Source organism: Pholis gunnellus (assembly GCF_910591455.1).
Source record: "Pholis gunnellus genome assembly, chromosome: 2".
NCBI classification, from domain to species: domain Eukaryota; kingdom Metazoa; phylum Chordata; class Actinopteri; order Perciformes; family Pholidae; genus Pholis; species Pholis gunnellus.
In genome coordinates, this window is record NC_136536.1 from 3,563,206 (window position 1) to 3,703,427 (window position 140,222).

The 140,222-nt window shown below is 41.6% G+C and overlaps 15 protein-coding genes and 1 long non-coding RNA gene across 28 annotated transcripts; 9 read left to right on the forward strand and 7 right to left on the reverse strand.

The window, feature by feature from the left end:
* The first annotated feature begins 4,211 nt into the window (after positions 1-4,211).
* Positions 4,212-17,361, forward strand: LOC306706516. 7 transcript variants are annotated; one of them, XR_013767377.1, is made up of 6 exons: positions 4,212-4,329; positions 7,360-8,386; positions 9,182-9,301; positions 9,488-9,750; positions 14,861-14,972; positions 17,220-17,361. It is a non-coding gene; the product is annotated as an uncharacterized lncRNA (long non-coding RNA). The 7 variants fall into 7 exon arrangements; XR_013767378.1 differs by lacking the exon at positions 4,212-4,329 and adding an exon at positions 12,470-12,585 and having other exon boundaries at positions 4,350-8,386; XR_013767381.1 differs by lacking the exon at positions 4,212-4,329 and having other exon boundaries at positions 4,350-8,180; positions 8,306-8,386.
* Positions 8,442-14,028, reverse strand: abtb1 (ankyrin repeat and BTB (POZ) domain containing 1). The gene is made up of 12 exons (XM_079173603.1): positions 13,888-14,028; positions 13,197-13,259; positions 13,050-13,105; positions 12,699-12,843; positions 12,411-12,570; positions 12,235-12,280; positions 11,939-12,055; positions 11,519-11,631; positions 11,329-11,427; positions 11,074-11,241; positions 10,402-10,602; positions 8,442-9,737 (listed from the first exon to the last, which is right to left on the reverse strand). The coding sequence occupies exons 1-12, from the start codon at positions 13,941-13,943 to the stop codon at positions 9,531-9,533; spliced, it is 1,431 nt and encodes a 476-aa protein (XP_079029729.1). The 5' UTR covers positions 13,944-14,028; the 3' UTR covers positions 8,442-9,530.
* On the reverse strand, positions 14,833-18,530 carry LOC306706507 (deoxyribonuclease-1-like). Its single transcript, XM_079173625.1, has 10 exons — positions 18,420-18,530; positions 18,232-18,330; positions 17,889-17,977; positions 17,719-17,805; positions 17,513-17,625; positions 17,190-17,302; positions 16,299-16,456; positions 16,096-16,192; positions 15,888-16,002; positions 14,833-14,970 (listed from the first exon to the last, which is right to left on the reverse strand). Exons 2-10 carry the CDS (start codon positions 18,310-18,312, stop codon positions 14,849-14,851), a joined length of 975 nt encoding a protein of 324 aa, XP_079029751.1. The 5' UTR covers positions 18,313-18,330; positions 18,420-18,530; the 3' UTR covers positions 14,833-14,848.
* Positions 18,531-18,911: 381 nt separating this feature from the next.
* LOC306706498 (keratin, type II cytoskeletal 8-like) lies at positions 18,912-23,575 on the forward strand. The gene is made up of 9 exons (XM_079173614.1): positions 18,912-20,387; positions 20,544-20,752; positions 20,861-20,921; positions 21,335-21,430; positions 21,529-21,693; positions 21,916-22,041; positions 22,352-22,572; positions 23,156-23,202; positions 23,303-23,575. Exons 1-9 carry the CDS (start codon positions 20,124-20,126, stop codon positions 23,383-23,385), a joined length of 1,272 nt encoding a protein of 423 aa, XP_079029740.1. The 5' UTR covers positions 18,912-20,123; the 3' UTR covers positions 23,386-23,575.
* A 1,216-nt stretch (positions 23,576-24,791) lies between these two features.
* LOC306706347 (NACHT, LRR and PYD domains-containing protein 12) lies at positions 24,792-28,981 on the forward strand. The gene is made up of 9 exons (XM_079173382.1): positions 24,792-24,900; positions 25,086-26,691; positions 26,782-26,943; positions 27,032-27,205; positions 27,299-27,472; positions 27,757-27,930; positions 28,024-28,197; positions 28,271-28,438; positions 28,537-28,981. The coding sequence occupies exons 2-9, from the start codon at positions 25,097-25,099 to the stop codon at positions 28,604-28,606; spliced, it is 2,691 nt and encodes an 896-aa protein (XP_079029508.1). The 5' UTR covers positions 24,792-24,900; positions 25,086-25,096; the 3' UTR covers positions 28,607-28,981.
* A 565-nt stretch (positions 28,982-29,546) lies between these two features.
* On the reverse strand, positions 29,547-35,186 carry LOC306706353 (ceramide synthase 5-like). The gene is made up of 10 exons (XM_079173395.1): positions 34,852-35,186; positions 33,663-33,765; positions 33,394-33,524; positions 33,185-33,242; positions 32,426-32,476; positions 32,192-32,284; positions 31,674-31,802; positions 31,054-31,160; positions 30,737-30,893; positions 29,547-29,829 (listed from the first exon to the last, which is right to left on the reverse strand). The coding sequence occupies exons 1-10, from the start codon at positions 35,025-35,027 to the stop codon at positions 29,686-29,688; spliced, it is 1,149 nt and encodes a 382-aa protein (XP_079029521.1). The 5' UTR covers positions 35,028-35,186; the 3' UTR covers positions 29,547-29,685.
* Positions 35,187-39,428: 4,242 nt separating this feature from the next.
* On the forward strand, positions 39,429-47,762 carry slmapb (sarcolemma associated protein b). 2 transcript variants are annotated; one of them, XM_079174730.1, is made up of 10 exons: positions 39,429-39,515; positions 39,799-39,858; positions 41,755-41,883; positions 41,969-42,043; positions 42,136-42,438; positions 42,602-42,872; positions 43,046-43,217; positions 45,424-45,558; positions 46,040-46,127; positions 46,597-47,762. In XM_079174730.1, the coding sequence occupies exons 2-9, from the start codon at positions 39,807-39,809 to the stop codon at positions 46,121-46,123; spliced, it is 1,221 nt and encodes a 406-aa protein (XP_079030856.1). In that variant the 5' UTR covers positions 39,429-39,515; positions 39,799-39,806; the 3' UTR covers positions 46,124-46,127; positions 46,597-47,762. The 2 variants fall into 2 exon arrangements, with proteins under 2 accessions (XP_079030856.1, XP_079030857.1); XM_079174731.1 differs by lacking the exon at positions 46,040-46,127.
* A 3,140-nt stretch (positions 47,763-50,902) lies between these two features.
* Positions 50,903-55,110, forward strand: abhd6b (abhydrolase domain containing 6, acylglycerol lipase b; the record flags this gene model as incomplete). The annotated part of the gene is made up of 8 exons (XM_079180275.1): positions 50,903-51,027; positions 52,086-52,242; positions 52,816-52,929; positions 53,020-53,152; positions 54,231-54,388; positions 54,539-54,593; positions 54,673-54,773; positions 54,931-55,110. 8 exons carry the CDS (start codon positions 50,903-50,905, stop codon positions 55,108-55,110), a joined length of 1,023 nt encoding a protein of 340 aa, XP_079036401.1.
* Positions 55,111-55,373: 263 nt separating this feature from the next.
* Positions 55,374-58,456, forward strand: kctd6b (potassium channel tetramerization domain containing 6b). Its single transcript, XM_079172463.1, has 3 exons — positions 55,374-55,408; positions 56,395-56,496; positions 56,864-58,456. Exons 2-3 carry the CDS (start codon positions 56,470-56,472, stop codon positions 57,548-57,550), a joined length of 714 nt encoding a protein of 237 aa, XP_079028589.1. The 5' UTR covers positions 55,374-55,408; positions 56,395-56,469; the 3' UTR covers positions 57,551-58,456.
* Positions 58,457-59,788: 1,332 nt separating this feature from the next.
* Positions 59,789-62,442, forward strand: uqcc5 (ubiquinol-cytochrome c reductase complex assembly factor 5). The gene is made up of 2 exons (XM_079167341.1): positions 59,789-59,999; positions 62,302-62,442. Exons 1-2 carry the CDS (start codon positions 59,846-59,848, stop codon positions 62,388-62,390), a joined length of 243 nt encoding a protein of 80 aa, XP_079023467.1. The 5' UTR covers positions 59,789-59,845; the 3' UTR covers positions 62,391-62,442.
* A 446-nt stretch (positions 62,443-62,888) lies between these two features.
* ognb (osteoglycin, paralog b) lies at positions 62,889-64,722 on the reverse strand. Its single transcript, XM_079167330.1, has 6 exons — positions 64,573-64,722; positions 64,399-64,468; positions 64,004-64,168; positions 63,722-63,924; positions 63,198-63,290; positions 62,889-63,065 (listed from the first exon to the last, which is right to left on the reverse strand). Exons 1-6 carry the CDS (start codon positions 64,669-64,671, stop codon positions 62,895-62,897), a joined length of 801 nt encoding a protein of 266 aa, XP_079023456.1. The 5' UTR covers positions 64,672-64,722; the 3' UTR covers positions 62,889-62,894.
* A 2,150-nt stretch (positions 64,723-66,872) lies between these two features.
* Positions 66,873-70,443, forward strand: LOC306711723 (14-3-3 protein beta/alpha-1-like). Of its 2 annotated transcripts, none has more exons than XM_079180739.1 (6): positions 66,873-67,004; positions 68,109-68,410; positions 68,530-68,653; positions 69,229-69,392; positions 69,811-69,906; positions 70,015-70,443. In XM_079180739.1, the coding sequence occupies exons 2-6, from the start codon at positions 68,117-68,119 to the stop codon at positions 70,069-70,071; spliced, it is 735 nt and encodes a 244-aa protein (XP_079036865.1). In that variant the 5' UTR covers positions 66,873-67,004; positions 68,109-68,116; the 3' UTR covers positions 70,072-70,443. The 2 variants fall into 2 exon arrangements, with proteins under 2 accessions (XP_079036865.1, XP_079036866.1); XM_079180740.1 differs by having other exon boundaries at positions 66,877-67,004; positions 68,114-68,410.
* A 3,474-nt stretch (positions 70,444-73,917) lies between these two features.
* Positions 73,918-81,880, forward strand: LOC306709108 (embryonic polyadenylate-binding protein A-like; the record flags this gene model as incomplete). 4 transcript variants are annotated; one of them, XM_079177143.1, is made up of 14 exons in its annotated part: positions 73,918-74,110; positions 75,192-75,385; positions 76,242-76,357; positions 76,938-77,077; positions 77,218-77,312; positions 77,511-77,648; positions 78,048-78,143; positions 79,004-79,264; positions 79,848-79,953; positions 80,044-80,163; positions 80,237-80,373; positions 80,464-80,572; positions 80,661-80,791; positions 81,818-81,880. In XM_079177143.1, 14 exons carry the CDS (start codon positions 73,918-73,920, stop codon positions 81,878-81,880), a joined length of 1,899 nt encoding a protein of 632 aa, XP_079033269.1. The 4 variants fall into 4 exon arrangements, with proteins under 4 accessions (XP_079033269.1, XP_079033268.1, XP_079033270.1 ...); XM_079177142.1 differs by having other exon boundaries at positions 79,866-79,953; positions 80,237-80,378; positions 80,442-80,572; XM_079177144.1 differs by having other exon boundaries at positions 79,866-79,953.
* Positions 81,881-84,660: 2,780 nt separating this feature from the next.
* On the reverse strand, positions 84,661-92,553 carry LOC306707154 (RNA-binding protein 39-like). 2 transcript variants are annotated; one of them, XM_079174481.1, is made up of 16 exons: positions 92,352-92,553; positions 91,281-91,338; positions 89,678-89,727; positions 89,358-89,549; positions 88,377-88,430; positions 88,206-88,247; positions 87,970-88,087; positions 87,701-87,853; positions 87,452-87,589; positions 87,298-87,363; positions 87,013-87,217; positions 86,215-86,301; positions 86,033-86,123; positions 85,516-85,621; positions 85,297-85,375; positions 84,661-85,203 (listed from the first exon to the last, which is right to left on the reverse strand). In XM_079174481.1, exons 2-16 carry the CDS (start codon positions 91,329-91,331, stop codon positions 85,103-85,105), a joined length of 1,533 nt encoding a protein of 510 aa, XP_079030607.1. In that variant the 5' UTR covers positions 91,332-91,338; positions 92,352-92,553; the 3' UTR covers positions 84,661-85,102. The 2 variants fall into 2 exon arrangements, with proteins under 2 accessions (XP_079030607.1, XP_079030608.1); XM_079174482.1 differs by lacking the exon at positions 88,206-88,247.
* A 1,885-nt stretch (positions 92,554-94,438) lies between these two features.
* LOC306712364 (ammonium transporter Rh type B-A-like) lies at positions 94,439-95,988 on the reverse strand (the record flags this gene model as incomplete). Its single annotated transcript, XM_079181612.1, has 1 exon — positions 94,439-95,988. The coding sequence occupies one exon, from the start codon at positions 95,986-95,988 to the stop codon at positions 94,567-94,569; it is 1,422 nt and encodes a 473-aa protein (XP_079037738.1). The 3' UTR covers positions 94,439-94,566.
* Positions 95,989-100,064: 4,076 nt separating this feature from the next.
* LOC306712357 (solute carrier family 12 member 5-like) lies at positions 100,065-130,484 on the reverse strand (the record flags this gene model as incomplete). The annotated part of the gene is made up of 26 exons (XM_079181599.1): positions 100,065-100,156; positions 101,357-101,490; positions 101,597-101,611; positions 102,348-102,559; positions 102,741-102,857; positions 103,073-103,180; positions 103,312-103,443; positions 103,553-103,722; positions 104,052-104,247; positions 104,606-104,774; positions 104,894-104,998; positions 105,145-105,264; positions 105,535-105,633; positions 105,719-105,837; positions 106,423-106,597; positions 106,995-107,052; positions 107,169-107,267; positions 108,199-108,366; positions 108,463-108,674; positions 108,761-109,008; positions 109,162-109,292; positions 109,386-109,440; positions 111,881-112,027; positions 112,748-112,888; positions 112,978-113,081; positions 130,430-130,484. The coding sequence occupies 26 exons, from the start codon at positions 130,482-130,484 to the stop codon at positions 100,065-100,067; spliced, it is 3,381 nt and encodes a 1,126-aa protein (XP_079037725.1).
* Positions 130,485-140,222: the final 9,738 nt, after the last annotated feature.

Consider the following 140,222-nt stretch of genomic DNA (forward strand, 5'->3'; position numbering starts at 1 on the left):
ACAGCCTGACGGAGCTGCTAGCATGGCTGTATGCTCTCAACCTAAAGGGAGTTTTTACAATCTAGCAACCCAAAAGTTTCTCCTATTTGTAGTTCATACCATTAATAAAGCCATTAGTTACGATTTATATACAATTTATAAAGGTTGCCTATAAAAGTTTCAGTTTATTTTTATGCACAATTTAAATCATCATCTTATTTATGTATTCGTTCATTTGCGTCTAACAGTATATTTCACAGCAGGCAGTCTGCAGAGTGTCAATATGTCATATTGTTTATTTCATCCAGTGCAGCCGAACAGATGAATGTAGATTATCTCTTATGTCTGCAAGACTTGTGCATATAGCTCACCGTATTGTCTAAATCTGGAGCGTCAGCCATGCCAAACAAACATGGCGTGGCCACGTGTGTTTATTTCATGTATTACAGGTAAAGTCATCAAGATGGTGTCCACTAATACCGACCACACACAGTGTTCTTAGCTTTGCATGACGCCATAATCCATCATATTTTGGCCCATGTCATGTTCTGTATATTATAGGTTACATAACCTCTGTTGTACTTTGTTGTCCTTGTTTTTTTTGTTTTGTGTTTTTATATTCTGTGTATGTACGTTGAGAGCAACTAAAAACCGAAGTCAAATTCCTTATATGCGTATAGGCATACATGGCCAGTAAAGCTGATTCAGATTCTTTGACAGACGCCGTCTGATCTATTGTGCGACAGAGAGTGCACGTTCTCCCTAACAAAGTGAAATTGTGTTTATTGCTCAGAGTTCAGTTATTGTTGTAGAACAGCACCCTGTCAAACTAGATCTATAAATCATGCTAAATGAGAACATAATGTTCTGGCTGAGTATTGGGGCTTTTGGACACACATGTCAATCATTCATACGCTGGTATGGGTGGAGACCGAAGTAGGTTGAGTAGGTGCCACAAACCACAAGAAATTTGGCACAAGAAATTTGGCACATATCTCAGTACATCAGAGCTACTTCGGCAGACTTTCCACTAAAGGACTCATAGTATAGGGATGGTTAATATAGAGAAAAATCACGATATTTTATATATTGTAGGATTGACTATTGGTGCATTCACAACATATTTACAAAACTATATTTGTGCAGGTAAAGTCATCAAGATGGTGGCCACTGTTACCAACCAGAGTGTTTATTAGAAGGTCTATCATTGTTTTAACAGTAAGACATTAGTATGAACTTGTGAAGTGAAGGCACGTTAACTGGTGTTGAGATTTAACAATGTCAGTAGGGTTGTTTTATATGTGTATATATATATATATATATATATATATATATATATATATATATATATATATATATATATATAGAGCCAGAAAGCAAAGTATTTCATTGTGCAATTGTATGAAAAGAAACACACTCAAACCAAACTACAGGAAAGAACAGAGTGTTTGTTTTTGTTCCTTATTTCAATGCTGTGTATGCCTCTACTTGCACATTTCCTCATTAGCCTTAAAGGCAACATTTCATGTCCGTTTTGTAAAGCATAGTGTGTTTCAAAGCCAGTCAACTTGAGTTTCAGTGATGGTTTCTCCCTGCACAGAACAAAAGCTCTGTCAGCTGGACAACTGCTTTCTGATGCCTGTGGGTGAAATAGCCAGGAAACAGGAAAGTAACTGGAAAAAAAGAAAGAAAGAACAAACACAAGTTTGGACGCTCACTGTTTGTAACTGTGACAGAAACCAACCTTGAATCTAAAGTAGCTGAACACAAACAGGGGAGAGAAAGCTTTATCTAACTGCTATTGTATCAGGTTACAATAGCAGCCATGCCCACACAGTAAACATCCTAATCACTATGATAAAGTCATGCTTATAACATGGTGGGTTTTACAACTCTCACAAGACCATAATCCTGTCTGGAGACCAGGTTTGTGAGCTCATAAATAAAATAATTATTAATAATATTCAAATGAAACTGTTCTTTGACAAGTTTTTCTTAAACATTTTCTATAGGATTATTTTGACTTTGGTTCCAATTGTTGCCTTACATTTTGAACAAAAAGGTAAACATCTTATCTCCAAAGTCTCCATTTCCTTCCTGCAAAGCACCAATCAGAGCCCTGCATGAACACAGGATGACCAATCAGGTTCCGCCCCGTGTCACCTCACTGCACCACGGCTCAATTGGACCCAGCTGAAGATATCACGAGATGTTGCTAAATTTAAGGTTTGAAACCTCAAAGTTGATGATTTTATGGAAAACGTTATATGGATGACACTGTATAAAATGCTGGCAATTAAGCTGAAAGTTGTTCTAAACCTGTTGCTACCATATAGCAGGTTCATGCTACCGTTTGTTTGCAAGAATTAATGATATTTTTAAAAGTTACCATGAATTTTTCACATTTCAAATTATAACATGTATGAAATTCACATTGTTAGCTTGCTAATTGCTGAACATTTTTATCCGATGCTAACGCTATCATACTCTTAACTGGGTTTTGTCCCCATTGTTTTGAATCACATCGTTAGTAAAGCTTTATGAACTATATTATCTTACAAAATAAAATCTTTCATGTGACCATATGTTTTCATGTCTAAATATAAAACATGTCGCTAAATTGTTGTCCGTGCCCAAATATATCTGATATTATAATTCTACCCACAATTGAAGGCTAAAGGGTTGGTAATTGTGAGAAACTAGCAAGAGTACGCTAGATTTTAAAAATTGACTAACTGAAAAACCCAGCCCAGTGTTGCTAACTCTTCTAATTGAAGTAGCTAGCAGCGCTAGCTCCAAAATGAGCTAAAACTAGTAAGAAAGACACTGACAGCTCGTCCCGTCAGTCCTCCCTCCAAAGAAACTCCCCCAAAACTATCATTGTGAACATAAACAGCGAACATAGCTGTTGTTAGTACTGGGCGGCAACCTCCGGTTCTGAAAAGTAAAGCCAATGCGGAAGTGTCTTGAAACGTGCATTCTCTCTACTGACCATCAGGGGGCGACTCCAGTTGCAAAAACTCCTCTGGTTGTATAGAAGTCTATGAGAAAAGGTCTCTACTTCTCTCTTGATTTATTACCTCAGTAAACATTGTAAACATGAGTTTATGGTCTCAATCTCTAGTTTCAAGTCTTCTTCAATACAGCATGATGTTCATTTAGTAAATTATGGTCCATTTAGAGTCAATTAGACCATTTGCTACAAAAAACAACAACATGGCGACAGTCGTAATTCAAGATGGCGGCGGCTAAATCGCCAATGGGTGACGTCACGATGACTACGTCCTCTTCTTATATACAGTCTATGGTTAGTACTCAGCTATCAAGCTGTAGCCCGTCCAATTATTACATCCATGCCGAAATAAATGGTTGGACGGGCTTATTACTGATTTTTATTCTTTTGTCAGAGCCTGGTCAAAGAAGAAGATTACCAACCCTCCCTTTAATAATTAGAATGTTTATACTAAAAGTCAAACAAAATTATCAACTTTTCTTTCTTTTTCTTGCAGACGGAACCTTGTGGTCCCGCTTTGTCCACCCTCGCAGCAGGTTTGGTTGCGTCTATGTCCGCCTGATTGTTCACATTTGAGGACTTTGGGACCGGAGGTAGTTGTCCTGGATAGATTTAGCCCGTCTTTTGTCAGAGGTCTGTCTAAGGGTAGATCGGTCACATGGTAACGGTGTAATCCTCCCTCACATGCCAACGTTGTTTGTTTCTATCTGCAGAGCTGGCCGCGTTCTCTACTGGCAACCTTGTGACTCACCTTTAATGGAACATTACATCGCAAACAAACAAACAAAAACAAGATAGACACATGACGACGGCTCACAGACTTACAGTGGAAAAATAAAGCCACACATGAAATGCCCCGCTGCAGCACGGGGTGCATTGTTCTTGTTAATGCATGTATACTTTCTCAAGAGTCTTAGCTCCGTCTTTGACAAAGCTGACTAATAAGACCCCCGCTCGCCTGCTTTGTCTGTGTCCTGGCTGCTAATACTTCGAGGGAGCGTGTAATCCCATATTACCATGGCTATGTTAAGTGTAAGCATCTGACTGTCACACACTTCCGGGAAGAGCCGCCACGCAGCACTGAGATAATGTGAATTCCTGGTTGACAAGCCTGAGCTGCAATCTGTGTTTTCAAAGCTTTACAGGCATCATCGGCCTGGTGTTTGCGCAACATTGCGGTGGAAATGTGGAGGGAAAGTCGCTTCAAGACGATCCTATAAAGAGATCTTCTGGGCGGGAACCTCACGTTCAGTTTAGTGCGCTTGTTGTCTCTGCTGTGCCATTTCTTACCTAATGACCGGCTGGGACTACACGACACTCGTCCAGCTCCTAAATCTGTAAGTCCCAAAATCAGGCTTTCTGTGGTGCCAAAAAATAATGCATCCACATGCTGTGCTGTGTGTATCGTACTGTATTGTTTCTTTTTATGCTTGACAATGTAGAAGTGGGACATAAGATGGAGTGAGGGTGTTGGAGAGAGAGAGACAGAGTTTTTCAGGTTAGTCTCCAGCTAATGGGCTTACTTCTCTCTCTCTCTCTCTCTCTCTCTCTCTCTCTCTCTCTCTCTCTCTCTCTCTCTCTCTCTCTGCTGGTAATCCCTAACTAATAGCAAATTAGGATATTGGCAGTGACGGCAGCAGTGAGTTATGTCTTCCGTCGTCTGGGAGGACATATCAATACTCAGGGACAAGGTCGCGGCTCTGTCCAGAACACAGCGCCTCACAGACGGATGTCGCAGTTAAACTTGATTCATAGTGAACACAAGAAACTGTAAATCCTCCAATAGTGGAAGAATTCTTTACTTACTTCAAATGTAAAAGAAAATACCCCATTACACTGTATTTATGGTCTCTTTACGTTTGTTTTGTCATTGAAATGTCTCAGAGAACCAGAATACATTTATAACTGTGCCTGTCAAGTTAAACTACGTGTTTTCAAAAGCTTACTTAAGTAAAAAAATGATGTAGTATAGAAATACAAGTACTTGCTATGGAGTATATTGTAGATTATATTGTTGTGCTATTACTGATGCACCTGAAGCAGCATTTTAAATTCCAGCTGGTGTAATTGGAGACATTTTTACCTACTTTATTTAACAGCAATGCATCATATTTTATAAACTGATCGTAGCTTTTGTATGTAAAATCATAATTTGCAAAGCAGTGGTGGAATGTAACTAAGTACATTTACTCAAGTACTGACAATAGATGGATAAAAATGTAGGTTATTTACCTCTGAGAAACAGTGAAGTATATATACTATATATACTTCACTGTTATATATCTATATATTATATAGATATATATATATATCTATATATATGTATATATAGCCTTCTCCATCTGTTCCAACTGTAATGAATCCGACATGTGAGCAAGATATAGAAAATAAAACGTCGTGGTTGAGATATTCATTCCAGGAAAGACAATCCCACAAATGGCATGAGACGCAGCTCCGTGTGTTCGTACACGTCACAAAGTCAAACTTTATAACGCCACAGCAAAACCTAAAAGAAGTGAAGCACAGAAATAAGTTAGGGACTTCGGATGTAAAGGGAAACTAAAGTGCTCAAAAGAACGAGGGAAAACAAACAGCAGAACAAAATAACAGACCATGTATTCATCACGGCACACATGCAAGTTCCAAACAAACAGCTAGACTGATAATAACCTTTATTGTAAGGATGTTAAAAGAATGAACAGAAAACAACATTTGACTGGTAGATTTCTGCCCTTGCAGATTGCTGAGGACACAGTGAAGTCTCAATGAGTCATGCAGCGGTGAGATGTTATCCTCAGCTGAACCCTTCAAGTTTGCACAGGACACATGACTTGAATATGAGTCAACACTCTGACAGACAAAAAATAGAATCCAGTTTTAGTGAAGTATCCTCTGCAAAAGAGGACACACCTTGAAGAACAAACAAACTGCACTGATGCCAGTATGTTGCAAAATAATGATTTGAATCATAATTAGATTGCCACTGTGCCAAGAAACAAACTGCCTGCGAGTTATAGATGTTAGTCCTGCTCACATTTAACAAAAGAGTTTTGCAATCAATGTGGGGAAAACAAGACCAAGAGTTCACAGCCATGCTACAGCTGCGCTTTGCACTAAATGCTCAAATATTTCAGTTTAGACGAGGATGACAGGAATGTCAGTGGTTTTTTCGTCCTAAGTCAAAGTATTAGACACATAAAAGATCATCGGGAGAATCGTGAAGGTAATTACAAATCATCCTCATGGGGACATGATCGTGTGCACAAGATTTGACGACAATCCACCCGATAGTAGTTGAGACATTTTCCTCAAAACTGCAAATGTGAACCTCAAGGTGGTGCTTTAGGGAAAATAGTCAGGGGACCACAAAAGTCATTTGGATTCATCCTCTGGGGACCATGAGCGTTTGTACCAAATTTAGCGACAAACGTGAACATTTTGAGAATGAATGGATTCCCTACAGGATTTCTTTGGTACTTTTAATGTAAATAAGGTGCCGCGGTATCTGATTTAGATAACGGCCTTGAGTGTCAATCATTGTGAAGTTAATCAAGTTAATAAGTTAAGTTAGTGAGTTTATAATTGAACGTTTATTCATTTGATCTAATAAAGATTATTAAAGTTGGTTTATTAAGTGGACCCTGGACAATGTAAGTTGGTACCAGCACTAGAGGAAAGTCAGGGGATCATCAGAGCTGCTCAGGTTCATCCTCTGGGTACACAGAATTTCTAAAACAAATGCATGGCTATCCAAATCAACTAAATTAAATTTATTTTGTACATTCCAAAATCACAATTCACCCTCAGAGGGCTTTACAATCTTCACACATACGACGTCCTCTGTCCCGGGACCCTCACATCGGTTCAGTGTAAACTGACATTTCAGATTAAAAGCTTTAGACTGAACAGTTTTCAGGCCGTGACTTGAGGCCAGCGTGGAGATGTAGAGGCGTTGAATGGGAACAAACTGAGGCACCAAGCGGCTATTAAGGAGACGCCGGCTTGACTTGTAAACACAGTCTCCATGGACACCAATAAAGAGACGAGAAATATAAGATCATTCCTGTACACCGCATAAATATCTGTTTGCCCTGGCAGTGGGATGTCCATCTGAAACCCAATAAAATAGACTTTCCCACCCAAGACCAAAAAAAGAACCACACAGAGTCGCTTGGCAACAACCATTAAACATTTGCAAAGGAAGCTTGCTGGGGTCATAACTAATTGTGTTGTTTATTCTTGTCTTTTCAAACATGTAGGCCTTTCGAGAGGCTGGGCTGCAAGCCAACGGTTTTGTTAATGGATGGCCTTAGTGTTTCAGTTGAACTGCACTTTTAATGTATTTTGACAGCGGCTCTGCTTCACAGCGTATACTCTCTGTTGGGATTTGAGCTTATACCCACCGCTGTGAACCTCGGGGCTCCATTAAGGTGACGTACACTTTTGTCTTCACCTCCCAAGACTCTTTGAAACGAGAGTGATGGAGCCAACAGGGACGCCGATTATATAAACCATAGGGCAAGTACACCAACACACACACACACATTTAAATCTAACATATAACAGCGCCCTGCTATTTACTGCCCTTCTTCTCACCTTTGTGGACTTGTGATGAATGTGTGATTTGAAAAATGCACAACTGTCCGACAGGCCCATTCAAGGAAATATTCCCATGAGTTGAGAGACCTATGTGATGGATTCATTTGTTTCCCACAACGCGTTAAGAGCTTTGTTTCTGAGGCGATTATAAACTGAGAAATGGCGCCATCTTCAGGCGCCTTGATGACTTAAAATGTACATTGAAGGAAAGAGTTCCTCTGATTCACACAACTGTATCTGCATTTAAAGTTACTGTGAGGACCTTTTAACTGGTCATGAAACTAGTCAATTAACACTGATGCCTCTCTATGACCTACATAAATAAACAAGACCATCAGCGGGAAGATTGGCTATTTCTATATAGTTATTCTTCACGCTTGTGCCATCGTGTCGGATTCCTCATAAAATCATTGCTTCAAGAACAGGAGTCTACAGCAGGCTGTGCTTTGAGCTAAAATGCTAACATCATGATGCTAACATGCTGTCATAGATGCTCTCTGGCTCTTTGTAGCAGCGGGGGCGGAGCTACAAGACTCGACAGAGTCCACCATGTCTTCCGGCTCACTTTAGATGCTGGGTGTGAGGCTACGTGAGTGCTGGATAACATTACAACCAAACTCTTCATCACCTCCCTCAAGTTTTTTATCATATTCATTTATTTGACACTCGCCTCCCTGTGTGTGTGCGTGTCTGTTTGTTTGTCCCTCTGGCTAGCTAATGGCCGCTGCTCTTCTACTCTTTCTACTAGTTGTTGATATTTCAGTCAGGACCAAAGTGGTGGACATCATGAATTATGTAAGTAAAACCAATGAAATGCAAAATTCATTAAATACTCTGAATAAAACACAACTCTTGAAATACCACGTTTAATTGCCAAAACCAAGAGCAGTTATCTTTCCATTTTTTTGGGATAGTGGATTTTACATGCAAACATTTCAGCTTTATTTTCTTGTGCGCACAATAGGCAAGACAGGTTTGTCGCATACAAGCAATCAGGAAATTAGTTTTTCCATTTAAGGTTTAAATAAAGGGGAGGAAAATGTTAAAGGGGGATACGTGTATCAATAAGTCATAAAGTGTCAAACAGGAGCAACGTAACATGTTGAAGTTCAGCCGCCACATCTAATCAAATCCATAATAAAAGTTGCATGCTTCTGCACATGAAATACATAATAAAACTATATTCTATGTAACTTAACATAAAAATGTAGGTTAAAAACATTTTCTGGAACTGAACCTCTACTCCACCGTTCCGTCTTTTTACTCATAGTTATCAAGTGCGTGTCGGTGCATGTGTGACATGCACTCGTTTGGCTTTCTAAGAGCATTCAAATGAAATCTCATGGAGTATAAATTGAGGGCTGGTGCTGAACTTTGTTGGGGCCAAAGTACAGTTTAAAAGAGCTAAATAACCAGCTAGTCTAAATTCTAGCAGCTACAAAATAATGCCGAAAACAAACCCATGCTTAAATACATCATACACAATTTCCACAAACACCACCTTGCAGAACTTACTATACAAATGTCTTACTTAAAAAATAATTTAAAGGTGCAGTCAGCGATTCTAATCCAGTACTCTCTTTGTCAAAGATCGGTGTTCATACATACAATCGGCAACAGGGGGCGCTCATGCTCGTGCACGGGACAGGGAGGAGGACTTGGATGAATAAAGAGAAACACAGCGGAAGTGAGAGGGACGCTAAATTCAAAGTAAAGGATTCGTTCAGGTGTTGAGTTCAAACATCAACAATATTTCTCCAGAATCGCAGACTCCACCTTCAGAGCTTTCTCTGAATATGCATCACAACAGTCTTCTGAAAATATATATATTCTGTACAATATACTGTAAATAAAATAAAAACCCACAGAGACAAGTTTCCTCTCTCTCTCCCAAAGCATCAAAACTTAAAAACGTCAAACCCGCAACCCGTCGAGCCCCTCAGCAGAAAATATTGATGCTGCAGAGCAACTCCTCCAAGGCCTCCAGTTTCTGATTGGCCTCCTCTATCGCGCTGTAGGTCTGCACGTTGCCGGTGATGTGGTAGCGGATTTCGTCCACCAGAGGGACGGAGTCCATCTCCTGTCGCTCCTCCACCGACGCAGCGTCCTCTTTGATGATCTCCGCAAACTCGGCCTGCTCCACCAGCTGTGACAGACGGGTAAGACAGGTGGGAATTTATCCTGAGGGGTGGGGTGGGGGGGGCATGGCTGACCTGTACATCCAGAACATCAACCTCAGCTCGCAGGTGTTAAATCTCACACTTGTAGCTCACAGACACACCAACAAAAAGTATTATTGTATGGCCTCAGACGTCTAGTGATGATAGATGTACAAGTGTACTTTGAGTATTTTTTCAATTTGGCAAATGTTTGGCATTTTGGGAAACACGCTTATTCGTTTTCTTGCCAAGCGTTAGATGAGAAGATCGATACCACTCTCATGTCTTTCTGCTAAATATGAAGCAAGAGCTGGGACATGGCTAGCTTAGCATAAAGACTAAAAACAAGGGGAAACAACTAGCCTGGCTTTATCTAAAAGGTGAAATAAAAACAATCCACCTCCAGCACCTCACTAATTTATTGTAGTTGTAGACAAATTGTAGTTTTATGGGGTGCTACATGCTGAACCATTCTTCCCTGCTGCTCCCAGGCTTTCTGCTAAGCCAAGCTAAACTTCAGCTGGCTCCAAATTCAAATTCAACATCCAGACATCAAGTGTTGTGTGCACTTCAGCCACCAGCTGCGATATCCCACACACTTATTGTTATCCAGCCAAAATAAAGTGCCAACACAGAGAGACAGACACCCACCCGCTCAATGATCTTAGCCATGAACTCTGTGCAGTTATCCTCCAGCCGGGAGAGGCGGAAAAGCTTCGCCACCTTCCACATGTACAGAACGTTGTCCTCGCAGATAGTCTTAGAGAGCGTCTTCCCACAAAGACGCTTCAGCCCGGGCAGCAGATACATGTCGGCCACGCACAGCACGTCAAACACGATCTCTGTTATTAGCTGGGAATAAAAAATACACACACAAAAATAAATAAATAAATCATAGTGTGAAATAAAGTTTTACTGCTGATCGTTGTTGGCCAATATTCAATAAAAAAAAATGCAATCGGGAGATTGCAACAAATCTGTGTTCGGTAGGAGGAGAGCTAGCAACGTAGCTAACAGCTAACAGCTAATATAGGGAGGCGCCATTCAGTTACATTATGATGCGTTCGTGCTCTATTTAGTATAAATGAACATTTGGTGAGAAATAACTTGATTTAGGATAATCATTTAAAATAAATCTACCTTTAAAACTGCACATTTAAGACACTCCTTCACCTCAAACACTTTGTTTCCGAACCGTAGGAAACCAGTCCGTCGGCCACAAACTGATCCATAAAAGGTGGCGCTTCTGTTTCATCGTCTCTTTTACGACTTCAAAAATGTTCTTACACAAAATAAACTTGTTGCCAGAAATTGTGCACTGACCTCTGTGTCATCGGTGTAGATGTAATACATGACGTGGATGAATATTTCATGGGAGATGTTGTGTAAAGTAATGACTGGGGTGCTGGGCTGGGACTGCAGCTGTTCTCCCTCACTGAAGTGGTCCTCCAGCAAGGCTTTAAAATAATCACTCCGCCCGCAGAAAAACGCCTGGAGACACAAACACACAGTAAATCGACATATTCATTTTTAATGGTGAGAGGCTGTACAATGTTGTGTGAGCTTTGTTGTTTGCACCTTATGACACAAGAAGTTCAAACCGTCGACTCTGAAGCAGATGTCGGGATAAGTAGGGAAGCGGTCGACTCTGTTAAAGGGAAGTTCACCAAATCCAACCTGGGGAGAACCGACGGGGAAGAAGAAACAGGCTCAACGAACTGTTACAGCAGCAGCCATCGTGTTTTTTTTCCTGCCGTCGCGTCCTTACTCTTAGTTCAGTGGGAAGTGCACAGTCGGCTAACTGGGCCATCTCCTCCTGAAGTTGACAGCTGTGAGGATCCAGGCTGAGAACCTTCACACAGATTCCCGGCTTGTTGGACACTTGATGAGGACAGAAGGAAAGACGAGACACACGTCACTCGTGTGGAGAAAAAAAGTAGTTCCAATACCAATAACGGAAATGCCTCGGATACAGACTAAAATGCTGAGTCGGGTATTAATGAGCACTTTAGTCTATGCACCGATCTGATATCACATTATTAGACAATTTATCAGCTCATCTGCGCTACACAGAAACAACAACAACAACAACAACAACGTGTCACATCCTGCCCCGAACTATGACTACACACCTGTGGTTCAACACTCTGGTGCATCCTATTTTTCCCGCTGATAATGTTACACTTACCAAATTCATACAGCTGTTTGCATTTATTCTCCAGCTCCTCCATCAGACCTTCCATCTTGCACTGTTTGGCAAGTCGTCTGCAGTCCTCCACGAGGCTTATATCAATATCCATTCGTCCTGTAACATTAAGAAACACACACACATGAATGAAAAGAGTTGATTTTACATTAAAATAATTCATTTTATTGGGTTTCCAGAATGAGAACTCTTTGTTTTTGACACATTTAAAAACTAGTTCAGACTGAATTTTCCTGCAATGTCTTAAAACTGTAGAAGCCTTGATATGTGGCGCTCACCTGTATAGGAATATTGCAGAATGGCTCCAAAGGCTGAAGGGTTGATCTGAAAATCAAAACGGCTTTTATCCAAACAGATGTAGACAGACACAATGTGCCTGCACGGTCGTATAATAGACACGACCACCTAATAACAAAGCTGATAACAGACGTAATCAACGTATATTTGTCTCTACCAAAGGGTGCTTGAGGGTGATCAAGGTCTTCCCTTTCCATTTGCTCTCCAACATATCAGTGAAGTACTCTGAGCGTGCGCTGAGAATGCAGCGGTGGGCCGTGAATATTTGTCCGTGAACCAGGAACTTCACGTCGCTGTGTGGACCCTGCTCCAGTAACCTAGGGCAAATGCAGGTACACGGGTTTTTACTGTGAACGTCTAAAAAAAAAAAAAAGGAGAACGAACTGTTCTGCCTCCAGCTCTGTAGAGGAGGAAGTGGATCATTTACACGAATGGCCACGCTTACATGTGCAGAAAGTAGTTGAAGTCGTCCCGCTGCATGGCGCGCACACTGATGCACTTGTAGTCTTTGAGCAGACGTCGCACAGACTCGTTCAGAGAGCCGTACATGCACCGCTCGCCATCAAACGTGTTGGCTTCACACTTGGCACCTGAAAGCAAAGACGAGAAAACAATACATGATTATAATACAGACCATTTCATGCTCAACATGGTAACACACAATGGTAGTTTTACCGCTTTTATAGTCAACTGTGGGGTGTGACACCTGGCAGAGAGCTGCACTCTACTGAGAGCGCCTATCTACTTGTGTCTGCATTACTTAATTATTCATTAATTATTCATTAAACAACCTTACCATTAGCCAACAGGTACTGGACCACCTCCTCATGACCACAGAGACAAGCATAATACCTGAGGAAGAAGAGCGTTCACATTTGAAGTTGTTAGGATGATGAAGCCGCGTTAGCCAGAGAAGTGGACCGCTCGACTAAGTTGTACTTACAAAGGGGAGCTGTCCCATTTATCTCTTACATTGAGGTCCACGTCTCTTTGTTCAACAAGGTATCTAGGAGAGGAAATACAAGAAATGAGAGGTTACACAGACGCTGGCGTGCACATTTCATATGCGTACAGATGATTCAGGTGGCATTTAATGATGCATTCAGGATCTCTGTGCACAAATGGCCTTAACACAAAGGTAAACACAAGGTATTCCTCTTGTTTTTGGAACCATTGGAACGAATGTTTCTGTCTTTTAATCACTGTGGATTGAACTGCAACGAGGACACCTATGTTGTCCTCGGATTGTCTTTATTATTATTATTTTGTTATTTGACATGGATAATATGCGTCTGATATGAAGCTGAAATGAAATGAACATTTGTAAACTGAGCAGCTGATTTGCACGTAAACATTGGCTAAAGTTACCAGCTGGGTCGTCGACGCTAATGTTAGCAACCCTTGTTTACCTCCCACTTCTTTGCAAAACAAACATTGCAGTTAGCTTTGAGTTTAGCTGCAAGGTTGAGTTGAGTTGTGACTTGTTGAAAACAGAAAATGCTACCGTTTTACCTCCAAAGGAAGCTACGTAAATAAGCTCAAGACTGTTGTTGTTGTTTTTAAACAGGATAGGAAGTAACGTTGGTGCAACAGCAATCATAACACACACACACGTCAGCTGATCCGTCGGTTACCTGACTCTAAACACGTCGCCCTTTCTGCAACTACTAAACAGATCGTACACATCCATGATCTCCGCTGCGTTCTCGGTCCTCTGCGATGCATTGAGGCGGCCTGTCTACCGGACAGGTTGAGCGCGAGGATTCGGTGTTAGCTCGGTCGACACTGAGGAAGTTGTTGGCTCGCGGTCGTACACCTTTTTTATTTTTTTTTTGCACGGTTGTTTACAAAACGGCTCGATTCCTTCAGGGGTGGTGGAAGTGCTCGGGCAGTCACGTGACTAGATTTGGTCTACTTCATGTGGTGTAGAGAATATCGGGGAAACGGATGTTTATTATTTACCTTCAACAAATAAAACGTACGTACCGCTGTATCTCTCTTTTTTTTTTTAAACATCACACGAGGGTCAACTAATTTGATAACAAGTCATATTCGTTGTCATGTCTAACCGCAGGTATGAGTGGCAGCTCGTGTTCTAACGGCCGTAGAACGCTGAAAACCGGCGCTCACGCGGCTTTCTTGAACGCAGCACACGTCGTTTCTGCCTTCTACTCGTTCTTCAACGGTTTTTATCTTTTAATATTAAAAATCCACATGAAGGCGCTCTTTAACATTTGGAAATGTTGGAATATGATATATTGAAGAGTTTTTACCTTTTCTATTCTAATTTAACTCTCTTAGTTAGTCTACTGAACAACTAAAGAAATATATATATATATATATATATACATATGTATTTGTGTGTATGTGTTTTATACTAATTACCTACATATGTTCTGTATGTGCTGCTAATGTTTACCTGAATTATTTGTATTTTACATTTTGTCAATAAAAAAAAAGCTCACTGGGGCCAGACTTGTCAGGGCTAAATCACAATCAAAGGGCAACATTCGTGTATGATACCAATTATTTATTCATTTTTGCAATATAAATGTCTAAATTACACAAAAGCCAGTCTTGTTAGAGATCTTCTTGTCAACGTTTCAGTTGGAGTTTGGCAAGCCGCTGTTTTAACATGCGGATCTGAAGTTGAAGTTTTTCTCGCTCCAGCAAGAGATTTTCCTTCTGCAGTTCCATCACATCGGCCTGCAGGCTTTCTGTGAGTAGAGAACACACACACACACACACACACACACACACACACACACACATATATAATTAGTGTCATGGACAGTGAGTGATAACTGTCACTGGAAAGAATTCTTCAAATATGTGTAGGCTATGAATTCATCTTCTGATGAGTGGAATGCTTTTCTCCTGTAAATATGGCCTCAGTGCATTGTCACACATTGTCTGCATGTTTTCACAATTGAAAAGGCATATAAGAGATAACTCAGTATCTACAAACAAATATCCTCTTGTTTCTTCTTTGGCCCTTCTCGTCTATTTGAACCCATTTCAGCAGGATTACTTGTGTTTTCAATTCATTATGATTAGATGTAGCAGCTGTTTTATTCACGTGGAAAATCAAACTCGGTTACGAAGATGTTGGAGCGTCAAAATTGATTTTTACAACAATGAAAAGAGGGTGAAATAGATCTCGCTATAACTATGTTATAACTGCAGTTTGTTTGTTACCTCAGTTTTCTAGTTCTTGCAAATGCTACATGCTGTTTTTTTAAAACGTATTTTTATGGCCTAATGTTTTTTAAATGGTTAAATAGATGCAAAAAGGTCGGATTCTTGACTCATTTCTGACGTATGTAACGTTTAGCAATACTTGCTGGTAGGTTTTGATCTGAGATTTTTAGACAATGTTAAGCCGTTGCATTGATCAAACACATAAGAAATAGTTCCAAGTTTAAATCATGTGCATTAAAAGAAAAAGCGCTTTTCAAAAGTTAAACCTTTTAAGTTGAGCTGTAAAATAGTTTTACAAGAAGCTCAAATTCCAAGCATTCTTTGTCATTAGTTGCGCTCGTCTTTCACAAAGGCCACACTGCTCTGTAAATACCAAAAGAAGTAAAGTAGGTCAGCTCCTGTCTGTCTGTTCAACTTGTGACAGCTCTGTTACCTGAAGCTCGCCCGGTATCACAAACGTCACATTTTTGGAAATTCTTCGTCTCCCAGAAAGGAGGAGCTTTACGTAACTCTACCTCGACGGGGTAGTGGTCGCTGACTCTCAGCGCCTGCAGGAGGAGGAGCAACACTGAGCGATACAGGCGCAGAACATGTTGTCAGATTAGATTAGATTCAACTGCGACAAAGAGGGAGAAACTCACCATGTCTTCCGTCATAGCGAACTCCTTGTGGAAGTTGAACGGCTTGGCTGAGTTTGGCACAAGGGCCGCCAGCATATCTTCTCCATACACAACAATCCTGTTGCACATAAGTTCACTCCGTTATTTCATATCTATAATGATCATATGTACAGTTTCTCTCCTCCTGGAATTGCATGAATGTATTTGTATCAGTGCAGACATGCCGGTCATAAGAGTGGTCGTTGGAGGTGTTGGACATGGTGTCCACGTCGTCGCCAATCAGCCAGTGGAAATTCTTGTCGCTGCGAATACGAATCCCCTTCATCTCCTTATGGGTGACATGCGCACCATCGGCTTTGAAATCCCCCAGGATCATTATGTTCTAGAGGAATTCAGATACGTCCAGTTTAGAGCTAATATCCCTGAGTGAGGATACGAAGAAATCCCATCAGAAGATCCACGTTACAACATAATTCAAGGATAGTTTACAGGCCATGCAATTGGTGAGATTCCTCTTTTTTAAGTGTATGAAATAGAAAAATGTCTCGTCATGAATCTTGAACTAATTAAAGCTCTTTCAGTGAAACAATATTACATTAGTTATCAAAAGAAGATCACATAGAATAACTTAAAAACAATGTGTGATTTGGTTCAGAGATACAGTGGTATTCCCAGAGTCAGAAAATAATAAACGCTTTAGGAAATACACTTTTTATGTATTTGGTGTAGTCTGAAGTTATCATAACAGTATTATTAGGCTATCTTGGCTCAATTGTTGAGTGTCAAGGGATCAAATAACATACAAATGACACTATAGGCATTCAGGAGTTGAGCTAAGCAAGTGAACTAAGAGGGGGTGTCTGAGGGGAAGCCCTCAGTGTGGCCTTTATTTTTCGTGGGGAACTTGTAATAATCCTGCAGGTTACATCTTTTGCCTTCTACCAGCTATTTATTGAGCCCACATCTACAGAGACCTGGCTCCATCGTGGCGTCCCAGATCAAGCTGCACTTTACGGTTGGATTGCAGGACAGAGCGGACTCTGTGTTGCATAATGAGAATAAATGGTCCTTAAACCCTTGAATCTTATTGTGACCCTGTTGATGATGCCACTCACATCGGTTTTCCATTTGTCTTTGACCACCAGGAAGACCTCGTACAGCTCATCCAGCTCTCTCTCTGCGTCCCACGGCGTGGCGTGGACCGGGATCAGCACTATGTTCTTCAGCACTGCAAAACGGAAACAGCCCCGTGAGCCACAGACGCTCACCTCTACGATAACATGCCCCATCACGACATATCTCACACGTGTGGATGCACACGGCTCGACGCAGACTGACTTAACTTGATAAACCTGCCCTCTGCTCCCTCTTTGATTTGCATGTCAAACTAAATGTCGCCACACACGGATATCTATAACTCCCTGTTGTTCAGACTGACCCGTGTTGCGTGGTTTGAAGTGGAGAATGTACGGCTCTCTCGCAAAAGCGTCCACGTCGTTCACCTGGTTGTCTTCGTATTGGTAGCAGTCGATCAGGTCGACGACGTCGTCCCTTCCAGCGAGACAAAGTATACATTTGAGTGCAGCTGTTGGGTGGTGACGCTACAGGCGTGTTACACACTCTGGCGACGTGATTTGATCTCACCTGTACAGAAACAAAAACTGTTCCTTGTATCTGTTCCTCCCCAGGCGGGTGCTGAGCTGCAGAGCGTAGTGATGGCTTGTGTTGACTCTGGTAGGACAGTATCAAAAAAAACATATACTAAACAAAATCTTTGCCTCGTTCAGAAATGAAAAGAGGAAAGTTATACTCACTTGTTCAGTGCTTTCAAGAACGTTTGAACAGAAGCTCCGCTCACATCCACCACCTCCAGAATCACTATGATGTCGTATCGAGACACAATCTACAAAACACAAAACAAGGAATGCTTTTTGTTTTCTTTCATCCAAACGTGTGGCAGCTTCATCAAAGACTTGCTAATCACACTGGTATGATCCGAAACTTATCTTCATATCAAACACCCACAATCGCTTATTGTCCCTTCTTGGGCTGCTTCCCAAAAGGTCACACCAGTGGCACGAACTGCGCATTTCTAAAAACTCAACGCGTGTCATCACTGATCTTCAGCTGTGTGATGTCTTTGCTGATGCGTTTTACCTTAACGAGAGCTGACAGAACATCTGGATCGGAGACTTTGGTCAGCCCAAACCTCTGTACGTTGAACGAGGCGATCTTCATTATCCGACAAGAGAAGAGCTAATAGAGACATTGTGTAAAAATACGTTTGTAAAATTACTTTAAACATGCAGACACACTCACACACGGTCTCTCCCAGTGTTACTTACCTCGATGGCACAGCGTCAGTCTTGACAAACCTCCAGAATAAACCCACAACTGGTTGTATGAGAGGATTGTTTTCTCTGTCATTGTTTTTTTAGAGGGAGGCGATGATTGGGTAATCAGGCTGAAAAGGGAGCGAGAGAGAGAGACAGAGTTTGAAAAGAAAGCAGCAAAGATTGTTTGGCACAAAGAGGACAGCCCAGTTTTTTTAAATTTACAACCGGCTGCCACCAACATGACATAACATTCAACAATATGTCTGCAGCAAGAATGCCAACATTATGACTCAGTCTGGTTTTGACTGTTATCAGGAAGCAAACGGTTGAAAACTGGAACAAAACGTACAATATTTTTTATAATCTTAAGACGTTCATTCCCGGATTTGTGATAAATAAAAAGACTCTTCCAAAAACTAATATATCTTATATGAAGGGTGGCCACATTTCTGTGTGTGGGGTGGGGGTGGGGGGGTGGGGGGGGTTCTACCAGTTATACTGCAAGAAAATCTATGTTTCTGGATCAGAAAACCTCTTGTGCCATAGAAAATTCATTTTCTATAAAAAAAAACAACACAATTTGATGTGCCCATGAAATACAAAACATTATTTTTGTATCTTCTGCTTTTAAACTAATCTAAATTATTTAAATTCAATAAACTCTAAAACAATGCTCACTTATAATATTATGTTATGTGTAAATCTGTAAGTAAGTAAAGGTGAAACAGGCAGAAATTGCCAAATATTTGTTTCTGTTCAATTTATAATATTATGATGATATGAATATTAAGAATTAACAAACAGAACAGGCAGAAATAGTAAAATATTGCTTTCTGTGCCAAGATGTTGAGACAGATAATTTCACTAAATGTAGTCGACACCTAGTGCAATACAGTGCAATTCATCAGAAATATGTTCAAGCAATATTCTAGTTTATTTTAAGAAGTAGTAGCAGTTTGGCTGTCTTACATGGGTTTATGATAATTGGGCACATTTTATAGGTGATCTCAAAAGAAATAAAAACAAAAAAGAAACAAAAAAATGCTTTTGGAAAGATCTTTTTCTTTGGTATTTGGTGTATTCTGATGTCCAACAGTAAAAATAGACTATCTTGGCTCAGTTGTTTAGTGTCTTTGAGATCAAAGAACATAATAATTCTCCTAAAGGCAGAGAGGCTCGAGGGTGAGAGGCCTCCCCCTTTTCCCGAGGGGGAGGCACACAGTCTCAGACTTTGAAAACCTCTCGTCTACAGTATGTGAATCTTTACCAGCAATTGTGACCCTGTTGTTTAAAAAAACACAACTGTACACTACAGTCAAACCTCATTTTGGCATAAAACCAATATAAATATTTGTCCTGACTCCACAGGTGTTTTTTAAATGTATTGTCAGTGATGGTTTTGGTTGATGAATTCTCGGAATGCTCAAATGCAGCACACCTGACGCCGCAAAGCCAGTCTGAATTCCAGCGTAACAACAGAAAACAATGCAGCTTTCGTTAAAGTGGTAGGTGGGAGAACAGGCGGCATGCGTCCGACTGGTTCCCCCACATTGGGGAAGCCGCATAACTTCCCTATCGCACCACACCCAACCCTGCCTATAAAGCAGAACCCAAGAGATAAGACGATGCACACACAGAGCTCAACCACCGCCCGGCCCTCTTCGTCCTCCATCCAGCAGTGAGAGAAAAAAAAACCCTCCACACAGCACGACCATGAGTTTGAGGAGCAAGCAAAGCAGCCGGCGGGGACTACGCACGTCTTCAGGGGGCTTCAGCAGCGTGTCCATGGGGTCCTACTCCATCCCCAAGATCAGCATCGGGGCCAACCACGGGGCGCCCATTACAGCCGTGAGCGTCAACAAGAGCCTGCTCACCCCGGTTAACATAGACATCGACCCCAACGTCCAAGCTGTTCGCACCCAGGAGAAAGAGCAGATCAAGGGTCTGAACAACCGTTTCGTCTCATTCATTGATAAGGTAAGGTGGATGTTGATTTAATTCATTTAGATAACCCTGATAAAACATTAGCATTTCTGGCATTGTAACGTATATTTAAAGGCCAACGACTTCTATTATGTCTATAAAAGTCTGTAAAAGTCTGATTTGGTTGGTTTCTTCCTACGTGTGGCACAGGTAAGATTCCTGGAGCAGCAGAACAAAATGTTGGATACCAAGTGGAAGCTGCTGCAGGGACAGACCGCCGCCTCCTCCAACGTTGACCCCATGCTCAAGTCCTACATCGCCAGCCTGCAGAACCAGCTGGAGTTCATCAGCAACGACAAACACAGACTGGACATGGAGAACGGTGTCATGCACAGACATGTGGGCGACTACAAGACAAAGTGAGAATACGTCGTGAAAAAGAAACGTCTGTGAACTGTGAGCGTCGGTGGTAATTAAGTGCAAACTGATACTTGCATGTGTAATGTGATATTTGTGGGCTGTTTCAGGTACGAGATTGAGATCAACAAGAGGAATGAAGTAGAGAACGAGTTTGTCGTGATCAAAAAGGTACAGTATGCAGTCATGATAGACACTGATGAATGGTGATCCCTTTTAAAGTCAAGCTCTTTTATATAAAACTCATTACATTCACGGTTTTCTCAGCATTTTCTCGACTAATGCTTTTCCTTGTTGGGCTTTTTCTAACTGCCTTCCTTTTATATTTACTTTGTTTTTCTCATACTTGTTAAATGTATTAGTTTTATTCTATTTTGTATCTATCTTTTCGTATCTTATTATTTCATTGTTTTTAAATACCTGTTATTTCTTTGTTTCTCTTGTGAAGCGATTTGAGCCACATAAATAAAGCCTATCATTATTTTAGTGCAGCCACACATTTGAAACATGAAATTGTCTGTCAAATGCAAAAGGTTTAAGAAGCACTGACAGAAGGTTGTTTGTTTTTCTCTGGCTGCCTGCAGGATGTGGACGCCGGCTACATGTCCAAGGTGGAGCTGGAAGACCAGGTGTCTTTTATCAGTGATGAAGTCAACTTCTACAGGACTCTGTATAACCAGGTACGCATCCATTAAACTAGTAGGATGTAAGAAAATACATGCAGAATGTGAGGATTATGTGTTCTTACTGTTGCTGTATTGTTTGGTTAATGAAAAAGGAGCTGCATGAGCTGCAGGAGAGCATGAAGGAGACTTCTGTGGTGGTGCAGATGGACAACTCCCGCGGCCTGAACATGGATCAGGTCGTGTCCGAGGTCAAGGCTCAGTATGAGGACATCGCTGCTCGCAGCCGCGAAGAAGCTGAAAGCTGGCACAAGAGCAAGGTAAAGAGCTAAAAAACGAGGGATTCAGACTTACAAGTAGCTGTTTGTGTAATGTAATTTGTGGTAAAAACAAAGTTTCTCTTTTAAACTACAAACATGAAAGGGGTCAGCAGTTAACCAAAGCTCATGCATGGACTAGAATACTAGAAACCACCCGTGTCAAACCTCGATAAGTACTGATCTCGTAAATTTGTTCTTCGGTTTGATCTCTGCCGGCACCAGTTTGACCAGATGAGTGCTGAGGCAGACCAGTATAGCAATGAGATGCGCAGCACCAAGGGGCAGATATCCGAACTCAACCGAATGATTGCCCGCCTGCTGAATGAAGTCCAGGCTGTAACAGCACAGGTGAGTGAAAAGGTTCATGGAGTGCATGATAAGGTGAAAGTCAAAGGCATCTGGACTTGTTTGGTCTTAAAATGTGACGGATAATGCATGCTTTAAGCCTCAAAGTCTTATAAACCAAAGAATAAATAAATCAACTTTGGTACAACCTTAGTACTCCTCGTCAGGGCAGAGTTAAACACAGTAACAACAACAGAGTTCATTGCCGTTGAGACATTAACATGACAGGACTCACGTCGATCCTCTATTTTAAAGGGGTAATCAGCATGCTCAAATCTTGTCGAATCCTCACGCCACCTGCACTATTTTCTAGCGCACCAACCTCGAGGGCCAGATAGCCGACGCGGAGCAGCGCGGGGAGGGGGCCGTGCAGGACGCCAAGGCTCGCATCAGGGACCTGGAGCTGGCTCTGCAGAGGGCCAAGCAGGACATGGCTCTGCAGCTCAAAGAGTACCAGGAGCTCATGAATCTCAAGCTGGCCCTGGACATCGAGATCTCCACCTACAGGAAACTGCTGGAGGGAGAGGAGGAAAGGTGCGTCGCATTGGCAGAGATCTCTGCCGTGTCAAGTTGTCACTACATAATAACTCACTGGTTGAAGGGTGATTTAGGCTTTTAAGGGCTTTTTAAGTCCATGCACACAGCTTCAAAACTCACATGCCAGTATATCAATGCTTACAGTTTTCTGTATTTGTAAATGTGACGTGGCAATTTTGTGATCCCACTCTGACAACGAGGAACGAGACAGAAATCTTTCAGTTTTGTCACACTTTTAATGCTCAGAACATGGTACACAGGACGTGTGTTAGGTTGAAATGTGCACCCCGATGGGACATCGTTGTCTCTCTTTATACATTAGTTTGGTCCTCCCCCGCTGGTTGCTTCTGTTAGTGAGTAACTTGCTTGTCTTTGTTCAAAAGACAAAAGGTTCATTGGCCTTCTCATCATCTTCTGATGACCTCTGCCTTGGTTGAGGCAATCAGGCCAAGATTCCTTAAGACAAAGGTTACTTTGTAGGATTCAGCATGATCAAATGTAAAGGAAGTGAACATGATTACACTGTGCATGACCAGAGGAATTTCCCTTACTCATGCATTTCCTGCTTTCTCACTCACAGACTTGGACAGCACTCTATTGTCAACATCCAAACAGTGGCCACCAAGTGTAAGTATTGTTTTAAACAGTTTATTTTTACCTTTGGCATTAGGATGGTTTGACCGCAGTGTGTGTGTATGTGACATTTCCACTCTCCTCTTCACTACAGCCACCCATGTAAAGAACCACAAGTCGCGCGGGCAACATGCAATTCTCATCAAGACAGTGGAGACCAATGGCAGAACATACTAAGGCAGAAAAAAACACTACAGCACATTAGCCAGCTGGATCACTGTAACAATGTAACTGTAACCCTAACATGAACCTCTTTGTGACCTACAATGAGCCCACTGCACCAATGAGCCACATGTGTGTATTTTTTGTTTATTTTTCTCCTCCTATTGGATATCACATTCATTACTGTGTTTACAATAAAGACGTTTTCAGCTGCATGATCGTTCGTGTTCCTTTTTTCTTGAGTAATAATCAGGCGACAACCTCCGGGTCTGTAAAGTGAAGCCAATGCTGAAGTGACTTAAACCTGCATTCTTTCTAATGGCCATCAGGGGGCGACTCCCCTGGTGGTAAAGGAGTCTATGGTCTCAATCACTAGTTTCAAGTCTTCTTCAATACAGCATGATATTCATTTAGTAAATTATGGTCCATGTAGAGTCAAATAGACCACTTTATTGTTATTGTCGAACTATATCATATGGTGTAGGTTGGACGATAAATTCAGATGGATCTGAAGTCTGGTGGACTTGCAGCTGATACTTCTGTATCTCTTCCTCAGACAGAAACAGGGTGAACAGACTGTGGCCGGGTGGGTTTTCTCTTTTAATATCCTTTTGACTTTGCGCAGGCACCTCTTGTCACCAATATCACTGATGCTCAATATATGGGTCCCGATGATGTTCTGGGCGGTTTTAATCACGGACTGTAGAGCCCTCCTGTCCTGTCCGTGAACAAACCGGTCCAGTTTGTAACACTGTGCATGTCTCACACCCTCGTAGCTCAAAACCGTGTCCCAGCCTTCATTTAATAGCCTTGAACCTGCTCCTTATGTAGATATGAAGGGCTCATTCTAACCTAATAAAAACACAACAATTCTTAGTTTCAGGTGATTATACACAAATGAAAACATAGTTGTGAATATTATATTCCATTTCTGCCAATAGATCCCACTAAATGCTACACGCTGTGCCTTTAAGAACAAGTCCAGTGTTATCAGATAAATGTACTTTGAAAAGGGCTCCTATTAGCATCAGAATCATTGGATTATGATCAGACAATTGATGGTGAGATTCATTTTAACTACATCATCTACTGCTGGGTAGTTTAATCTATACTAACACGTTAAAAAAAATGTATATTTTGTATTAATAATAATTTGGACCTGCAAAGTAACTAAAGCTGTCAAATAAATACAGTGCAGAGTAAAAAGCAGAACATTTTCCTCTGAAATGCATTAGAGTAAAATGTGAAAAAATAAAATACTTGTGATCTTAGTCAACTTGCAAACCGCTGAGCTTAATTTAGGAGTGCATTAAAATAGTTCAGTCACATGGCACTCCATGGCCGTCTGCAAGGCAGCGCGCAGGGCTTAAAATCCCAAAGTACTTCCTGTTTTGTGCTGGGCGTAGTTTTATTGGCAGTTAGCGCGCGTATAACTCCTGCTCCGTTCCCAGTGCAGACGTAACCCCAACTATTAATAATTTAAACATCTGTCTGCTTTTCATAAAGATTCCCCAGTGGAGTTTCTACAAGGTAACTGCACTTCCACTTCCGTGTTTTGACAGATTCCAGATGTGCATTGTTTACTGTACCTTTGCTAGACAGCTTTTAATCTCAGGAAGTACTTCATAATGATTGTCTATTTGCAGACATGAGTTGCATGTTTTTTTGTTTTCTGCAGACTTGACAATTCCCTTAACCGCTTTATATTTTTACAGTGACTTACAACATGGACAGAGACGCCGTGTTGACTCACATCCTGAAGTCAAACGACACGTCAACACTCCTTGGAGGAGAGCTGCCTGTCAGTGTGATAAAGAACAATAAGTACATCTCCCCGCTGACCGCTGAAGCCCAGGGGACGGACAGAAATGTGGACGACAACTGGCCCTCTGTCGACGGCGCCGTCCACACTGCCCTGTCTGATGGAACCAGGACTGTGGTGCTGGTCGGCCCTGAAGGGTCGGGTAAAACCACTGCTCTGGAGAAGCTGGTCGTGGGCTGGGCCAAAGGGGAGCACCTTCAGAACTTCTCCTTTGTTTTCCACTTCCGGTTCAGGGAGTTGAATTCCCTCAACGGGACGCTCACCCTGGAGACATTAATGCTGCGCCACCACGGTCACCTCCCTCCCGAGTCCGTGCCCCAGCTCCTGCAGGATCCAGAGGGTGTGTTGTTTGTTTTTGATGATCTGGATCAGTGGAAACACAGCTTAGACCCCTCTGTCCTCCCCCTCTGCTCTGACCCCGGACAGGCGGCCCCCGTGTCCTGCTTAGTGTCCAGCTTGCTGCACGGATCGCTGCTGAAAGGAGCCGCCTTCGTGGTGGCGTCCAGGCCGGCCGAGTGTCAGAAGTTTCTGAGTGGCCCCCGGGTCCAGGTTTTGGGGTTTCTGAAGCCACAGAGAGAAGCCTACTTCAAGGGGTTCTTCTTCGCTGACCCGGCTGCTGCCAACAAAGCAAGAGTACACATGGAACGCACTCTAGGCTTTTATGATGTCTGCACCTCCCCCAGATTTTGTTGGACGGTTTGTTCCGTCTACAAGTCTCTGATGGATGCTGGAGCAAAGCTTCCTGAAACGCTGTCTCAGCTGTACGTGGACATCCTGGTCCACCTGATTCAGACGCTCCGGCTGAACGAGGCCCGCAGCAGAGACCTGGTGTTGGCCCTCGGCAAGGTGGCGTCTCATTGCCTCCTCGACCAACATTCGAGTTGCACCGAAGAAGAAATGGATTCTTTTGGTCTTCAACGGTTTCTCACCTCGGTTGGCGGTTTCCTGCGAGTAGATGGCAGCCGGTCGGACGGACGCGTCTTCTCTTTCCACTCCCAACTGATGCAGGACTTCATCTTGGCCACGTCTTTCCTTTTGGACACGTCGACGTCCGAGGGTGTGGAGAAGATGTTGGAAAAGCACAAAGGCCGTGCAACGTTTCTGGATGTCTTCCTGTCGGGGCTCTCGGCGCCACTTCAGCGCAGACCGCTGGCGACCCTGCTGGGAGAGATGAACCCTGATCGGATCGCGGACTTCAACCGCTGGTTCAAAAGCAGCTCTGAGGCGACGCTGAAGGGATGCTACAAGGACAAACACCACCGCTGCTTCCATCTGCTCCTTCAAGCTCAAAACGAGAGTTTGGTGAAAGAGATCGTCACCCCCTCGGCACGGATCGGCATCAGCTACGGAGACCTGAACCTCCGGGACTGTGCGGCCCTGAACTATGTCGCCACGTGCCTCGGTGAGCTGGAGCTGTTGAATCTGTACCGAACGAGGAATCTGACGGAGGAACAAGCGGAGACGCTGGCTCCAACTATGAGCTTGTCGCACAAGATAAAGTAAGTCCACGTGTCTCGGCCTCGATCCATTTCCTGCGTTCAGTACGCCGTCGTATGTAAGATCGCTCCGTCTGTTTTTCCCCCACACAGCTTGACGGACAGCTCCTTGAGTACCGATGCAGTCCCTCATCTGGCCTCGGCTCTCAGCAGAGGAATCACCAAGGAGCTGGATTTCTCTCAATCCCGCCTCGGAGATGAGAAGTTCAAAATTCTCTGCGCTGGACTCAGAAACTGCAAGCTGCACACATTAGAGTAAGATTAAAGGGATTCTTTTCAAATGTGCCTTTATGTCAACGGACGTTAATAAATCCTTGATGTGTTTGCTTCTTATTTACTTCAGACTTCGAGGGTGCAAACTGACCGAGGCGATCTGTGGAGATCTGGCGTCTGTCTTGACCTCAGGCGCCCCTCGGTTGTGTGTGTTAGACATGCCGTTCAATCAGATCGGGGACCAGGGCTTCGTGAAACTGTGCAAAGCGCTGCAAAGTCCTCTCTGCAAACTCCAGGAGCTCCAGTATGTGCTTTACACTGGGCAGCATTAGTATTACAAGTCTTGTTTTTTTGTCAGGCTTGTGTATTTACTTTTGAATTGTTTTGTTCATTTAAGGCTACAAAAGTGTGAGTTGACTGCTGCATCCATGGAGGCTTTCTCAGCGGCTTTGTGTTCGGGCCAGTCGGAGTTGAGAAAAGTGGACCTGACGCAAAACGTGGTTGGTGAGAGGGGAGTGAAGGCGTTGTGCGAATCCCTGCAGCACCCGCTCTGCAAACTGCAGGGCCTCACGTAAGTCCGTGTTGCAACGAGATGACAAAAGTGTGTTGGATTTGGGTGTCATCCAGCTCACTCCTCCCGTTCCAAGACTGCAGGATTGTGAGGCGGCACCGTGGTTTTGGAGTTAAATTGGAGTTAGTATGTGCCCGTTAGTATTAATTTAGATTTCTGCCACTAAATCCTACACACTGTACCTTTTTTTTAACACCTAAATAAAATCCATAATTTGTGTGATAAATCATACATTCATATATACATATTTTAATCAACACCATTTGTGTATCTTTTTACTTTAGTCTGTTTGACTGCGAGTTGACAGCTGCATGCTGTCCTGGTTTCTCGGAGGCCTTGATGTCGGAGCACTGCTCCCTGTCTCAGCTGGACCTGTCAGTGAACGAGTTGTTCCAGGAGGGGGCGCTGCTGCTCTGCCAAGCCCTCCGTCGACCTGGATGTCCACTAGAGAAGCTCAGGTGGAGTCACACAGCCCGTTCAACGCTCCTCTCCCGGTGATGACGTACCACCTTTCACAAACATGTAAATGTGTATTCTGCTCCACCCTGCAGCTTGCAGCGATGCGAGTTAACCCGACCGGTGTTCGAGGAGCTGGGCTCGGTGCTGAGAGGTGGCTCTTCTCGACTGAAGTCCCTGGTGGTCGGTGTAAACGCAGTGGGAGACCAGGGGGTCAAACACCTCTGGGATGCTGTTGCACATCCAAGCTGTCTGCTGGAGGAGCTGGAGTGAGTTGATAATTGTAAATAAAACACTCCTTGTACTGCTCTTTATTTAAAATCGGCCTCTCTTTGTCGGTAGTGTCGAGATGACCGGTTTGACGGACGCCTGCGTCCAGGACTTGTGTGCCGCTTTGAGAGCCAACAAGACTCTGAAGAGCCTGGAACTGAGAAACAACTTGCTGACGGACGCCTCCGTCCCGGCCCTCGTCCACGTCATGCAGGACAGCGACAACATGCTGGAGATGAAGTAAGCCCCGATTCACTCAGACTACAAACCGTCTAAAAGCATGAAGTTTAGAAATGTGTTGAAACAAACGACTCACTGCTGCTTTCTGTCTCTTTCAGCCTGAGGTACAACGACTTCAGTGAGGACGTTTTCGAGATGATGGACGAGTGTGATAAAATAAGATACTGAAGAAGGATTCGTCTCAGACTGCTCACGTGCAGAGTTTATTTTTTTTAAAGTTGAAATGATTAACAGAAAAAAATAAACAATTAATCCTCTAAATACTTGTTTTAAATCATATTTCATATAAAAAATGGTGCATTCACTGATTCCAGCTTCTCAAATGAGAAGTTTGCTTTTTGCTTTTCTTGACAATATGTCAAAGTAATTTAAATATATTTGAGTTTGGACTGTTTATCTGACAAAATAAGAAATATAATCAGTTTACCTTCTAGAAAATGCACTCTTTTTGCTTTATTTTTTAGATCACACAGATATAATCAGGCAGATTAAAATGGTTGTCAGTTGCACGTATACAACAATAATAAAAATCCTTCACATTCATTGCTGAATTTGGTACAATGTTTTATTAAGAAATCTTTGGCATCTTAAGAGAGGTTTGGCTTACGGGACAGTAAGCGGTTTAAGGCAGATTGCAGTGATTTTGTTTTACAGCTGTAAATATATTACCAATTTCACAAATAAAATGTATTTACATGTAGAAAATGCATTTTGACAATAGCAGGGTTGACATGCTCCGTTTCCGTTTCTAACTTCTACACACACACACGCACCTACCTACACACACACACACACGCACCTACACACACACACACACGCACCTACCTACACACACACACACGCACCTACACACACACACACACACACACACACACACACACACACACACACACACACACACACACACACACACACACACACACACACACACACACACACACACACACACACACACACACACACAGCTCTGTCTACTCCTGTAAGCAAAAAGCAGGTGTAAACCTCACACAGTGTAAACCCGACTCAGTAAGGCGGTCTTTATTCCACACAGAAGGGTTTCCCCTCTGTATCCAAGTCCACTCTCCATTTCTACGACTCAGCAAATCTTTCCGGGTTGAAAAAAATAAGTTTCAGGTCTTTTTTTTGTGTTTTTTTTTCAGGAGGTCAAAGTGACATAGTGGGTCACACGGGCACTCAGCGGGTGAATAAAAGCCTGACTGGAGATGAACATCCCCCCTCATGGTTGCTCAGTGGTCGTGAGCTTCTCCGTTTAGGTCGCCAGTGTGACTGACGTCCTTTGGTTTGAGGGTCTGACTGGGATTTTTACTGGAAGTGGAATAAATCTCCTCGTCCGTGCTGCTCTCGACGTCGCTGCGTTCGTCTTTCGACACCTGCACAATGAAATACAAACAGGAATACGACGGTTTTACTGTCAATTGGAATACTGAGGGAACAAAACGTCACATTTTATTCTTAACACAAAGTACAGACGAGACGGTTGGTAATGGCATTGGTTTTTACAGGTGTTTAGTGATAAACCAAAGTATTGCATTCATTTAAATTGACCTAATGATGGAAAGACGAAGGATCACCAAAGATATTAAGATTTTCGCTGAAGGGAACATGGACGTCTGAGCCAAATTTAGTGGAAATCCACCCAATAGTCTTTCTTTTAACCCATCGTGTATCAATCTGACGATGATAAGCCTCTGGGGGACAAAGGGGTTATATTTCTAGGGTTCCAGTGTAGCTAGCAGATATCTGGGTCAAGACTTCCTTCTCTGTGCGCCGCTCGTCGTTTACACTCAAATTAGCAACTCCAGAAGCGAGAGACTAGAGTTGAGAGACGATGTGCACAATCAGCCAGCTAGCAAGCTCATTTTAAACCAATGAAAAGCTAAATCACTGTCCCTGGGATTACATTTATTTTGCTCTCCACACGGACTTGTTTACCTGCGTTCAACCAAAGCCTGCTCCAACCTGATTGGTCGATCGTGCTCAGACTACAAAATGAAACTAGGAACGCTTCAGATGCTAAAGTCTTAACAGATTCTACACGTGAATGCAGAATGTGTTTCGAAAAGATTATAGTTGTCGAGACATTTTACTAAAAAACACAGAAATGTCTCATGGTGGCGCCAGAGGAGACGTCCGAGGAATCACCAAACTCTGTACTCATCCTGCCGGGACCATGAATGTTAATATCAATATAACCAAATAGTTGTTGACTCGACGAGGCCATCCATGAAGCGATGCCGCTAGCGTGGCTAAAAACCAAAAACGCACAGCCACACTGACCTTCCCCTTGAATATGGCTTTGATAGCGATGCGAGCGATGAGGTAGAACCAGATGATGTGAAGCGTCTGCAGCACCAACAGCAACCCATTGAGCAACCACCAGGTCTGGTACGGCCCGACGATCTCCCAGCTCTCAATCAGAACGCTGTAAACAACCCTGCAACACACAAGCACACAGACGTCAGAGGAGCTCTCATGTTATTATTAAATCTCATTAAGCCACTGATTCAAAGTAAAGATGGCTTCTAAGAGTTGAACATGTGACAAGTAGACAAAAGAAAGCGATTTGGTTTGTAAATAAGTCTCATTTGACTCACCAGAAAGGATAGATGACAAGTCGAGTGAAGAAGAAGCTTATGCTGAACACCACGAACAGGCCGTCGCATAGCCTCTGGTACTTGGCATAGTTAGCCATCTTGGCAGCCTTTGAGGAATAAATAAGGAATTAAAATGATTCACTGTATGAAAATATTACACACCAGCATTCTCCAGTTAGCGCGTCACTAAGAAGGCTAATGAAAGAAGCAGTAGAAGTAGCTCTCGTCTACTTTTACTACTTTAGTAATCGGTTGTTTTGGTTCACAGAAATGTAAGAAACCATCTCAAGATGTTAAAGTGGAGCTTTGGTGCGATTCTTTGTGGAGAAACTCCAGATTCGTCGATTAAATCAACGAAACCGATTAGTCGATAACAATTCTACTTGTGCGAGTCTACTAACAACATATTTGGTCGAGGACGACCCAAACTCGTTCTGCTACATTTTCAGTGTGTCCACCGCGTCATTGCACTAATAACAGATGTGTGTGTGTGTGTGTGTGTTTTCCTGCCAGACAGGTCGTGCAAGTAGCTCCACAACACAGCGGCGGTATCATCCCCGCCTGCTCCATGTTGCACAACGTTAAGAACATTTTTTTTTTAAAAAGGAGAAATTCTTTACCTCGAGGAAGACGTCGGATGCGTCGTGCACGCACATGACCAGAGTGCCAACTCTTAGCATGTTGTTAGCGTAGGAGATCGTGATGAGGAATATGGTGGCGAGATGGTGGACGAGCATGATGATGAAGTCCTGTCATCGGGGGGATGAGGAGAGACGACATGGAAGAGGTAAACGAGGATGCGAGTGGAAAAAAAAAAACCCACCTGCAGCTAATGTAAACAATGAGGTAATTGAGTCTCAATGCCGGTAATTATGCATCCACCAAACAGGCTGTCAGTTAAGTTACATCACCAACTGAAGGACTTGTGTAAATACCGGGATGACAGGCTGAATCTTTACACACAGGAAGCCCTGTGAACCTTTCCCCGTCTAACCCGTTCTGCCAGAGCGCATCACGAATAAGCTAATTCTCACACACTGGTGACATTTCATGCCGTGAAAGCTGGGATGTGAGGAAAGCCGACGAACCGGCATCCGACGCAAGGAGGCGGATCCGGGAGGGGCCGTTGTTTACTCACCTTACGTTTAACGTCTATGAACTGGGAAAACATCAGAGACCAGTAGAAAGCGAGCTCGGCCGTGTAGTGGATGAACTGTTCAGAGCTCTGATGCTGTTTGGATTGAAACAAGAAAAATAAAAAAACACCTTTAAAGAACATGAAGCCTCTCTGGCCGGCCGACAGTCTGGTGCTAGAAGCAGCTGGATGTGATGAAAATGCAGTTAATAAAAAAAAGTAATAATAACTATTCACCTGAAAAGGGTAGTTGTACCAACACTTCCTGGTGTCCCACGTCCAGGGCGACTGACAGAAACAGATGAAATGTTCGTATGATTACATCACCAATAATACACAGTATTAATAAAACATCGACTCACTTTTATCCATTTGCTTTTTCTTTACAGATATGTTGTTGTCTCTATTTTGATGATTTAATTTTGCTTATAACTTTGCATCATGTTTTTATTGTAAAGCTTGTTTAACATTGTTTCTTAAAGGCACTATATTTATAACATTATTATAATGCAACACTTCAATGCATCAGCATCTTCCTTTAATTATCTTTTTAAGACTCACTTATCGAATGGCTTTTTCATTACAGATGATATATTGTCATCTCTATTTTAATGATTTTATTTAGCTTATATCTTGATCTTAATCACTTTAATCATGTATTAATTGTATGGGTGCTATATCAATAAAATCATTATGATGCAACACTTCAATGCAACAGTATTAATGTCTTCCTTTAAATTAAATCCCTTCTTGAGACTCAATGTAATCTAATATATATATATATATATACACCCACATACATAGACGGTATATTGTTGTCAATTCTCTCTCTCTTATATCCTGATCTTGTTCACGTTTATCATGTTTTTATTCTAAGGAACTTTGTAACACTGTTGTTGAAAGACTGCTACTTAAATAAAGTGATTATAATTATTATCATGCAACACTTCAATGCAACAGTATCGGCATCGTGCATTGTATGCTCATTCAACTCACCCCCCACAAATGTCGAACGGCATAGATGAAAATCCCAAAGTAGAACGTTAACCGCCACCTGAGAAAAGGAAAGAAACCAGAGCAATGCAACGTGTTGTCTTCTTGAAGAACAGAGGTGAAGATGTTGAGATATTTTCACAGGATAAGTGGGGTCACCACAGGCATTAAGGTTCAACTACACACTGCACAGCAGTGAAGCAGGTACTCACATGCTCTCGCAGAACTTTTTCTGCATGCTGGGCCTGTCTTGGTTCCGACGGACCCGAAACCATCTCTGTATTTTCCGCTCATCCCAGTCCAGCTGCTTGGAGAGTCCCTCCAGTTGCCTCGTGTCTGGACACTGAGGAGAACAAAACAATCTCTTGCTTTTCCGTTCTCTCTACACCACCAAGCTGCTCTGGGACACATCACTATGCCCGTGTCGGTGTATTCCAGCGTGTAGAGGAACATTTTAATGGCCGACGGGACAAACACGTACCGCTTTGGACTGAAACACTTTCTCCAGGAGAGCATTGGGCTGAGCTTGTCGAGGCACTCCCGCCTGAATCTGAAGTATGTGGGCACAGGGCTTGGCCACTAGCCTGTATACACACACAGATAGAGGCACAAAAAGAGAGAGAGAGAGGGGTGGTGGGGGTAGGGATGCGGGTGACACAGATGTGGTATTTAGAGAGACAAAGACAAGGAGAGAGAGAGAGAGAGAGTCAGGGAGATAAGTTAAGCATGTTGTACCGGCTTTAGGAACAGATGAACCATTAGCTAAGATGTGCCTCGGACTGCCGAGTGTGCAGTTTGCCGCACAACAGAGTAATGTTTGACTTTGTCTCACGGGGAGCGGGGGAGAAAGAGAGGGAGTCTAAAGACAAGCACTGGGAGGGGACCCTGGGGAATGTGGCACCTAGTCTAAACAGAGCATGGTGACCTCTGTCATGTGAGGATATGGGAGACAGGGATGGGAGGGCTGCCTCCGACCACAATACCGATGTGTGTCACATGCCCAGGAACATTTGATCAGGTTTCAATCCCACAAACACGATACTTACCTGTAACAGCTTCTCCAACGTGGAGGAGAAAAAGACTGAATGAATAGACAGACTTTGGACTGAGGAACACAGATGTGTGTGTTTTAATGTTTTATTAAAAGCATGCTACCCAGGCTCAGTTTTCACAAAATAAAAACTGACCAAACTATCGTGCTGAGCAAGGTGAACATGTGGTTCATGCCAGTGGGAGACTTCATGTGTCATCACCTCTAAGGAATGCCAACACTATTAATAAGAAGCTAAGACAAAAGAGAATAAACCTATAATGAACTGTCACATGGAGAGGAAGTCCCATCTATGGAGTCCATTTGTTTTAAAAAAAAATAATGTCATGTTACTTTAACTAGGAGCAGCTCGGTTTTTTGTTTTTTTTGGTTGAAGCCTGCAGAGAGTTGGTTCTTCTTCAATGTCAAGAGGGTTTGCGTGCGTAAAGAATGAGTCATGTATTAAAGCTTGTTGCAAAGGGTTTGGTGGCTGTTTTTTGTTTTTTTACCCACTCTTTTTTTTTCGGAGCAACAGTTGCCACATAGGCTGAAGCTTTCAACTGTGCACGCACACGGGACCACGCGTCCAAATGAAAGAAAATACAAATAAAAAACAGCAACAAACAAGGACAAAGCGTACCTTTCAAACAGCAGCCTTAGCAGGAACACTATGACAGCCAGAGGTAGCGCGTAAAGTAGGTGTCGGATTCTCGGGTACTCCACACCAGGTGGTGGTTGCTCCAGGTCCGCCCATGTAACATTTTCGGGAAGCCAAAATCTCTCACTCCAAATCCAGGCTGAGATAGAGGAAGTCATCGGGGAGCAGACAAAAAAAAAACACTCGATCAAAACAGTGAAAAGCAAAGAAGGGAAACCAAAAACAACAAAAAGGTACTAGTCGAGCATCTGGTGGCTTAAGTTAAATAACGGGAAACACCGTTTGGTGGAGATGTGTCCACCTCCTCCTAACACCGACACCGACACTGAGAGAGTATCACTTCTGGTTTTTTAGACCGCTAGCTCGACACGTAACGCTGGAAGTCTGCAGGGCGACACCCACCTCATTATGAGGCAACTTTCTTTCTTCTTCTTTTTTTCAGAGATGTTTTCCACTTGAAAGATGAACACACGGTTGTTTTTGCCTCTTCGGCGTCATCGTTGTGCCGTGAAAGTAGGATTGTGTCGGGAATTTAACATTATCACATCAAATGCGGGTGGCTGGTAATGTTGTGTGGGTCCATGTTGGATTCGATGGGAATGAGAAGGAGGATAAAGCAACAAAAAGGGCTTTGAAGAGTGGGAGAAATAACATGAACGTAAATGCAAGTGAGTCAGAAGTGGTGATTAAGGGACGAATCAAAAAGATATGGCAGAATAAAGGGAGTAAAGGAAGATATCTTTTAAAAAATAAACTATTGGTGGGGAGTGCAGGTTCTAGTGGACGAACTAGGAAAGAGGAGATGATTATAACAAGACTAAGGAATGGCCATACTGGTCTTAATAGTTTCCTATGTTATTGGAAAGCACAATAGAAAGTGTGAATTGTTTTATTGTCCTGACAGGTAGGAATCAGTGATGGAAGGCATGAAAAATGGTCTAAGAGTGATGGGAGAGGAACATATAATTAATGTACTAAAGAAAAGCTTTGGTGACAAATGTTGGGAACGTCTTCTGCAATATTTAGAGTTAACAAGACTATTTTTTTTCTTTATTATAGAGGATATCCTTAGTCCACACTCCAGATTAGTGGGTGGCGGTAATGCACCCGAAAGATGCCAACGGCCATAAAGATCAAAAGAAGAAGAAGAATTTAACATTAACTTGAGCTACTGTTAGCTGAAACCTAGCTAATTTGCCGTTAGCTCTACATTTGATTAGATTAGTTCAGGCTAAGTTAGCTATCATCACAGCCAATTACCAATAACCTAACTATATTTTGGAGTTGTTTGGTGGTAAGTTTGGAACAGTTTAAATACTTTTAAAATAGTTTAGACACATTTCACCTTGTAACTAAATATTAAGTAAGGAAATAAAAGGTAACAATAAAAACAACTAACGGCTAGTTAGCTAGCTATCAGTTAGCTACATCCAGTACCGTTATTTAACGTTAGCTAAGCTAACATTAGCTAAACTGATATTAACTTAAGCTAATATCAACTAAAACCTAGCTAATTTTCCGTTAGCTCTACATTTAATTACTTTAGGCTTAGTTAGATATCATCACAGCCAATTACCAATAACCTGACTCTATTTTGGAGGTGGTAAGTTAGGACAGTTTATATATGTTTAAAGAGACATTTAATCTTGTAACATCATATTAAGCAAGGAAATATCAGGTAACAATCAAAACAACTAACAGCTAGTTAGCTATCTATCAGTTAGTTACATCCAGTACCATTATTTAACGTTCGGTAGCTAAGCTAACATTAGCTAAACTAATATTAACTTGAGCTATTATCAACTTGCTAATTTGCCGTTAGCTCTACATTTGATTACTTTAGGCTAAGTTAGCTATCATCACAGCTAATTAACAGTAACTTAACTCTATTTTGGAGTTATTTTGTGGTAAGTTAGGACAGTTTAAATATTTTTAAAGACACATTTAACCGTGTAACTTCATATCAAATAAAGAAATACAAGGTAACAATAAAAACAACTAACAGCTAGCTATAAGCCAACATTATGTAATGTTTGGTAGTTAAGCTAACATGAGCTAAGCTAACAGTAACGTTAGCATCTAACTTTAATTAAGATGACAACGTCAAACAAACGCTAGTTGACTTTAGTTTACTGTGTGGAATATATCATCATAGGTAAAAAGTCACTAAAGTTATTATTAAGTTGAATATACAACTTGCTTCAGTTAATTTTCTTTAGGGTGGGTAAACTCGTAGATGACCATCACACAAATTACTTGAATTTGAATTTTATTATCTTCCCTCAAAACATTTTCATAACCATCCATATAGTGTTATATGAATAACATTATACACCCAGTTGACAGTTAATAAGGTTCACTAAGCTAAAACTAATGCAGTATAATCCAAAAGACCTGCAATACATCCTTTTAATCTTCCAAAATGCTCATAAAGTTTATTCACCTTCTCTCTAAAACAGTTTCAATGAAAACCTGAACGTTATAACCCTCACAAAGGCAGGATTAAATTCAGGACTGTTGTATTAAACTGCATTCGTTTTAGCTGTGTGTACGTCATAAACTGGCAGCTGAGTGTAGACTGTATTTCCATTCATCACAACGGCTAGTTGTGCCTTTTGATAGGATATATTCAGACAGAATTTATTGCTGAGGCAACGAGCAGATTTGTTTTATTGCATTTGGTACGAGTCCAGAGTGCTGTTCAATGTGATGAAAGCATGTCGGGCAAAATCCTTGGAATTTGGCACGGTGGCTCTGGAAGCGTGATCAGAGGCCACCAGTTGAGTAACTTAAGATCGTATTGAATCTATTGGCTCCCACACATTTTGACATGAAGTAGTTTTGCTGCTGAGCTTTACGTTGTTACAGTTTAGTGACTCCTTCACCTATAAAACCGGTTTATGTGGGTTCACCTTTCACTTGTCTGTGTGCAGAACACTGCTTGCTGTTTCAGAGCCTTTAATCCCCTGTATAGGATATTTAGATCCCAAAAGTAAAATAACACCCTTGTGGGTATGCAAAGATACAGTTTGTAAAGATTATACATTTACTGAGAATAAAGCCGAAGTTTGATTATTGACTGAAAATGTGTCAATGATTTGCAGCATTAGATCATAAACCTTTACTTGATTACTAGCTTGCTCAGCCAACCACGGTTGAGGTCTCTGGAATATGGCCACAGAAAATTAAAACACTCGTGAAGGACATTTCCCTGGTTGTTGTTTTACTATATTTATAGGATCTTACGTTTTTACTCTGAGTCCTTAGCCTTCTCCGTTCAATCCAACAATTGGTTATCTAGTTAAATGTATTGTTAGCATGTAGCTGCCAACTGTAGAGGCAGCTTCTTAAGTGTCCTCACTAAACCTGCAGGTTGTTAATGTGGACATTAAATGTTCCGTCGGCTGTAGTTTAGACTTTGGCAGCTAGCTGGCTGGCAGTCTCTTAACGCTGACTGGTTTGCACTGTTATGAGTTGGGTGCAGCCTTTCTGTTATTATATGTACTGATCCCGAAAAGCAATTAACACGAGAGCTGTTCATACTTGCCCCGTTGAGCCAGTGGCTTTTGTCTTTACAAGTGTGACGCATAATGTCACCATTCATAATATGGAATCATACAGCTGTTGAATAAACTCAGGTTAGGCAGTGAATCTGTTTCTCTTGAAAGTTAGCATGCTTGTGTATGATGAAAAGAAATAAGTTCAAATGTACTCTAAACTATGACACCCTTTACACAAGCATGTCTGTGTGTGGACTTCATGCATTATTCAAGGGATTTAGGAAGTTATGAAAAGCTTTTGACCTGAGGGGGAAACATTTATTTGCATACATGTAGAAAGCCTTTTCAGTGTCGACCAATGCTTTTCTCTCACTGTCTTGATTTAACCTCAGCCTCACCTCATTGCAAAGCATTCCCGAGAAGGCAAACTGAGGTGTTTTATAGTCCGATACAATGCAGATTAGCTGAACAACACACACAGTTTGTCGCAGCACCGCTTTCCACCCCCCCCCCCCCCCCCCCCCTCCTCAGGATGATGTGCAGCTCTCAAGCTAAAGGCTAATAATTCCTGCATTGAAAAGGCCTGCAGGGCAGAGTAAGAGAGGCGGTGGATGCAGCTCATGTAGGACGCACGCCATCACACTGGCCGCCCTTGCTCTGTGTCCTGTAGGTTTCTTACATCAGTACCAACTGGTCAGAGAGCAGCCCCGGATCCCTGAACAAAACCTCTCTGTGTCACTGACTGTGCAGCTGCAGCTTCCGACATGCCCCACTCGGATGCATGACCTAGTGTGGAGGGGCTGGAAGACTTCAGCCACAACACTAAAGGGGGGCAGGGGGGTCGTGTTTTTGATGACATTCCTCTGATTTACCTCTTCTGTAGCTTTTATAACAACGCTTTTAAGTATTTGTTCACTCATTTCAACCATTTCTCTGTCTTCACTGGCTTCTGTCTAACAATAACAGGGAGGTCTGGTACACGGCGTCTGTCATCCCCTCGGTGTGTCCCCCCCTTCCAGCCTCCCAGCTTGGACTGGTCCATTTCGCATCTGAGAAAAATCTGACAGTTGGAGGAGAGTTCTTCATGCCAGGGATTGCTTTAGCCTCAGCACACGACGAGTACAGAAGCTCCTGGATCACCTCGAGGTAATATTTCCTGATGAGTTTTATTCTTGACCTTTTTTTTATCAGAACATTTTCTGTGATTTAAGACCTCAAAGGAACATTTCTCAGCACTTATGCAGCTTGCAGAAGTACTTGATATGACTAACCCTGAACCAAAACAACAGCCGCAATAGCTTTAATGATTTAGTTAAGATATTTATTTAAAATGTATTCTAGTTATCAACATTAACTCTTGATTTAGTCTCTGTTTGTTGACATGAGATCTATATATATATATATGTGTGTGTTTACTTTTTCTTTACAGATAAACAAATGGACAAGAAAGAGCTGAGTGATCCCCTGAATAACGTACCGGTCATTAAAGGTAACCCAGCTGTGTTCCTTCCTGAATGACTCGGCTGTTCTCACCTGACACCGTGATCTTACTAACTGACGAAGTGGAGCGAGAGAGAGAGAGAGAGAGAGAGAAAGAGAAAGAGAAAGAGAGAAAAGCATGAGTCACAGTTCAGTAGAGTGTCTGGTTGGCTGTAGAGCTCACGGGTGATGTAGGTGGCCTTGTTTTCAGGGGCTGATTTCTCAAGTGTCAACAGCTTATTAGAAGATGGATGGCACTGTAGTTAGTGCCATGTAGGGTTACTTATCCAAAGCTATTGCAGTGCAGAGGACAGAGAACAGGAACACCAACAGGGACCTTCATGAGAGTAATGCGCGAGCATGTTGGTGAGCGAATTAATTTTGCATGACGGATGAATTTGTGACGCCACGCTGCATATATAGGCAGCACAAAGCAAACAGTGTCCTCACGACAACAGCATCTCAGTCCTCACAGACAGATCAGAACGTTTCTTTCTTTGAATCTCATACAGCACCGTTTCATAGCTGTAAACTAATATCCCCCCCTGGCCCTCTGCAGTTTTATAGAAACCCACTGAACACTGTGGACTCTCAGTCCGGGCAGTTCCCTCCGATTCGGGTTTTAAAGAACGTTGTCACATTCATTGGGAAGCAAACCGACATCGTGGGGGGAAAGATAGACCGTGATGGCTTTAGCCCTCAGCACCCGAGCTAAAAAAAGACTTTCTCTTACATTTTTTCTTCCTGTCGTCACTTGAGGCCGTGTGATGCTCAGCACCCCCCCCCCCCCCCCATCTAGTCAGAGAGGTATTTTTACACACAGGCTAATCCCATCATTACTCTGTGACACTAACGCCGAATGGCCATAATAACTGATGCTACCAAAGATATCTGAAATGTCTCCAGACGTCGTTCACACAGAACCCCACGAACATGAAGCCCACTCGCATTCCGACTCTCTCTCTCTCTCGCTCTCTCTCTCGCTCTCTCATACATATGCATGCATGAGGGAACACACGCTGGACAGAGCGCCGCCCCCCCCCGCCCCATCCTTTGTCTGGCACACAGCAGCGTGGTCATGTGCCTGAGTCAGTGGGTGCCACCAGCCTCCAGCAGCCGCTTCCTACCCCCTCTCTCATGTTTAGGGACATTTATCAATACGTGTTTAAAAAAAAAAAAGTGATTTCATTGTGTTAACAGACACAATGACATCACTTTTCATTTACAGCGTTTCACTGATGATGTGTCCATTTATGGCGCACACGCTTGACCCGTCCCGAATCCTGGTTTGTTTTTTTCCGCCTTGTGCCAATTTGCTGGGCCTGAGATGAGGTCATCTCTTTTCCGAGCCGTGACAGATTAGGGGATCAAGATATTCGGTGGGAATTTGCAAAGCCCGAGTATTTGTGGAGCCTGTTTCCACCTCTGGGAAACAAAACAGACCCTTGACAACGTTGGCCTTTGTGTATTGTTTACAGTATCTCACTGTTAACCAAGCGGTGGAGACGGGCTAGAGGCTTGTTTGTTGCCGGGTTAATGGACAATTTAGAATGAAAGCTTGGATGAAAATATATTTTTTTTAAATTGCAGATAATGTAGTTGTGTCTATTTCTGGGTTAGCAATTAGTTTATGTAATAGTCCCATTTTGATATCTTGGGAAATCATCTAGTATGTCAGCCCTGGTTAAATATTTGGGACTGAAGCAGAATTAATGTGGTGGAACATTTGAGTTATCCGTCTATTATTATAGTCGTGAATTGCCGTCATTACTTCCTGATGTGTCATCGTGGTTTAAAGTTCCTAATGTCTCCGTATGCACTGCAGGATACACATCTCTACTCTTACAGCTAGAAGAAGAACGTCTAATCTGGATAATACATGTTTTATTTTGTATTTCATTATCAGATGACTTGACCAGGTCCAACATGGTGTCTTCTGGTGACTCAGAGAAAATGATCCAGCGCTTGAATGATGACCTCCGTGAAGCCCAGGAGCAGGCTAATACTGAGAAGCACAACTGCATGGAGCTACAGGGTAAACATTAGATACCATTTACTTCACTTTGCACTGTGCACACAGACAACTAGATACAGGAAATAATTGCATTCATCTTTTGCAGGTATCCTGCAGGACGAGAGAAATGAAAACAAGCAACAAGCTGATGAGTCTGCAAAACAGATAAAACATCTTCAAGGTACATGTTTGTTTTTATGTGGACTGGAACGTTCTGTCTGTCCTTCTAAAAAAAATGTCCGCTAATCTGAACCCCCTCCGTGGGTCGGACAGGCCAGCTGCGGCAGCTCCAAGAGGAGACGGGCGTTCTCAGGCAGCAGATGGACGTCTCCTCCGGTTCACGGGACGAGCTGCACAGTGCACGTGACGAGGTGAAGGCGCTGAAACGCGCCCTGGAGGCGGCCGCCGCCGAGCGGGACCGCGACGCCGCCGCCGCCCAGGCCAACCTGGCAACCGCCTCGAAGGATCTGGACAAATGGCGCCAGGCCGCCAACAAGTACGAGCGAGAGATTGACAACCTACAGCGGGACCTCCAGCAGCAGAGCAAGCAGTGGCAGAAAACTGCAGAAATACAAGGTGCAAATACACACACACTGATCCTCCATGATTTTCAAATATGTCTCTTTTGTTGAGAATCAAATGTCTGTCCAAGTGCATGAAAAATATGTTTTCTGTTACTAATAAAGAACAGAGCATCTGCTCCAAGACAGTTACATAAAAGCTCTTTTTATCTTCACAGCCGGCGAGCTGCAGTCCATGCAGGCCGAGTGTAGCGGCCTCCAGAAGGAGTGCTCGGTCCTGCGATCCGAAAAGCAAGACGCCGCAAACAAGCTCCAGAAGGAGAGGAGCGGCCTTCAAAGTGAGTGCGCTTCGCTCAAGTCCGAGAGGGAGGAACTCCTCAAGGCCCACCAGAGAGACAAGGGCAGCCTGCAGAGCGAATGTGCAGCTCTGCGCTCCGAGAAAGAGGCAGCGCTGCAGAGGCAGCAGCAGCTGGACAAGGAGCTCGCCAGGTCAGTGTGCACCAAGAGCTCAGCTTCACCCCCCACCCCCCACCCCCCACCTCCGTGCTCCTTCTTGACTCATTTGCTTGATTCTGCTCCAACATGTTCGGCCACACACAAAATACCACACGCCCTGCTTCCCCCTACCTATTGAACTCCGCGTTTTGTCTTGTTTCCGGTAGCTCACGTGCCCAGATTGCGGAGCTGAGTGGCAGCCTCAAATCCCTGGAGAGGTCCCAGCAGGAGCTGGAGAAGAGGCTTGCGGCCCTGCAGCTCCAGCACCAGCAGGACAGCAGCAAGCTGCAAACCCAGCTGGAGGAAGCCGACAGCCACAGCAAGGCTCTGCAGAGAGAGGTACGTTCCCAAAAGAAGAAAAGACCGAGATTAAAAACCACAATCACTCCGAGACATTATCTCTGGGGCTAAGAATACTTCTACCCTCAAACCTGACAGTCACACATTGTTTACACGTAACAGCTGTTGTGACCAGTGCAGCTGTTTACATTGACCGCACTGGTTACTGCCCAGAAAGCATCATGTCTACTTACACACACACACACACACACACAAGTAAATGATTGTGTATTGATCTGTGAGATATGTCACAGCAGCACCGTGGCAGTGTAGAGCCAGTGTGAAAAAGGCCTGCTCGTGTGCTGCTGACCTGCTGCTGTTTACGAGCTGTTACTGTGTTTATGAAGCTTCCTACATGCACACTCAACACGTCTCTCCTTTTCAGAGCAGATACAAATCACATTTTAATGACACGCAGAGCAATAGAATGAAAACTCCAGGATGAAATATACATAACCAGTATGTTTTGATGATAGTGCATCTCTCCATTAAGAGTTCGTCTCCTTTAGTTCCTTGTATAGGCCTCATTTAGAACCAACTTTCTACTCTGATCCTCAACCTGTCCGTCTGGGCCGCTGGCTGCTCTTTAACTGCACATGTTATATGGTTCAGGACATTAGGATGTTGTATCAGAGAAAAAACACAGCTTTCTGATGTCTGATCTTTTATTTAGAGGCGACTGATACATACAGGCCCTGAACGCGTCACAATCTGGGATTTTTTTCAATGATGGAGTTACTGAGCCAAGGACACAGAACTGCCTTAATGGCTTCCTCTAATAGAGCGCTGCGGGGAGGACGTATGTTTGTAGGCCAACCAGGAAGTTAGCGTCACTGGTTCCCTCGACAAAAAAAAACACAAGGTGATTTTCTTTGTGGCAAACACAAGTTTATGATACTGAGTGATTCTTGAAGCGTGAATGCATTGGCTGAAGTAAAAAGCTAGTCACAGTCGCATGAGCGCGGGTAAACACAACGAGGCTGTGAAGGCGGACTAGTCGGTGTGATGACGTTTTGTGGTCTCATTCAGAGACTTGTTAGCAAGTCTTATTTCGTAGAACAAAATGTTAAAAGCTTGTGTTAACCACAGACCTTATTTCAGGCATCTAGCCAAAAACCTGTTGACTTAGAGATGAACTTGTTCCTGCAGCACTCCCTGGTTCTTGGATAATAAACGAAGTCAAACTGTCTTGAGGTGGCTGTGAAGCTTCTCTGTTAAAACCAAAAAGATTGTGACATCTTAAAACATCCTCCAGCCCAAACAGCCCCCCAGCTGCTCTGCTGCATGCTCCCAGTCAGGTTGAGCAGGCTGGATGGGAAAGGGTTAGCGGGAGAGGAGGAGGGGCGCCGTTGAATAGCAGCAAGCGGAGATGAAATCATCGTTAACCGCAAGCCCTTCATCCCGATATGGCGTCGCTCCGTCAGCCACTGAATGAAACGTGGAACCTGTGGAACCTGAGTGCTCTCACGGTTCTCTTTGAGGACAAAAGCATGAGAGAAACCGTCACCACCCGAAATCAATCACCGATACTCAACAACCTTTGACCCAGACATGCAGACTCCTTATTTATCTATTTATTTTACTTTGTCTGTGATGTTTTCATCTGCGGTGCACTTTGGGCTGGATGTGTGTGTGTGTGTGTGTGTGTGTGTGTGTGTGTGTGTGTGTGTGTGTGTGTGTGTGTGTGTGTGTGTGTGTGTGTGTGTGTGTGTGTGTGTGTGTGTGTGTGTGTGTGTGTGTGTGTGTGTGTGTGTGTGTGTGTGTGTGTGTGTGTTTAAGGAACATTTAAAGTCATTATGTAACACAGGGATGCACGAACGAAATTCAGTTGTAGCCCATTTGCGACACAACAAACACGTGACTAACAAAACGGAAGCAGTTGTACATTCCTGTCGAGCTTTTCTTTTTATTTGCATCATCAGGAATATAAACAGCAGCAACAAAAACCTCTCTGGGCAGATAATGTGGCCGACAGCTTCACATGAAATATTCAACATGAGGAAAACCGTTGTCCATCAACGTTGACTGTGTATAAATACGGTGTTTGTGACCTCACTTTGTTGCATATATCTATTATTTATTTCATGGAGTTTCTCTGTAATGAAATGTGCTTCATGAATAGACTTTATATAATACAGCTGAGTCATTTTAAATGAAATGAATTTGTCTTGCGATGAAGTTGAAAATAACCGTTTGCTTCACGCAGTACGAGGAGGTGAAGACGGAGCTGTCGGACCTGAAGGAGAAATATGAGAAGACTGAGCAGGAGAAGCAGTCGCTCGCTGACGAGTTTGAGGAGTGCAAAGCCAACATGGAGGAACTAAAGGAGAAAGGGACAAAGGTGAGTACAAAGACACACATATATATATATATATATATATATATATATATATATATATATATATATATATATATATATATATATTTTAATAAGGAAAGCAGCACCATAGCTTTGCATAAGAGACAAACAGCTGATTTGGTTTTTGGGAGCATGAGCTTTGCATCAGATTTGTTTTATCTTCTCAAGAAGTCTCCGGGCATAAAAACCAAATCTTTTTTGTAAGATTCACAATATATATATATATATATATATATATATATATATATATATATATATATATATATATTCTTTAGTCACAGCAGCACACCTGCTCCCCTCTACTCATCCACTGTCTGCTGCTGTTGGCAGCCGTGTGTCACTTTGAGATTTGTGTAAACACCAATTGCAGACTACTGACTGAGGGGTTTATTAATAAAGCTCCGCCCAGCTAGAAGTATGTCCCGCTGCAGTTGATCACTGTAATGTCCCTTCCCTTCCGTAGACGTCCCCATTGCTGCCTGTTCAAGCCATAGTCATCGGCCTTACCCTGGCTGTGCTGTATTGGTGCTTCGGTGCATTGTGGTAGTAAGGTACACGATACTCCTGTCAGATCGGCCGACATCTTTCATTCTCACCAGTGTCTTTTGGACCAATTGCATGACTTATTTCCCCCGGAATGCCTTCCTCGTGGGGGAGGGGGGGACAAGCGTCTCAGAGACTCTAACCTCTCTAATCATACAGTTCCAACATCTGACATCTGCTTGTCTTGTCTGAATGGCTAATGCTTAACAACTGTTTCTCCCCGTTGGCTTGGATGAGCTTCTCTTTATCTCAAAGAGCTGTTTTATTTTTTACTTTTTAAACTCGCCCTCTCTCTCTATCTCTATCTCTATCTCTATCTATCTCTCTCTGCACTGCATTGGTTTCAAATGGCAAGCTCCTTCTGTCAAAGCTTTTGCGATGACGTAATGATGACGTAATGATGACGTAATGGTGGTTGGTGGTCGGCTTCATGTGGCGTTGCTCATGTTTCCGTTTCTGTGTCGCCGCTTGTTTCAGAAGCTGTGGTTGATCTGGGGGCCCGTTGTTGCTGTGGCTCTAACAGCCGTGACTGCTGCTGTGCTCTTCAGGACCTGAGGGCAACGTGCACACGCACACGCACACGCACACACACACACATACGTTTATCATCCGATTTCTCCGCACTGAAAAACTTGCCCCCTTATCATATCTGCACTTTTAAGTAGGAGGGCTCATACTAAACACTGTTTTATTTCTAAGAGGCTCTATTTTAGATGACAGAGACGTTAATAAAAGAATGTCACTTTTGTGTGCAAAAATGAAGAAGCTTGTTTGTATCCCTGTTGTTATTAGTTTTGAAGGATCGTGTGTTTTTTGTTTACCACCATGACTTCTAGGATCATCCATTAACGAATGTAAAGAACCGCTACACGCTTAATTAGTTCTAGATATGTCTGGTGATGATGTTTTGGATTGGATCACCTGCAGTTTGAACCTCCCTAAATGTAACACATCTCTGTAACTGACGGAATAATAAATATTGTCACAATAATGCAGCCCCGGATTGAGTCCATGATGACTGCCTTCACATCAGTTTATGGAGGAGGAGGGCACTGCTAAGATAACATCCTTTATCGCTAATATAAGTGGGGATATTAATAGTTATTAATAGTTCTGAAAACAGTTTTTCTTTTATGACGATTAAAGTGAAACAGCCCCAATAGATGTATGTAAACTCTGGTTTTCCTTCATCAGCATTCAGGGTTTATAAGTACTCAACAGTTGCTTCCATAGACGGTAACGTTTCTGCACCAGCTGCTGTTCATCATATACTTTTTCTTGTGCCAATTAAAACACATACAAGCTTTGAATTTGGTGCAACCGACATGTTATCGATCCCCCGTGGACTGTTCACCACTGGGAGCTTCAGTATTACATAGCAGTATCATTTAAATGTTTTCCATCTTACCAACAAGAAACTGGTGTAACACTTGAAATGTCCTGTTTTTGAAACTGAACACTAAACTTGTGTTTTTCATGGTTATATATTTGCATGCAATATATATGATTTTGTGTCAAATCTCAATCTATTAAGTTGCTTTATTTATGATCGTTAGCTCAGCTCTGTAAATAAGTACAACATCTGTGTATTTTGTAAAGAGATGGAGAGATATATAGTTTCTTGGGTTCAGAGTTTATGAATAACTGCTCTAAAATGTACGAGTGACCTCAATTAAAGATCTTAACCTCATCGTTCACATCTTTTTATAGTCATTGCATAAGCGGGCAGTCGCTGAACAGCTTCATGGAGATGAGGTCAGACCCTTTTATTTATTTTTATCTTCTCATTGTAGAGGAACACCAGGTATGAGGTAAGCTGTGGTGTGTATTATCTGTTCATCTTAAAGGAAGGGAACCGTATTTGCATTCATATTTTTGCTTCCACCCTCCAGCTAAATAATTTGTGAGGTTAGATCTTCTAGTCGTGTTTGCTGTTCTGCACCACGCAGCAGCATAGACGGTGGTGCAGTGAAGACGTGCAGCGTGTGTGGACGGACTTGTTAGTGACCTGCAGATTGACCTGCAGGACAAAGAGACACTCGATGCCCCCTCGGCAGGAGCTGAACCACAGTAACATGACCGGGAGATAATACAGACGGGAGCTTAATGGAACAACATGTGAGTCAAAGAAACCATGTAAAAACACCCATCTGCTCCAGAGAATACCTTCAAATCTACACACACACACATATATATATATATATATATATATACACACACACACACATCTTGTAGTGCTCATATAATTAAATCACATTTAGAGGATTGAATACGATTTAGGTTTTTCTTTACATCAAGTATCTACACAAATAAATGTATATGTCATCAGGGTTATGTGGCTTTGGCCTTAAAGCTGCCGTGTGTAGGATCTGGCGCCATCTGGTGGTGGAGGTTGCAGATTGAAACCAATTGAACCGTCTCCTGTGTGCCACACATGTAGGAGAACTACAGTTATATTCCACTTCTACCAGGTAGATCCCATAAATGCTGCACGCTGTTATTTTACGGCCTGGTTCAGACCAACTAGAGCCCTGTGACAGAATAGTTGCTGCACTAACAACTTCACAGAGTTGTAGAGTCTGCAGTTTTTCTGATAACCCTTTAAAGGGAACTGTGTATGATTTAGGGGGAGATTGTCAGAAATGGAATATAATATTCATGACTATGTCTTCATTAGTGTATAATCAGCGTACAATGAGCTGTCTGTGTCTACGTAGGCAGCAGGGTCTGTTCACAGAACCTCACTACTGGATGCTACTAAATCCTTCACACAGCTCCTGTAAACACATTAATCTTTTACTCCAACCGGACTTCCTGGATCACATTTCATTGTCTCACCAACGTGGTGACACAGTGAGACTACAGTGTCAGTGTATAAGTGTACAACAGAGAGACTGCATTGCAAACGTGACACAGCATGACTCATGCAGGAACGTGCACTAAAACACAGTTTTCTGACCGTGCTTTCTCAAAGCCTGCCTCTAGTGAGACCTCATCTTTTATTGGTTTGTGACATAAGAGTAAATGTGGCGTCTCACTGTGGTGGCCTCCACTTCTGCAGGAAGATGACAGGGTGAAGCTCTCGGTGCAGTTACGCCCTTTGAGCCGGCAGACCACACTGACGGCAGGTCTGTCAGAGAGGCTGCAGTGTATTTCTCAACAGGGCGAGAGGCTTGTTGAGAAATCTCACATTTCGCAACGTCCATCGGGTCATAGCTGCTATGATGTGGAAGCATCTGACCCTCACTTCTGTCCTGCTGTGTAAAGGATCCCTCTGAGGATCCGACGTGACGTGACCGGGATGTTGACGTGAGGCTCAGACTCTGTGTGTGTAGACATGTGAGCAGACTGACGACAGCCTCTTCTCTCCGTCCTTTATGAACCCAAACATGAGAAGCATTCCCACGCAGCGCGAGCCTTCTCTGCAGAGTGGCCGGGTCCGTTTAGTTCTGCTCCAGTTTGTATGTAGGTCATCTGTAGTGGACCAGAGATGCATCAGAATGGCAGCTGCACATTGCAATAGATGGGTTTTCTGTTTTTTTACAGTGTGATCTTGGACTTAATATAGCTTTAATTTACGTTCTATTTAAATGTTCTTTTACAATTATAAAAATCTTGAGAATTGTAGCTTTCCTTCCATACAAACAACCTGTTAATAGTTGTGACATACGACTTGTTTTCATGCTTCTGTGCGTATCAAATAAATAGGCCAGCACATGCAGAAACATTGGTGGACCTTTGAATTAATTATGAAGTCTTTCATTAAAGGGAGGCGCTTCATTTAACTATTAGATACCAACAGGAAACCTCACCAGTTGATTCCTTACATTAAGAAAATGTGGTGTCTCTCTTTAACATACAGAACATTGTTCACCTCTTGTGGGCAGTTTGTTTGATGTTGATCAGTTCTGTTTCTTCCCGTCAGTGAAACCTCCTCGAACTACCATGATGAAGAAGAAGAAGAAGAAGGAGAAGAAAGAGAAGAAGAAGAAGAAAGACAGAAATCATCTTCACCACTGTCTGTAAACCAGGAGCTCCAGTCGGTCTCCATCATGACACCCTGTGGTACGTTTTGGACCTGAAGCTCCAGACATCAGATGTGGGTGATGCTCCTCTGTTGGAGGGTTTAAGGTGAAACCACATTGTGTGAATGCTTTTGTCCAAAGCGACGCATAAATGAAGAATGTTTACCTTTTTAATCATTTTGTCTCTACATTTTGATTTCGGTGGTCAGATATCTTCAATGTTCATTTGTTACACATTAATACAATCCTTTACTATAGGTTTACTGCAGTATTTATCTCTTATATTTGTGTTTTTGTACACAGTCAACTGCCTGGACTCCTGTTGTGCGTTCACTTTAAAAGATTGACCGAATAATGTGGTGGCCCGGTTTTCCCCAGTGAGATAATAATCAATGAGTTTATCCAGAGCAAACTGCCAGGGACTAACTGCACTCCACGGGGAGAGTTGTTATTTTTTATTTTGATTATATCAAGTAGATAATTTGACTATTTATGCTTTCAACACATCAACAACACCTTTAAATAAGCTCAAGTATCTGCATGCTGTAAGACTAATACAACAGAATCACAAGAAACCAGGAGGGGATAATCTGAAAAGTAAGTTTTTACTATTTAAAAAAGGGAAAGTCGTTGCTTGTCGAGATGTTTCTTGTGTTATTTCCTATTTATTATCTCAACGTTGAATGGATGCTGGCTTTACCCCCTCCCCCGACACACTGTGTGTGTGTGTGTGTGTGTGTGTTTGCTGTAGGGAAGCCATGGCAGCTGATCTGGATGTGGTGAACTTGTTCGTAATTGCGGGGGGAACTCTGGCTATTCCCATCCTGGCCTTCGTTGCTTCCTTCCTCCTCTGGCCCTCTGCGCTCATCAGAGTCTACTACTGGTGAGGTCGACGCCTTTCACTTCATATGTTTAATATCTGACGTGTTCCCTCTTATGAGCCACAAATGATGATTATACTCCAAGTAGTTTACAGTAAATTACAATTTACTGACGACAAAACTAGCTTATAATCAAAATACATGTAATTTAACTGCTTAAGGGGAGACACTAAGGAAGAATAGGGTTACAATCTAAAGTAATATATTCCATAACGAAACTTCCCCAGTTGATTACTTGTATTAAGAAAACAATATTTTGAATTGCGAGTTCTCTGAAAATGTATGTTTTAATATGCAAATGAGGTATTTTCTTATTAAATATGTGCTAATTTGCATAAATTCCCAGAACAGAAATCTAACCACTGGATGAAGACGGATCCAAAAGTCATGTTTCATTTTGTTGACATATTAAAGTCAAAGGTTTTTACAGAGGGAATTAAGGATATATTTTTGTATCACTCCATAAATCAGAAAATGCTGTACAGCCATAAGAAAATACATATTTGATGGTAACTTTTGGTGAATTTAGGAGAAAATCTACAGACGCAAATAGACAAATGAGTAAAATAAACACCTAAATGTGTATTTTGTATGTATTCTCTTCACTAATCTAAAAGAAGACATTTCATGGAAGCAAAATAGCCCAAAATCTCAAAATTAATCAGTTCTGTTGTTTCTCGCCTTAATATAAAGTTTCCTTTAATGAAATATGATTTTTACATTGAGTTTAGAATCCAAACCCAAGACTCCATGTTTTCATAGCTGCTGCACCATTCCTTCAAAAAGACAATTTCTTCAAGTCTATGTTATCCATCTGTTCACTGAATATCAGCCTGGATTAGAACTATGTTTCGCTGCACAGGCTGTTTTTAAAGCAACGCCCACACGTATCTTACTTACATGTGAGTTTTGCATTTAGATTTAAAGTATATGAGCCTCCATCCTTTATTAACGTGACCTTTATGAACATAAGCTGTGTGAAAGTACACAAAATAATCAGCTTCAAAGCCCATTATTGTTTGACTCTGAGTTGCGGTGTCCGTTCCTGGTTCCTCTTCAGGTACTGGAGGAGGACTCTGGGCCTGCAGGTGCGCTACGCAGACTGCGGCGGCTATCGCTTCTGCTTCGCCTCCAGAGGAAAGCCGGGGATGAGACCCTCCATCTTAATGCTGCACGGCTTCTCTGCTCACAAAGACACGTGGCTCACTGTTGTGAAGGTCAGGGGGGGGGGGGGGGGGGGGGGGTTCTATGATAGAAACTTGTATTTATTTTAAAGGAGCAGTGACAAGAAACGTAAGATCGCAGGATGTCATCCTGTGAAACTGGGACTTTTCATGAAGCAAACTTATGTTATTCATAAATAGCTTCGTAACAGTTGTGAGGACAACACATAGAAGTACAGGCCATGAGAATTTATATTATAACTGTTAATGTTAAATTTAAACCTGAAGAGTCTATTTGAATTTATATGGCTTGAATTCCCCCTTTTTTGATATTTCCAGGTCATTTCGAGGCTGTTTTCTTATTTTTAAGGTTCACAAATTCAGATTTGACTAAATTTGCTCCGATTCAACCGATCGAATTCAGAAAATGTGGATGTCACGCAAAGGATGAGCTGTCAATCAGACCTCTGTCCAATCAGGTTCCAGTCTGTCAGTCAGATGATCCGAGAAAACAAACGCGATGAAATTCAGTTGCTTCTCAGGTTCCAGTTATTACAGCGTGTCTTGGCTTCCATATAAATGTTCGTGGTTTTCAGCTGTCTACCTTCTTCTCTCCTGTTGCTGCAGTATTTACCAAAACACCTTCACATCGTGTGTGTGGACATGCCGGGTCATGAGGGAACAACACGCACCAACACAGAGGATTACTCCATTCAAGGGCAGGTCAGACGGATCCACCAGGTACACACCGAAGAGAGGGGAATTTAAAATACAAGGGTTTATTTGTCAGGTACCTAAAATCATTCCACTGAAAATCTTTTTTTTTTTCAGTTTGTGGAAACCGTTCGTTTGAACAGGAAACCTTTCCATGTGGTCGGGACCTCCATGGGAGGAAATGTAGCCGGGGTTTACGCAGCCTGCTACCCCTCAGAGATCTGCAGCATCACTCTCATTTGTCCAGACGGTCAGACAAGAGTGTGTGTGTGTGTGTGTGTGTAACATCATCAATGACCATTTAAAGAGGCCCTCTCATGTCTTGTGGTTTTGCAGGAAGCGTTTTAAAATTTTGAGAAAAGAGGGTCCAACTGCGGATCTCACCCAGACGAGAGGTCTACTACTTCCATTAGCTGTTGATTTTTTTTGTCATTTAACTACGTACTACTTTTATGACAAAATTAGACACTCTTGACGTGCAAATTTATCTTTTAAATTGACAAACATCACATCTGTAATTCATGGCACAATTCAAACTGGATCAACAGATTTGTCTGTTGTAAAAATACAAAGAAAGAGAATTTTCTTCTGTTAATTATTTTAGATATAAGTTATAACCGGGGACGTGATCTAGAAGGGTTAAAAGGACATTTTTCTAAATGTAATCTCGACTTTAAAATATAGAAATTGAAAAACATACAGTATGTTCCAGTATTCTTAAACTCCTCCACACTCAGGATATAAAAACGTACAGTATCTTCATTGACCGACATAAAACTCATAAAGCTCATAAAACTCTTAAAATGTTGGTTACAAACTTTGTTTATAAAAGCTCTTTGTGGTTTTCTTGGGTATTTTGTTTTACTCATAGCAAAGTTTTTACACCAAAGACACTTTTACCGTCTCAGTCCGAGCAAAAAGGAGTTAAATTAACTTGGAAAGTAGAAGCTTACTTCTCTACAAAGATTAGACTCTTCCCATTGGCTCACAGACCTAATGAAAGAGGCTATTGAGTTGCATTGTGGGAAATGTAGGAGGCAACATTTTTAGATGTTTGGCGCACATCTCTGTTTCTGCTGCTCTTTTTTAAAAATGTGTTTCTGGAGTTCCCCAACTTAATGGAAGTGCAACACTAAACAGCTTGAGTTCCTCTTTAAACTTTAAAAGCACATGAACTTCCTACTGAGCGTGGATTAATTTCACGCCTATTGTTTGATCCCCAGCTTGTCTTTAAAGAATTACAAGACATGACCTGACATGATCATAATAACACAAACACACACACACACGCTTAATTATTTCCTCTTTTCTTTTTTTTCCTCCTGCAGGCATAAGACACCCTTGTGAGACCAAATTTGATAATCACCTGCAGGACTTGGAGCACAGCAACTACACACTGAACATCCCGCTGATCCCCACCACGCCCGAGGAGATGGAGGACATGTTCAGACTCTGTTCTCATGTTCGCTTTAAAATCCCTCAGCAGGTCAGGGCCTTCACCTCTTCTGAAACATGAAATGCGTCATTGGGGATTCACTTTGTCATGTGCACTCACAGTGGGTGATAATATCTCACCTCACTGCAGTATTCACCGTCTGGGTTGCTGCTGTTTTACACATGTTGCTGTCATTGTTAGATTCTTCAAGGGCTGGTAGATGTTCGGCAGCCTCACAACACATTTTACGAAGAAGGTTAGTTCACACACTTGTTTTTAAGGATTTGCAGGATAGTTCATACTAGTAAATGTGTTCTTTTTTATGTATTTATTAGTATTCATGGAGATTGTTGGTGAGACATCGAGATACGCCTTACAGGAGCACTTACATCTGATCGCGGCTCCTTTACAAGTGATATGGGGCAAAAAGGACCAGGTAAGGTATGATGATCCAGTGACTCAGCAAGGCCTATAATTAAATAAGTGGCAGCTTTTGCTTCTAAATTAATCCTAAAAAGTGGTGCTGCAGGTCTGAATAGGACAGGGTCACCTCAGACACATGACAACTGTATGATCCCCCGTGTTTGTCCAAGGTGGTGGACGTCTCTGGGGCCGCAGTCATTGCAGAGGTGTTGCCTGGATGCAGAGTGGACCTGCTGGAGAACTGTGGCCACTCTGTGGTGATGGAGAAGCCCTGTCGGACAGCCAAACTCATCCTGGAGTTCATCATCTTGCAGCAAGGGGCCAGGGTGGGCGCAAAGAAAGCCTCCTGAGCTAACTAAAGACTAATGAACATGACATGCACGTCTAAGCTGTGACATGTGACAGAAAGCAAGATTATTTTTTTATAGTGTTTTGCTTTTCTTAGAAAATGCATTGCATTGTATGGTAACCTGCATCACTATAATAAAAGCCCCATGCATTGTATCTGTATGTGGATGTGTGTGAGTGTATCCATGCAGAGGTGTCTGTGGTTGCAGCAGGACCGCCTCTCCCCTCCTTCATAAAAAACCTCCTGTGCGCAGTTTTGCTGCAGCCCGGAGTCGAGCACAGCTGCCAACATCAATGACGGTAACGTTAAATACCAAACCGCACATCGTTTCTACAAACAACAAAAAAAGAGAAATAAGCACAAAAACGCGCCGGTAATGCTTTTATTTTAACGTCTCTGTTACTTCCAGCTGGGCTGATTAAGAGCCTCGCGCGTGAGTAGTAACGGCAGTTAACGTCAACGGCTCTTGGACTGCTAACGTTAGCCGTGTTAGCTCGCTAGCAGGCAACTAGCTAGCGAGCTAACACGATAAACTCTATTTTTCCACTGTGGTACTCGCTTTTTATTCAACGCTACATACCCCAGTGCATCCTCACTGGACTCACAGCTCGTTAGCAGCATATATATAGTTAACAAACATATTTTAAAACATATTTTGCTTCCTTGCGAAATCTGCTCGTTAGCCAGCTTCCTTCTTTTTATCATAGCAGAAAGAGTGGAATGTATAACGGTTTGATGGCTACTTAAGTTTTTTTCCATTAACGTTAATTATCAAAAACGTTAGCTGGCTTCACTTGCATTCTCTAGTTAACGTTAGATAGTTATTATTAAACCGTTGAGTCACTTGGTGGGTTTATTGTGTCCTAAGAAACGTCAGATGTCAGTTTCAATTCGGTAGAAATATAATATGTTTTATTCCTGAGCACTTTTAGTTGATTATACTTGCATATATTTACTTATAGATAGGTTTTAGTTGATTATACTTGCATACTGTTATTTAAAAACAAGTTTTTAGTTGATTATACTCGCGATGAAGATCATGTATTATGATCTCAAACGGCTACTAACTGGACCTTTAGTCAAATGCAGAATGTACACTGTTCATTTATCCAGATGCAAATACGCTATCTTTCATGTATGCTCATTTAAACCACAAAGTAACACAGGCACAGGGAGGCTCTACTGGTAAAAACACATGATTTGACTTTTAAGTCTACATGATTGTGTCGATCATATTTTGCATAACTGTGTTACAGCTCATGTTAATGTGACTGTTTTTTCACAGGTGAAATTGAGTTAAGCCAAAGCGTATCTGTTCCCTCTCTATTTTGGTTCTGACCAAGTGGGTATTGTTCTACAAATGGATAATGGAGACTGGGGCCATAGGGTAAGAGATGGACAGCAGACAGACTAGAATAAGAGCAATTTGTTTCTGACGCTGCTAATGTTAAATTCACTCTGTTGCCAGTTTACGTTTAGCATCTAAAATGAATGCAGTCTAATAACTTCCCTACTTTCACGAAGGTTGTAATGTTTGGATTTTATCAAAACTGCTTTAGAGATTATTCAACTCCACAAACTAGCTGATTTATTGCAGAACTTCTGTATTAGACTTAATTTATCTTAGCTATGTGGACAGCTGAAATTCACACTATTCATCTTTTCACCTACAACTGCAGGATGTAAATGCTCATTTAAAACTTCACAGAAACATGTTTCTCACCATCTTCCCGTATCTTTTTGTTTTGCCCTAGATGAGTTCTCCTGTTACCTTGAACGTGGGAGGCTGCCTGTACACCACCAGTTTATCCACGCTGCAGCGCTATCCGGACTCCATGCTGGGCGCCATGTTCCGGGGAGATTTCCCCACAACTCGCGATTCCCAGGGGAATTATTTCATCGATCGTGACGGGACGCTTTTCCGGTACATCTTGAATTTCCTGCGGACGTCCGAGCTCACCCTCCCCTTGGACTTCACAGAGACGGACCTCCTGAGGAAAGAGGCGGACTTCTACCAGATTGAACCTCTGATCCTGTGCCTCAACGACCCCAAGCCGCTGTACCCTCCCGACATCTTCGAGCAAGTCGTGGAGCTCTCCAGCACCCGGAAACTGTCGAAATATTCAAACCCGGTGGCTGTTATCATCACGCAGCTAACCATAACCACGAAGGTTCACGGCCTGCTGGAAGGTATTTCCAACAACTTCACCAAGTGGAACAAACACATGATGGACACCAGAGACTGCCAGGTGTCGTTCACCTTCGGACCGTGTGACTATCACCAAGAGGTGGCCCTACGGGTTCACCTCATGGACTACATCATGAAACAAGGCTTCACCATCCGCAACACGCGCGTGCACCACATGAGCGAGCGAGCGAACGAGAACACGGTGGAGCATCACTGGACTTTCTGCAGACCGGCTCACAAAGTCGAGGACTGAATCCCAACGGAGGCGTTGCTCACAACTGTTTGATTTGTCTCCATATTACACGAGTCACGATCACAAAAATAACTCATTTTGATCTCTGTTTGAGTAATGTATCATAATAAAGTTTTTCTTTCTTGTATGATAAATGTGGCACAAAGGCTCAAAGTCCAGATAGAAAGCATAAAAACAATGAAAATGTGAATTCTTGATTTGTTCACCTGTTGGAGTGCAAGAACACTTTGTCTGTGCTACCACTACTTATTTAACATTTCTAGAGAAATTAATTCCTGGGGTTCATGTCTACAAAACAAAGAACACAATTCTTATGAAGCAGAAAGACCCGATAACAATGATTCTATTACGATTGTATTTATTTTGGAACACTATTCTACCCAAACGATGCTAAAAATGTGAGTACGTTGATTTTTTTTATGGGAGTTATTTCCGATTTAATGTGGTTCCAATACCTGCATCTGTTTATTTCAATGATAAAGGGAATGTAAACAGGTAGCCGTGGTTTAAGACGTTATGCCTACACACAGTAGCAGATCTAAGTCTTAATTTGCATTAATGTGCAATTGGATCTCAATTTGAGGGGGAAAGAGAACAATGTGCTGTCTTGGTCGTGTTTCGGACGACAGACACTGAACAGAGAACTTATTTGGATAGTCAGTCGTGAAGGTTTTTCAATAATAATGTATGATTATCTTTTGCCCAATTTCCAGTATATCTTAAATTTAGTCTCTTCGCTCTCTTCTCTCCTTGTACGGTACTATTCCTGAAGACCCTCGTCGTCGTTGCATGTGTCTGAGTGTCTTGTGTTTGAGTATATATTTGTGCGCTCTGCAGTATTGCGGCATACTGTTACAGTTTAGAGCTCATCTCAACAGTGATGTTTGATCATTCCAGCCAAAATAAACCCATTTGTGCATTCGTCAGTCATTAGTTTTGTTTTATGGTGGAACTTTTACCATTATCTTGATATTTTGCACTGATATTGGCCTACTGTGTGTCAAAGTCAAACAGCCAACCACTTTAAAAGCTCCTTGTAAGCGTTCAAACAAGTTAAATGCAATTTGTGGAAACTTGGACTTATGAAGTAGCCTGTGTGAGAAATTGTGTTCTCAGTCTTTTTGATCAGCATTCGAGCAATGTGGCATTCATTTAAAAAATATGTTCTCAAAATGTTCCTGCCAAGTTACTTACATTCATGATTGTGATACAAGTGGGAAGCTGTAGGCCAGTTGGCCCTCATGTTCACTTATCTTCTGCTGTAAAGCACAGATAAAGATGGCAGCTAATAATGTCCTCAGTAACATTTTCCTGTTAGAAAAGTTAATTTCTAAATTGAATGCTAGGAACACATTTCTTTAGTAATTGCATTTCCATCCAGTGACCTGTTTTGTAGATTATTTATTGAATCCCTATAGGAAACATGAAGTTTACTTAAAATGCTCTGCTATATTTATTTGTGTTTAAGTTACTCCACATTGTAAAGTCCAATGACCAATGCATTGACCAAAAATTACAAAAGGTCTCATCTTCCATTTAAATGCCAGGGTAAAGTTATGTTAATAACTACTTTAGACCAAGTCAGAAACGGGTGAAATAATATTTATTTTTTTACTAAATTAGGTGTAAATTTCAGCAAATTCAATACATTGATTTAAACTCAGTGATAGGCTGAACATCACAGACCCCAAAAGCTTTAAAATATCACTGTCACACTATTTAAGATTCACCACTGTACCATTGGTCATTTATTTTATTCAAACAGACATAACATGCATGTTTGTGTCATTGCTCTAATGTTGTTACGTTACTATCATAATTATATTATAATATAATGTATATATTTATATATTATATATGATATATCATATTATATTACATATAGGTCACTATGCATAAAAGGGCAGACTGCCACCGGAAACCCTTTCATTTATTTATTTGTTCTATTCATGACTTTATAAAAAAACTTGAGCTGTTTTTTAAATAATATTTTCTATGTGTATTTAATTTAAAAACAAATTAATTCATTTTTTATTTTTTATCTTATTTTGTTTGTATTTCCGTGTTTTAATGACGCATTACACAACCGGATGTGACGACTCTTCCTGGATGCGTTCGTTTTGTACTCCGACGTCGAGCTGCCGTTGGCTCGTGTCTAGATTCTAGACAGTTCCGCTCATTTGCTTTACGCCGGGCCACAAAACGAGCGCACCCATCATCGCGTCCGTTGCTCTTGTAACAAGTGGAAAGGACACGTTCCCTGCAGCACTGTAGACTGTTTAATATCTATTTACGATGTTGAGAAAGAGTGATAAAGTCAAATATCTACTGAGCCTTGTTCCGGGAAAACAACGTTTCGGGACGTACAGGTTCCTCCCCGTCTTCTTCTGCATCGGAGGCGTTATGGAGTGGATCATGATCAACGTGAGGATAGGAAAAGAGACTTTCTGTGAGTATAAATGCACAAATTGAGTTTGTTTTACGACAGTTTAACTTCAGGTTTCTTTACTTGAACAATTGGCACGTTGCTTGTTTCAGTACCTCACTGTTTACTGTGGGCCTCCTGTTAGGACTGTGCTTTGTGGACAGATTTACGACCCACAACAACCCTTGTTGACCTTTTAAAGATGTCCTCAAACCTCCCTCTCCTCCTCTCACTGCTATTAGGGAATGTGGAAACATTGAGAGAAAGATGGCCTTTTTAAGGACACACGGTACAGGTCAGGTAGCTACATGCACAGCTGCTGACACATAGAAATACATGTCACAATATATCTTGACTTAGTACCTCAGTATTGATTAAATGATATTTTTGGTGTGATTTCCATTCAACACAAACATTTCCATTCAGTCTCAAACTAGCAGGTTATCAGTGTGAGTTTATATAATCAGACCCTAATGCAGACTTTAATACCAGGAGAAGACAACACATTGCACATCATTGTAATATGACCAGTGGTAGATGAAATACCCCAATTCTAAAATACCCTTCCCTTTAAAATGCTACATAAGTACAAGGGTGTAGATTTTGGCGGGGGACATATATTAACTATATTAAATATTGACCATCAAAACACTTTATTTCCTGCATTCTGGTGAATTTGTCTGCATCAATTTATAGTGTGAAAAAAAGTTTGTATTTCTGTAAAGGAAATCACTAATTTCAGGCCTCAAAATATAAACATATAATGATGCTGTAAGGTTCTCATATTTATTCTCCTGTAGATCAACTTTACTCATTTAGTGTTATCTCTGCTTAGTCAGCACACAGGACTGCAGATGGAAATTAGCCTCTCTGGCTAACTCTGGCTCACTTACAGTTCTACTGTTGATTGGTGTGCATTGTCCCTGCAAAATAAATAAACAAACAAACAAACAAACATGTAGGCATGATTTAGTCATCTTTTTTGTGTCTTTGACCTCTTTAAATGTGGCACCTATTCATTTTAAAATCACTTTAATTAATCTATAAACTTCTGGACTTTAGTTGCTCATATGTGTTTCAGCAAGATTTCTGCTCATCTTCAAAACTTTCTTCACATTCAAAACATACCACATTTCTCTGGGGGGAAAAAAACAATTGGGATTTCAAAATAAAGCGCTGTAATTCGTAGATATCCCAGAAAAAACATTTTGTGTGTTATCCGCAAAATCATGAACGAGGAAGTAAGAAAGGCCACACAGGGTGGGAGGGAGACGAGGTGGATTGGTCCAACAAATACAGATGTTTGACCCAAGAGACGGCTGTTTGCTGCCCAATATGAATGGTGATTTATGTTTAATGTACTTCAGTAACGACACTGCTGTAGATATTGTAAACCAAACCACAATCTTTTCCTAAATCTACGTAGTGTTGTTGCCTAAACCTAACAAAGTATTTGACGATCTCTTCCTAAACTTAAGTTAGTTATGTTGCCTAAACTTAAGTTAGTTTTGTTGCTTAAACTTAAGTTGGTTATGTTGCCTAAACCTAACAAAGTATTTGACTGATTTGTGTTCTGTGAAGACGGAAGTTTATTTTGAAAAGACTGTATTCATGTCACGAGCAGAAATTAACACAAGTTGCTGACTTTCGTAGGAAAAAAATTACTCCGTATTTTTCGTACACTTCGTACAATATTTACCCCTGAAAAGTAGTGGAGTAGAAGTACTATGAAGCAGCAAAAAAAGTACCTCAAACGTAGTACTTTGGGACAGTACTTGAATAAATGTACTTTCCACCACTGCACACATCTGTTGTTATTGCTCTTGTGTGAAGCTACACCTGTAGAGTAAATTTAGAAAGCTGCTCTCACTGAACCCGTAACCATTTATTCCAGATGTGGCACTTCAGGAGAACTAAATCCTCTCGTGTTAAAAACAAAACAAATGAGAAAAAGCTGCTGTGCATATTTGATCCTGTCGTATTCTGAGGCCATTCAGGGACACAGGAAATTGTTTTCTTCTTCAGAGAAATGGATGTCATTCCTCAGCTTGTTTGTGTTAGAACTGTTTCTTTTATTCTTATTTTCTATATCATAACTGAGTTCCAGCTGTTTTGGTTTCCGTGTCCTGGTATAAACCTTTTTCACTGAAGACAATCAGATTTGTCATTGCTTGAAAAACATGGCTCAGTTCCATTAAGTGCACCCTTTGAACTAGCTCACCTAAATGGAATGCAGTCATTATTAATATTATAGATCACTTCGTGCAGCTTTAACAGCATCAAACCTGTTTCAAGTGTCTCATTCAGTCTTTTACTTCTTTTCCAGATGATGTCTACCGAAGGAAACGATCAGAGCGGGATTACCAGCAGAAGATAGCAGATGGTTTGGTTCTTAATGAGCCTGCAGCCAAGTGAGCGACGGTGGGACTTAAGGTGGACTAAGGACACGTTCTTGGACTCTGTGACTTGTTTCCTACAGGCTGGACTGTACTTCATAGCATGTCGCAACAACCGTATCACAGTTATGAAGGAGTCAAGAGTGTAAGGCTGATGGAGAAGCATGCAAGTTTATTTTTAATAAGAACTATTAGCAGTAATAATCATCTCAACAATGGTCTCATATTGACATATTCGTAGCACATGCCGAGACAAAACCGTCTCAACTAAATTGCAACTAAATAAAAGATACAGAAATTAGTCTTTGTATGTAGAGACATCACAATCTGCCAGTATCTGTGTAACATCATCTAAAGATAAGAAACAATCCTTGTTTAAATATTGTTTTTCTGTAATGATATGATTTCTGTCCGCTTCTAAGAGATCGTACACTGTACGCTAGAGTTGACTACATTAAATGTAACATAAGAACTGCACTTTGTGACTGGTTTACCTCCGTCAAAAGCATGCTTTGGGTTACTTTCAGTTGTACCATCCAATAGGGAGCGACTGCAGACAGATGAAGCTGTTGGGGTGCTCCGACAGCATGACGGGGTTCCCGTCCAGTCTCACCTCGTCCATGTTGGTGCGGATGTAGTGGCTGGTGTTGCCTTTGCAGAACGTCTCGTCTGTTATTGTGGAGATCTTGTTGTTCTGCAGAACAAACACACAGGAGAGAAAACAATTCTACCGTCACGTAGCTACAACCGCTGGCTTTCTTCTGACGGGAACAAAACAGAATCAACTCTTTTCCCCGGAGCTTCTGTGAGTCACATGTGAACTTACATGCAGGTGAACGACGTGCAGAGACTCTGGAAGCTGGGGCACTGCTGCCAGATCATTGTTTCCAAGGTAGAGATATGTCAGTCTGGTGAGTTTCTGCAACAACAAAAGACTATTTCAGATTCTTTCTTTCTTTATTTGGATTAGCACTGGCATAAGCAGCGGCTATTCTCTCTCTCTCTCTATATATATATATATATATATATATATATATATATATATATATATATATATATATATATATATATATATATATATATATATATATATATATATATATATATATATATATATGAAATTCCACGAATATATTAGTGTATTGAAATACATTTCTCACTCTTTCACGGGGGGATTTCTACTTTCACCAAGCTTTAGGTTTTAGTTCTTCCACCATTCATTACAGTTCACACTCAAACAAATACAATAATGGTTCCTACAATGTTTTCTCTTTATTATTCTGGTGATTAGGCCGCTTGCTGTATCAAACATCCAAACACATGCAAAGTGTATCGTGTCTGCAGACTCACTTTAAACGCGGTCGCCTTCACACCCTGGGTTTTGAGCCGGTTGAAATTGGCGTTGAACGACACCAGCTTGCCGGGCAGCACGGGAAGTTTGGTCAGTCTGTTCTCTGCCAGAGTGAGCTCCTCGAGATGTTCAAGTTTAGAAAAGGCTCCGTCTTCTATCTCGGTGATGAGATTCCCGGTTAGGTCGATTCTTTTTATTGTGGCTGAGGGACAAAACAAAGGAGGTGAGCTTGAAAGATGACATTCACTGAAGACTGAACTATCACGAGGAGTTGTCTTCACCCATGTTTGCAAAGTCTTGGTTTCTGATTTTTCTGATTTTGTTGAAGCGTGCGTAGAGATACGCCGTTTCCTTTGGCAGCGTCGGGACGGCCGACATTTCCGGGGTCACCTCCTCACAGTAGACAGACCCGCTCAGGCAAACACACAGCAGGCAAGTCGGCAGCTCTGTAAACATCACAATGTTTTCATCATCACCTTCTGGACAGAAAACGATGTGACGGTGCAGCTTAAAACTACACCAGACACAGTTCATATGAGGACACTTAATCGGCCTCGTTATTACATAATACGGGGCTTTAGCTACATTCACAGAAATGTGGAAGACTGCCTCAGCAAGTGTTGCATAATCGGCTTTGAAACTGTTGAGAACTTCGATCTGTCTAAACGGACCTTACCGTGGGCTCTTGGAGCTGCTGGGTCGGTGTCTTGAAGGACATTAATGTTTTGAACCTTTGCAGTGTCTTTCTGTAAAAAAAGGAGAAATCTTAATAACTATTCTTTAACATCCCCAACTCCAGACTATTGTGCATTTCTTCCACCCCGCTCAAACCCCAAAAAGATCTTTTTACCTTAGGTTTTCTCACTTCCATGTGTTTATGTTTTGCTGCAGAAGACAGCATCCACGGGAGCATCACAGATGTCAAAAGTAAAGTCCTTAATTGCATCATTGTGTCTTAGTAGCTGGCGAGAGGAGAGAGAGAGAGAGTGTCCGTCTGCTGGGCTGCGATCGAGAGCTTCATGTGAGCAGGAATCGTTTTTTCCATCCAGTTTTTTTTTTTTTTTTATTAAGCTGCCAGTCTGCGGCTGAGTAAGAAAAGGAAACGGACTTTAACTCAACACATGCTGTGTTTGTGTTGCTGTCTGTGGTCAGAAGGTTCTAAAGAAAAACAGACAGGAAAGTGTTTATATTGAGCACAAAGTGATGATTAAAATGCATTTAGGATAATCAGTAGCTACACGTAATGAACGCTGATCTTAAATTTGACTTTAGTCGACAAAATGATGTTACTGGAAAGAGAGAGTCGTCCTGAATTTAAGTAATTGATGGAAAAAATGGAGTGATTGAGGAAATGAATCACTGAACTGTAGAGAGAGAACTATTTTTTTAATATTTCCCCTTTTCAGCTTCATACTTCAAATACGAACTCAATAACTCTTTAGGAGATGGCTGTGACTCTGTTTCTGAAGGAATATTTGTCTTTTGTTTGTTTATTAATCGTGGAGGAGTTCTGGTGTGCAGCTGTAATCCCTTTTTCTGCATTATGATAAAACATTTTAGCATTCTAATAACTGGACAGTTACAAAATGTATCCTGAACAGTTTCCATGAGGCGATGAGTCTTTGTTTCCCAATTAATGCAGGTACCATCGTTTCTCTAACGGACAGCGATTAACTTCATTATATGTGAGGTGTCCAAAACTCACATGCTTCCTCTTCCACAGAGAGATAATAAAACTACGATTACGACCACTTATTGTCAAAATGTAGAAAAATAACAATTAGCGCTGAAACTATTAATCGATTCACTAATTATTTGACTAATTTGATTAACTGGCATTCACAAGTCCTTTTTTATACAAAAACACTAAACATTTGTGGTTCCAGCTTCTCAAATGTTAAGGATTTCCTGTTTTTCTGTCTCATTTCATAACAAATTGAACATCTGTGGAATTTGGAGAAGCAACTTGAAGATGTATCCCTGGGTTTACTATTCAAAGACATTTTATAAACTATGATTCATCTAAAAAAAGGACAAACAGCACTGTCAGGCACGCTCAGGCAAAGATCAAACATGGAGCCTGCAGGAAATTGTCATAAAGATGTTTTACCTTTTTCTTCTTCTACTGCTTGTGCTATAGGGAGATTTATCGTGTTCAAGCTTGAACACGATAAATCTCCCTACCGATAAACATCCGGATCTGCTTAAGTGTCCTCGAGCAAATTGCAGACTGACCTTTACCTTTGATCTTGCTGTGCATGATGGGAAGCAAAAAGGAGCTTTTCTCACATGTATGAAGCGTCTGATACTGATAATGTTTCCACATGATTACAACCAATAGGAGGCTTTCAATGTCCTGCCCAAAATAGTTTATATAGTTTTATAATGTGTTTAAATGCAGACGGCTCTCATGTTGAAGCAGAATGATAGAAAGGGATGTCAATGGTGTACGAGTTAAAAGCAGCCAGACAGACAAATAGATAGATACATTATTAATTAATAGATAGTTACTTTATTAATTAATAGATGGATAGATAGTTACTTTATTAATTAATAGATAGTTACTTTATTAATTAATAGATGATAGATAGTTACTTTATTAATTAATAGATGGATAGATAGTTACTTTATTAATTAATAGATGGATAGATAGTTACTTTATTAATTAATAGATGATAGATAGTTACTTTATTAATCCCGCAAGGGGACATTATTGCAATTATGGTACAGGTAAATAAAATAACAGTAAAAATATTAAATATCAAGTGCTCAATATATACAATAAGAATAACAGAGTAAAAATATTAGATATAAAAATGCACAATATATACAATGAAATTGAATATTAAATTAACTAAACAGTAGTGCAAAGATGTAACCAAACAACAAACAATATGCATTCTTTGCTTTAAATACATTTGAATAAATATTTTAAAAATCCTCATGTAACCATCTCAATCCAAAATAGATTATGAGAATGTGATGTAAGCACACACAATATGTGAGCTGTTGAGTATCTATGTTATATATTAATGCTCTTATTTCAGCCTATGAGCAGTGGCTGCATTATGTAAGGCAGATGTGTGGTGAGCAACGAGGAAACAGAAGTGACTGTGAAACGGAAGTGGTAATTACTGCCCTGAACGACGACACGGAGGACGGAGGCTGAATTGACCAGAGAGAGAGCGAGAGGGAGAGAGAGAACGCGAGAGTGAGAGAGTGTGAGAGAGAGAGAGAGAGAGAGAGAGGAAAAAAAAAGCAGGACTTAAAGTCGCCAATATTGTAAGTGTAATAACGTCGTACTTATACAGAGCGCATTAGAATACTATATATTTGCACGAGGAGCTCAATCTTAGATTAGCCGTTTCATCGTGTCCAGGTTGAAGCCGTCACGATAACGGACCAAGCTCGCGGGGGTTTGTTGAAAGGCAAGTGGGTTAGCGCGCGCTAGCTAGCTGCTAACGCTAGCGAGCTAGCAGCTAACGCTCGCGAGCTAACGGACGGACGGATTCCATGACACTTTTTGTTCTGACAGGCTCGTTCATCCTGGGCGGGCCGTGATATACAGCTGTTAGAAAATGAATTAAAACGCCAAAAGCAACGTTCAGACATTACAGTAGAATGTTTTTATATTCTGTTCATTGTATTTTAAAAATGGATTGCCAACACCCTAACCGTGTATTTATTTTATTTATTGTAACAAACGAAAGTCAGCCGTTGGTCACGCTGGCCTACTAACCGTTATCTAGCTACATTAGACGACGATAGCTTAGCTAACTGTTAGCCACTCCACTCACAAATAACGACAGATTAGCAACAATATAACGTTATCTAATCCTGTTAGGTCGCTAATGTAAATGGGAGCAAAACAAAATTGTGAATCGGATCGATCGCGTTTACCAAAGCTAACCGTTGACATGAAGTTAGTCGAAATAGACCATGCTAGGGACATAAGGGGAGGGCATTAAAAACCCAAGTCTCGTTTAAAAACATCGTTCCTCAAGCCAGGAACCCGTGCGTGTATCACATTTGGTATCTTCGTAAGACGCTAAGACTGTTGATTCAGTCGTAATTAGGTTAATGACGGTGGTTAGAGACGAGAAAGGATTGACGAACGCTATCAATCTGACGGTAACGGCAGCTAGCATTAGCTAGTGATGGTTGTGTGGTTGACCCACTTGCCAATGGGCCCAGTTCGCACTGCTTATCCTCACTTTCCATTGGATGCAGGGTTTCCTGGTCTGCCAGGTCAAAATAAAATCAGTTCTTGACACTTCATGTACAAACACAGAAATGTCCAGTGAATGGACAATGTGAGAGCTATCTTGTCTGTTGATTTAACTGCACATAACCTGTACCATTTTTATTTATTTTTCCTTCCCCCAGTTTAGAAAATGGATAAGATCGACCTGGTACAGAAGGCCAAGCTCGCTGAGCAGGCTGAGCGCTACGATGACATGGCTGCAGCCATGAAGTCGGTGACGGAGCAAGGTGCCGAGCTGTCAAACGAGGAGCGGAACCTTCTCTCCGTCGCCTACAAGAACGTGGTGGGAGCACGCCGCTCATCCTGGCGAGTCATCTCCAGCATCGAGCAGAAGACCGAGGGCAACGACAAAAAGCAGCAGATGGCACGTGAATACCGGGAGAAGATTGAAGCCGAGCTGCAGGAAATCTGCCATGATGTGCTCGTAAGGGATTTTTTTTGGCGAATGCAAACAGTCTCAAATTCATACTCTTGTAAAGATTGTGCTTGTTTATCATTTAGCCTGATTAACACACAACTGAGCTGTTTAATTATTGTTTTCAGGGGCTACTGGACAACTTTCTCATTAGCAATGCAACTGCTGCTGAGAGCAAGGTGTTCTATCTGAAAATGAAAGGCGACTATTATAGATACCTGTCTGAGGTGGCATCTGGGGATACTAAGAAGGGTAAGTGAGGACATGATCAATATTATGAATGTGTGCTGTAACAATATACTTAAAGCTGCATTAATGAGTATTATATAATAACAATGGGTCAAATAACTATGTGAAAGGGTCACTGGTAGTGACGAGCCCACAGAGCTCCCAGCTCTACGTAGCATCTTTAAGCACATTTTCTGGTTTTAAAGCCCAACAATTTATTGTTTGATTCCCTCTCACAACAACTCTTATCCACTTGGTTTCCAGCAGACAGCAGTTGACATACAAAGGGCAAGCTGTCTAAGTTGGGCCACATATAGTGAACACAGTGGAGCATTCAGCACCTAAAGAGACAGATACTTTCCTTAGGACATAGTAGTGACTGAAACAGCTAAAGGGAGAGTGACTTAAATGTGTTAAGCAGACACAAAGATTACTCCAAATAAATGATGGCGTTTCTCCCTGTCTAACAATACAGAACTCATTGTTTTTTGTGCTTGTGTGGCTGCTCCCAGATGGCCCAAAAAAACACTAAAATACTGCTTTAAAATGTGTTTTAAACCGTGATGGTTAATTTTGTGTTCACCCTTTTCTGCCTAAAGATACAGTGGACAATTCCCAGCAGGCGTACCAGCAAGCTTTTGACATCAGCAAGGGGGATATGCAGCCAACACACCCAATCCGGCTCGGCCTGGCCCTCAACTTCTCAGTCTTCTACTATGAAATCCTCAACAACCCGGACCAGGCTTGCGCTCTGGCTAAAGGGGTATGAACTGAAGCCTAATGTCATAGTTTTGAAACTGTTAACAGGTTAACTGTAATTTGAATTGAACACAAACATCATAAATAGCCATAAACCGTGGGTACATTTTCATCATTGGTACCCATCTATCTACCGAGCATCAGTGATATCGGTGAGAAGAGGTGCCTGCGAAGATGATACCCATCCAGCTACAGCCTGTTCGACAAGTATCAGCTGCCGTACAACCAGGATTTCATTGTGCAGCCCTGTGTTGTACGATGACAATAAATTAACCTTGCACGGTTATTTTGAGCTATTTATCTTTCAGTGCTGACTAGCTCAAATAAATGTTCTGTTTTCCATAGTCGGTGCCACACAGTGTTTACAGGATGCTGCTGGATTATTTAAGTTTAAATAACAATTTGCAATCTTTGTATTTCAGGCATTTGATGACGCCATCGCTGAACTCGACACTTTGAACGAGGATTCTTACAAAGACAGCACCCTCATCATGCAACTACTAAGGGACAACCTGACCGTGAGTTTTCGGCCCCGGGCTGTTTTTCTTTCCCCCTCCTGATTGATCCCAGTGTTTCACTCAAAGTCTACACTATAAACAATAACGTCTCCCTGTCTCTGTTCCCAGCTGTGGACATCAGAAAACCAGGCAGATGAGGCAGAGACCGGAGACGGGGAAAACTAATGGAATTGCACTGTTAATCCACCTACACTCTTATCTTAAACACAGACAGCTTATATACATCCCCCTCCACTCCATCAGCTCCTCCCACTTCTGTATGACAAGCAGCCTGAATTGCTCCTGACCAACTAGTTTACCCCTCTCAGTTCTCTGTGAGGTGACAGGGTGATTTTCAGTTAGCAGATTCAGTCACTTTGTGGAAACATGTTGTATTGATTAGTGAGTCCATGTTGCTGTTGTTTTTGTTGGCGTTGTGCGTGTGTGTTTGTATGTAGCGAGAGAGCAAGTGTGAAAGGGTATGACAGAGTATGTGTGTGTGTGTGTGTGTGTGTGTGTGTGTGTGTGTGTGTGTGTGTGTGTGTGTGTGTGTGTGTGTGTGTGGTCGGTCTGGGGGTGGGAGGGGGGGTTGTTGTGAATTCTAATCGTCCTTCCAAATCCCTTTGCCCAGCTAGTTTGTTGTGATTTTTTTTTTTTTTTTGTTACTTTCTTATTTGTGATTCCTCATGATATTTACAGGTTTTATTGTATGGTAATTATACTGGCAGTTGATTTCCACCAAACACTGTGATGGTAGGCGTTCCATTTGCTTCACAACCCAAAAACAGAATGATTTTTTTTGATTTTTTTTTGTTTGTGTTTGAATTTCCAGGCACACGTACAATCCTGTATTAACAACCAACTGCAATTCTGCTGTGGGCTCATACAGAAAGGAGGCAGGCTGTATTGTGACACTGACATCTTGGTGTAATGCTCCTTGATCATGTTCACAAATTCACAGTTTCAAAAGTTTTAAGGGACCCCTTAAATTGTCATGTTAGATTTGTTCAGACATTCCACATTATTAGGCTTTCGGAAAGGCAGTGCTCCGTATCTTTTTTTTTTTCTTTTTTAATTTAATTTTTTAACTTTAGTATGGATTGTCATTGTAGTTTTACTCACTGTTCAGGTGCTGCTTGATCTCAGTACAATGAAAATTGTATGTGCGTAAATGTGGTTCCATGTATTTTGCAAGATTGACTATCATCTGTATGTAAAACCTAAAGTAACCTTTTATTGATGTTAATTGAAAAAAAAAAATGTCTTACCACACTGTATCAACCCTGCTTGCAAAATATTCCTCTTAAAGCGGTTGTTTTCTCCAACAAAAAAAAACACAACAAAAAAAATCTGTGCCTGGCTTTCTCTTGCAGCCTCTGTGGCAGCATCTGCTTGTTTTTAGAAATCTCAAAGGGAAAGAGTGAGACCAGACCAACTCAAATAGCTACATCCTGATGTCAGTTTCCACCCAGGTGCACCTCTCTGCTTTTTAAGGATAGCTGGTGTGAATGGTCGCCTCAAAAATCAGGTCTATTTTGAAAGGGGGCAAATTTGGGGGAAAAGTCCCAAATCATCACTTTTGGAAAGAAGCTCAGTGTCACAATACCATTTATCACCACTACATTCCACATATTGTAGTTGAAAGACACCATTCCACATTATAGCTGACAGTCTGTTTACTCTGACAACGCTCCAATGAATTGAAATAATCTTCTGTTGAGGGAAAAAAAAAAAAAACTTCATGTCAGTTTATTATTATGCTTGATGAAAATGCAGTTAGTGAATGTGGAACGAAGCCTGTCTGTATATCGGGTATCTACTTGCTTTGTTTTTACTGACAAGTCTTATGGCTAAAAAAAAATTTGCTTCTGTAACAGTCTATTATTACCCAGTGCACACACGTGGTTGTGAAGATTTTAGAATAGCTCTAAAAAAAAGCAATGACGAAATGGAGATAAACAAATGGTTGGTGTAATTCTAGCTTTGTGTTTATGTATCTTAAAACCATTCTAGTTTCACTATACATGTAAGAAATAGGAAAGTGTCAAAGACCATTCAGTGAAATAAAGTTTCGTTTAAGATAACAGGCAAATTACGTCTTCTTTTTTTTGTTCACAAGGAAATTTAATATGATTTAGTGGGTCATAAAGACAGCTTGGATTCACTGAGATTTGGTGATAAATTGTGGATGGGCTGTGATTTTATTTAGGAAGGAAAAATAAGATGTTTAGCCCTCGATATGTGGGAACTACTTTTCATCGCGGAATGATCACGCCAGTCAACCTCTCTGGCCCTCTCACAGCTTAATTGAAACGACTACGCGCGGAGGGAGCGCTGCAGGTGTTCCACAGTCGTAATTAAACGAAAACAACCTCACGTCGTCCATGTGGAAACGACCCGCTACACTGAGACTAGTATCAACAGTTATCCGGACACCATTAGCTATTTAAGAAAACCGTAAGTAACCTTCATCTTAATCGATTTTTAATCGGGTTTTCTGTAAATTGAGAGTTTCCTCAACTGCCGCTGATGTCGGCTAACTTTCAATGTGAAGTGATCGAAGAAAAGGTGACATTAAAGTTTAGCTCGTTTTAACTTCAGCTAGCTTAAGTGTTTTTTGCTAGCAAGTCGGTTAGTACGTTTACGATCCTTTTAATATTGTCACTTTTCTGTAGTCATTGCCTGATTCGTTTTATTTAAGTTCCGCCAGAATTAGTTGATAAAACTAATTCCGCCTGACATAAATCAAACAAATGTTTTTTTATTTTTTTAGATCACGGAGCCTTTTCACCCCCCCCCCCCAGCATTTAGCCACGCCCCTTCTTGCGAGCATCTAGCCACGCCTTCTCTCGACATGATTATTAGCATACTTTATTTTTATATTTATATGTACTTTATGTATTCACATAGTTGGCTGAACATTTTTTACATTATTAATAATAATATATTATTATTTAATATTACAATAAAATAATGATATATTTGTATATAACATAAGTATATAATATATTAAATATTTAAACTTTACACATTTTTATTTTTTTTAAATACATTTGACCCTCGTTGGAATAAACGTGATAGACCAAATAAACAAGTTGTGGTGCAACTCATCGCGGTTCGGATCATATCGCGGTTTTGACAAAAATGTGGTGAATGATTTTTTTTTGCCATAGATGACAAGTGCCGATTGTTGAGCCATATGAGCCAGAACAGATATGTGTTGTTGTTGTTGTTTTGATGTTGCAGCTGGTATACAAGGATCTAGACACATGTATTTGTCAGCACCATCCCGAAAAATGTTTTGTTTTGTCGGTTGAAACTGTCAAAAAAATTAAAATTGTTAAGACTTCGATAAAGTCAACTATGTTGACTATTTGCTTTAAAATATCTAATGTTAGGAAGGTCGACGGGCCTTAATAATTCCCTCTCTTTCTATTTAATATTGCTGTGAAAACTTCTTCAAACATTATTTATTCAGGTTTCTCTTCAAAATTTCATTCACAGGATTACATTTGAACACATCATGATAAGGTTAGAAGTTAGCTTCACCCATTTCTCATTTTTACTGAATAAAACATCGTAATGTAACTTAACTGAGCCTCCGTCAGGTAGCTGTTAGCTCCGGTGCTGCTAACATTACTAGCTTTCCTTCTATTGATTTCAACACGATTTGTTGTTCGAACATGAAGCATCATCAGGGATCAGTGACTACAAAACATTAATGTTGAACTCACGATTGCATTTTTTTTAACTGAATATTGTCCGATAAAGATCTGCAGAAAAACCTAGTTTCACACCTTGTGTGGGGAACAGTTCAGTAATGTATTTGTTTAATAAAATATTGTCTTCTGGGGAAAAACTCTTTGCTTTTTTATTCCTTTTAGCTCCACAGGTGCTGTGGGATGTGTTTGCATGGGATGTAACTTTGTGTACCTAATAAACGGACTCCTCAGAGGATGTAGTCTGTGTGTCTCAGCTTGTTTATTTAATACTCATAACGTTCTTTCTTTCTTGAACCAGCGGTCACCCAAGATGAACAGCAGTGCACCATCGTACCCCCTCGCCTCTCTGTATGTAGGCGACCTGCACCCCGACGTCACGGAGGCCATGCTCTACCAGAAGTTCTCTCCTGCCGGACCAATCATGTCCATCCGTGTGTGCCGTGACATCATCACCCGCAGATCTCTGGGATACTCCTACATTAACTTCCAGCAACCGGCAGATGGTAACGTACCCGTTTTGTTAAAATGTAAAAATGAAATCGACATACGTAAATGTTTCTCAAAGTAATACACTGGAATAAATATGTGTGAGAAATTTTTTTTTTTTTACCTGGAAAAAAGTAAATTACCACTTTTTATCACACAAACACTCGCCAGACAAGAAACCTAGTGGGAATTAAATTCTCAACCCATCGGATTATTCTGTTTTGGTAAAAGGAAGGTGGAATGTTACTGAGTGTGTTTCTCAAAGTCAAGGAAAGGATCTTTCAACCACTGAATTTCAACGACGCTACAACATTCCCACCGAACGATCGTTCCAATTCTACGGAGGACTGAGTCCTTTGTTTAGGAGACTTTGAAGGATAAGTGTGTATCCTACACGCTCCGAAAACACCCACAATCCTCTGTGCGCCGTGCGTTTCCTAATATGTTGTTAAACGTTCAGTTATTTCAGCTCATCACTCCACCCACATTTGTTTTTAATTGCTATTCCACTTGCTGTATCTTCACTCGTATCTTTATTTGAATTGTTGGGTTTTAATGAAGTGTGTTTTACAATCGGTGAGTTAAATTCACTGTTTTTTTTTGGTTTAGTCTGGTGTCTTTGAGGAGAGCATTTGTACATTTATGAATTAAAATAATTGTATAAATCCCTGTTTATTTACATACATTTCTTTAGTAGATCTACATGTTTTGAAACTGTGAATATTAGTTTGAGGAATGCAAAATCAATATTCCTACTAGAAAATGTCACTGTACTGAATTTTCTCAATAAAGTATCTGGTAATCTGGGACTACAGATGAAAAATGGCCTCTTGGCACATTTACTGGAATGTTTCATTAATGTGCACGGTCCCTACCAAATATATAAAGTAAAAAAAACCAACCACGTGCTCTCTGAATGCACGGAGCCTCGCCTCGCCTCTACAGGACCCGACTAGGAAAGACCCGTCCTACCAAGGAAGCATCCTTGACTTTGAGAAACACGGTCTGGCATGATGAGTAGTGCTGCTTCATGTATGTAATGAAGATGCTGTTTATGACTAAAAGGAGGACTTTGTGATCGTTGTATTATTATCTTAGCGGAGTGCGCCCTGGATACGATGAACTACGACGTTATCAAGGGTCGGCCGATCCGTATCATGTGGTCTCAGCGTGACCCGGGACTCAGGAAGTCCGGTGTGGGAAACATCTTCATCAAGAACATGGACGAGTCGATTGACAACAAGGCGCTGTATGACACCTTCTCAGCCTTTGGCAATATTCTGTCCTGCAAGGTAAGCGGCCTCGGTCGTCCTCGTCATTACACTTATCTTCATCATGTGTATGAGTAAGGCTGTCATATATATTCATATTGAATAAAAGCAAAATCACACAAACGTAACTGCTGATCAGTGCAATGAACTCACAACATGTCAAATATATTGTTAACCAAATCCATAACATGATGATTAGTACAATCAGCGCTCCACATTAAGGATGGCCATCGGCAGCCATTTTGAGAAATTGGTCACTAATTCTTGGGCTTTTAATATATATATATATATATTTGTTGTGTTAGTGATGTTTAAATAGACCCTTTACAGCTGACGTCACGGTATTGGCTGGCGGCAAAACAAAGGAAAGACAAACGCATCTAAAGTGTGCTCTTGCTGTGTTGTCGGATGTCAGAATTGACTTCTTGTACGTCTGAGATGATGAACTGTGATCCGACGCGCTAGAGAGCGACAAACAAAGCGTTTCAGGGACGGTTTAGCCTTCTGCGGACCTTCACGCGAAATCCAATGAAATCAACCAGGTCCACTAGAAACTCCTTCAGCTCAGACTCCAGCAGAGAGAGACACCAGACCACCAAGGACAAAAACAAAACAGGACTAACCAACATGTTTAACACACCTGCGCTCTGCCCACTAAAGTACCTCATCATATTTACTCCATCGCTGCTACAGTCACTGCCAGAAGCAGACATCGCTCCCTTCACAAAGCTGTTGTAAAGAATCGGGCTAATGAGCGCTAATGGTTTTGGTAACAATAAGATGTGGTCAATTCTCATCTCAAGTGCAAGATGACACCTTTTTTCACTCAAAAAGCGAGATGTCATTTGCATGTTCTTAAAGCGTTTTGTCTTCGTAGGTTGTTTGTGACGAGAGAGGCTCCAAAGGTTACGGATTTGTTCACTTTGAGACCCACGAGGCTGCAAACCGGGCCATCGACACCATGAACGGGATGCTGCTGAACGATAGGAAAGTGTGAGTAAACTAAAAACAATCTCAATAGGTCGGTAAGAAAAGTACGTTGAGGCAAAGAGTAGTGCAGAATATGTATACGTGTATATATATATAAGCTGTAAATTAACGCTGGATGACTTCTCCATGTTCTCTTGCTCAGTGAAAAGACAGGTAAACATTTGGAATCTGGCATTGTCAACCCAAAGGCCCATTTTCTGGGGGAAACATGTCAGTTGTCCCTGCTTAGGTCAGTGAATGAGTAGGATGTGTGTGTAGCTCTGTTGTCTTTGTGTGTGTTGTGATTTTAGGACTAAAGAGCCAAAGTCAGATCACCAGAAAGTGATGATGTCTATACAGCGACGGTTTCTCATTCATGATGGGAGGAGAAACGTTCACGTTTGTTCTTAAATGTCGTCATCTTGAGAACAATATTTACAGAAATAATCCTTTTTGTCTAACAGATGTTGTTGATGTTGTGTTCTTGATGTTTGTCCTCATTAACGTGCCGCGTGCTGAAGCCAGAGTCTAACTTTCACAAACGTATTTTCTTCCCGTCCCGTCTTTGTTGTCCCCTCGGCGGTGCGTTTGATTCTGTCTGCAGCTTTGTCGGACACTTTAAGTCCCGGAAGGAGAGAGAGATGGAGTTTGGCACCAAAGCCATGAAGTTCACCAACGTCTACATCAAAAACTTTGGTGAAGACTACACCGACGAGAAACTCAAGGAAATCTTTACGGCATTTGGTAAGAAAGCAGGTTTTTTTGTTATTCTTTGCGTGTTGCTCTCCTGCTCAGTTTGGGGAACGTCTCTGTGATGGATTGAATGCCACCACAGTCTCTCTGGGAGCACATTTGAACACTTTGTTTTGTGCTCAAACTCTCAGGGAGGACTCTCAGTGTGCGGGTGATGAAGGATGAGAGAGGACGCTCACGAGGATTTGGCTTCGTAAACTACGCTAACCACGAGGACGCTCAGAAGGTAGTGTGTGCACCAGACTCAGTATAGTGACTGTAGCATGTTAACTTAACGACTTCATGCTAAATGTCCTATGATCAGTGATGATTCATGTAAACTGTAGGTGCAACAATAACACACACACTCCCTTATCTTGGAGTCCGTATTGTTCACTGCTGTAGATAAACAGCGGTACACGTTGATGCCGCCCTTGTTTCTCAGGCCGTTGATGAAATGAACGGGAAGGACCTGAGCGGGAAGATCCTCTACGTCGGTCGGGCTCAGAAGCGTCTGGAGCGTCAGGGAGAACTGAAGCGCAGGTTTGACCAGATCAAGCAGGATCGCATCCAGCGCTACCAGGTGAACGTCTGACCACATTCTACAGTTGTGTTTATGTATTATTTAGTGGTATAGACATAATTATAATAAGGTAGGTGCAGTCGTGTCTTAGCTTAATTGTTTTATGTAGATGTTAATCTATTAAAGGTAGTTCAGCTGAGCGCCTGAGCTCCTTTAAAGAATTTAAAGCAGCTACTGACCTTTGATTTACGAAGGTTTGTACTACAAGTTTTCAGAGTAATATGAGCCGTTACTCTGATGGTCCGGGACTTTCAACATGCAGGAAAACATGTCTGTGGACATTTAATGCAGACGGGTGACATGAGTAAACTCAATAAGTCAGATGTGGATCTTTGTGGAAAGTTAAACTGCATATAAAAGGACAGATGAAGCGGTTTCCTTCACCGTCTGTGATTCCAGGGGGTGAACCTCTACGTGAAGAACTTGGACGATGGCATCGACGACGAGAGACTCCGGAAGGAGTTTGCTCCTTATGGCACCATCACCAGTGCCAAGGTAACGAGCACACACACACACACACAGGTAGTGTCATTGCCCAATAAAACTTAAAAGGGACGCTCTCCTCAGAATGTATCCTCTCTGTATCGAGGCCTCTCCGCCTCGTAGATGTACGATACTTCTCAATTCTAAAATCCATCCTTCTAATAGAACCGTGAGTAAAGATTCACTCCTCCAGCAGGAACTGCTGCTCGAGATCTTCTCACAGAAGGAAACGGACGCTCTGGTCAACTTGCACCTGAATTTATTTGAGTCACGATGTATTTGAGCATATTCACAGTGGGAGAGTAGCATAAAATATGTTATTTCTAATCAATACAGTAGACAAACGTTTGTATTTGACAAAAAACAGGATCTCTAAAAGCAGGAAGTGATTGTGTGTCGGGTTCATTTCAGCGGCTGCAGGGAGGAAGTTAGGCGACACGCTGGAGAGGAATCTACTGAGCCTATTGTGTTTAAATCTTTATTTATAATAATGAAAGGATCGTCTCTAATATTAATCTATTTATATTCTGCTGCCAGCAGCAGCAGCAGCAACCGTGAAAAAGCCCCTTTTCCATTCACACGTGAAGGATAAACATCAATTATTAAAATAATTAATTCACAATCATAGATGTTTTTTTATATATTTTTTTAATATTCTGTCCCCATAAAATAATATGTTAATATAACCTTTAATTATTCACAATATTTTAGCAGAACTCCATATTTGTGGGTCTCGTAATGAGTCTCAGCCTTTCTTTGCCTCCTAGTCTCAAGTCAAGAGACTTGAAGGCAAAGAAAGCCTCGAGTTAGTCGAGTCTTCGGTCTGCAGCTCCGGTGTTGGAGGACTTTAATCGTTTCCTCGTTGGCTGCAGGTGATGACGGACGGCTCCCAAAGCAAAGGCTTCGGCTTCGTCTGTTTCTCTTCCCCCGAGGAAGCGACGAAAGCCGTGACGGAAATGAACGGGAGGATCGTCGCTACCAAGCCTCTGTACGTGGCTCTGGCTCAGCGGAGGGAGGAGCGTAAGGCCATCCTCACCAACAAGTACATGCAGAGACTCGCCACCATGAGGACCATGACGAGTCCCATCATCGACTCGTACCAGCAGGCCGGGTACTACATGACGGTTCCTCAGGTACGAAGGTTTGACCAGCGAGGGAGAGGGAAGCTGATGTTCATTATCCGGAAAAATGCTTTTGGATCGTCAGTAATAGATTTATGCATCCAAAATAAATGTCTAGTCGTGAAGCGCTCACTTATATCAATGTCTGAATTTAAAGTAGAGTTTAAAAGATGAACATTTAAATCAAACCAACCACAATGTGGCAACAAAACACAACTCAGAAATGAATCTAATATGTCACTTAAATACACTAAATACATTTAGTTATGTCAGATAATATTATTGTATGCAATTGGAGCAAGTTTCTTTCTAAGGAAACCAATTAGTTCACTTTAAGAGTCTTATTTTCTCCTTTTATATACAAAGTTTGACTCTTTAAGTATTTCTTGTTCCATACGTCTATTAATAGATGGAATAATCGATTACTTAAAATAATCAGCAGCCTGAGACGTGGTTAACGTGACAGGAGGAGGTGAAGACGACACTTAAGGAGGAATAATTTGAATTAAGGATCCTGCTGGTGTGACGAGTGCTTTGCTGTGTCACAAGTCTAATTAAATGAGCTGTGATCCAGAGGTTGACCTGTAATGTGTAGCATGATGTGTTCTCGCAGACTCCGACTCGCTCCTTCTACAACCACAACGCCGTCAGCAACATGAGGCCAGTTCCTCGATGGACGGGACAACCACCCAGACTGCAGGGTGAGTCCGTCATTCATGTGGTCACATGAATATACAGCATGGATTTATGCGAAGTGTGTAAATGTCGAGCGTCCTTTTCTGTTTCTTTAGGCCCCTACTCGACCCAGTTTGTCGGCCCCGCTGTTCCCCGGCGTGGTTCGACCCCCATCGCTACGGTCAGACAGGCCTCCACCCAGGCTCCACGCATCATCAGCTCCTCGCAGAAGACGAGTAAGTATGGCAACACGGAGAACGCCGGCCGTGCGGACGGTGACTTCTGACGCGTGTGACGTCTTTTATTTAGATAACATTGCCACGCAGACTGTAGGAGGCCGTACCGACGTGCCCGGTATGACCAGGAGCGGCCAGTACAAGTACTCGCCCGCAGTGAGGAACGTCCAGCAGGTCCTGACTGTTCCTGCACCCATGACAAGAATACAGGTACTGTAGTCTGCTTGGACCAGGACCAGGAATGACATACTGATCACCACCGTGTAGCCGAGCTTCAGTTTTCACTGTTCCGCTCCTCAGGTTTTTCCTGCTCCTGTGATGGAGCCACCGGTGCACATTCAAGGCCACGAGCCCCTCACCACCTCCATGTTGGCTGCGGCTCCGCTCATGGATCAGAAACAGCTTCTCGGTGGGCCGCCGTTCAGTTGTGCTCCTTCTTTGCATTGTCCGTTGAAGGCACTCGGTGGTTAATCCTGTCTCCCCGCTGTGATGCGTAGGGGAGCGATTGTACCCGGTGATCCATTCCCTTCACCCGAACCTGGCTGGAAAAATCACCGGCATGCTGCTGGAGATCGACAACTCTGAGCTGCTGCACATGCTGGAGACCCCCGAGTCCCTGCACTCTAAGGTGTGAGGTGTTTCTATTCTACAAATACAAGTGTTATACAGTTGCTGTGACCGAGTAGTGCAGATTAGGATCTCGGGGTGTTTACCCCATCATAGCCCACCTCCCGCAAGAAAGAGAGAATTTAATTTACATTCTTTATTTGCTCTTGTTTCAGCACTATTGTGCCTATCCTTTGATCTGTGTTTCACTGATGGTGTGGGTTTACACACACACACACACACACACACACACACACACACACACACACACACACACACACACACACACACACACACACACACACACACACACACACACACACACACACACACACACACACACACACACACACACACAGACCACCATTTGCACTTTAGCTTGCTCAGGCTCTTGGTGCATTAATAAGCGTTTCTATTACCAGTTTGAGCGCGCCAAGCTCGGACTCTGTTCGCTTCCTAACGGACTCCGGTGCAGTTTGTTTTGTGGTGTGAAGGCAAACAAAGCAACCACAGGATTTTACATGATAATATGATGTCATAAGATACTTGATCTGTTTAAGGCCATGTAAATGACCTATTTGTGCAAATCAACACGTATGCTCGTCAGTGCGGATATTTTCCCCGATAAATAAGTCAAAAGCTGTTAAAACTGCTGTTTGTGTCCGACTACGTGTACTTTGTCAGTTCATTAAGTCCTAAAAACTGTGTCAGCAAACCCACAGTGATGAGCCCTGAACCGTTACTGTACAGCAGTCCCCTGTTAGAGCAAAGGTGACTAGAACAATAAGTGCGTTGAGTGGTCAGAAGACTAGAAAATCTGTTTACATGAAGTCATTTTACAGTCAAATAAGACTCATAAATCGTATAATCAGTTATTTTCTCTAGGTGTTAGTTAGGAGCTTTGGTGGTGCTGGTAGTCAGACGTCACCTTTAGACAGTTTGCGGTGGTTATGCTAAGCTAAGACTCCTGGCTGTAACTTCACATTGATCATTCAGAGAGTGGTATCGGTGAGATTGTTGCGTCTTCTTCGTCCCGTCCTCCGGTCAGGTGGACGAGGCGATCGCCGTCCTGCAGGCTCACCAGGCGAAGGAATGCTCTCCTAAGAAGTGAAGAGTCCTTTCAGGTCAGAGACAACTTCTCTTCCTCCCATTTAATGTCTGACTTCATTAAAGCAGCTGTTGGTTTAGATTGGACCGGGTTACCTTCAGTAGCTCGGAGCATAACTGCAGCTAATCAATTAAAGGAATGTTGTGCCTCCTCCAATCCCCAAAGGTTTAGCAGATCTCTACATCAAGTTATAATATCTAATGGAAGTTATTGCTCTTTACTCTTAACAGGAAGTTAGTAGTGTGGAGTGTGTGCTGAGTTGCAGACATGAAATGTTGCCATGAAAGACTTTAATGGTGTCATTTCTTTCTAGATGTCAACGACGTTCTGGAGGAGGAAAAAATAAAAAAAAGAGGAAAATTTTGAAAAAATTAGAAAAAAAAAGGAAAATGTAAATTCAGAGATTTGTAAAGTTAGAAACTATTTAGTTGTTGCGAAACCTTTTGTTGGAAGATAAAGTTCACAGTATATGCATTAAACCCGTCTCCTGTCATTTGTTTGTCATCGACTTGTGCTTGTGCGTGGGAACGGAGTGAACAGCGTAGAAAATACTAAAACAATCTCAATTTAAAATGTGTAACGATGATGTAATGGTCTCATTACTGCCCCGTGAGGCCGCAGGGCAGAACACGTCCACTGGTCCTGGATGGTTGGCGAGAACCAAAGCAGTGGCTGTTCTCCCACCACTGTTCTTTGGCTTATACATTTTATTTAACGTTTTATTTGAAAGAGGAGCAATGTGTCATTTCATCTTTTAGTTTTTAGTGGCACTAATAGGCCGTCACTCAACACGAGTTTAAAAACATGAACATATGAACCTGTGTATTATTTGAATAGCTTAGTATTGAATGCACATTAAAGAGATATGTTTGTACATGGCACTAGGCCCAGTTTAATATAAAACACAATTTCATACAATATATATAGTCGGGGGTCTCTGCTGATCTCTATCAGTTTGGGGGTCCTTGGCCTGAAACACGTTGAAGACTCCTGATCTACGATATTGTATTTTTCATGGATAAATAAACTATGACATTTATGGCGTATTTAACTCGGACACATTTTAATGAATTATGCCATACTTTACTATATTTTATGGGCATTCTATACGATGACATTTTTATGGCATAAACTATTACACTTTTTATTAATTTTAATGGAATTTTTAATGCCATACTTTACTATTTCTTTGCATACTTAACTATCATTTTTATGACATACTATACTATGATGTATTTTATATTTTATATTTTTATACTATGACATTTAAAAAGATTTCTTTGGTGTCGTACTATACAAATATATATTCTTCGCATTCTATACTATGAAGTTTTTTTTACATTTTATGGCATAATATACAGTTATATTTTCTATCACATTTTTATGGCATATGACACATTTCTTATTGTTTTATGTTCTACTGTATTTTTTTGCATACTGTTACCATACAGTGGTACGGCATACTGTACTATGAAAACATCTGAAACTATAATCGGACTATCAATGTTAACGGGTGTGTTCTCACTGAGCTCCTCCAGCATCCGTTACACATTAGACACAAAATCTATTAAAATATAAAATTCATGTGATTTGACTGTTGCAGCTTCCAGCTGTGTGCAGACAAGCTTCTTAAAATGGGCTGTAATTTCAGCTTCAGGAGGTCAAGCAAGGCCAGTTTTCTGTCCATTTCTGGTGTTACACCACGCCTCTAACCATGGCCTGAGGTGGAGTAAAAGGGTCAAAGGCAGGACTTAGCTGGGTTTGGGTGCAGCAGTAGAGATAATCAATCTTTATCGCAGAAGAATAACGGACAGTATCGGTCAAACAGAGACATGAGGTAGTTATGTGTGTAAACTGCATCATTTAGGCAGACGAGCTTTATCATCACATGGATTCACTTCACATGGAGCTAAAGTGAATACTGAATTATGTAAAAGAAGATTCACCAAATGAGTTAAACTGTTTTTGAGTCGTAAGAAATCCTGAATGCACCAGAGATCAGAGGTTCGTCCTGTAACGTAGTGCAGCAACAGTCCAGTGTGTGATAGAGAGAAAGAGAGACACTGAAGCTCAGATTAGGACAGCAGCTGCACATTCACACCCTCGGCTTGTGTCTTTAAACATGTTCTGTCTGTAGATTAATGTCCTCGTGTCTCTTTCTACTTTGGTCTGTTGAGATTAACGGCTGAAGGACAAACTTCGTGGCTTTGCTTCTGAAAACATTGGCTGTGAATCTGAAGGCCGGGTTCCACGGTCTGCCTACTTCACTTACTCACAGCATTGTTTTGGGAAGCTGAAGGCTGCTTTCCACTGAAGAGACATTTCTATAGCGCTCTTTTAGAATCATCCGCATTGCGTTATAATCATTTATCACCACAGTCAAGTTTCTGTTCCTTTTGTTTGTGTAAATATGAATAAAGTTGAGTTAATATCACAGGATTCATACCAAGTGTAAGATAAAACCATGATAGTTATCGATTGGTGTAATTTGATGTTCACAATAAACCTTAAAACATTTCAGAGCATTATTAACTTTCACCGTTATTCTCAGATTGATGAACTGAGCTCACCAGCAGAGACGTGGAACCATCCACACGAGCTCCTCTTTGTCCACATCCCGTGTTCCACAATGTCAGCGGCAACTCCGTGTTCAATCCAAGTCAATAAAAAATCGATTGCGGCAACCAGTGAAGGAGACACACGGGGTCCAGATGAACTAAACCACATTTTTAATCGACTCTGGGTCGAGGAACTCCCAAAGAAATGGGACAAAAATGTAAAAATGAATTGTCAAATTTGCCAAAGTTTATTGGGAGCCTTCATACAAAAAATGAAATTATGGCTGTAAAAAGTTACAAAGGATTATTGTTGACATTGATATACTTTTGGCATGTAAGGCCGATTAACCCAACACAGTTTTGTAACTCTTTGCAATTTATTTGAAATCTAAAACTGTTGATTTAAACAAGCAGATAAGACAGGAATATTTAAAAACATACAGACCAATAGATAACTGCAGATTACTTCTCAGTGGTAGTTTTACAACACAAACCCACGAAAAAAATTTGAAAAGCAACTCAGAAAAACAAAAACCTGCCTAATATTCAATTATGAACACATGAACTTCAGGCAACTTTTATTACACACTGCCAACTAATTTCAATGAGTCTGTTTCATGACTGCAAACAAAGGTATTTACACTGACGCTCGCGAGCTCGTCTCAGACTATCGGCGTGTCGGCATTAGAAGCTGCTTCGCTGTTACTGAGTCGGGGAAAAGGTTGTGGTAAGTCGGTAAGGGGACGTAGGCGGCCGTTATCATTTTACCTGGAAGAGAAAAAGAAACAAGGAGCTGTTTAAAAAAAACGGGAACACTTTCTACTCCTTAAAGGTCACATTTTAAAAAGGTTTGTCACAAACCTGCAAACCAGCGTCCATGAAGTGCGTTTACAGTCGCCATCGCTGCTGGTATTGAGGGACACTTCACGTACACGTTTCCCTTTGAGGAAGAACACACAAACGGTTACAGAAGATGTCCAGTTTTCATACCAGGTGGGTAAATCAACTGGAACACTGACACCATGTCCCCTTTGAGCCACTTGGAATGAGTTCATTTGTGTTATTCGGGAGTAAACTTACTTGAGCAGAGTTCTTATCAACGTAGATGTGAACGATTCCTCCGTGTTTGTTGCACTCCTCAATCACATCATCCTGGATCTCCACGGCCCAGGTCGGGTCGTTCTCCCTGAAGGAACAAGTTTGGGAACGTTAGAAATAAAAACGGCTTCAAAAGGCCTACGTGGTTGGTATTCCTGGAATGACCGCTCACGAGGCCGCTGCAGTTTGTGTCAGACAATCAACACGAGTTATCTTCTAAAAGTAATGCTTTTAATGTGAAACTCTTTCTGTAGCTTCGCTCAGTTTCCTTCCTGAGCTGCAGGAGGTCAGTAACAAAAAGTAGGAACGTTGTACCATGTTAGAAAACACCAAACTTAAGACTGCTAAAGCCTCAGATTAGCTTTGGTTCGCCGTGCAGATGGATTTTGTTCTTCGTCACTGAAATCGCTTCATTTGCTTCAAAATGTACGCAGACCAAAAACCGCACATCTGGGCATGCGAGTCACGTTTGAACCCATGCAAATGATAACGTCCTTACGATTGTGGGTTGAACAGGTTGGACAGCTGGAGGCAGTGTGTGGCCAGCGGCTGTGACGGGAGGTTCAACGCTTGGCTTGGAGATGGAAGAGCTGAAACAAAAAAAAGAGAAGGATTAGAAAAATGAAGAAATAATCTATCAACACAAAACACCAGATGTCTTCCTGTCATCTAGATGCTCACATTGTGAAGCAGAGATGTTACCGAAGGGAATGGAGCCGGTCATCTGTAGAGCCTGCTGAGCAGCAGGAGGGATCTTCAGACCAGTTCCTGAGGAGAGAAATAAAAACGTGTTTGGTTTAAGGAATACATCTAATGATGGCTTCATGACAGATTGTGACATTTCGGAAACAGTTAAGATGAGAAGATCAACATCCTTTGAGACCCAGCAGTCAGAAATGGAAAAAAATGTTCACATCTAATAACTACTCACATGTTGTCGTTTATCATGCAGAGAAAATCAGGGCGGGGCGTCCGATAAGTAGCAACATTGTGACACCTACAGCCGTGCAACACGTCAGAATAGTGAGACAACGCCACTCGTGAATCCTCACAGGCCGAATAAAAGCCAGAACATGTCTCGTTTGTCCGACCAAAAGTTCAAAAGCTACAAAAGGTTTAGAGTTTACTGTGATGATGTACGACTAAGAGAAGCAGCGGATCCTCCCGAGAGAGGCTGGCACCTAAGAATGTTTGCTGCTGAGTGACTTAATCAGTTAAGCTCTTTAAAACACATTCAGTGTAAGTGTTTGCAGTCCTACAGCGTGCACACTGTGTCCTACGATTGGGTTACAACGCCTTCATCAATGACACGTTTATAAAAATTCAACTTTTCACAGAAAGGACGAGGAAGAAAGCTACACATTTGGTGCAGTTTTAAGTATAAATGTGTCAAACGAATGGCTTCCTCTCGTGTGCTATGAGGGGACCGTTTGTGCCTCTGTGCGGTCGATGCTAAGACGCTGCAGGTGATTAACAAACCTTCTGCTAGTCGAGCCATGAGCTGCAGCCGCCCCGTGGTGCCGAGGTCGATGCCGGTCCTCTCCAGCTCGTCGTTGTCCAGGAACGAGCTGGCCGTCGATGAGTCCGAGCGCTCCGTGACGTGACCCACCTTCATCGGGCGGCCGGCCAGCTCGAAGCCGTTCAGCTGCTCCAAGGCCTTCTTAGCGCATTCTGCATCTGCAAACTGTAAAGAGACAAAGAGGTCAGAATGTAACAGGCTGCGTAACAGTCGAGCACCGACGACGACAAAGACGCTTTGGTTACCGATATGAAGCCGTATCCTTTGGATCGTCCGGTCTCGCTGTCCATCATCAGCTGGATTCCCTCAATCTGTGCAAACACAACACGGGAGGATCGTCACCAAAGCAGCGACAAGTCAAAAATCATAACTTATTCATAAGCGACACTTGTTCCCGACCTTTCCGAACGGCTCAAAGATCCCTCGAAGCATTTCTTCGGTAATGTTGAAGTGCAGCGAGCCCACGTACAGCCTCATCGGACCGGAGCTGCCCTTCTGCAGGTTGTTGGCAGCGGCTGCAGCTCTGTTTTTCTCTGCCTGTAATCACACGTGTAGATTAATGCAATTACGTTAATGCGGTAGATTAATGCAGACATCTATAATGATATGAAATGATATAATAATAATATAATATAACAAGACACTGACCTGAGAGGCCTGGACGATGATGGGAACTCCTAGAAGCCGCTGGCCGGTCAATCCGATAGCCAGCGGAACAGAAGACGACTCCACAAACTCTATGTACGCGATGCCCTTTGACCTCCTGGAGTTTCTGTCCGAGATCATTCTCACATCCCTCACCTGCAGAGACACAACGTCGACCATTTAGGAGATCACTTCCACACACCCACACACACACACACACACACACACACACGCCGGATTACACGCGTCAACAACGCCAAAAACCAACTGACTTTTCCCACAGCGGAGAAGAAGTCCTCCAGGTCTCGAGCTCGGATTCGTGCAGCGAGCTGCATGCAGAACACTGTGCGAGCGTCCCGCTCCTCTGGTGTGAGGTTGTCAATGGGTTGCCTTTAAAAAAAAAAGAGGAAACACCAAACGTTAACAAACCAACACCTCTGCAAACATGAAAATAATGAAATAATGAGTATGTATGGTCAAATTTAAAAAAAGTTAAAATCAGACATACTCCCTGATTTTGTTAAACGGCCCGATAGCATCTTCAAAGTTTCTTGAATAGAAACACATTTTTAAAGATCCGTTAAAAACCTCAAAGTGAGTTTGAAAAACAATCACTTGATTTCAGGGTGCTGTAACAAAATCAGGAAATGAAGCACCGAGACCGACAGCTTCAGCTCACCTGATGGGACTCTTCTCCTTTTTGAAGGGACTCCTACTTTTCGAACGTTTCCGGCTAAAACATGAAGAAGAATTACTGTTTCAGTTTGAAATAACGCTGAAAAAGACAAGCTTCTCTGCACAGGCGGCGTTAGAAGAAAGCCTTTGTAGTTCAACATTCTTACTGTCGACACGGCTGCTGTAGTCCTACAGGAGGAACGAGCAATCACACAAAACGCACAGAGGCACGTTTCACACGTTACAGAAGAAGTGTAAAGAATACAACGAGGGCTGAATTCCATTTAGTAGCTTCAGTTTCTGGATGCTGGTGTTGACTCACTTTAATAACGCGTTAATGTTGAACTTCTCTCAGTATGACGAGACAAAACGTCTGAACAAAGCCTGTGAACAACTGATAGTACGTAACTTTGCATACTTGTCTTTTTAAATACCTTTTTCCAAACAGAAATATTTAAATCTGAACTGTTTTCTGTCAAAGCACAAAATGTGAATAAACAAACAAACAAACCAGACAGACGCACTAGCTATTGATAACTACTTACACTCCGCCTGCACACGCTCATGTAATCCAACACAACAGGTTTGCCATCAAGTCTTTTACGGTGTTTATAACGTTCAGTTTTAGCTGACACTGTCAAAGAAGTGTAAATAAAGTTATATACTGGACAGCAGGGGTTTTAGTTAGTGGTGGTTTAATCTCAGAACCCATCAGCTCTCGGTCGGTCGGTAATAAGCTCGTTGTTTATTGTCCCGATGAGAAACTTGAGATACGAGACTGGAGTTGAAAGACGACGTGTACGGCCGGATTGCGTCACAAGTAGCCAGTTTACGAGCTCATTTTGTGTGTGTTGCTTTCCACAACCAACTCTATAAGCTTCGTACCAATAGATGTTGCAGCTGAAACGTTGCATTGGATTGCATGAGACTGCAGGTGTGCCTAACAGCGCGGACACAGTGTGCCGGTCATATAAAGGTGACATACACGGGGCTCTTGCGTGCTCTGTAGCGGCCGGAGCGCTCCTTGCTCCGGGAGCCGCTGCGATGGCGCTCTCTGCTGCGGCTCCTCTTTCTTTCTCTGCTCTTGCTCCTCTTCTTGCTCTTCTTTTTGTCTTTGCTCCGGCTTCTTCTCTTCCTAGAACCTGGGCTTCGGCTCTTGCTACGGCTTCTCCTTTTTCTGAAACATGTTACAACACCATCGTCGTGCAAAGGGCAAACACATTTCTCCTTCTTTCTTTTTCTTTTTTTTACTTGTAGCTCAGAATCAAAACGGCCAATATTGTCAGAAAATATATCAAAACTTACTTCTTGTTTTGGTCGTTGTGTCCATTTGCATGAGAGGACTTGATCTCATCCTAAGCAAGGTTGATAGAAGAACATCATGAGGACGGAGATGAAACATTTCAAGTCGTCAAGGTAAAGGGGATGGGGTGGGACAAGAGAAAATGCAGAATGTATTCAATTAATAATTATACTTCAAAACTTCCTACTGTCATGTCTGGACAGTGTCCTTCCACCACCCCAATTGCTTCCCATCCCACTCCTGCGTTTAACAAGGCTGCTCAGTACTTAATGCAACAAAGCACAGTTAAGGGAGAGTGTTCAACATGTTAGCTGAGTTCAGGAAGCTTGGTCAGAAGTCAGATCATCTCCACCATTCCCCCGTCTCATAGGTCGTACCAATGCCACTATGTGTGCCTAATCATGTGACCACGCATGGCCCACGGCCACTAAAAGAGATCCTGTGTGGTCGGTGTCAGTCCAGTGATCTTCACCCATTTTCGTTCTTGGACTGTAAGAGCTCGATGCCACCTCTGTCACACATCTTGCCCTGAAGCAAACAGGGATTCACACTTCTTAGTAATATTGACGCCCAAGGAAATAAATGAATTAAAAAAAAAAGAAAGAAATCCATCAAATCAGCCACGTGTTACACTGCCATTATCTTTAGTTTTGCATGATATAACACTTCTAGCCTTTTGACTTCAGTCTACTGAAAAGAAACTCACTTTATAATACAATGATGCTAGATAGAATCTATTTGTTACAGTCACAATAATAATAAATCAATATCTGTGGTATCGTGTAGCATGCAAAATCAAGATGCTGATTCACATTACAGTTGACTATGGCAAAGAGGCAGTATTCATATTTACTTGCAAGAGAAATTAATAGTTCACCTGTATTTTGCCATAAAACCACGACGTGGCTCATGTATTCGCACAAAGACGCTCCACAACTGCAATATCTGCATTTTCAAGCATACTGATGTCAAACTATTGGATTTAAAACAGTAACAGATTGACACAAACACAATTAAGTATCCCGTATTAATTTGTGAAATGTTTTTTTTTTTTCTTAACACAACTTAAAAGGTGACAGAGTGATACATGGGTTTTTTTCTCTCAAAGCAACACAATGTACGACGTTCCAGTAAAGGGCTCGTATAGGACGGCACATTCAGAAACCGGGATGGCATGCAGGTTGTAAATCTGAATACTGCCTCCTTTGCTGGACAGGTAAAGGTGGTTTATCAACCATTGGCATTCACCTTGTTGCAACCGAATAGGGATTGATGTTCTAGGTCGAGTCTCTTTTAGTCCTAAGGTGAACCACAGTACATCAGTATATGCACAATAACTACCTTCCTTTTTTTCACAGTTCACAGTGGAATCAAAGATGAATTCATGGGAGTAGAGGTGAGATATCATTAGGGAAGTCTATAAAGAGAGATAGATGTGGATTTATTTATAATTCTGTATTGCGTTTGAAATACTCAATTATACACCACACAACAGTCAAGTAAACTTTGTCACAGTAGCAAAATATCAACACAAAAAAAGGACTCAAGAGTAAAATCATAACAGTGACACAAACAGGCCTCATATCTCTGTAATCTGCAACCCACCTTTCTGAATGGAGCCTCCAGCATGGCCTCCACGTCAAAATCATCAGCCATGATGATCCTGTGAAAGAGAGACAAACACCTCCTTTACTTTTACACACAAACTATTTCGGCAGCTTCTGTAAAACGAGAAAGGGCGTTTTGACACGGTTGTTTTTAAGTTGTCTTCCCTTCCCATACAGCTACCACCACACCGACATGCTCTCTGTCTTTGATCCTATCTTTGTTATACCAGCTTTAAACAATAATGTTGCACCAACAGAAATGTAGTTATTACATGCCTTTAAATTCACCTTGTAATAGTTATCACATGCCTTTAAATTCACCATGTAACTGAGCCAGGTTCTCCTTTGTAAGGTTAGTCTGCTGAGCTACAAGTAAAAACTAATATTGTTTTGGTAGATTAAATGTAGACATGGTGGATGAAAGCTTGATTGTTTTAATACACTCTTATCTGTTTGTTTACCATATTTTTTATATTTTATTGTAAATTGCTATACGTTCCAATTTTAACTGGTGTCTTGTATTTTGCACTGTGATGATTGTTTGTTATCCACCATGTCAGATTCATTGTATGTGCAGCAGAAGTTAGCGTTCGTTAGCGTTAAATGGCAGCAATGCGAGACAGAGTTTGACCGAACTTCCTTATGTATTTCCCCCAAATTTTGTAAATATAATCTACGATAAAAAAACAATTTAGTAGCAATTAATCTGACTAACGACACCACCCGTAACCTCACATAGAGCTCATATACATGTGTAGCATTAAAGATCACTTAAGAGATAAACACGCGTTGCACTCCAACACAAAGCTAAAGCTAACAAGCTACATCGCTGTCGTCCAAACGTTAGCTTACATCAACAATGACCCTTATTAAATAGACTAGACTGCTTGTATGAATACCAATAAACATATATATTACGTCACTAATAATCCAATTTAAAATACCGTTGGTCCGAGATGTTTACAGTAGTCCAAGTAATGTAAAAACAAGCGCTAAATTTAACAGCCAATATGGCTAACAGCGTTTCCGCAGCTAGCGAGCTAGCTTCGTTAGCAAACATTGACGTTACCGTTTTGAAATTGATGAAATGATGTGCCAAAGTCAAAATATCACGGGAAGTGTGGTGCTGAGGAGACTCTTCTCGACGCCTCCCTCTCGGCCAGATCACTCAGAGCTAAGATGCAATCAGAAATGTCGAAGTTATATAACCTTTTTTTAATGTTAGCAACTATCCGTTGGCAGGTCGTGTGGCCCTGGATTGAAAACGTTCTCCTTCCTTCTTCTTCTTCGTCTTCTTCTACTATCAGATTTTGCGGTAGCGGGGATGTTTGGTTTTTGCTTTACCGCCACTTACTGGAGCAAAGCGGCATTACACCACTCTCATTCTGAAACCACAAACAGAGGTTTTCTGACTTTGGCTCTCAACTCTACAAGCAAACAAAGTTACACAGTATAGTATATTAAATAACTTTATTTTACACACTCGTCCACACACGTTTCTTATAGATTACAAATATATGTGACCAGGTTTGTTGGAGGTCCTATGATAGCAACAGATCAGAAACGTATACATAACAAGCAGAATATGTCAGAAAAACTCCCAAATCCTATGAATTTTACTGAAAAAAATGAATATCCCGAGATAAGGAGTGAAATATCAAGTATCCTAAATATCTAAGGTCATTATCAATATTGTCACTTTACCCTTTATAAAATGAGCCATAGTGAGCCCCACTGGGGCAATTCAGGTGCTTAGAGAACAGTAAAAATAAATAAATATTCTTTTTATAAAAAACCCCATGTGCCATAGAAAATTTATTTCCCATCAAAATGAACTACACAACACTACTTAATAGATTCATGTTTTACAGTAGAGTAGTTTATTGGTGTGCCCATATATTACAAAAAAAGTATTTCTGTATCTGCTGCTATTAAATTGAATTCAAATTAGTCAAATACCTTTAAAAATCTAATACAGTGCTCACTTAAAATATTATGATATTATGTGTAAATCTAAAATAACAAATTAAAGAAGGCAGAAATTGCCAAATTGTTGTTTCCGTTCATGAGTTTCTATGCAAACTCCTAAACATGAGGACTTGGAACCTTTGCTGTTTTTGACTCCCTTTAATACCTTTTATGCCAAAACATCTCGTCAAATCAAGGATGTATAAAAATAACTGGACACAGTGAAGCAAAAAAAAGTTTCACTTCCGAGTGTGGAATTCAGACGAAAGTACCCGGATCTTCCGCATTACGGGCCCAGTTGGAGCATGCGCACTAGCGTTTTCTTTAACCCCGCCTCCCAGCACTTATCGAGTCCCTTTCTCGGCTTCATTAACATGAACGGAGGAAGGAAAATACCTCTAGATTCGGCAGTTAGTACATTCAATTGTAATTCTACAGTTTGTCCACGACGTAAAGCTAGTTTTAAAGGCCGGCGCTCTTCTAAAAGGGGCTAGCCTCAAACAACAACATCCCTCCTGTCAGACGTTACTCTGGGCACGGACACCGCATCTTTAAAATCTCGCCTTTCCTCGCGATAACAAAGTCTGGTCAGTTTTAGTTTCACGGCTCATGGTCGCCATCTAGTGATGAGGAAAAATAAATGTCAGTGGTATCTCATCTGTCTTTTATTATCTGCTCTAGATGATGGTAACATCATCAATGCTACATACCTCTGAAACACACACCTTTAAATGTAATTTATTCTTTTTTATGTGCCCTTATCTTCCACATCAATATTAAATCTATAAGACTTTAACAGTATATGTTTCATTTTTCAGTACTATTCACATAATTTGGTCTGGCAGTTGTCAGTTAATTATATTCCTCATTAGTTTCATGTAGATGATGCCTTAGGTATTTAAGCCCGTTTGCTCCTGTGCGTTTAAAAATGTTATTGCATCTTTGTTGTTGTTTATTTTCTTAGGTTCTTTTTAAAAAAAAAATGTTTTTACTTCCCATGAAAACCAGAAGATTCATCTCAAGGATGTCGACATTTTTTAAACTTTAGTTATAATTATTTACACAATTACTATTTTGATAAAATGCACACGGTTTCAAAAGTGTTTATTTCACATTAAAAACGAATTTCTCTTGGTTACCGAATTAACCAAGACAACGGTGTATCACTCAATTTCCTTTTATGTTCGCATGTCGGACAATAAATAACAACATTGCTGGTTGCATTAGACAAAGAGTGCTGTGCAGTGTCACCTCACTCATATTTACAATGTCATGGATGTAAAAATGTAATTAGTTATTGTAGCACATTCAATTACTTATAAAGCAGAATCCTCCATTGTGTTATTATGGAGTTTAAGTGGTGAGTCATAATCCGGAGGAACCTCAAAAAACTGCTCATCGTCAAAGCAGAAGTTATCGGGCGGTGGTGCGAGGTACGGCAGCTTCAAGACGAAGCCCGTGAGGACGCCTCCCAGCGCCGACACTCCGATGGTGGAGAACACAGCGGCGACCTGGAAGAGAGCCTGCTCCCGGGCAGTCCTCCCCAACCCCGGCTTCAAACCGGGGATCAACATCTGGAGCTCTCGCAGCTTCGGGTCCCCCTCCATCGGTGCTCTGTGGGTGAAGATCTCATACAAACTGGGACCGTACATCTCCTCACTAGCCATCAGTATGGCACATATCCCCGCAGCGCAGGATATAAGTCCCGTCAGGCCGTGCAAATTATGTATTCCACACTGATCCTGGATCCGCAAGCGCCGGGCCAGGAAGGGGGTCAAGTACCTGTAGCCCAGCATGCACGCGGTGCAGCCCAGAGCGCCCAGAGCGTACGCAGCCGCGGGCGAGATCATCATATCCACGGACGCCCCGACCGTCACACCTCCGGCCAGGGTCACGTTCTGAACGTCGGCCATGGTAATCTTACCTTTTTTGTTCAGCATGGCCGAGAGAGCGAAGGCCGTGAGCGTGGAGGCGCTGAGGCCGAGGAAGGTGTGGAGGACGGCTCTGTGCTGGTCGTCTCCTTTCAGGGTCAACGCCGAGTTGAAGGAGGGCCAGAACACCCAGAGGAACAAGGTCCCCATCATCGACAGGATGTCGGACTGGTAGCTGGTGGTCTCCTTCGCGTGGCCCTCGTTCAGGCAAGGCCTGTACAGCGCAAACGAGACACCCAAGCCAAAGTAACAGGCAAACAGGTGAATAAGAATGGAGCCCCCCGCGTCGTTGATCTTCAGATACCTGAGCACGGCCCACTCGGTGCACGCAAACACCGGCACCTCCAGCAGGGCCATGACCAGCAGCTGCAGGGGACTCGTCCTCCCCAGCACGGCGCCGAAGGATATCAGCACCACGGCGCACGCGAACTCTGCATTCACGAGGTTGATCACCCCGAGGTGGATCTTACCGTCGTGGCTGAACTGGAAGTAGCCCTGCACCAGGATGGCCCACTGGATGGCGAAGGTGGCCGTGAGGAAGTTAAAGACCATCCCCCCAAAGCCGTAGAGTCGGAAAAACGCCAGCAGGCACCCGAAGCCGAGGAATATCATGACCTGTATGTCCGTGAACACAGGGTAGTCCCTGTACACCGCGTTGTCCATGGGGTTAGTCCTGTTGGTCTGAAACCTGGCGTCCGCGTGCTCATCGTAGGTGACAAAGGCAGCATACAATGCAAGGACAACCACCTGTGTGACAAACACAAACACTGGTAACCTCACTCGAAGGCTGGTCGACTTCGTCTTCATCCCGGCTGCTCTTTGGGACAAATGATCAGTTCTTCTCCAGTCTGCAGTATCTGTTCAGATAAGACGGGTCAAAGACATCGACCTCGATACTGCTCTCGCTCTCTCTCTCTCTCTCTCTCTCGCTCTCTCTCTCTCTCTCTCTCTCGCTCAAACAAACAGAAGCTACGCTGCGGACTTTGGGCCGCTGTAATAAGACTTGTAACAGTTCTGAAATGTATAATATAATTCACACAATAAAAATGTGCATTATAAAACTTATATTGCATTATAAAAAGTCGGCATGTGTTAACCATGCTGTGAATGCGGCTGGCTCATTTCCATTTGTAAAACATTGGGACAGACCGTTCGCTGACCTGTGAGCCTCTCTTTCGATGACAAACGCTTCAACTTGCAAATCAGCGAAGGAGCTGTCTGCGAGATCGGGAGCGTTTCTGTTGCCTCTCGCGGCTCTCAACATGGCGACGGCTGAGCCGGTGCAGAGCGGCGGCCGTGAGCTAACCAGTGGGGTTTGCTTGCGTGCACTAATATGCACTAAAAGCATGCATCTAAAGCTATGTCATCAAAACGAGGAGAAAACTCAGATTACAATACACAAAAGGAGATTGAGTTCACTCTCTGCTCAGGTTGACATTACTCCACTTTATATACTCTTTGATAACAGCTGTTAGCTGCCACAATAAAGAGAAACTGCACAGTAAGCATGCTTTTTGAGGCAGTAAACTAAGTTATATAACTGTACTGTGATGAAACGCATCGATGCTGGTGTTAATAATGACACTTTTGAGATAGAGTCAACCCTTTGGGACGAGTCTACATCATGAAATACATATAAAAATAGAATGTTAGCACCTATTGAGCAACACCCCCCTCCTCAGCTCCTTGCACACTTTCTTTCAAAATGACTCAGTGGGTGAAGTTACACTTTAACACTCGGAGTCACATTTATTGAACCTTTAAGGTGAGAACAGAAGACTGATTTAACAGTTTGTCTTACAACACGGTTAGACAACTTCTTTGTTGTTAATAGCCCTCTTACCGTTTGATAGAACATGAAAATAATTTATTTCTCTAATGTTATTATGTAATTATAAAAACTGGTTTGTGTCTCGTGAGAGATGCTGATAAAGTGGCAAACACAGTCGACATTTGCAAAAACAATTCATCTGTAAGCAGACGCTGTAAGAACATCACCGACACTCGAACCGTTACTGTTGTATTCAAATGATTTTAGTTTATTGCATTTTGCCGACATATCAAATGGTTTCTTTCAACCATTACTTGTACATCATTGCATAAGACATGGCAGAACATGAAACAAAGTGTGTTCATCATTTTAAAAGACAATAGAAACTATTTTATATCTATAAAACCTGTGTTGACACACATTGCATGTGTTATCTCTAAGCCTAAAAAATCACACACCTATTTACAAATGTCCCATCTTCACTCTGTCCTCCTGTTGACTTACACACAAACAAGCATCAGGTATCACACACACAAACACACACACACACTATAGATTAGGACTTCTGCACACCAGTGACCGGTACATCAACCTGTAGAGCTACTTCTTCTTCTCATGAATCAAAAATAAACACAGGTTCGTTAATGTTCTGCACCCACACTTGAGTTACTGTACAAGGGAAACACGGAGGGCTGCATAGATATTCACCAAAAAGAGGACATATCAATATGATGAGTTGAGCTACGGGGTTGAAAACAATACACATTGTACTGACACGTCTTGTGATTTCCTGGAAAAGATACTGAATGCTTTTTGCAAGTGATGCAGAATTTTCTAAGTGAAATACTTCACAGCACTAATAGGGCAACGGTGGAAGAGGGAAATAAAATCAAACTACTGTGCACTTACTGTACAAAAACTTCTTTGTTGCCGTTTAGATATTATATAAACTAAGCACATGTAATGTACATGTGGCCGACTCTTACTGGTCATATCCTATGAAATGTTTGCAGACTCGGTGTGAATATCTATGATGAAACAGCACGTGTGCATGAGTTAATGCATGCTGAAAAATGACTAAACCACACACCAATAGAAACTAAACATCCACAGACTCACAACAACTACACGTCTGAGAGGAAGCACTCTGCAGGATAATCTGACTCGATGAATAAATCATCCTAAAACTGTTTAAATACAAACCTTCTGAGATTAGAATTCTCTCATTTTTACATATTATTCACTATCTGCAAATGTTTGCGTTCACATTTTTAAACAGGATGCATTAGTAGAGCAGCACATTTACATTTTATGTAGTTTTTGGGAAATATGCTGAGTGGCTTTCTTGCAGAGAGTTAGACGAGAAGGTTGATAAACTCTCACGTTAGCAGCCGGTCAACGTAACAGAATAACAGCTTAATGTGAGTTCATGATAATTATAATAACTCTATTTTATAATGTTTTTTGTAAGAATTAAACAAATGAGATATAACATATTAATTAGTGAGCTTTATTTTGTTACTTTTGGACAGAGCAATGCTAGCTGTTTCCAGTATTTATGCTAAGCTAAGCTAAGCTAAGCTAAGCATCTCCTGGCTGAGAGCGGTATCAATCTTCTTCTATCACGCTCTGCAAGAAACCAAACGATCAACGTACTCCTTTAATCACGGCGCACTCGTGCATAAAATACAGAATATTTATGTATCTAAACTTTTTCTCTGAACCACACATATGAAAAATAAATAGTTTACGATATAATCTATGACATGTCATTGATATGAATCTATCTGATGCTGACTTTTATTTACAAACATAACGAATAATAAATAATAGGTTTTTAAACAGTTACATTCACAGACTCTCTCCTTAACACTTTATAATATAATATTTCATACACGTTATAGCTTTTATTAGATGAGTGTTCTGAAATATATGTCGAATTTTGACACTTAAATTCCACTTATAATATCATAATAAGATTTTTGTTAACGGTTTGTCTTTATTCTAAAGTTGATGTCTACATATTTCTACTTCATATATTGGCACAACTTGTTTGTAAGTAATCAGGAAGAAGTAGAGTTTTTTAATTAAAGAGTTAAAGAGGTTTCTGAACCCAGTAGAGAAAAACAAGTGATGAATTATTAAATAATTGTGCGGAGATAAAAATGCAGATTTCGTATAGAACAACTAATCAATAATTTACTCCAAAATGAAAACAACCTGATCAACCAGCACATCATCTGGATGAGTGACTGCAGAACACTGAAGGTGAATACAAACAGAACAATCTAACACGACCCCGGTCCAACAGCGAGGACAATGAATGAACCGCCGGGGGTTTGGGAACACGTTGATCTGCATCGAATCGTTTACTTTAGATTGAGATCTCTTAAAGCTCTCTGCAACGAGATCAAACCCCAGAGCCAGCGATGATGCTGTTGTTCTCTTGATGGTCATGGACGGGACATGAACTGCAAATATGCCCCTGCATTTTCAAATATGGTGTCATGTTAAAATGATAAAATTAGTGAAAAACTAGCAGTGAATCTATTTACAGCTCGCACTTCTGCTTCTTAATCCAATTAATGAACGTGAATGTCCACCAACCACCTCCACTGTTAATAAATATCATGACCTGTAAGTCTAATATTAATACCTGTATGCCTCCAACCATACAATGAAACATTAGACCAGGACAAAGACAGACATGATTAGATAAATAAATACATAAATAATATAAATAAATAACAGTTAAAAGAAGAAGAAATAGAATCCTCTTTGACGAATGAACAGGAAGAAAAGCAAAAGGACAGAATGTTGATTTAACAAATCAGAAAAGGGAAAGAAACATGTGAAAACTTTCCTTTTTCTTTCTGAGAATGAGCGACGCTTTGGGTTTCGTTTTGGCAATAAAATGTCAGAACTAAGCAAAAAAACATATCTGCTGTTATCAGCTGACAGGCAGAGATCAGAGAGTCGACCGGTGCACAATTCTTCATGCGGTGAAACGAGTAGATGGTATGTTGGGGGGGGGGGGCAATATGGAGGGCAGAGTCTGTGTGTGTGTGTGTGTGTGTGTGTGTGTGGGCCCCTGAAACTCCTCAAAGCCCCTTCAGGAGTAGATGGTGATGACCTCACGTCCACCTCCACGCACCAGGAGGACCCGATTGAGACCTTCAGTGAGCACCTCAAGGAACTCCATGTCTGAGAGACGAGTGAAGGAGAGCAGTTTTCTTACATGACATGAAAGTGTTAGTCAAAGACGGATTTATCCATTTATCCTTTGCTTTAACTTAAGTATACTTAAGTATCTTTTTTTACTACATTAGATTTATTTTATAGCCATACAGCGTTAATTGCCAGATTAAGTCACACGTTTCATCTGCGATAGAGTGATTTCCCCTCTGAACTTCTCAAATGGTTTTATTTAAATAACTGTTCAAGGTCCAAAAGACGTAAAAACGATCCAATATTTCACAAAAACAGCAAAGATTCTAAAAAATGAAAACAGATATTTGTAGCTGTATTTTTCTTCATTACAATAACGTATCTGTATATAAGTATTTCATACTAGCTCCACCTTGACTTCTAATATCGGGATATTGGGCGAACCGGGACCCCAGATAAACTCTTGTTTCACTGCCCTCACATACAGTATCAGTTACCGGGGCCACTAGTCTTTGACATTTTTATCTGTAAAATCTCACGAAAAGCTCAAACAGCTCTTACGTCTAATAAACGATAAACTGCATAATTCATATTCTTATTGTTGCAGTTTTTCTTTGCTTTTATCACCTGAGCCTTGAATGGTATTCTGTATTGCATATGTAGTATCAGCACTTTTAATGTCTCTCGTTGTCTGATAGTGTTTTTATTGTATTTAGGCTTCTATGCTGCCTTGCTCTAGGGCTGGGCGATAATTCAATACGATCATTTACTTCATATTTGAGCGATACATCATGATGCACAATTACGTCGATGATAACAAGAAGATACTGACTTAAATTTCTCGCCAAATCTGATGCGAAATATTTTGAGGGACTTTAATTTGAAGATGAAGGTTTTAGTTTTTTCATCACACGTTACATTTCCACTCGTTCAATGTGATTTATGGAAATACTTATTTATGTCTCTATAACTTCTCTTGAAGCTGTTTTTGTTCGCTTTGCACAAAAGTTCTTAATTAAATGACAAAATACTTCTCATTTGTCAAGTATTTAACACCATGTGGTTGTTTCATATCGACTGTAATGAACAGAAGACATGCTATATCGTGATATGTATTGTTATTGAGATATGAGATGACCGATATCGGGATAGAAGACGTTGGCCCTCGTGGAACCTGCAGGATCTGAACTGAACTGAGCAAAGTATACATTATATTGTATTCATGATGTAGGATACAGTTTTCGTTGCCCACGCGGTTCTTAGGGGGTCCGGGCATGTTGAGCAGGACGAGTTTTGCCTCCTTGGACTTCTTTATGATGACCTCATTGAGCCGCATCGCCGTGTGCATCCGCCTCACGTCCACCTGGCTCCTGATGCCACAAACAGAGAGCTACTTTAGTTCTTTGGTTCACAAATCAGGCTCTCAGCTGTTCAGTTCACACAGTGCGTCTTCCTCCAAAAAAACAAAATACTTACAAGTTCTCCCACTCCCTGCAGCAGCATGTTAGGGGGGAGATAATTACAGTTAATTACCAACAGGACATGTGCATTTACAAGATCTGTGTTAGTTCACAGTTTACGTTCAAAGATTCGTTTGTTGCGCAGGAACCCAACGCGTACATCCCAAGTCTCTTAATTGCATCCACGTTTCGCCCACTTGCGTCCTTTCCTAGTGTCTTAGGCCCAATCCTAATGTCCCCCCCTAATGCCTTAAACCCTGAACCCTCAGGGACCTACTGACGTCACCTGGTAAGTGGTTGACTGTGAGAGACTGTGAGGGCTTAAAATGGTGTAAATAGGAATGGGACAGCACTTTGCTGCAACATATCACGTTACATATGATGTATTGTGGGTATTTATTTGATACTTTGTACTCCCTGATTAGAACGTCTTCCAGGCTCTTTGCTCACAAGATGAGAGGTAACTAAGTATTTGATGAATAAATAAATAGATATCGTCTGATTTCATGTGTTTCTTTTGTTCCATCGTTAATGTTTCGGAGTAAATGTAATTTGCCAGGCTGAATGTGAACGTCTCCACGCTAATGCTGACTTACGGACAGGGTTCATAAAGGGCTCAAAATGTCTGCCAGAGAGCCCTCAATCATTAACAGTGGGACAGTCTTAAACACTCACAGGCTTTGCGGGAGCGCGCCTCAAAGTCCGTGAGTGTGGAGATTGGGACGGGTGTCAATACACACACATATTTACAGTGACAGGTCACTCACGGCTTCATGTTGAAGAGGTCCTTGCCGGCCTCCGGGTTCGCTGCCAAAGAGGTCTTCCCTTTCTCTGCGCCCGTGTTGTCCGTCCACGTGGCGGCGCCCCCCGCAGGCGCAGCGGGAGACGTGGGGCTCGTGGGGCTCGTGGGGCTGGTTGGTGCGGAGGCGTTCTTACTGTGGATGAGCTGTACCTGTTGTGGGTTGGAGACAGCCACAGACTGAGAGACAGACACCGCGACGTGACAGTGAAAGAGAGAAAAGAGACACTCATCAGTGCGGGTGAAACCCAGCGGGCCACTCGTGACGAGATCAAACAACAACAGCAGATTCAGCCGGAGAACGAGAGGGACAAGAGGGACAAGTTATTTGATCCTAAAACGGAGACCGTGGCCGCATTACCTCGTCTTCTGGTTGTTCTGCCACGCTGGCTGCTTCGTCCACGCTGTGCCGGGAGCGCGAGGCCGACGGGTTTTTACGCCGAATGGACCCACGGGATGAATCTGTAATGCTCTGGATCTATAGTTATAAAAATGAAAGGATTGAATTAGGTTTAATTTCCCTCCAGAATTCATTCTCACTTCCCTCAGATCAGTTAAAAACAAGTCCAGACAACAACACCTTATTATAAACCAATTCCCTGCCGGAGAGCTGATATTTGGAGCGCACAGAGAGATACTGAGAACGTATCAAGGTTCCTCCAGTTCAGTGAGGTACGAACGTTTCTGCTTTACCTCTCTCTCCTTCTCGTTCTTGGTCAGATGCATCTGTTTGAGGATCTGTGACCGTTGCTCCATTACCAGTGTCTTCTCGTACGTGTAGGCCGAGATGTCACCGTCGTGCTTTAAAGAGACGAATACATTTTTTCATTTATCGTACAGTCATCAAGTCCTGAAACAGGAGTCATAACATGAAAGAAAGTTTGGTTCTTCTTGTTTGTGAACTCCGATTATGTGTCAGACGAGTCTCTCACCATCTCCACCACTTCCACCGCAGCCTCGATGCGCAGGTGATAGAGGAAGGTGATGAGGTCTTTCTTCATCTGGATGCTATTGTCATCCATCTGAGCCACGGTGAAAATGCGCATCTTGCACTTCCTCCACACCTGAAAAACGGGAACATTCACAGCCGATGAACACAATGTTCTTTTTTTAAACCTCGACACTGTGCCCTTTGTAACTGGTGTTCGTTATTCAGTTTGCTTTGTTTCCCACCTTATGCTGTCGCAGCAGGAAGGGCAGCAGCATCAACATGCCTCCATCGTGGACAATCCACCACACGTCTATGTGGCCTTCGGTGAAGCGCTCTCCGTTGGACGGGTAGCTGGAGATATTCTTAGGAACCAACATGGCCAGACTGGCTACAGTCGTCTCTCGGACCACCTCTGTGAGGGGACACAATGGATTTGGTATAAAGTCTGACGAAGGGCCTGGGAAAGGGTTACCTCACTTTGTTTAATTCATCTAGACAGGAAAAATACGATTTCTCTGGTGATGGTGTTATTATAATGCGTCATTGAGGCTTTAGAAACAGCCCATCTTCTCAGCTCATTTAGAGGCTTCAGTATTAAATTGAGACTGTTTTCATAATCAGTTAAAAGTTCCTCACAGTAACTTTAAAGAGCAATGTTTTGTGAGCAAACCACTTTCAGTCAAACATGCTCAATAACCAGGATAATCAGACGTCTATTATTTTACCATGTTTAAGACTTACCAATAAAGTTCCTAAACTGCTGGTGGTACTCGGGCTGTTTCCAGTTTCGGGGCCAGCTGACCAACACAGTGTTGTGCTTCAGGCCTCCCAGTCCTCCAACCTGGATCAGGTGGGACGTCCCGTCTCTCAGATTGGAGGAGATGACCACCTGAGAGAAACCCTTCACCTTCTCCGTCTCCATCAACTTACGCAAAGACTGCAAATGCATAGAGAGGAGAAGATGGCTGTAGCGTGTGCCGCACGTCGTGTGACAAGGAACAACTAATCGTCAGTCTACAGTGAAGATATGAAGAGTATCATTTTAGTGCATTGGTGCACCATCTGTCCCACGGACTCTTTTACTCGTTTTCACCCTTTCTGTCGGACATCACAAAATCTGGGTAAAAGTTCAGCCAAATTGACCTTTCGCTAAGTCCCGCCTTCAAACGCACAATGGCCAATCATAGGGTCGCGTCGGCCATCTGTGAATAACTGCGATGAGCGATGAGTGATATTAATCCACTGTGTTTCTATCACAGGTCAAAGTGCATGCGTCAAGAGATTAGAGGACGAACCTGATCTGCCCTCTGGGCCTCCGTGTAGTTGTCCAGGAAGGTTCCTTGCACTGAGGTGCCGACGATGGTCAGGCCCTTCCCTGCTTTCAGCTGATTGGCCAGAGAGAGCAGACGAGGCTGCTCTACGTTCTGCTCCTCGTCCACGCTCACCAGAACCAGGATCTGAGGCCTGATGGGGAAAAAGAAGCAAAGCTCCAAGTAAAAGACCATCTCATCTCAGTACGGTGAAGAAATGGATGTTTTAAAACTCAACCGGTGATACAAGTAGCACTGTTTTTGTGGACCGACCTCCAGTTCTTGGTGTGCGGCGGTCCTTCCTCCAGCCTCATGAGAGCAAAGCGTGCAGCGCTCAGAGAGATGCCACGTATCCCGTCGCCCCACTCCTTCTCCGCTCTGTGACACGTTAAACAAAAACAAGCCCAATTGAACCGAAGCAATAGCCACTGGCGGAATAATTGGATGCAATGCAAAGAATACAAACTGGGTGAGAAACTTAAGTTGGTTGCTGCGATTCAATCTTACTTATTATGATCACTTACCCGCAGAACTCAATGTATTTGTAGATGCAGGTGGCGATGCCCATGGCGATGATGGCGTAATACCAGGAGCAGATGAACATGAGCGACAGGCACAGGCTCATACCCAAGAAAGACAGAGCCCTGCAGGAGACAGGACATCACATGTTTGGGTCTAACACATTTCTGCCAGCTTCACACCGCTGGCTGGAACTCAACAATGACCACAGCTTGTAAATAAGCAGGTTTGTATCTAATCCTCTGCTGTTAAACTCACGCTGGAGTGATCCAGGTGCACACAGCTCAAGTGAATATCGTCATCTCACAGGTGCTGTTACTTTGATTAAAATCCAAAGCAGGCATTGCAGCAAGTGTATGTTACGTTTTCTTACACTGACCCCCACACACACTCACCAGTGGTAGAACTTAAAGCGCGGCCTCCAGTTTGGCGTCCTCAGCAAAGTCTGCAGGGCACAGGCGAGATTGACAAACATGTAGCACATCAAGAAGAACCTAAAGAGAGAGGAGGAGAAAATAAAAATAAAAAAGACAGCCCGCACAACAATGAACATAGTGTGTGTGTGTGTGATGTGCTCACATGGAGAGGATGGGTGCGACTGCATCCAGGGAGGCGATGATGATGCCAATCTCACAGATGCAAGCTGTGAGCAGAAGGGCCCAGGTGGGCTCCCCGTTGGCCTTGCCGTGCCCAAACACCTGCAGCAACATGAGAGGATTCAATTAAATCAAGTTTCATTGCACCTCCTTGGACAGTACGTGCTGTACAAATAAAGTATGGGAATTTAATAATTTATTAATGTGATGATCGTGTTTGTTTCTGCAGCCTAAATCTACAGAAAGCAGTAAGTTGTCTGTGAGAATAACTGTTTTTTATGCTTTTAAATCTACCAATCAGACTTTATTTTGTATTGCACTTTTAATAGAAATAAAATGTAACACAAAGTGCTTCACAGTGTACACCACACACAAAACACACACAAAACAATAAATGACTTTATTATAAAAAAATTAAAAATGAAACATTCGATAACAGCAGCAGAACCCCCCCTAGAAAAACAGGAACTGAGTAAACACTTGCTCAAATAATGGCGAGGAAATACCAGAGGTAGGATTTGAATCAAATAAACTAAAAATGTGTACTAAAAATGAATAGTTTGGAAGATAAATAAATAAAGCTCAATTAAAAGTCAGACTAAAAAGGTAGGTCTTGAGTTTGCCTGCAGCTCGCTGATGCATTTTTTAAATAATAAAGACACATTTTAGTGCGACATGTGTACACACTCTAAGAAACGGGATGATGCCGTCTCGAGAGATGGCCTGCAGGAGCCGTGGAGCTCCGGTCAGACTCTGAAGTCCGGCTCCACAGGTCGAGAAGAAGGAGCCGAACACAATGACCCACGGAGACGGCCAAGCCAGAGTCCCAATCACCAGGTTACCATTGACCCCTTCACCAAACCTGTGGAGAGACGAGACATAATCAGGAGCTGCAATAACAAACACTGACTCGTTGACCATCCATTCAGATAAACTAACGTCTTTTGAATGTTTTCAAACTGATATATAAGTGGATATATGAACAATTTGTCCTTTATTGCAGCTTCTTATTTCTAGATGCTAATGCTAGCTACGTATTTATCAGCTGTAAAAAATGTTTCCGCCGACTCGTTTTAAAAGAAGAACCATGTGAAGAGTTCCTAAATAAACATTATTACGGCATATGGCTTATATTTATATCGGTTTCAACTCATTGTTGAGCGATGACTTTGATGTTTTTACAACTGGTGCTCGTTGTCAGAGCGGGATTACAATATTACCACGACAGCATTTACACAAATCTACATCATGAGACTCACTTGTCCCTGAGGACGACTCCTTCTATACAGGCTCCAAACAGCACCACAGTGGACATGTCTGGGGAACAGCTGTCAAGAAATGCATTATTGGAGATGTTTGATCCCAAATCACATGCCAAAGGTTAAAAAGGTTAAAAGTCAGCCAGCCAGCAGGTTGAGCGCAGTGAAGGATACACACGATAGACGTGGTGGTGATGGCTGCAATGGTGCCGATGGGGATCGACTTCTGAGCGTCACGCAGGTCTCCAGAGCGGTTGGAGCCCGCCATGATACCTGTGAGTGGAGCAAGAGGAAACAATCAGGAGCTTTGTGCTTTTACAACCAGCAGGGAGAGGTAATATCTATGTTTCCTTTCTCTCTCTAGTCGTATCACCAGCATCGCAGTAATATGGTTCTGCAGCACAGACAGATCTGCTTATGAAATATCCTCATCCTCATGGTACAGCTGCAAAATTAATTTAAAACAACTGAAAGCAGAAAATGAACAGCGTTGACGTTTGGCATCTAAGCTCCGACCTTTTACCACTAAAGTCAGCAGAGCAGGAAGTGACGATAATAACTTTCCTTATGATCTTAAACCTCCAATAACTGATGGATTTTGTCCCCCTGGGAAGCTCCCTGCTGCCTCTTGAAACAGTGTGATTACAGTGTAGATCTCCGGTTTGAGCGCTTAGTATAAAGTCTAAGTCCTTAATGCAGCCGCCCCAGTTAAAGTCTTCCCTCGAGTCTTTTTGCTGCATGTCAATTTCAATGTCTGTATCTCTCACTAGCAAGTAAAGTAGAAACGGCCCAAAGAATAATTGTAAAGTGGAACTAAAACAGTTTTGGGTTTGCAAAACCAAACAACGAGTTCAAAGACACTGAACGCTCAGTGGAGTTAATTAAAGAGACCGCGATGGTTCATCTCTACCTCGATCACATCACGTCTAATCCATTGTTTAAGTGGTAATCTTGAAGATGTTAAGTCACTATTTCTATCACCAAAAAAGGTAACACAATGGTGATTGTTGACACTGATGAAAATATTGTAATATATATATACACATGTGTAGTATTACAAACTGGATTATGGACCCCAGACTGCTAAACTCAAAGCACAAAATCTTAAGGATTTCCATTTTACTATAAAAATATAGATTAGAGCAGCTTTAAAGGTAAAGACAGCCCCCTCAATCGGGCGAGGACGTCCTCTCCTGCTGCTCACCTGTGACAGATGGGAAGTATATCCCGACCAGCAGGGTGAAGAAGCTGGTGATGTCAGCCAGGACGTAGCGGTTGGTGCTGGTCGGCGGATTGTCTGTATTCGCTACTGATGCGAGCCCACGCTTCTCCAGGAACATCCCTTTTTCTAGGTAGTTCCCAAACAGGTTCTCTAAAAGACAAGAGGGACGTTCAACTGAGCGTGTGAGGTGGATTGATCCTCATACTGATGATTGGTAGAGGCTGTTATTGATCAGGCATCGCTTACCTGCCAGGATGCCACTACTGACCCCCGGGATGCCCTGTATCTCCGTGACGTCGTTGTTGGCGAAGTATTCGTCACAAGTGGCATTGAGAGTCTCAGAATCACAGAAGGTCCTCCACAGTTTGGTGGTGACGGTTTCGTTGTCTACCTCGACGACCTTTGCGCAGACGTCGTACACTTTGGAGAGGAGCGTTCGGTTTCCCAGGAGGCAGACGCTGTTGAGAAAGTCGGGCACGTCATCGTCACATTCCTCGGATCACCTCACGGGAGACTCTGAGAGGTGAACGAGCAAGTCACTTACGGGAAGACGGGGGGTTCGATGGCGGTCTTGATGACTCCGGCGTAGACGGCCACGATGGAGAGGATGACACAGGCCAGGAAGACCAGCGCCAGCTTGTTCACGTATCTGACCCCGACAAACACCACCAGCACCATGAAGCTCAGCACAATGGTGCCGTACACCCGCATGTTGTTGAGGAGAGCCAACTCTGCCTCCTGCCCCTCCAGGCCCTCGATCTTAAAGATGGCTGCCTGGGGGATGATATAGATCTGAAAGAATGGAAAGACGGAGGGAGAAAGGGAAAGTAAAGGGAGGCGAAAAAACGGCAAGGTGTGGTGGAGAACGAGGAAATTATAATGAAATAAGATATATAGACAAACTATAGACATTATTTAAGACTGTAAAGACAATATTCTACTCACCAGCAGAATTTCAATGCAGCCCAGAATGTACATGGCGCCTGCAAAAGTGGTGCCCAAGTAGAAGCAGATCCCAACAGCTCCACCGAACTCGGGCCCCAGAGAGCGAGAGATCATGTAATATGAACCTCCAGCTGAGAGTCACAAACACACAGAAGAGTCGGTTTGTGTTCTCTCACACTCTCACACACACACACCAATACATCTCCTCTCACGTATCCACTCACCTGGTACCACGCCATTTGTTGCAATGGCACTCATGGAGATGGCTGTGAGCATCGTCTGGAAAAAAAAACAACAGAGGAGGTTTAGAATACGTTTTAGGATTTTAATTAGGACTGATCCATTACTTGATTTAATCGACAGATCTGTAAAACTGCGTTACTCCACAAAAAAAATCACACAAGAAGCTCCACTTTAAAGGTTGTGTTCACCAGAGATGTGCTCTTAAGTGACTCAGTAAGTCATTAAGTATCATAAAAGCATAAATAATGACAAACAGACTAAAGGAATTTCAGTCAACTGAGACCAAAATGACAGAGGAGTCGATTAATGGACTAAGAGGGGGCAGCCCTAATTTTGATAGTCAAAGGAACATTGTGCATTATTTAGGGAGATCTATTGGCAGAATTGGAATAAAACATTAATAAGCATGTTGTCTTTAATCTATAATCACCTGAAAATAAGAACATTTGTGTTTTCGTCACCATAGAATGATCTGTTAATGTCTACATACAGAGCCGGCCGCCATGTTTCTACAGTAGCCCAGACCGGACAAACCAACCTGCTACGGCTTTCCCGACTGAGTTCGTACAAACACGTTAGGGACGCCGCCGTGGTTTTGGTCTCCAGGGACGAAAAACAAAACACGAGAGAACTCTGCTGGTCTTGAGCAGCTGCAGCATTTAATTCTGCACAAACTGAAACTTCCACTGAACATACTCTAACAACAACTGGCTATAGGTCGGGTCATTTGCGTTTTCATGTTTTCCCGTCGGCCACCAGCGGAAGTTTGGAACTGGTTGCAATCTGCAGCCTCGCCGCTAGATGCCGCCAAATCCTACACAGGGCAGATTCCACTAAGGGGAATGATGGTGGTGGTGTTAGTGGGTTTATTGGGTTTATTGGCAGAACGCCTTATGCCAGGATTTATTATGTCACCTTCAGCATCTGTGCAATGCAAATTATAATTATACAGCCTGTTATATATTATAACAGGCTGTAGTTTAATGATTGTGATCATTTTTAAATGAGAGCACATCAAGCGGCATTGAGCCCATACAAGAACAGATAAGTGCAAGTACAGAAATAAGCTCACATAAAGCAGGTGAAATGGTGAAATGTAAGTTTAGGCAATAACCAGATGTATAAACAAATAAGATGCAAATATCAGAAGTGATCCCATATAAAACTGGTAGAATGCTAATAAAACAACAAACTCTTGGATTCAAAACAGACAAAAAATACCAACTCTAAAGAAAGGCTTTAATAGTTGTGCTGAAACAAGCATGACAATAAAGTTCTAATAAAACACTATAAAATAGTAATCTAAAGAGGAAATATGAAGTGATGCGATAATGGCAAAGGAACACGTTGTCGTCTTGTAAAAGTCCGTTTTAAGGAGGCAGTTAAAAGCTGCAGTGGAGTTTGTCGATCTCACACTGAGCGGACGGCTGCTCCAAAGACAAGGCGCCGTAATCAAAAACGGTCGATCAACGTTGGATTTCAGTCTGGAACAACTAAAAGGATTTGTTGGGCTGATGTCAGGGGACCGGCTGAGCTTTCACGGGTCAAGAGTTCCTTGATACAATCTGGTGCCAGATCATGGATTGGCCTGTAGGTGATTGAAACAGTTTTTAAATCACGTACAACATATTACTATTGCAAGCACACGTTCAAGTGCAAAAACACACCGAAACAGACGAATATTATTACTGTCGCATTATGATTTATTGAAATTTCTTTCTTCCTCTTTTTAATTTCTATGTATTTCTTTATTAATTTATCCTCACGCTTGTTTCCACAGACAGCCCTTGTGTTTGTTTCTGTTATTGCTGCCGCCGTGAATGCCTCCACACAACGATTATTCACCACACATCTTCCTCTGCATGCACATGTACAGTTAATCTCTTTTTCTCAAATATTATATATGTTGTTACCTCCCTGTCTGTATGTCATCCCTGTGTCTTAATATAAAAAATAAAATAAATACAAATAAAAAAAAATCACTTTCTGACTGTATTTCACTCTAGTTTCTTTGCTCCTGCAAATAAAACAAAACAAAAATTATTATAATAATAAAACAAACCTTCCCATCTGTATGTCATTCCTTTATCTTTGTTCTTGTAAAAAATATATACAAAATAACAATAATTCGAAAAACTTTCCTATCGGTACGTCATCCTTTTTCTTTGTTTTCGCAAATAAAGAAAATAAAAAAACCTTGGCATCTGTATCTCATTCCTGTATCTTTGTTGTTGCAACAATAACAATAATAATAATAATAATAAAAACCCTTGCCATATGTATGTCACAAATAAAATAAAAAACATAAAACATGTGTATGTGTGCTGAGGAACCACTTTAAGATGTATTTGGTGGATGGATGTTTACAGCTCTATTGGCCAATAAATGAACAAGCATATTTTAATGTAACATTTGTTTTGTGGCCAAAGAGCGGTCGCGTTTCACAACAAATATGCAGATTTACAGTTTCACTGACCGTGGAGCAACACATGAAGACGATTACGAAGGAGCCGAAGACGCCTCCGACCCCGACCATCCAAGTCATCCGCAGGAAGAGGATCACCCCAAAAATGTTCTGGATGCACGGCAAGTACACGCCCATCAGAGTGCCCAGCTGTGGAGCCTGAGAAGCACAAACATGGAAAGCGATTAGTCAAAGTTTTTGTGTCTTAGTTTTCAGTCTATCTCGTCTTACATGGATTAAAAAACGGGGGTTAAAATTGGGCAGTAGTGCACTTTATTGTTCAGTCGCTGTCTGCTGAAATGTATTCTGCCTTTGAAATGAATGAAATGAGGTCCAACTATTTCATTAGAAAGAAAAGGGTTTATTCTTTTCAAACACAAAGAGAAGACAACAAGGTCTTTGTTCGATTGAAATGGGTCTATTTCCTCTGAGTAAGAAGATAAATGTTTATCGGCGAATCTGTTGGCTGGCAGCGACAAATTCAAACAAAGTATAGTAAATAGCTACATACATGTATCCATCGATCGCTTTTTTTGTTGCTGAGAGTTACAGTCCTCAAAGATCTGCATGTATATTTTCCACCTTCTTGTGTCACTTCTGGTTGCAAAAAAAACGAAAATGGAGACGACCAAAACCAAGATGGCGACGTCCATAATGTCAAACTCAAGGCTTCAAAACTGTAGGTGACGGGTGACGTCACAGTGACTAAGTGTATGGTGTGCACCCATAAGGACGTGTTTATTAAAGTCTCTACCTATTTAAAAAAATCACAACTTCTACTTTGAAGATATTTAATGGTATTAAAACAACAAAAACAGACCTTTGGACTGTTAGTTTCATGATATTATTGGAATGAAGGGATCACACGCAGGACTCTACCTTGACAGGTTTTTTAGACGGACGTGCCCCCTCCTCGTTATTCTCGGCCTCTTCGTGCTCTTTGCTGCCCGTCGGCAGGTTGGAGTAGTTGGCCAGACTGCTGAGCAAAGAGGAGACCATTGGACTGGTGTCCATCTCCTCCTGCAGGGAACAGAAACACACGGTTATATTAGATATCTCTGAGTGACGTGAACGCTCTAGGTTTCATGTTGTTGAAAACGATCCCCCACCTCAAACAGAGCCATGTTCTTCCCGTCATACTGCTGGCTCTTATCCGCGTCTCTGGCCGCGCTGCTGTTGATGAAAGGACTGCTCTCTTTGGGGTTCCCGTCACCTGGAAACACAGAAGCACCAGCTAGCAGATGTGGAGCAGAGTCTTCTTCACGCACCGCCGCTCACGGAAACATTATGTAGTTATGATGACGACAACATGAATAGTAGATTGTTAATGAATCAAATTAGAGCGTTGAAATGTTCCATCATAAGGAGCTGTAACATCGTTGTAGGAACAAAGACGGAGCACTGGAGGATTTGATTTGGTTTCTTAGGAGAATACAAACACTTCTTTCAGACGCATCATCAAAGCTTGCTGGCACGTTTCCTCATGCCACAGCAGCAGAACACTCAGGAGCCACATCGCTACACAGGCAACTAAAATAGGTCTTTCATTAAGGTGTTTTAATTCATTTGTGAGTTCCAGTTGCTATGCAGACTTCCTCTGATGATGTCATACTGAAGCAAGAACATAGTCTATTTTAAATCCTACTCAGTATGAAATCAGAGCCGACTGCATCATCCACAGCGTTCAGGATCAGCAACACAACAACACGTACCCTTATCTTCAGCTTAACGAGGTTAACAATCATCCAACACTGTTTTTAGTGACGTCATAATTCTATACTTTTACCTGCTTTGCGGTTGACAGCGCACAATTCTTAACTTGAAAATAAATGTTTGATTAAAACCAAAAGACGGCTCTTGTCTTGGACATATAAGCCGGCAGTGGGAGGAGGAGCTGGGGATGGTGACTCAGCGTGGCAGTGGGCAATAAATCTGCTCCAATCATCAACATGCTTTGTGACAAGAGAGTGTGGATGAAGCTTCAAGTTGTTCAATTTCAATCACTGCACTAAATCTCAATTTAATGAGCATTTATGACATCTACTGTCTAGGTTTTTGAGCCATGATGATTTAATAAACAGTTTCTGACTGTAAAACCACAGGCAGCCATATCGGTTTCAATGTGTCCGTCCTTTTATAGGATCAAGTCTGCGCTGTGAGCACTTTAATCAAAGCCTTGAATTTACGTTCATATTTTGAGGCATCATATTTTCCCCAGCACTTCTCAGAATGGGACGTTTCTTTTCCTCCAGTACTTACTGTACAACAATGAACAAAATCAAAGTAAGGAGTACAACTGCCTTTAAACGGCTTCACAAGATGTGAAAGAGCCAGATGTACGGGACGTCCTGCTGCTCGTGTGGTGAAAGCCACACAATCAAGTCGTCTCTTTCAATTCCCCAAGCGGCAGCAGCATTATACACTAATCTTTAAAGCAAAGAGGAGAGTCAAATGCCAGCCAAACGGCTCTCACGCGGCACATAATCCTTTGAACGACGGACCGCTCCCCTAAAGACGCCGCTGCCCGTCAAATTGGATTAGACAGCATGTCAATTTTGATGTCGTTTGCAGGAAGGATTAGAGTCTTTTTCAGCTTCCTGTCATTACCTGAACACAACACATTCAAAACTCCTGAACGCCTCATGCACCTCTTTATTCGCGACGTGAAAAGACCTTTCAAATGACTTTAACGACCAACGTGAACTCCTTATTTCAATTAGTTTGCTTTTTGTTTTAATTGTAGGTTAAGAGGCAAATGATCTCAGACTGTGCGTCAGACAATAACGACGAGTTGACGTCAGTCAAACTGCGGTTTGTGACGTTAAGGCTCACGTTAGCTCTTTTATTTCTACTCTTAGCCACCTGAGTATTCTGTAATCCAACATGGGTTTTTTAAATCTCCATTTAAAGCTCATTTCAGCTCTTAGCTTAGAGTGAAATCAGCTTTCAAAACCATGTTTTACTAGATGCCTTTGTGAGTGTGTGTGCACACATGTGTGTGTGTGTGTGTGTGTGTGTGTGTGTGAGAGGACTTCTCCCTGTGCATATGTACACTACCGTTCAAAAGTTTGGGGTCACCCAGACAATTTCGTGTCAATTTTCAGTTTCTTCGCAATGTCTCTCATGGAATAGCTTCACTTCTAAGAACAAGAACAGACGGCGAGTTTCACATGAAAGTTCTCTTTTTCTGGCCATGTTGAGAGTATAATCGAACCCACAAATGTGATGCTCCAGATACTCAACTAGCTCAAAGGAAGGCCGGTTTTATAGCTTCTCTCACCAGCATAACTGTTTTCAGCTGTGCTAACATATTGCACGAGGGTTTTCTAATCATCAATTAGTCTTCTAAGGCGATTAGAACACTGGAGTGATAGTTGCTGGAAATGGGCCTCTATACTCCGATGTAGATATTTCATTAAAAACCAGACGTTTCCACCTAGAATAGTCATTAACCACATTAACAATGTATAGAGTGTATTTCTGATTAATTTAATGTTATCTTCATTGAAAGAAACAGTGCTTTTCTTTGAGAAATAAGGACATTTCTAAGTGACCCCAAACTTTTGAACGGTAGTGTGTGTGTGTGTTTGTGACATATATTGTGTAGTATAAGTTGGTCATGTTGTTGTTGAGGGGAGCATGTGATTGGCTGAAAGGTCAGGGAGCCGTAACTGTAACTGTAATAAAAGAGTGATGTTATAAAGTGTCATTAAGAATAATTATATAAATGTTTTTAAATAATGAGGTTGAGTTTTAATAATTTCTTTTTAAATGTATCTGTTCATTTATATACTTTGCATTTTTAATTTTTTAAAAAGTGACTCCTTTCTTTCAGGTGTTACCTATGGGGCAGGTAACACTGCGGCACATTCACAAAATAATAACAGCTGTAGGTGAGCTGTTAAATCTGTGTATTTCACTGTATGTATACAGAAACTCATGGTTTCTGTATACATACAGCTGAACATCAGCATGTTAGCATTGCCACTGTGAGCATGCCGACGTTAGCGTCAGAGGTCAGAGGGTAAAGATCTGCTCTCCCTGTGAGCGCTCAGCTGTGTGAAACCTCACACATTATGAACCTGACTTTACGCCTTCTGATGTGAAAATGAAATCAGAGCCCCTTTTCCCCTCGCAAGTCTTCTTATTCCTCAGATCACGAAGGCATCGATTCAGCAGAAATTGGACCACATGCACTGGGAAGACCTCCAACTTTCTAAAGCATTTCCCAGCCACATAAATTGTTTGGATTTCTTTCCAAAGGAATGAAACCGTAATCCCCAAAACTACTGGTTTTAAAACGACTACAAGTAACGATATGCAGATGACACACTACTATTTATTTTTCCTGAACAATTGACAGTTTCATTTATTAAAGCAGAAAAGGACAACAAAATGTTGATTAATAACTGATTTATTAGTAGAATTATAATTGATTAATGTTCAGTAAATCAATGCTGCCTTCACGTTGTGCTGCCCCATAACAAGCACTGAGTCATTCTGTCATATTACTCAAATATTTTCAAACTTTGACTCCTGATAACTTGCTCTAACCTGAACGGTTTAAAGCTCTTTTCAGGCAATAAAAGAAAATCAAAAGGGAAAACAGACCACAGTGATCCCTCAAATATCTCTATAAATACCTCAGCAATTTTAAGACTGAACACCTGGTTTACATGGATCAGATGAACTCTTTACAGCATGAAAGAGTTCCTGACCCTGTCCCAAATATATTAGATTTGTATTGTATTTGTAATAATAAATTCTGTTCTGTTACTGTTTTATGATTCTCAGGATGCACAGGATACAACAGATCATATAGAGGTCATCTGGAAAAAAAATATGTTTTCAAAGATGAGTCAGCTAGTCTGGTAGCGCTACCTGGGGGGCTGTAATGCAGGAAGAAGAAAACATTTTTAGTCCGGGATACAACCAGAAGTGCTTTGTCCGAGGATTCCTGCCTCTGTTTGAGCTCATAAGTGGCTAAAAGATGTCTGTCTGTCTGTCCGTTTATCTATCTGGGGCATTTTGGACGCCCAGACAACCGTTTCCCTTTGATTAGATAACTCAGGAGAATCATTGGCCGGGAGATAAAAGAGTGTCAAAGCTGACCTACATAGATACATTCCTGCAGCTGAAGAGAACTAGGTTCATATGGGTGTGAACGGCACTTGAGACGGATCTGTGTTCAGTTATAAAAGCTTCTGAGAACACCCAGAACACATTCACGTGGCATGGCCATGCAAAGCTTCACCTCCCAGACATCAAAGGCAACGAAAACTTCAACTTAATGCAAAATCTAGAAGCAGAAATGAAGCCGAGCAGCTGAAGAAGCTTAAAGCACCAGGGAGCAGACGCAGGGAGTGTATTTGAGGTGACAGAAAACACAAAACACACAAAACTTTCTGAGTGGACTCTGTCTTTAATGTGCAGGTTAGATCAGGACGAGCCACCACATCTGACCCGTACTCATCATGTCCACAGCAAATTACTGCCCCAGGATGAGCTCTTTAGTGCTCCTTTTGTCTGTATGCAATGCGCTAAAACTAGTTTCTAATGCACCTCTAAAACGCAAAATTGCTTTAATCTTCAGCCCGTTTCTTAGTGTGTGCAAGGAGGGATGAGTTTATTGGCTTATGTGTAATAATGTCTTAATGAAATGATGCAGTTTGGAAGTAGTTAAGTAAAGACTTTAACGGCTCAATCGCTCATGTGTTACTTTGTAAATCTGAGATTAATATTCTTCTCTTTTAATTTAATCAAAGAGAAATTCATCCTGTGGGTGTTTTGAACCCCGTGTATCAAATTTCATGGCAATCCATCCGATAGTTGTTGACACATTTTGCTTAAAGCCAAATACATCTGGGGTCATATGCAAATTTAGGGGCAAAAATAACTATTAGATACCTCAGGACGTAAAGCTGTCTGAGGTTCGATCACTGGCTCCTGCAGTCTACATGTCACTGTGATTTAAATGATTTGTTTTGCCACTAATGTTTTATCCTCAGGACAGACAGACAAATGTGACTTATTGACGAGAAGTGATCGCCTCAGAAAGATGACATCACTGCGGAATTACAAGATCTGAAAATGTCTGTAATGGTGCCGCAGAGTCGTGACTGTGACTCGACCGCAGCGTGCAGATGAAAAGCGGGACGGTGTAGATTTGTACCCTTGATGTGACACGGCTATTACAAAATGGACAGTTTATACCGGCTTTTAAAAGCTTAATAGGACGCAGGCTCAAGGGGATTATCCAGCAGCTGCTGGAGGCCACAGAGGCAGGCAGAAATTAACTTCTGCATGTGAGAGAACGGCACCAATCAGCTGCACAGCAAACGTCACAATTACATACAACACGTACCTCATCCATTTTCACCTCGCCTGCTGTAACTGGGGAATTAAAAGCTAATTGCATGAAGTCATTTGTTTAATTCAAAGCTACCTGCTGACACTTTCACTGTCTGTCGGCCTGCCGGTGTTTCTGTCTCTCAGGCAGATTGTATAGTCAGCAGGGGCGAGACTGAAATGTGACGCTGTGGGCCAAAAGTAGATCGACTTTAAATGTAAAACTTGCCATTAAAACAGAATTGAGGACAGAACATTGAGTTAAAAGGTGCAGTGTGTAGGATTTGGCTTTCTCTAGCGGTGAGATGGTACGAGCGAGTTTTTTGCTACTGTAGAGAAATGGTGGTGCCACAAAAGATGCTCTATAACAAAGATGACTCATTACAGGCTCCTAAGTGGTTGCATCTGACTATGGAGCCAAATGAATGTTAATAATCTCTCTTCCCTTTCATTTCTCCCAATGGAGGTAACTGTCTCAGGAGTCCCACTGGTCTCTTAAAGGGGAGTAGTGGTGGGGGAACCCGCGTGACACAGAAACCGGAAACTGACTCTCAGTGTGCCGTCAACAAACACAAAAACAATTTGACGATTCTCATTTTTAGGTGATTTGGTTCACACTTTCACATTCCTCTTTGTGATCCCTGAACTTTTCATCAGTTCAACAGCTCTAGAGTCAGTGTGAACCATCAAAAAGTACAAATGTTATCCTTTTACTTTGTTATTGTAATCCATACAAATTCACATCAATTCAAATCAAAAGGAATTAAAAGATCAAGATTAAAACAAATCTTGTCATCATCAGTTTTAATGATGTATTATACAGTAAGCTGCTCGGGTCATAATTAATCTCTAATATCTAGTTATGTTGTTGTGAAAACATCTCCTTCAAACAAATGTATTTATTGAAGTTTCTCACCAAAACTACATTTTACGAGATTACATTTAAACACGTCATGAACAGAGCCTGAACGCATCGTGATGTAACCGAACGGAACCTTTGTTCGTTGGCCATGATGCATAATGAATGCATGCTCCCAGACACACACAGCATCACGTTTGAGTAACATCTCCCTCAGTCTTTATGTCAAAGCCAAAGAGAACTGCCTCATGTGGTACACTTATCTAAAGTATGCATGATGAGGGCGAAGGTGACCATTTTACATCAATACATCTCCAGTCCCCCAGACACTAGGAATTTAAACTTTTAAAACATCCATCAACTTCAAACTAGCCTCCAACATTTCCAGATGTGAAGCTCTTTCTGATAAACGAAACAACGCTGTTGCCTCTGAAATCCATTTTTCCTCTTCAGTCTCTCCAACACGTACGAGCTTGTTCGTCAAAGAAATAACACTCCTGGTGACAACTGGTTCCTTGTTTAACTCGACTGCTATTGAGAACAACGTGTTCCTGTGTTTGCTCCTGTGTACACACACACACACACACACACACACACACACACACACACACACACACACACACACACACACACACACACACACACACACACACACACACACACACACACATGTACACACAGCCAAGGAGCAAACATATATAGATGGTTTAAAATGCAGTGCCCGTTCAAAACCTGCCTGTTCAGAACAAGAAGAATATTTGGTCTGTGGCTCGAGAACTACTCATAATAAAAACAACTTCAACGCGAAGCTTCCTTTAGACCTCTGCAGTACACCAGCCATTATGTACAGGCAGCAACCTCCGGTTCTGATGAGTGATGCCAATGTGAAAGTGTCTTAAAGCTGCATTTTCTCTAGTGTCCACCAGGGGGCGACTCCTCTGGTTGTATAGAAGTCTATGAGAAAATGACTCTACTTCTCTCTTGATTTATTACCTCAGTAAACATTGTAAACATGAGTTTATGGTCTCAATCTCTAGTTTCAAGTCTTCTTCAATACAGCACGATGTTCATTTAGTAAATTATGATCCATTTAGAGTCAACAGACCATAAAGCAGGGGATGCTTTAGGGCGGGGCTAACTTGTGATTGACAGGTCGCTACCAGAGCCGTATATAACGTCCCTCCTCCGGTGTCCTAATATGGTCACTTCTGGTCATTGGTTGCAAAAAAAAACAACAAGATGACGACGGCCAAAACGGCAAACTCAAGGCTTCATAACAGCAGTCCACAAAGCACTGGGTGACGTCACGATGACTACGTTCACGTCTTATATACAGTCTGTACCTAATTGCGTCCCACAAGTCAGGGCTCCTCATGGTCACAAACAGCAGTGAAAAAAACCACCAGGGCCAGACTTCACAGTTAGGCATAGTAGGGAGCTGCCTGGGGACGAAGTTGGATTCAGAAAGTAGAGCAGGATGTCCTTTAATCACAAGATTGGCAGTTCGATACCAGACTCCATGCACATGTCAAAAAGTGCTTGAGCAAAACACTGAACCCCAAGCTGGTCCCGAAGGGCACGCGAAAATGCACATGTGAATTAGAAGCACATTTTAAACCGCTTTGTCCCGTAAAGTAGAAAGACGCTATATAAACGCAGCATGTGTTTGTTTGTCCTAATTCAGGTCTTGAAGCCCCTCAGTCACCGGGTCAGGAAGATTAACTCTCCTCCCTTTGAGCTTCAGCCGGCGATAAAGCTCAGCACGGTGCAGATTCAGGGCAGCAAGTAACAACAATGACAATAGATTTCTATGGGACTGAACTGCTAGTACATGCTGTACTGTGTACTGAACCGATTATGTGCTCACAAGCAGGATTAGAGATACATACACCTATAGAAAGTATCGACTCGATTCCAGTTAGATGACACAAGAGTGTTCGATTGATTTTATATAAACCACGAGCCAAGAATGGGACTTTAGGAGCTTATTTGTGTGTTTTGGGATGAAAACAAACCCCGGACCAGGCAGCTGCTGAGCGTTCTCCACAACTTCCCCAACAAGGGAACATCTGATGATTCATCCACAGCTAGATGCATTAAAGGATGTATGAAGGTTCATTTGACCACGTCATGTATAAGAAAGGGATTTTGAGCGGGCATTGATACAAAACTCAGACGCAGGTAAAGAAGAAAAGCTACTTTGGGAAAGAAAGAGAGAAATGATAATGATAAAGTAAACAGCTGCAGGCGACAACGCAGCAACAAGTTTTAAAGTTTCACAGAGAAAAACCAGGACATTTTCAAAAATACAAATATTTCCCTCATGTGTCCGAGTTAATTATAAAAGTGCTGTACTGCAGGTTATACACGTTTGATAAATATTTACCTCACATTTGTATTCTACACATTTCTCAGATCCATCTGCCAACATTTGACATCTGTGTCTTGAGGGTACGTAAGGATAACAATGGCAATTGTCAACAAATGAAAAGACCAAATTCAACAATTCATTAGTCCGTCTTAACTTTCAAACTTCCCCATCTTGTTTGTGTTGCTCTCAGACTCAAGTCAACTGAAACAGGTCTCGACTACTTTAATCAAAAATAAATAAATATATGGCTTCATCATCTCCGCGATTTCAAGCTAATGTTACGCAAACAGGAGGAATTTGTGTATTTTGTTGAGGAATATTTCCAGCTGCAGTATTTGGTGCTCATGCAGAAAGAATATTTCCAGCAGCTGTTTCGTTCCAGGCACAGAGAAATAAGTGACTGGACCACCAAGAGTGAGCTGTGGGAGGGAAAGTGATGAGGAAGATTAGACCGCACTGTTTTTAATAATCTTCTCCAATCTGAGACGAGTGGATGGTAGATATGTTGGATTAGAGGAGAGCTCTATCACTATTCCCACTTCTCCTTCCCCAGTTCCCAGTGGCTCTGCTCCTGGATTTCAAACGGTCTCAGTAAAGCCATGAAAGCCTCCAAAGACCCATGTCACTGAAAAGTGCTGTAGAAAGTGATGATAGTTCCGTATGTTAATGCGAGACTTTTATGACCAAAAGAATCTTAAAGCTGCTCTTATCAATATTTTGCTCAAATGACTACGTGTGAAAGGTGTCGACAAACCCAAAGACAATCGTCACCGACCCTGCAGATCCCCTCGGCTCTACTGAAGTTCCTGTAGCTTCTTTAAACTCTTTGTTTGGTTTGTTAGGGCCACAGCTTAACTGTTTTGCTTCACCGCTCTCATAGTGTTGCACCACTTGACCCTTCTAGCGTCAGTTTTGGTCGTTTTTTGGACGGCGTGGGAATATACGGTTGTTTCATGCATAGTGTCTTTTCAAAATAAACGTTCCGTCTTTTAAAGTTTTATGGTTTTAGAGTTTAGGTTTAGGAAACAAAATCACTTAATTAGGTTTAGGAAAAGAGCGCGGTTGACGAAGAAACTAACTACTAACGACTGACATAATAAAATGTCAATGTTTACTCTTTGGGTTCGGGTTGATCAGAGCGCGTAATCGGAAACCGGTTGTGTTTACAATCAAAATATTTGCCAGCCTGGTACATTTCATACTGAGATTGAAAACTCACCTCTTCAAGAAGTGCTACCCTGAGCTTTCCACTCAGCACTTATTGTATTCATGTTACTTTGTTGCACTTATTGTTTTTGTTTGTTTCTGCACTGTACGTTTGCTCTGGTTTATGCTCGTAGATGCTTGTTTAACAAAGGAGATGCACTTATGACTTCTGGTGACTAGTAGTTCTCTTGAAAGCGTCTGCTAAATGACTGTAATGTAATGTAATTAGATGAAAGGGTTGTATTTGACACAATGAGTACGGGGTTGGCTAGAGACCAAAAAGAGTGAATATTGGACTCACTCATTCATCAGGTGGTCGGACCCACAACTCCAAATGAATGCTAAAGTGTTGAGTCAAACACGGGAAACCGTTTATTTTCACGAGCCATGTAAGCAGCTTAGTAGGAATATTGCCTTGTTCCCGAACAAGGACAAAAAAACAGAATATTTTGTGCATTGTGCATTGTGTGTAAACGTATAGTCTTATGTTGCTCACTATTTAAAACCCGCCCTCGGTTGTACACATCCGTCACATTCTGGAAGGTAAAGGGTGAATCTGACACGTCAAAACTACATCAGTGTTGCTGCTGACAAATGCACAGTGCGACTCCTGTCCTGAGCCAGTTTATTAAAGCTGTAAATCAGCCGAGGACACATCAGTGAAATTACAGAGAAGCAGCAATATGAAAATCCTTTATATGGCATTTAGAGAGCAGCTTTAAATAATGCAGCGGTCTGCTGCCATGAGATAATTCCTGATCCACAATTACATGACCGCTCAGGTCTACGCAGACAAAAACACAATTTCTACGCAGACAAAAACACAATATACTGGAGTAACTCATCATCTGCATAGGGTTGAGAAGGAGGTTTTGTGTGTGCATCACTCTTCCTCTTACGCGGATGTGTCAGGTGACCCTTCGTCTCTCAGAGAAATTACAATGCGGGGACACTCTGCATTAACGTATGGGCAATCACACAAATTGATTCAGATTCAAACAGCGGTGGATGAGGTAACGACATCTGGCAAGCAGATTAAGTCCATCTCAGCAGGTCTGTGGTTGTGTCATGGAGGGCAGGAGGTGTGTGGTAGCGATCTTCTCTAGGCAAGATGGGGAATGACGGTATTTCCCAAAATGTTAGAATATTCCTTTTATAGGAACACTGTATATATTGTTTTACCTTCTTTCCCATAAGTCCTACATGTGTTAATCCTATTGTTGCTTCGCATAAAGACTGGAAGCATGAGCCTCAGTCAAAAATGAAAAAGAATACTATTAGCTTACACCTCATCTTGTTCTAGTAAACCAGCGTATTCTCCCAGACTGTTGGAATATTCCTTTAAGTTGAATCGATTGATTTGTTCCCTGTCAGCCGTTAATCATTCACCTGAGAGCAAGAGAGAAAGAGCGACTCTTTTGACTGAGAAGCAATTTAGTTAAAACGTTCCAGTTCGGACTTATTTATTTCAATAAAGCCACCGACAGTTAATCCCAACCTGGAGGTTGAGACCCCGAGTATCAGTCAGAAGATAAATATACAGGGTCATGACATTATTATATTATTGTGTATATTGTGTCTTTGTCTCTGTCAATGTATTGTGTATGTCTTTGTTTATGGTGGTAAACCAGTTTCCCATTTAGGGATGAATGAAGTTCACCCTATACTATCTTATATTCTATCACGTTCTCATTCCAACTCGTCACATACTGAACCTTCAGGACCTTTGACATCACTTTCTAACGCACCGTGTAGCCCAGCGTGTCGGACTATGACGCTCCAGTGCGGTCGCAGTAAAATCACGGCTAACATTGTGAATTCCAAAGAAAAAACGTAGTTAGGTTTAGGAAAAACATCGTGGTTGGGCTTAAAATAAGTATGACGTAACACAAATAAAAACACCTCACAAACATCACCAACTAACTTAAAAATAACTCAACATTTGGAACACAAACCTGTGTTTGACACATCTACTGCTACCCCTTTCTTTATACTATGTCATCACACTCCTGATGTATCCTAAAGTTAGACACATATCCTAAAGAGAGACATATTTCTGCTACTCTTTAATCTTCTTGTGAATTACACGTCAATGTTACGTCTAAAGACCTTTTCAAATAAAGCAGGTCAGTAAATTGACCACTTGGTCCCGACTGAAAGATCTCAACAACGCTTAGATGGATTACCAATACATGTAGTACACATTCATCATCCACACACAATAAATCCTGCGGGCTATGAACCCTGTGACTTTTTCTCTACCATAAAGTTGGTATTTGTGTCTCAGAGTGAAATATATAGCCAACAATTGGATGCACTGCTACGCGATTTGCAACAGATATTCAGGTTCTCCAGAGGATGCGCTTTGACTTGTTATTAGTTTATAGAGTGCTTAATAAAATCCTTATGTTTCTTATGATTTATTATAACAGCATTACAAACACATGTATTGAGTGTAACTAACTTACTCCGTTCATCTGGAATGAGCGCTACATGTGGTCAAGGTTGAGAAAATGATTCAGAGAATTTTCTCTTTGTGGATACATGTGGCTGCCATTTACCCAGAAATGATGAAAAGTTAAAACATTCTGTGTTTTTGTGCTTCATCTCTAAAATGTTTGATTTTAATGTCATTTTTTTTCCCACATTTTATTAACTTTGACCACATGTAGCTCTATAAAGCAACAAAAAAGCTTTTTAAAAAGGTTTAATAAGGAAATAATAGGTAAGTTAGTTAAAGTTAATACTAGTGTGTTGCTAATATAAACAATTATAAATGTTTTATAATGTCTATGATGCTATTATTAACACTTATATAGTCTTACTAACACATAAAAACATTATGAAAGCTTTATCACCTATTAACATATTACAACGACCTTAATATAAACAGCTGGTAACAATATTGTGAAGAGTCCATAGTCTTGCTTTTCTGTTGTTCAGTTAAACAGTTTCTCTAGCTCCAGGCAATTAAAGCAGTTTTGCTATCAGCACAACCAAAATGATATTTCATACCGTATATACTGTGTGTGTGTGTGTGTGTGTGTGCACACAGTAGAAATAAAACAGGACTATAATTCCTATATACCATATATACTAAACCGATTTATGACAAGACGCGGACTCACTGAGGTGAGGCTTTGCAGTAACGACTAAAACCAGCAGTGGAGTAGAAATGTTACGAAGCGTAGCGAGCCAGAGTAAATGGGTCAAATTTAACAACTTGATGCTTCATCCACTCACTATAATCGCAGCGTAGAAAAGCAAAATGCTATCGCCAGATGAGTGACAACTTTGTTCGGGTGTGTAGCATTAAAGCATGGTGGAATCAGCTAGCAATCGAGCGAACTAGCGGGCAGCTGGCTACTTAGCTAGCTTGCTAATTCGACCATGCTTTAATGCTACACAGCGGGCTGCTGGGTCTAAGGTCTCGACGCCTCATTCCCCACCATTCCAGAGAAAGGCAAGCTACCTAGCTAACCAGCCGGACATTCGTCTTCGGGGCTCCGCTCTCTTCCTAAAAACTAACAACAAATGCCATTTTCTTTTGTTGAAGTCAAATGACCACGGAAAACATTTCAATGCCGGTTCCACTCCTATTCTATGTCTGTGTGTGTGAACTGATCTCCCAGTCTAAACAGAACATCTGTCCTCAGAGATCGTATTGACCGACCGCAATGACGAGGACACCGACGGGTGAAACCTGCCATTGAGTTTTTACAAATGTGTGAAAAGATGTTAAAATGATTAGTCCCAAATATCTAACATACACACTTGTTATAAAAGACAAATCTCATACATGAAAAGTTTTTGGAGCCAGTGGTGTTTATGATTTTGTTTTGTTATGTAGCAAAATGGGACGACAATCTGTATTTTCTTGTTGTTCAATGACAATACAATAATGTTGAACCTTGTAAATGCTGGATTACTTGATTAAAAAAACCACTCATGTATCATTGTAAAGCAATACATGATAATGGATCATGAATTAAACCGTTGCATTTTCCACATTTACATAATTGTTTTCATAAATATATGTCACAGACCATGCAAAAACAATCAGCAGTGTGATGACACCACTTCAACTCTCAAATTACTTTACTGTAAATGTTTAAATTCAAAATTTCATCCGAAAACAGTCTGCATCTCCAAAGCCACAAAGAAGTGGATTTATTCGTCTGCTTTTTGTTAACGTTTTTCTGTTTTGCATCTTCCTGCAGTATTTGTTTTCATCTGTCAGCTCCTGTATTTTAATAAAACCCTCACATCTGACCCTGCATTACTCACACATGGTGTCATTACATGGTTTCGTATAAACCCCACCAAAAACGTAACATTGACATGACCTTTGTTTATCTCCTGCACCAGCTGCTCCAGATGATACCAGCAGTGTTTTGGTGGCTTCAGCTCCATTGTGACCCAACAGCGCTGTGAACGTGGAGTGAGTGACTGCTGTTCCAAACATTTTAAAGACTCCACTGTTGGTTTGACGGCCTGCCGATGCACTCAGGATAGTTGAAGATTAGATGCCTTGCTCACGGACACTAAACTATGTAGTTGTGTTGTAATAGATTGTATTGTATTAACTTTGTAGGTTTTTTTCATATTAAGTCTGGATCCATTTACTTTTACTTCCCTTGAGTATTTCCATCAAATGCACTTTTATATTTTTTACTATATATGTATTTAACCACCCAACAGAATATAAAGTAGTTAAATTAGCTCCACTTTGGCAGCACTAAAATAACTCTAATATTTCAATAATATATAAACATAAGAATGGTGCCATTATTACTTTTTTTCCACACTTTGATCATTCTAATACTTACACACGTATATTTAAGTGACTTTGTTTGTAATAGGGTATATTTATATCGCTAATAAACCTAATAAACTGGAAACTCTGAGTATACTTTGAAATCGCAAATTTTAGCGAAGCAACATCTTTTATTCTTCTGTCAGTCGGTCTTCAAATTTAAACGGTGAAGAGTGATGTTGCTCCCAAACACATTGAATTCTTAACGTATACACAATCTTTAGAATGTATTAAAAGGTAATTTATGATTCATAACAGAACTTAAAGGAGTGTAGGCACATCAATATGGAACTGAATGGGAAAGTAATTTATGAGAAAAGGGAATTGCTGTTTGTGTTTGCAGCCTCCAGTGAGCTCATAAATCCGTCATCTCGTCCGCTCTGTTAAAAGAGGCCAGAGTGTAATGAGATGGTCTTTAGTCATTAGTACACGCTCGTTCGGTTTGCTCTGTTCTCTATCATCTCAAATGCCACCTCATTATTCACCCCTGTGATGTAATAGTTAAACCCAAATCAGGACCTTTAAACCAGTAATTGTTCCCCTGTTGTCTAGTCTAATGCACTTGAGTTGAAACTCCTGTCTTTTGCATCTGCGTCATGCTACCGAACATGTAATTTATGTTTAGTTCCTAGCAAAAGGTAATGACATACCAATCACCCTTTTATGCTAACTATTTGTTAAATGTTAGCATGCTAACAAGCCAAACTAGGTTAGTAAACATGCCAACGCCTGTTAGCATGAAGCTCAAAGCAGGAGTGTGTTTAGCTAACAGCTAACCGTGCACACTGTCTGTCACTGTCTGTTGTCATGTTATTAGTGACATCTGGGCTTTATAACTTCCAACAGATGTGTTTTTTTTGTTTTATTACTAGATAGATTCAGTCTCAAAAAACACACACAGCACTGGCGTGAGTGCATTACAAACTACTTTCTGTATATATTCGCTTGAGAAGATGCGTTAAAGCTGGTATCAAAGGTAAACTCTGAGAAAATGGAGGACGATCACTGAGGACTGAATTTGTAATTGTCCTTGTAGTCTTAATAATATATATTATTCGATCACTTTTCAAGTTAGACAGTGCTTCACGTGGACATAAGAAGCAAGAGACATTAACAGATAGTGATGAATCACAGACTTGATACAGTAATAATGAAAAGTATGAATTACTAAAACATAGTTAAAGCAGAAGAATGACCGATTCAGAGAAAGGAATTATGAAAAAAAACATTTTTAAGAGAGAAGAAACAGAGCTAGCGTTCCAGAGTCCGTGACTTAAAAGACTCGTCTCCTCTGGTTTCTAACCTTGACCTAAGAATTACCGGCAGACCTCTGTTGGAGGATCTCAGGCTGCATTCAGGGCCATAAGGGGTTAGTAAGTCAATAATATAATCAGGGGTCAACCCCTGATGTGCTTTAAAAGTAATCATTAACGGTCATCATTAATATCATCAAAATCATTAATATGGCGAGTCACGGTAATCTAAGCAGAATATAATGAAGGCGTGAAGGACAGTTTATACATTGTTAGCAGATAAAAAAGATTTCTGAACTATTGAAGTTGCAGAAAGCACAAATGAACATCTGCCTTCAAAGTAAAGCTTGTGATCAAAGATAGCACTCAGATTTCTGCACTGGGCTTTGATGCAAAAGGGGAGAGATCATTAGAGGCGTCTGGACCGATGATAACGGCTTCAGATTGATCTGAGTTTAACTGAAGAAAGTTTTGACGTTTTTAACATCTGTAATGGATGTAGGATTGTGTTTTGATCAGCTGTTTTATGTTTCTGGAGTCAAATGAGAAATAGATTTGGGAATCTTCAGAGTAAAAATGGAAACTGATGTTGGGACGATGTGTTTAAAGGGATAGTTCACCCGAAACTAAAAACATACAGATTTTTCCTCCTACCTGTTTGTACCTACCATGTTTTTAGGGGAATAAAACGGAATAAAATCCTCCAGTGGGAGAAAAGTTTTGCTCTTCCAAATATACATTAGACTTGGCTGCACATGGATTCTCAAACAGATAACTTTCTGCAAATTAAATGCAACAGTCAGAGAAAGTCACGTAGTATTTCATATTCAAGAATAACAATTTTAGAGGGAGGGAAGGTGGATGGGTCCAACAAACTGACAGCTGTGAGACCGCGTGTTCGACACCAGGTTGTGGTTTAATGGCTGTGGTTTTGTTGAGGGCCAACCATGATGTTGACTAAGTGCTAAGTGGTTTTGACTTTTTTTTACGAACTGCCGGACACATACAACAACTGGCTGTAGTTATCTATCAAGAACTACACAAAGAAGGTGCAACTATGTAGGAAGGGCAAAGCAATTGTTGCAGCTCTAGTTTATAACTAATGTAAGCAAACTGCACGTGTTGCTCTGCACCTTAAACATATAAACATATATATATGGAAAGGTGAAGACATATTTGGTAACACTTGGACTGTATGCACACACACACACACCATTATGAATGGCAGATATTGCCCCAGGCGAGATGTTCTTGATGGAGAGAGACATGGAAGACGCTCTGCAGGGGCGGCACTCCGTCTGCTGGAAACAGACATGTGAACATGTAGGCACCGGGGCCACATCTGAAACACATCTAATGCACCAAGATGTCAGATTTACCCATCCACCTGACCATGAACAGCAGAAAAGAGGGGGGGGGGGGGGGGGGGGGGGGGGTCTAACAACCCCAGGGGGTGCAGTGGGGTGAGAGCCAAGTGAAGGCGCGATGCAGCGGACAGATGCTTGACTGGAGAACATGTTGTTTCCATTCTCTCAACATGTGTGTAATATCTGCGTCCCATCAACCTCAGACTAACCAGAGTGGACAGTTTCCCCCTTTTCCATCCCTCTCTCTTCACAAACAATAAAATGTAGATGAAATGACATTCCTCTAACTTTACCCGACTCACACGTGTGCACTGGAATACCTTCAATCCTCTGTCACTCACCCTGGCTGTTGGGTCCCCCCTCTCCCTCCTCGCCGTCCGTCATGTTGTTCAGCATCCCCTCTCTCTCTCTCTCTCTCTCTCTCTCTCTCTCCTCAGGTTGTGCACTCTGTGCACGGCTCCTGATCCCGTTGCTTAGAAAAGAAAAGCTGGATGCTGTGTCGGCCGGAGCCAACCGTGAGATGCTGCTTCTACTTTTTGCGTCTCACTGCCTCTTTTCGTAGCTCAGTAAAAAAAAAAAGAGGCAATTTTTCATCCTCTCTTTGACTTGTCTTGTCTGTTGCGTGATGCCATGTGCCTCTCTCTCTTCACAGGAGGATGGAGAGACGGAGAGGCTGCAGGGGGAGAGTGCTTGGTGTCACTCACATGCACGCTCTCGGTCTCTGTGCGCCACTCGCCCCCCAGTCAGTTTAAGCCCAATGAATACATTCATCATGTATTCAGGAGGTATTATCCCTCCCTCCCCCCCCTCCCTCTCACACGTTCATCATCATCATCCATCTCATCATGAAAAAAAGGGGGATGGATGGAGAGGGATTGAGAGACAGAGGGGATGCACGTCAGCTGACAAAGTACTGCCTCCTGAGATTAAGCATCTCTTTTGATGTTCTTTTCAAATGGAGAATGCGATTCCATTTCATTACTGTGTATTCATCCCTCTTTTGTTATTTTGCCCCTTATCCTGCTTCTCTCTCTTATGTTCTCCTGCGTGGCCGTGGCCCATTATCTGTAGTAGGGCTGCAGGCAGCACTTGTATAACTCATTGAAATTAAAATGCAGCACAGACCCGGTTGACCTGCTCATGGTAAGTGCTGCGGAGAGACCTTTTCCTAAATTGTAACTTTAATATACGTTTATTAAATGTAAACCTTCATGAAAAATGAAAAAAAAAAAAGAAATGAAAGTGAAAGACAAGCACTTGACTGCTCTTAGAGGATTTATAGGCAGTGAAGGGAAACCTACAGTAGAAGTCCTTTTATTATTTTATTATTTTATTATATTATACTGGTTCTCTTTGATATAAGAGCCGCATTTGATCACGCTGTGATAGATAGTTAGAGATATGTAGTTGGTATCAGCATGCTTCAAATCCCATTACACTACCTACGGTGTTCCACAGGGTTCAATACTTGGTCGACTCCTTTTTTCATTATGCATGCTTCCACTCTACGACAATTCTACGACAGTATGGTGTTCATTTTCAAAGCTACGCTGACGACACACGACATGTATGTAGAGTTAAAGATACTTCAGATTTATTTTAAATCAAATGAGGTCCGAATTTATAGTTATTGGTTCTGATCCTAAATAAATAAACTGCCTTTTCATACAAAATGCAACAAATCTAGTAAAGAGAGCACATTACACCCATTTTAGCATTTTTACTTCCTGTATCTTTTAGAATTTATTTTTTAAATGATTTATAATTCTGCTGCCTTAAGACACACCTTTTTAATCTTGCTTTGAATATTACAGAAGAAAACATTTTTATTTAATCCTATTTAAAATGTCATTCCTATTATTTTACCCTGTTTTTTTACTTTGTTTCAATTTAGTTTTTTATACAATTTGATTTAAGTTGCATTGTATGTTTGAAAGGTGCTGTACAAATTAAGTTTATTATTATGGTTATTGTCACTATCCCTAAATGTTACGGGTTATGGTTTAAAAAAGGAACCAAACATGAACAATGCATTAAGAAGTTTCACTTCTACTGGAACACTTCACAACTCAAGTATTTTACAAAGACAATGAGTACGATTTCCATCAATAGATGCATGCAGACAGATCATGCAGACAAGGAGGGGTTGTGACAAATGTGGCAGAGCTGGTTGATTAGATTAGAGGAGTACAATGCTGAGAGGCTGGAAGATGAAGCAATTCAAGAAAAGATGGATGTACGGGGCTGTTAAATGGCATGCTTTGGATTATACACTCCTGTATGAAGTTAAGAGAGCATCCCTAATCCACACCACCTGCCTAGCAACACAAATAGCCTAAAACACAACTAACATTTCATGGATGAAAGCTTGTTTTCAAACCATTTGTAGTTCTATGCTCGACATTACGTCAGCGAACTGTGTCTCAAATTAGATGATCTCTGAGTTTTGGCAGATGTTCAGACATACTTTATCCTCACTGACTTGAAACCGAGTCGAGGTTCTCAGGCCTCTCGGATATTTCAAACGGCAGCTTCACTGTGGAGGAAGGAGGAGAACGGAATATTATAGGGAAGGAGATGTGAGCTGAAATCGGTCAGTAAATGGAAGCTGGAAGAGGGTCACAGAGTGAGTCACAAGAGGGAAAAGAGACAATTCATAAGAACAATGGAGCATTTTGCTCTATAATCAAGCATGTTCCCCAGTGAGAGGAGCACATTCAACAGAAGAAACACAAAGCTCGTTAGGCATTCAATTAAGGATTTGAATGAGGGGAATAAAAGAGAACAGGATCATCAACTACAGTACTGAAGTACTCAAGCGTTCTTTTCCACAGTGTAAGAAGCCGTCAAATACCAGATTTAAATATGAGAAAGTCTGATGATATTTGGGTTTACAGCACAAGCTGTGACATTTCACTGGTATGTATTTACATATAAAGCACTTGTTGAAAAAAATGGCATCATATATCTCATGTTTGCTGCATTAACTGACTTTTTGGTCACAGGTTTCCATGCAAATGTGGTGCAAATTTGAGCCATAATACAAAAAAACTAAAGAAAACATCAAAAGACAATGCAAATAAATGTGGAGCGGCCACATCAGCTTTCAATAGACATTGCTTGGCAGCTTGCTGCACCCCGCTGCTCTTTTATTAATGACAGTTTTAAGTGGTTTTAAGTGGTTTCACACTTCAAGTCCCGGCTTCGGTAAACTCACAGCGGACTACGGCGATGAGATGATACGTGATGGATACAACTTGGACTAAGATCTTACAGCTGCTCCAGCATAAGATTTACACCCGTTTTTAGCGAGGAGAGGGCTTATAGCTAGACCCGACCCCTGATGTTTTATTCGTCTCTGTAAGCTAGAGGCTTCAGTGTCATGATTTATTATATTCTGTTCACATATTGTGAACATGCCAGCAAAAGCAGTTGCTTATATACTAACCCAGCAGATGAGGAACAACATCATCAATCAAGAAGTCGTGATTCTGGCCTTCTGATGGATTTAAGTCCAATATTCACTCTCTGTTTAGCTGCTAAATGCTTCTCTATGTTCCCCAGATAGTTGATAACTGAATCGGTCTTCCGTAGTTAACATTTATTATGACAGATGCTGCGTTAATGAGTTACACAGAAATTCTTTGGTGCTTGAAATCAACGAGGAGATTTGTGATGGAGTTGTGATCGCCCTGAGCGGCAACAATATACTGTACATCCCCCCCGTGGAGTCCAGACACTGGTGGTGATTGTGGCTGATGAGGCTGATAGAATGATGAGTTGATGAAGCTGACGAATCTGCGAAGACTGGGCGGAGATGAAGAGGTGGAGGGTTGCGTAACAGCAGCCTGAACGTACTGAAGGTAGAGAGACAATATTTAAAGAGAGACAGCAGCGAGATGATAGGCTAACGATGTCCTTGTGTCGTTGTGCTATTGGCTAGAGAGACCAGCTGATCTAGACAGCTGATCATGTTTGACAGCCCCGAACAATAACAGCAAGGAAATAATGAGTGTGCCTGCATGAGGAGTGATGGCAGATGTATGGTAGATAAGCTATGGGCTTAGGCATGCAACAGTATAGTCTTCCTGTCTGAACTTACGCTAGAGCTCCATACAGATGTTTTTAGAGCTTTTTCTCAGAAAACAGCTTCCGTCTGTGACCGAAAAACAATAATATGAGAGCGATGAGAGTGAAATGAGACAATTTGCAGCAGTAATGTGCAGAGTAAGCGCTCCGTAGAGCTGGGGGGGGGAACTCCAGAGTCACGTCTGTCGTACCAGTGACCTTTTTCACATGCACTAAAGTGATTTAATCCATTGTCAATGATTACAGCAGCTTTATATCAATGCAATGTCAAGTAGAGCCCTCGCTCTTTGTCTCTATCCCATAATGTTATTTCGTGCACCACACTACGTCCGTATATAGACTGCATGTACATCAAGTGTGCGTGTGGCCTAACTGACCGTTTCCCTGCCCTGTCAGTGAGAGTGGGCTGTTGGCTGGGCTTTGATTGGCAGGGAGCCTGAGAGCCATTTTCATCTGGGCCAAGCGGCTTTAGCTCTTAACCCACAGGCACCTCCCCTCCCTCCCTCTCCGCCTGTCTGCTGCTGCTGCTACCGCACATGTGGCTCTCAATGCTGTTGACACACTCATTCACACCTGCGTTGGTATTCAAAAGCACGCCGGCACGCGCAACACACACGAGCAAGTAACCTGCAAAGAAAGCTTCGCAAACACCCACACACACTGACACACACGCACAGACGCAAACGCATCGAAAGTGAATTTTCCGACGCTCTAATCCCGCAGATTAAGGCCATGAAGTGATGATTTCTTTCCCCCTGTTCAAGCGCCGAGCCTTTTCTGTGGCTCACGGTTCCTTATTCAACATCTAACCTTTGTCCCACCTATAATGAGACAAGGAACTGAAAGCAGATCAGGTTTAAAGGGCAGACCGCTCAATGGAAGAGAATTGGCCAGACATATTTTTCTTTTTTTTACTTCTTGCTCTCTCTGTAATTCAAAAAATTAAATTTAAAATTCACTGACATGTTGGTTATTAAGTTCATTATCAATCAAAGGCTAAATTCAGTCCAGATGAAGAAAAGGAAAAGTAAGTGTCTCCTTTAAAGGAAAGGAGGACGGGTGCTGCATGGTGAGGTGAAGAGGTCACCAGCTCCTCTGAGCCTACTTTCTCTTCATCCTTTGTCCTCCATTTCATGTGGAAGAATAAAGACAGGGTTCACATATGGAACTAAATGTCAAATTAATAATAAGTGCTAATCTAATTGAAGGTGGGTTTTTTTTGGTGAAGTTAGAGGGAGAGATTAATGGAGAGGTTATGAACTACAAGAAGCTCTGAGTTAGTGTGAAATGAACAGACGGGTGATTATCTAGATATTATGTGCAGCTGCTCAATGATCCACTATGAAGTGTGTGTTAGTCTGCTGAGCAGGTACTGGAGCCTCCAGTGGGTTTGGTGAACTTTATTCTTTTGCTGAAAACGACGCAAATTTGACTTGCTACAAATAAGCCAACAACAGCCCTATCGGCTCGAGACTATTACCCAGGCAACTCTAGAAATGTGTAATACTTGCGGAGGTCGTCTGTCATCTTATTCACAAGCTAATCTGCCATGTTCGTAATTTGTCAAGTCAAAATTCAGCCGCAAATGATGTCCCATATTTCCCCAAACACAGAGCTCATGGTCGTATGAGTCCCGTGCAAATCGGCAAATCAGTTGAGGATTTTGGAGGCTGCGTTGGCAATTCTAAATAAAAGTTTACAGCATTTTGGGTGCAAATTCAGGAGGTTCATCTCACGACACAACATGGAGACCCGTTTGACCGGAGTAAAAGGTCTTTGTGAGTATTATATATGTATAAACAGGTCGATATAATATAGTATTTATAATATTAAAATATCATATTGTACAATATTCTTCAATACTGAATGGCTGTAAATTTGTCAAGAATCCTAGTTGATGAATATTGCAGAAGTCTGAGAGATAATCGGTCGGTGTATTTGCATGTGGGGAAGATAAAACACTGGGCAGATGTCTTGCAACACAGACGCACTCAAGAGTCACAAGTTTAGGATGAATATTGATCAGCTGAATATATGTGATATCACATTGGCCAGAGATCCTGATTGACTTCAGTTTGATCTTTGCCATTGGGATTCTACAATGTTTGCCCGACGGGTGCTCAATAAAGCCAGCGGTCGCTGTATTGAACAGTATGGATCACACATATAAATATCAAGTAGGCTGTAAAAAAAAACAGGTTCTGCAAAGTCATTTGATGACTGCGTTTGTAGAAAATCCCAACATTATAATAAAGGGGATATAATAACACAATAATGTGATCTTGCAATATTTTATAGAGACGCAAGATGGTGATATCTTCACTTGTAACACTGAGGCGGCTAAGTTTCCTTCTTTAACTTATGTTTGAACTGTTCTGACCTCTGTGAGTTTATGTTCGCTACATTTGAATGATGGAATGCATATGAACATGTGGTATACATCACACACACACACTATACATTACATGAAGGAATATACGTATAGTCAGCAGTAACACAGAAGTCATGGATCATCCAGACAATCCAGTTATGCTTTGAGTGGGAGTTGGATGTCATTGAACATATAGAAAGCTGGCGACATCAGCAGCAGATGAATGTATCCAGACACGCGCCGTAAAGCACCAGACGGGTTTGGTTATTTATTTTCAGATGGTGAAGATATCAGATTGCTGGTCGGGTGAGACTTATAGAGAACCCCAAGTTAAAAACTCAAATTAAACACCGACTTATTTTGTCACGTTTATTTTTGTTTATGTTTTAGTCACGTCTAATGTCACGTCTAATTTCAAAATGTTCCCTAAAGACGAAGCAAGAGCAAATAAAAACAAAAGTGAACACGCCGTGTCCACGGCGGGCCGCTGTGGTACATCTGTGTCCCCTAATAATCTATCGACTGATCAGTGATTCAGCCACGTCAATACCACAAGAACATAATCGGTGCCCCAAAATAAAACCCCTGAACCTGCTGTGTCGTCATAAATGTTCTTTCTTTGGGTCTCTAATCAAAGTGGTTAAGCAGTTTTGGTCAGGAAAATGTCAAATGGTGTAATCCTTTTTCTTTTTTTTTTTAGCAGTGCAATCCTCTCAGCATGATGACGTACTGTATGATGTGTGATGGATCAGTGACTGATAGACTTCACTCCATGGATCCTGAAACTCTGTCTGTGTTGTAAGTCAGTTGAATTGCATTGCAGGTATTGATAGATGTACCTGAAGCAATCGAAAAGCCTCGCTAACCTTTTCTGCAGGAATTTAATGGAAAATACTCCCAACATTTTGATTACTTACGCTAATATTTTGAAATATGCTTATTTGCCTTCTTGCTGAGACTTAGATGAGAAGATCAATGTCATTGTAATGTCTGCGCAATGAATATGAAGCTAAAGTCAGCAGCTGCTTTATTTATTTATTTACAAGGGGTTTCCACCTCAACGTAAACGTGCCAGAGTTAGCTAGAGCGCTTATTTTTGTCTGTAGTCAATGAGCAGGTTATTACAATTTAGTGGCCCTAATATTATCAGTACAGTTCAACAGCAAACACTATAGTACAACACTGCACAGCACACTACCACATAATATGATACAATACAATAAAATACACGAATACATTACAAAAGTAGTAGATTTGTAAAAGCTAATGGTTTGGTTAGCTTAGCTTAGCACAGAGGTCTTCAAAGGTTCAGGGGAGGCTCAGCGAATGGAAATGAAACAATATTACAGTAGTTATTTTGTTAGTTATCAAAAGGAAATCACGTTATTGACGTAATAGATTCACTGAAAAAATTATCAATTTAAATACTTTTTTAATCCTTTGTCCTTAGAGCGGCTAATTATACTCATAACGCCAAAAAATGTATCTGCCAGCTACCTTAGAAATTCTACTAAACCTTTGTTTGAAGGGAAAACGGACGCAACACAGCGCTCCCTCCGCTAACAACACACTTTGTGAGTCTGCTTGAACACTTTGCCGGTGTGTTCTGCTTCGTTGACACGACACATCTTAAGACCCGATAGTCTGCTCGCCGTCAGTTTTTGGAGCTCCTGGACAAAAGCCAACAGATCAAAAGGCGAATCCACGTTGGCTCTGCATTCTTTCACCAACGCTCGGGCGCTATTTGTGAGCTGTTCGAGGACTTGATATCTGGTGCATTGCGGATGCATTCCAGATTTCTAGCTAAATATCTGGAGGTGTCGGCGAGTCTTTTGGGGCGAAGCTACAGCCAATGAGAGCGCAAGGAAACCTGGCGGAGCGGTCGCCTCGCCTGCAGCTAACTCCTGTGTGCTATGTGTCGCATTTGCAACATGGACCAAAGTTATTGTTGCAATATGGTGTCATGTTTGCGTGATTAAACACGACACATAAGTGATCTACAAAAGGTAAGCAGCAAAGACACGTGTGCCGATGGCAGCATCATCGAGCATGACGTCATTTCTCACCAAAATAATTCATGTCGCCGGTAAGTCGTGCCAAACGTGACACCTCATCTAAAAACCCACTTCTTTGAGATGTTTTTTCTATAAATGTATCTTTTTTTTCACTATAAATTCTATATATTTTCAAGTTGAAGGGTTAATCTGTGTGGTGACTGGTTGCTTTCTGTGATCCTCAGTGCGTTGCGTTTACATGTATTTTGGATTTAGAATTTCTTCTTGCATGCGATCTACACAATTTACAGGTACATGCATGAAATTTGACCTCTGCATTCAGCACTGATGTTACTGTAAAGCAGTGCTGTGTAAATACAACTTAACTTACTTAATCACAGGCAGCATACTGATGCCCAGGCCTTGTGAACTGTAAGCCTGTATCATTGCTTTAACTGTAAAGAGTTCCTGATGTGATGACCAACAGATGGCGGCACAGACTGTCTGCTCATTCTCAGATTTATCACTGTTGATTATTTGCACCTTTTCATTAGTGTGAATTACCATTTCCTCAGCTCTGTGCTGAGTCCTACGGTTTATAGACTTATTTCATATGTGGCTGTTTCTTTTCAGGGTTTTTCTTTCTGTCTTGTTTGACATCTGCTTCTTGTGAGTTTCAGCCTTTAGGTATTTACTGCTCTGCACTCATGACGGCCCTCTAAAATAATAATTGGAACACTCATCCAGGAGGATTGTCAGGATTTAAAACTACCCAAAGTCTGCACAGATACTGTGATGAAAGAGACATCTTTTCATCTCTTTATGGTTTCATGACAAGCCACAAAACTCTGGCAGTGATGATATCATTTCATCACCAAATGGAAATAATATTTGTTAAAAATAAAAATAACTGGTTGTTTGCCTTTCTGTCATTTTACAAACCACATTATAAGCTCAAAACACTGAGTGGATTATCAGATACTACAAAAATAAAAAAATAAACATGCTGCTTGTGACGACAGACCTCAAACAGATGAACCAGATTTATATTTTCTACAACTGCATCCAAATCATTTCTGATCTTCTCATCCTCTCAGCTGTAAACTGGACCGGCAGTGATGCAGAATGACCTCAGTAAGCTCAAAAGAAGCATCGCCATACACCCGTTACGCAATCAGCAAGTCTGTTATCCAAATTGAAACCGATGCAAGCGGAAACATTCGTGAAAAAAACAAACAAACAACATAATCCATCATTAGACATGCAACAGTAAGAGTGACAAATAAAAAAATATGCAAGTGGGCATCACTTTTAAAACATGGGAGGCAAAAAGATAACGAAGTTTGATTTGTCACATCATTTTTATTGATTTTATACACACCAAATCGTCTCCAAGCCTTCATGGATTGGAAACGAACTGCAGCCTTTATTGTGACAGGAAGAGTGAAGCGGAGATAATCTGCCATGCGCAACAAAAATTACACCGTAACCACCAGCATCATCGACCTCAGTGCCAAATAGAGATTTCCGAAATGTTTAAAAACATCTTTCTTAATGACTGGCTTACGGCCTTATGTAACCTCTGCATCGCACAGTAATCAAAGTCTCATTTTCGGGCAGTGTCGCTGGTACAACATCAGTGAACTCGGATATCTCCTCGGGGCTGCCGGGAGGAGCAGC

Bases quoted from the DNA above. Each gene is read 5' to 3' on its own strand.
- uqcc5 (XM_079167341.1), top strand. From the start codon at position 59,846: ATGTTGAGAAAGAGTGATAAAGTCAAATATCTACTGAGCCTTGTTCCG. The intron at 60,000-62,301 runs GTGAGTATAAAT...CTTCTTTTCCAG, and splicing joins GATAGGAAAAGAGACTTTCT to ATGATGTCTACCGAAGGAAA.
- LOC306706507 (XM_079173625.1), bottom strand. From the start codon at position 18,312: ATGAAGATCGCCTCGTTCAACGTACAGAGGTTTGGGCTGACCAAAGTC. The intron at 17,303-17,512 runs GTCAGTCTGAAC...TCCGTTTTGCAG, and splicing joins CTTCAAACCACGCAACACGG to TGCTGAAGAACATAGTGCTG. The intron at 16,457-17,189 runs GTGAGTGGCATC...GAATTCCTCTAG, and splicing joins AAGACAAATGGAAAACCGAT to AACATAATGATCCTGGGGGA.
- LOC306706347 (XM_079173382.1), top strand. From the start codon at position 25,097: ATGGACAGAGACGCCGTGTTGACTCACATCCTGAAGTCAAACGACACG. The intron at 26,944-27,031 runs GTAAGATTAAAG...TATTTACTTCAG, and splicing joins TGCAAGCTGCACACATTAGA to ACTTCGAGGGTGCAAACTGA. The intron at 28,198-28,270 runs GTGAGTTGATAA...CTTTGTCGGTAG, and splicing joins TGTCTGCTGGAGGAGCTGGA to TGTCGAGATGACCGGTTTGA.
- LOC306706498 (XM_079173614.1), top strand. From the start codon at position 20,124: ATGAGTTTGAGGAGCAAGCAAAGCAGCCGGCGGGGACTACGCACGTCT. The intron at 21,694-21,915 runs GTAAAGAGCTAA...TGCCGGCACCAG, and splicing joins AAAGCTGGCACAAGAGCAAG to TTTGACCAGATGAGTGCTGA. The intron at 23,203-23,302 runs GTAAGTATTGTT...TCTTCACTACAG, and splicing joins CCAAACAGTGGCCACCAAGT to CCACCCATGTAAAGAACCAC.
- abtb1 (XM_079173603.1), bottom strand. From the start codon at position 13,943: ATGGATGTGTACGATCTGTTTAGTAGTTGCAGAAAGGGCGACGTGTTT. The intron at 13,106-13,196 runs GTAAGTACAACT...CTTCTTCCTCAG, and splicing joins AAATGGGACAGCTCCCCTTT to GTATTATGCTTGTCTCTGTG. The intron at 11,428-11,518 runs GTAAGGACGCGA...GGTTCTCCCCAG, and splicing joins CACTTCCCACTGAACTAAGA to GTTGGATTTGGTGAACTTCC.
- LOC306706353 (XM_079173395.1), bottom strand. From the start codon at position 35,027: ATGACTTCCTCTATCTCAGCCTGGATTTGGAGTGAGAGATTTTGGCTT. The intron at 33,525-33,662 runs GTACGTGTTTGT...TGTTCTCCTCAG, and splicing joins AAGTGTTTCAGTCCAAAGCG to TGTCCAGACACGAGGCAACT. The intron at 32,285-32,425 runs GTGAATAGTTAT...CAATCCAAACAG, and splicing joins GGTACAACTACCCTTTTCAG to CATCAGAGCTCTGAACAGTT.
- LOC306707154 (XM_079174481.1), bottom strand. From the start codon at position 91,331: ATGGCTGATGATTTTGACGTGGAGGCCATGCTGGAGGCTCCATTCAGA. The intron at 89,728-91,280 runs GTGGGTTGCAGA...AACCTTGCTTAG, and splicing joins TGGAGGCTCCATTCAGAAAG to GATGAGATCAAGTCCTCTCA. The intron at 87,218-87,297 runs GTAACCAAAGCG...GTCTCTTTACAG, and splicing joins AAGGATACGGCTTCATATCG to TTTGCAGATGCAGAATGCGC.
- kctd6b (XM_079172463.1), top strand. From the start codon at position 56,470: ATGGATAATGGAGACTGGGGCCATAGG. The intron at 56,497-56,863 runs GTAAGAGATGGA...GTTTTGCCCTAG, and splicing joins ATGGAGACTGGGGCCATAGG to ATGAGTTCTCCTGTTACCTT.
- slmapb (XM_079174730.1), top strand. From the start codon at position 39,807: ATGGACAAGAAAGAGCTGAGTGATCCCCTGAATAACGTACCGGTCATT. The intron at 39,859-41,754 runs GTAACCCAGCTG...TTTCATTATCAG, and splicing joins TAACGTACCGGTCATTAAAG to ATGACTTGACCAGGTCCAAC. The intron at 41,884-41,968 runs GTAAACATTAGA...CATCTTTTGCAG, and splicing joins CAACTGCATGGAGCTACAGG to GTATCCTGCAGGACGAGAGA.
- ognb (XM_079167330.1), bottom strand. From the start codon at position 64,671: ATGATGCAATTAAGGACTTTACTTTTGACATCTGTGATGCTCCCGTGG. The intron at 64,469-64,572 runs GTAAAAAGATCT...CTTTTTTTACAG, and splicing joins TGGAAGTGAGAAAACCTAAG to AAAGACACTGCAAAGGTTCA. The intron at 63,925-64,003 runs GTGAAGACAACT...TTTGTCCCTCAG, and splicing joins CCAAGACTTTGCAAACATGG to CCACAATAAAAAGAATCGAC.
- LOC306711723 (XM_079180739.1), top strand. From the start codon at position 68,117: ATGGATAAGATCGACCTGGTACAGAAGGCCAAGCTCGCTGAGCAGGCT. The intron at 68,411-68,529 runs GTAAGGGATTTT...TATTGTTTTCAG, and splicing joins AAATCTGCCATGATGTGCTC to GGGCTACTGGACAACTTTCT. The intron at 69,393-69,810 runs GTATGAACTGAA...TTTGTATTTCAG, and splicing joins CTTGCGCTCTGGCTAAAGGG to GCATTTGATGACGCCATCGC.